Source organism: Poecile atricapillus, chromosome 29 (genome assembly GCF_030490865.1).
Source record: "Poecile atricapillus isolate bPoeAtr1 chromosome 29, bPoeAtr1.hap1, whole genome shotgun sequence".
In the NCBI taxonomy this organism is placed as follows: domain Eukaryota; kingdom Metazoa; phylum Chordata; class Aves; order Passeriformes; family Paridae; genus Poecile; species Poecile atricapillus.
The window spans coordinates 2,395,349-2,531,898 of NC_081277.1; the positions used below are offsets into that span (position 1 = coordinate 2,395,349).

Sequence of the window (136,550 nt, forward strand, 5' to 3'; positions counted from 1 at the left end):
GAATTTATCCTCCCAAACCCCTCCCGTGAGCCGCAGGCTGGAACAGCAGAGCTTTAAGCACCGAATGCAGATCCCTGATGCAGCCTGAGATTATCAGGGAAGGATTTCTGGCTTTTCCCTTTATACCTGCCAAAGCTCCAGCGCTGAACTCTCACCCCCTCCTGGCCCATTTTCCTGGCCAGCAGCTGTGCCTGATCCAGCTGGATTAAACCCCGGCACCAGCAGCGGCGGGAGGGTCACGAGTGACCGCAGGGGACGGCTCAGAGCCCCAAAAAGGGGGGTTGGACCCACAGCACCCTCTGAGCAGGAATCTCTGTGGGATCAGGGAAGGGATTCACGATGCTTTTTGCCTTTTTACCTCGGCTCCTGCACTGATCCCCGCAGGAGGAGCCGCCAGTGAGGTACAAACGCAGCAGCAGAGCAGCCCCGGGGCTGCTGCGACCCCCAAAACCTTCCCTGGCACCGGCCCTGCTCCCTCTGACTCAGCTGGGTATTCCAGCAGCAACCAGGAGAAGAGGAATATCCGATATTTTCCAGGGAAAGGCACGCAGCTGAGAGAGCCCCCGAGCCTGGCAGCAGCCCCCCAGCTCCCCCTTCCCATCCCAAACCTCAGCTCCAGCAGCAGCACGGGCAGGAATTATCCAAATCCCATCCCCTGCAGCACTCGTGGGATCACAGGATTTGGGGATGCGGCCACCCCCCCTCCCTTGCACCTGAATCCCAGTCCCGGGGGCTCCTGCCCCATCCCTGAGCTCCTCGGGCAGTTTGGGGAGGCTCAGGGGGGTGACCTTGGGGACAGGCAGGAGCTGGCAGCAGGATGGGCAGCGCTGCCCTGGCACACCTGGCACAGCCCTCCCTGCCACAGCAGGTACCTTGTGACTGCTCCTGCCGGAGCTGCGGCGCTTTCTGGGGAAGGGCTTCTATTTTGGGCGGAATGTTTTCACTTGGCCTATATTAAGCACATTCATTTCGCAGTCACAAGGCAGCGCAGAGCGGTGCGGGAGCCGCTTCTCCTCCGGCAGCAGCTCCGCAGCCTGGCGGCTCCCGGATCCCAGCGCTGCTGGCACAGCCCGGCCCAGCCCGCTCCTCTCCAGGTGCTGCCCGATCCAATCCCGTCCCCATCCCTCCATTCCCACACACCTCTGAGCCATTCCCGTAAATTCCCGGCTGGAATTCCTTCATTAAGCGCTCCCCGCTCCTGGAGACGGGAAAAGCCAGCAGGAATTGCTGCAACGCCGACACGCGACAGCAGCGTGTAGGGAAAGCATTGAGAAACCCTCAGGTGTGACCTCTGCCAACCTCGCCGCGCTCCCCAGGGATGCTGTGTGGGCACAGGGATCGGGTGATGGAAGCAATTCCACCTTTTCCCTCTTTCCCTCCCACTCTCCTGAGCGCTGCGGCCTTGGAAAGGAGATGAATCTCTGCCCCGTGCCTCGTGGACGCTCTAATTGTGATTACAGCCCTTCAGGGATGACAGCAAAAAATAAACAAACACCTCTTCCAGGTCCCACGGCCCGGCTGGATGAGGCTCGTGGGAAAGCCCTGGGGCTGCGGGATAACGAGGAGCTGGGATGAGGAAGGAGCATCCTCTGCTCTGACTCAGCTCGGGCTCAGCCTGGTCCCACGAGCCGCTCCAGGGAGCTGGGATGGGCCAGGAGGGCTCCACTGCCCACCCTGTGCCAGCTGGGCACCAGGACCCGCGTGGGATCCCGGCCAGCAGGGCAGGGATGGACCATAAAAATAATATCTATAAATATAATTATATTCTATATAATATATAATAATAAATAGCAGCGTTTCAGATTCAGCCTGCATGAGGCTCTTCCCTTCAGTGTCTGGTTTCTTTTCTCCCTCCTCCCAAGGCTCTCCGCGGATGAAGGGGAGCACAGGCTGGACCCTTCCCGAAATCCTCCAGGGAAAACCCGGAGCTGGAACAGTTAATTTGGTTCAAATCCCCGATGTTGATGCACTTATACCAGATTAACCTCGGCATCAATAGGCTCCCAAATCACACTGAACTGGCTTAACCCTTCCCTAAATGGCTTTAACTGGTTTGCAGCAGGGGCTGGTAGAGCTTTAATGAGCTCACAGTCCAGCGGTGGTGCTTTCCGGGGAAGCCCTAAACCCCCTCACGATCCCCCAAATCCAGTTTGGGAGCTGGAAGGAGGTGAAGCACTTCCCATATTTGGGGGGAGCCCTTCAGCATGAGCATCTTTTCCAGAACATTTTCCAGCTTCTCTCCTGGCCAGGTGTTTTTTCGGATCCCCTTGGCACCCTGACCCTGAAGGAGACCCCGAAATCTCCCCTATTTACAGTTCCTCACACCAGCAGGGTCACAGAGCCGCTGCCTTTACATCCCAAAAATAAAACCCCAGCTGCAAAGCGACAGAAAACAGCCTGGGGTCTCCAGCACAGCCAGCCAGACCCCCCCGTTTCCACGCACCCCCTTTCCAGTCCCCCGCAGTCCCAGGCGGCTCAGGCTGAGATCCCCCCAGGCCGATCATTGGGAGCAGTTTGGGCGAGATTAGGACCATTTGTAGGTGCTCCAAGACGCAGCTGCAAAGCCGCCCTCGCTCCGGGAGGGGAACGCTTCTCCCGCTCTGTGACCCAGCAAAAGAGGCGCCTTTTACCCCCAAATCAGGCTGAAAAATCCCTTCCCAGCCCTGGCCGGAGCGAAGGGCTGTGCCTGCAGCGAGGACAGAACATCCCGGAGGTGCGGGAGAGCCCCGGGGCACCGCAGCACATCGGGGTGGAGGAGAGGGGAGCGCCGGGCTGGCCCCGTGTGTGCCGAGCTGCACGTTCCTGTTCTTATCAAATCCATCGGGATCAGCTCCAGCTGCTGCCAGCGCTGCCCCAAGGGGAACACGAGCGCCTTCAAGGAGCTCCTCCTGCCCCATTATCCCATCGCCTCCCTCTTTTCCCACGGAGTCACCGCTCGATCCCACTGATTCACGCTCGTGGCTCCTTTCCGTGGCCCGTGGCCATTTCCCCGGTGCCTCGGTTCCCATTGAGTCACCCACGCGGAGCTCTCCCAGTTCCCAGCCCGGGCATCCGGACTCACCTGGGACCTGCCTTCCTTCCCTGCATCCCTGAGGAGCACCCCAGTGCAGGACCCTCCGGCCGGGCAGCTCCTAAAATCACCCTCCAACCTGTGCAGAAGTGCAGCTCCCAGGCCCCAAGGCTGCAGGGAGTTTTCTTTTCCAGGAGCAAAGGATTCTCCCCATTTCTCACCCTGGCTGGCATTTTCTGCTCCGTTCGGTTTGGTTTTTTTTTTTTCGTGTCTGTTTGGGGATTTTTGTGTTTGGGTTTTTTTTTTGTTTTGTTTTTCACAGATCATGGAAAACGAAAGAATTGCAGAATTTAAATGCAATCAGTGCCTCAAACATATTCCTTCACTCTTCCCATCCACCCCTTCCTGCATGGTGGAACCATCCCATGGTTCGTTTTCTCCAGCTGCACAAGAGGAAACATTTAGGAGCGAGAAAGATTTGGGAAGTGCAGGGAAATGGGATTTTTGGGAGGAGCAGGGAGACGCGGGCCCCGGCGCGTGCCGGCGCACCCAGAGCCGGCCTGAAAGGATCCGAGTGGAAAATTCCTGTCCGTTGAGCTGGGATTGTGGTCCAACAGGTTTTTTAGTCCCAGCCCCTTGAGTTGTGTCAGTGCAAAAACTCATCCCTAGGGCATTTGTTTAGATCACATGGGCGAGAGTATAAAAATGGGTCCTGCCTGTCTGGGCCAGTTTGCACCTGGGAAGGGAAGGCGGCTGCTGGAGCGAAGGGAAGAGCCTCGGGACACAGCGGGGCCGCTGCGCTCAGGTAACCACGCCTGGAGCAAATTATCCCCCTTTTTCCCCAGGGAGCAGCCATGGGGCATGGAGAGGGTGAGGGTTCCTCCGCAGGGAATTTGTGGTGGAACGCAAAGGCTCCGAGGGCTGGGAAATGGGGGAATTTTGCGGATCCCGCCCCAGGAGCAGCTCCAAGCGCCCCCCGAGGGTTTCCCCAGCGCCTGGGGGCGATGCAGCCTCCCCGGAGCGGGCGGCATTAGCAGCTCCTCCTTCCCTCACGACCCCTTGGAGCTGTCGAGAATTGGGGTGCGGGACCTGTGGGGTGCCTCGGTGGCTCGCAGGGCAGCAAGGAGGCTGCTGAGGCAGAGCCACGTGCGAGGAGACACCGAGATGTGCGGGCAAAGAGTTTTCCAGCGTGGAATTTCGCCCCTCTCTGGCACGGGAGCAGCGCGGATAAAGCCGGTCACTCCTCCCTGCTTCAGTCGGGGCTCTTGGTGGTCCCTGGGCATCAGCACGGCCAACACGGAGCTCTGGTCTCAACTCCCTGCCTCAGTGCCCTGCGGCCGCAGTTTCCTTCTCCCTTGGGGCTGGAAGTGGCTTTGGGGAGCCGGGAGCTGTTTCACAAGCCAGGGGTGAGGAAAGGGAGAGATCTTCCTGCCCCGGGGCTCCTGGGAAGTGGCTTTGGGGAGCCGGGAGCTGTTTCACAAGCCAGGGGTGAGGAAAGGGAGAGATCTTCCTGCCCCGGGGCTCCTGGGAAGTGGCTTTGGGGAGCCGGGAGCTGTTTCACAAGCCAGGGGTGAGGAAAGGGAGAGATCTTCCTGCCCCGGGGCTCCTGCCTGCTCCTGGTGCTGTCAGCCCCATGTCCCTCTTTTCCTGCTGTTCCCTCCCTGCCTCTCCCCGCTGCGATCTCCAGAAGTTTTCTCCCCACTTAACGCTGCTGCTTCTCCTTCTCTGCTCTCCATCCCTGCTTGGAGACAGTTGCTTGGAGACAAACTCCCGGGTTTTTGATGTTTTAATCCTTTATTTTTTTAATGGGGGAACAGTGGGGGCAAAGGCAGACGATGGCACTGTGGGTTGGGAACAGAGTGGGGAGGAAAGTCCAGGAAAGTTCTGACACCACTGGGAAAGGTCTAAACCAAGCAAAACCAGCGTTTTTCCCTCATTAGGAAATATCCAAGCCCCTTCACGCTCCGTGCCCCGAAACAAGTCCCAGGAGGGTCCCACTGCCTCCCTTCTCACCCCAGGCCCCCACCCAGGTGCGTCATGAGAATGAATTCCTTGGCAGGGGGTGGCTTGGAGGGTTATTTTCCTCTTCTGACGAAGAGCCCAGGCTGGTTGGCAGCATTATCCGCCTATTTTCTGCACAGCTCTCCGTAGCAAGAGAAACGAGGAGAAAAAGGGAAACAGAGAAGCCACAGGATGCACCATTATAAGAGGAACTTTCCCCAAAATAGAAACTTTTCACAGTTTTTTCACGAGGCGTCAGCAGCTCTTAATGCTGTATGAAACTGTGAATCCTGCCTGTAGCAGCCGGCGAGAGCTTGTCAGTGCTCCAGGCTGCAGCTGCAGCCTTTCCGAGGGTGTGGGGCCGGCAGTGCCCCCCAAAACCTGCCTGGGGTGTAGGGAACAAGCAGCTGGAAGCGCAGCCTTGGCTGGAATTCCGTTCCAGCAGTACTCCCTGCACCTCTCGGGGTGGTAAATCCAGTGTATCCCCAGCTGGAGGGTGCAGAAATCCTGCATGGATGGATCAAGACCTTGAATTTTGCCCTAACCTGGTTTTTAGCTGTGAAAGATCCGTCTGGAGAGCCCCAAATATTCATTAGCTCAGCGCTGGGGCAAAGGGATGTTGGGCTTGTGCAAGGAGTTGCGGTTTACAGGAGCACGCAGCTCCTTCTGGCTTTAAATATTTATAAGCTGAGTGATGAATCCCTGGAGTTCTGCAGCCGTATCGATGGCAGGGTGAGCTGTCAGGTGGCTGATTCCAGGGCCGGGAGATGGCATCCAGCTGGGCCAGAGGATTCCTGCATGCAGGGAATTTCCAGAGTGCCCCAATCTCCTGCCTTGCAGACAGCCCCTGCTCCTTTGGCAGGGCAGGGGATGGAAGGTGCGAAAATGTTCTTTTTTTGCTTGTTTTAGACGTTTCCTTCTGGTATCAGCTGTTTCCCGGGCTCTGCTCCCCAGCACTGTGGTGGCACATCCCAATGTGGCCTTTTGTCCCCACTGCTCCCCTGTCAAGGTTGGGTTTTGCCATTTTTGTGAAGTTCTGGTTGAAGATTTCTCCCGGCTCTGGCTGGGTACCAAGCCTGTAAATGCCATTTTTTCCAGAGCTGCCACCTCCCTCCCTGGCTGCTGCTGGGGCTGGGGGGCCCGTGGGGTGCTTGGAGCAGCTGTCCTGAGCAAGGAGACCTCTTGTAGCCTCATTCAGGAAGCCAAACGGCAGGATTTGGGATTTTCAGAGAAGTAAAACTGAGGGGTTCCCGGTGAACCCATGGATGGATCCAGCACCGTGGTGGGTGCCTGGAACCCAATCCCTGCCAGGAGCCAGGACTCTGCTGGCTTTGCCAGCAGAAAATCCCAGGCTGGACTCTGCTCATGACGTGTGTGGGATCCAGTGACGGAGAAGGAGGGACAGCCCTGTGCCCTGCCTCGCTCCGGAGCCTTGGCCAAAGCCACCATGCCAGGGCACTCGGTGGCCTGCTGGCCACCCCAGGAGCCAGGCACTGCCCGGGGGGCTCAGATCCACAGGGAAGGCTCTTAGCCCAAGGGTGAGGTGCTTGGAGAGGGGGTGGGAGCTGGGAGAGCCTCGCTGGGGCTGAGCAGAGGTTGTCACTGTGGAGCCCTCAGAGCAGGGGATGGGTCTGAGTGCATTCCATGGATTGATTCATTTCTGCTGTTTTGGAGGGTGGCACGAGGAGGGCAGAGCTGGCAGAGAGACTTGGGGACAGCAGGGAGACAAGGCACAGCTCTGTCCCCACACCTGCACTTGGCCAGCTCAGGACTCGCCTTCCCAAAACCTTTCTGTCCCCGGGAGGTGACACCGAGTGGGGAGGGGGTGGCTTTACGATGTGAGTCTGTGTTTGGGGGGATCTCACAGGCCCCTGTGCCCTCTCCTTGCAGAGCCTGCTAAGAGAAAGCGATGGAAAGCCCAGGGAAGGGCAGCCCCGCTGGGAAGATGACAGCCATGGCTCACAGCCTGTAAGTACCTCCTGCTGCCTCCTCCCAGCCCTGCTCCTGGCACTTTTCCTCCGGCCACTTTCTCCAGGGACTTTGCTCTTTGCTCCCATCCCACCCACGCCACAGCAACGCCTCCGTTCCCCATGGATGAGGTGGAAAACTCCCAGCAGAGCAAGGCAAAGTCAGGGTCCCGGCTCTGGGAGCTTTGTGAATGTGTGGTTCAGGGCTGCCCAGGGTTTTTGGGGTGTCTCCCCATCCCAAATCCACTTTTTCCAGCGAGGGATGCGTTGCCTTGGTCTGTGCCAGCCCTTCAGCCCCTTGCAAGGTGAATGACACTGGATTTGGGGGGCAGGGTGGGGGGCAGAGCCAAGAAAGCTGCAGTGGTTGCAGAGCATCCAAGGAGCACAAGGAAAATGGGTTTGGATTTGGGTTTCTGCATCCTCTCCCCAGCGAGGCTGGGCAGGGTCCTGGCAGCACCTGGGAGGGGTGGAAACACCTCAGCTTTAAACTGGGGAGTCATAAATTTTACTGGGGTCGGAGCAATGTCCGCTCATATATCGGATATCCCGAGGGCTTCTTCATTCCTGGCTTGGGGGTAGGAGATGGAGGGAGGAGGACGCTGCAGGGTGAAAAGGGGGCTTGGTGTGACCCCCAGAGCTCAGTTTGGGTGCAGAGCTCTTTGCCAGGGAGTAAGGGCGATCATGGAGATGGACAGATGAATTCCTTGGGGAATTCAAGAGGCTTAAATTGGAGAGATGGGGGCGAGGAGCAAAAGGCTTTTTAATTACAGCCGTGGCAGAGATGGCCATGCTGAGGGAGGGGGATGTCACGGTGTGGCTGTGCAGTGCCACGGGCAGCTGTGCCATGCCATTCTGTGCCACGGGCAGCTGTGCCATGCCATTCTGTGCCACGGGCAGCTGTGCCATGCCATGCCATGCCACGGGCAGCTGTGCCATGCCATGCCATGGGCAGCTCTGCCATTCTGTGTCGTGCCATTCCATGCCGTGCCACAACGTGGGCTGGCTGAGGAACAGTCAGCTGAGCCTTGTGTTCCTCCTCCCACGGAGGAGAGGGGCTCTGAGCAGCACCCACGAGCTCCACAGCTGCCCCCGACCCCTTTCCCATGCCCCGTGCCCACCCTGGTGCCTCCATCCTCCCGGGAAACCTTTTCTCCTGGGAAGGAGGCCCGTGCGAGCTCCGCAGCCGAAGTTTTCTCCCGCCAGTGACAATCGTGCTTTTGTTTTGCCTGGCTGCGAGAGGGGCAGGAGGGAATTTGGCTGCCCGGAAAGCTGCCGGGAACCCTTTCTGCCACAATTAAGCACCTGCTACAAGAGAGCAAATAAGCCAAATCATGCGGCTGGCAAACAAGCTTTACGTGTTCCTTCCCCGTGACCCACTCCAAGAAGCAGAAAGCTCCAGGCTCGGCTGCTCGCAGCTCCTGGGGCAGCGATTCCGCAGCTCCTGGGGCAGCGATTCCGCAGCTCCGCCGCCGCCTCCCGGTCCCGGCGCGGGCACCGAGGCAGCGCCTGGAGCCGCTTCTTGCCGGCTCAAAAGCCAAAAGGGCTTTCCCCTCCCCAGATTAGCGGCTCCATCTCATTCTGCTATGGAGAGACAGATCCCCGTGCTGCGAGTTCGGTGAGGCGGGGGGGCTGCGGAGGGGCTGGGGCGAGGCGAGCGCCGGGCTCGGCGGCGGTGTCAGCCCCGGCTCGGGCTCCCAGCCGGCCTCATCCAAGCGGGAAGGGACCAAGGCCATGCAGGGGGCCGAGCTTAGCGCGGGGATGGGGAGGGAAAGGCGGCTGGATGTCTCGGGAAGGGATGGCGAGGATCACATGATGCGGATATACGGGGTCAGAGCAGCGGGGCCGGCGGCGCCCGGCGCACCCCCGGCAGCCGCGCTGCAAAGATGACTCGGAGTTTTTTTGGGGGGTTGTGTTTTTTTGGTTTTTTTTTAATGCCCTGAGGGTTCAGATTTCGGGGAGCTGCCCTAGGGGTGAGGCGGGGGCTGCAATGAGCTCTGTAGAGAACGGTGAAAAGTCAGGACTGCAGCTTGTGGCCTTGTGCTTGGAGGAGATGGACCAGCTTCGCTCCCCCCCCCCCATCCCCGAGAGAAGCCCTGTGAGGGTTTGGGGGTGCTCCGGGGGGGGCTGTGGGGCTTCTGAGGGGTCTCCTGCACCAGCAGCACCGCCCATGGCCCAGCTGAGAGCTGGCACCTCCCTGAAATTTGGGGAGAGGGAAAGGTGCTCAGAGGGATGCAGGAGAGTGCACCCCTTCCCCAGATCAGGATTGGGGGGCACTGGGGATGCGGGGGAAGAATGGAGGCGAGATTTAGGGGGGGCTGAGGCTCTCATCTCCCCCATGGAGGGCAGGGTGGGGGTCTCATGCAGAGGGAGGACAGGGATCCATGGAGTGCAGGATTGGGGGCAGGACTTGGGGGCCAGGATGGAGCTCCCTTTATGGGAGGGAGCTCCCTTTTTAGGGCCAGGATGGGGGTCCCAAGGCAGAACTGGGGGTACAACAGAGCTCCCTGAGAGGGAGGTTTAGGAGCAGGATGGAGTCCCATAGAAGGCAGAATTTGGGGGGGATGGGCACAGCAGAGTCCCCTGCAAGGGAGAATTAGGAACACGATGGGGGTCCGAAGGCAGAATTGCGGGGGTGCGATGGAGCCCCCTGCGAGGGTGGGTTAGAGGATATAACGGGGTCTCAAGGCGGATTTAGGGGGACACAACAAAGCCCCCTGCGAGTGAGCTTTAGGGGCAGGACAGCGGTCCCACGGCAGGACCGGGGGCCACAACGGAGCCTCCTTCAAGGGACATGCTGAGGGTCCCCGTGCGCGGCAGGACGAGCCCGAAGCCACCCCGGGAGCCCCCCCCGAGTCTCCCTCAGCCAATGCGCGGCAGCGGGGGGGGGCTCTGGGGCGGGGCTCGGCCGGGGCCGCTTGTTTTTTGTGAATGAAAGGCGGGGCGGCCGCGACTGCAGCGCGCAGGGCAGCGCAGGGCCGCGATCCGCGCAGGGCTCCGCGCAGCGCAGCGGGCCGCGGATGCGGAGATCGGGGCGGCCGAGCTGCCGCCATGGGCCCCCCCGGCCCTGAGCAGCGCAGCCGTGCCCAGCCGAGCCGCGCAAGCTGCGCCGTGGCCATGTCCGGAGGGGCGAGCCCGGCCTCGGCCCCTGGGAGCCGCCGCTTCGTCTGTGTTGGTGTAAGTACCGGGGGACCCCCCCGCGCTTCCGCGCCCCGCTCCGCCTCCGCGCATCCTGCCCCGCATCCTGCCCCGCTCCCGGCCCGGGGACAGCGAGGGCCCGGCCCCTTGGCCGCGCCCCGCACCCCCGATCCGGGTGGTTCGAGCCCCCCTGGCGATGCCCCGCAGCGGCTCCCGATGCTCTCCAGTCCCGTCGGCGTTTCCCGCACCCCCTCCCGGCTCTTCCCGTCTGCCTGACGATGCTCTGCACCCCCGATCCTGGTGCTCCGAGCACCCCCAAGCTCCTGGCCGTGCCCAGCACCCTCTCCCGGTGCTTCCTGTCTCCTTTGCGATGCCTCAGAGCCCCGATTCGGATGCTCGCAACACCCCTGAGACCCCTTACAACGCCCACACCCTCTCCGGATCCTCCCCAGCCCCTTTGCGATGTCCCGGTGTTCCCGGACCCCTTTGCGATATCCCGCGCGCCCCGATCCGGCTGCTCCCCACTCCCTCCCCAAACTCCCGCAGCCTCTCCCGGTGTTCCCCGAGCTGGGTGCTCCCCTCAGCCGGTCCCGGTGCTCCCCGCCCGCTGCATCCCCCGGCCCCGGCCGTGCTGCAGCCCCGCTCGGGGCCCCGTTTCTCCCGCACCGCCTCCAGCCGCGGCCTCCACAGCCCCGGCTGCTTCCGCGGGGCCGCCCGGGCCCCGTTCCTCCCACTGCCCCGTTCCTCCCGGTTGTTTTTGTGCATCGCCGCTGTTCTGGGGAGGTTTCACCCCGGTTTGGGGGTTCTCCTCCCCTGGCGAGGTGCAGGATGGAGGATTTGGAGCCTGAGAGTTGCTAAGCGACAGCTCCCGGGGTGATGGTGCAGTTGCCTTGGCAACTGCGGGCTGGGAGCCTGGAAGGAGCAATTTTGGGGTTCTCCTTGTGGGGGGTGTGGGTGTGAATTGGGTGCCTTGGTTTGGGTGGGGGGCAAGGAGAGCGGGGCTGGGGGGCTGCTGGCTGGAGCTGCCCTGCTCCTCTGGGAAGAGCTTTTCCTTTGGGTGGGAACTCAAATCTCTCAGCATCTCGTGTTATTTTTACTCTCCGGTGGGTTTTGGAGCTGCTCCCAGGAGTGAGGTGATGGTGGGGAAGGTGAGGAGGGGGCTTGAAAAGGTTCAGCCCTTCCTGGGGTCATGTTGTGGGGGAGGGGCTGTGACGTTCCCCCCCCTCTGTGGGGCCAACAGAGCTCCCCAGTGAGGTTCTGCTTTATCAAAAACCCCCTTTTCATCCCCATTGCTGTCCCCCTGTTCCCCTCCTCACAGCAGGCACTGATCCCACAAGGATTTAGCCCTTAATTCCCATGAGGCACTGGACTTTCCGAGCTGGCTCGGCTGGGGGTGGGCTGAGGTCCCCACGAGGGACAAACATCCCAAGTGCCAACTGCAGCTGTCATTCCTGTGCCTTCCCTCTCCATCCAAACGAGCTCGGCTGACTCGGGAGCACGGCTGGGCCTAAAAATAACCACAGCAAAGCTCCCTGAGCACTCACACTCCCCCACCCTGGAGATCTCCTGGATCTGCTGGTCCTATGGAGCCAAGCTGATCCCCAGGATGAGCAGGGGACTGGGGATGGCAGCACAGGAGGGTGGGAATGGATTTTGAGGGGCTGATAGGGAAGGAGCCCACCTGCCCTGCTGCTGCTCCTGGTTTTCAATGCCCTTTGGGATGAATTCCCCTCATCCCGAGGGATGGAGGGGATGTGGAATGCGGCGACAACTACTCAGAGAAGTTTTGCCTCGGGACCAGCCCGGTGTGGAAGCGCTGGCACCCAGAGTGACCTGGATTTGTGCCACCTGCCTCTGCCTCCAGCTGCCCACAAGGCTCAAGGCTTGGCCCTGCCCTGGGGATCCAGGTGTGCCCAGGGAGCCTGCGCATGGAGGGAGGTGCTAACATTGGGAAGTCCTTGCCAGGCTGCCTGTTTGGGGAGCTGTGGTCCCACGTGCAGGGCTCGGTTGCCATCGTTACTGGGTATTTTCGCTCACTGCGCTGGTGGTTTATTATAGCAGCTCGGGAGGCCGCTGCCAGGAGGGAGCGATGAGGGGGAAGAGATCCGTGGCCTTGGGAAGTTTGGAGAAATTAGGATGTGGGGTTTTTTTTTTGTCCTTGCTGTCCCAAGGGGGAAGAGATCTGTGGCCTTGGGAAATTCACAGAAATTGGGATGTGGGGTTTTTTTGGTATCACTCAATCCCCTTGGTGCTTTTCCCCCTGGAAACCACATAAACCCTTGGGTTTGTGCTGTGATGAGTTAATTCTGTCTGATTTAGGCTCTGGCTTTGAACAGGGAATGGGTGACATACCAGGGCACACCTGGCTGCTGCTCATCAGCTTTGCAGCACTCTCAGCACCAACGTCTCTCTCGGGAGGGTTGGGGTCACACCTGCTCCTGGGAGCTCTCCCAATCCCCGTGGCTGCTGAACCTCTGGGAAACCTAAGGAGCTTCTTCTTGCTGCCCTTGGCTAGGAGCAAATATCCCCTTGGGAATGGGGTGGGAAAAGGGGCGAAGGTCAGTCCCCCCTGCCAGGTAGCAGAACCTGGCGGTTGCCCGCGTGTGCACTCTGTCAGGCGGCTCTGGAAACTTCTCTTGCAATTGCTGGAGAAGGAGAAAAGGAAGAGGAGGAAGGGAGAGGGGAAAAAAAAAAAGCCTCATCTCACATGAACAAGCATGAGCTGGAGAGCTGGGAGGGAGGAGGGCGCAATCCAACGCAGGCCATGTGTCTGACGTGGCACAGCAGCCACCCTGCCACCAGAACATGAAATTTTAAAGGGGATTGGCGGGGACAGCGAGCTGGGAAGGGCTGGGCAGCTGCTGCAGAGCTTCCCCGGGCTGCCAGGGAGTGTCAGCATCCTCCTGCTTCGTGCCCCTCCAGTGCCCTGGATCGCCACTCTGCCTGCTCCTGGCGGTGGTTGCCGAGCCCTCGTTCCCCCCGCAGGTCCCAATTAATGGATTCTGACATGGATTATGAGAGGCCAAACGTAGAAACCATCAAGTGCGTCGTGGTCGGGGACAACGCGGTGGGCAAGACCCGGCTCATCTGTGCCCGTGCCTGCAACGCCACCTTGACCCAGTACCAGCTCCTCGCCACCCACGTGCCCACGGTGTGGGCCATCGACCAGTACCGCGTCTGCCAGGAGGTGAGGGTCACCAGGGCTGCTGGGGAGGATCACGGACACCCTGTGGGAATCCTGAGGAGGTGGAGCCATGTCCTCCTCTCAGTGGGGTTGTGAGGATGGTGAGGACAGCCCTACTGTTGTTGTTGTGAGACTCCAGGGACTGAGGAGATGGATGTTTTTCTGTTCCCGCAGGTGCTGGAGCGCTCCCGGGATGTGGTAGACGATGTCAGCGTGTCCTTGCGCCTCTGGGACACCTTTGGTGACCACCACAAGGACAGGCGCTTTGCCTACGGCAGGTGGGGAGAGGCAGAGCCTGGCGTTACCCTGGGCAGGGAGGGAGTCCCCAGACTGGGCTTTGACCCCTTGTCCCCTCGCAGGTCCGACGTTGTGGTTTTGTGCTTCTCCATCGCCAACCCCAACTCCCTGCACCATGTGAAGACCATGTGGTACCCGGAGATCAAACACTTCTGTCCCCGCGCCCCCGTCATCCTGGTGGGCTGCCAGCTCGACCTGCGCTACGCCGACCTGGAGGCCGTCAACCGGGCACGGAGACCCTTGGCCAGGTGGGGACTCTCGCGCCCTGGAGACGTCCCTGCCTGCCCTCCTTATCTCAAGAGGTCTCATTAATTATCTCCCGTCTCTTTCAGGCCAATTAAACCTAACGAGATCCTTCCCCCGGAGAAGGGCAGGGAGGTTGCCAAGGAGTTGGGGATCCCTTATTACGAGACGAGCGTGGTGGCCCAGTTCGGCGTCAAGGACGTCTTTGACAATGCCATCCGTGCCGCCCTCATCTCCCGCCGCCACCTGCAGTTCTGGAAGTCCCACCTGCGCAACGTGCAGCGGCCCCTGCTCCAAGCCCCCTTCCTGCCCCCCAAGCCTCCTCCTCCCATCATCATTGTCCCGGACCCCCCTTCCAACAACGAGGAGCGTCCAGCCCACCTCCTGGAGGACCCCCTGTGCGCGGACGTCATCCTGGTGCTGCAAGAGAAGATCAAAATCTACGCACACAAGATCTACCTCTCCACCTCCTCCTCCAAGTTTTACGACCTGTTCCTCATGGACCTGAGCGAGGAGGACCAGCAGAGCACGGCGGGGCACGGCTTCGGGGCGGCCGTCACTGCGGCCGCCGAGCGGATGCTGCACCAGGAGGAGAGGCACCATGGGCGGGATTTCCTCCTGCGGGCCGCCAGCTTTGACATCTGTGAGAGCACCGAGGAGGCTGGACCGGGCCAGCGCAAACCGTGCCTTAGAGCCTCCACCAGTGACGGTATCCTGCGGGGCGACCGCTACGAGAACGGCGAGCGCGGGCTGCGGCGGGGCCGGAACCTCTCCTCATGGAGCCGGGCCTTCGCCAGCATCCAGGAGGAGATGGCCGAGGACCCGCTGACCTACAAGTCCAAGCTGATGGTGGTGGTGAAGATGGACGCGTCCATCCAGCCGGGTCCTTTCCGGGCCGTGCTGAAGTACCTGTACACGGGTGAGCTGGACGAGAACGAGCGGGACCTCATGCACATTGCTCACATCGCCGAGCTGCTGGAGGTGTTCGACCTGCGCATGATGGTGGCCAACATCCTCAACAATGAGGCGTTCATGAACCAGGAGATCACCAAAGCCTTCCACGTCCGGAGGACCAACCGGGTGAAGGAATGCCTGGCCAAGGGGACTTTTTCGGGTACGGCACCAGGAGCAGCAGCCTGGTCATTTTTGGGGGTTCACGGGGTGGGTGGGGGCTCGGAGCTCCTGGCTTTGCTCCGTGTGTGAGGGGGTGGCTGTGTCTCCCTCGGGGTTTTTGGTCACACTTTGCCATTTGGGGATTTTTATTGCTTTTTTTTTTCCCCAAGAAAGTGAAGCCCTTCCCCAGGGTTTCCTGCTCCCCAGCTGGCCCAGCAGCTCTGTTTATTTACGGAAGAGCTGCAAAGGCGACTTCCTTTTCTCCCAGCCCGGATTTTCACGGGGTCACCCTGATTTATGAGGAGTGAGTGCCCTTAGTAGGATTTCCCCAGCTTTCTAGCGAGCACCACGAGCCACCAGCATGAGGTGACATCCCAGGGGGACGTGAATGTCCCAGCCTCCCTCCGGCTGGATTTGTCTCATGGAGATGGATCCTAATATGGTCAGGCTGTCCCTGGCAGGGACAGTTGTGTGGTGGCCCTTGCACACCCCTGGGAGAAGCTGCGGAGAGCGAGGCAGGACGTCCCCAGCCTCCCTCCCAGCCCTCCAAGGACTCAAGCTTGGGTGTGACATTTGCTTCCCAGGTTTTCCCCTTGCTGGCAAATGTGTTGTGGAGTGACTTGGGAAAACCCCTTGAAATAGGCAGAGCACTGCTGAGGCTCTTCCCTGAGCTCTTCTGGGCTGGCAGGGAATGCAGGATGAAAAACAGAAATTTTTGGGGAGAAATACAGGATATGCCAGGCTCCATCCCCTTCCCTCTGCTGTCCCCTGGGGCAAGGTGTGGCCCAGATGACAGGGCCGGTCCCAGCAGCACCACTCTGCTTGTCCCCAGATGTCACCTTCGTGCTGGATGACGGTGCTATCAGTGCCCACAAGCCCCTGCTCATCTCCAGCTGTGACTGGATGGCCGCTATGTTCGGCGGCCCCTTTGTGGAGAGCTCCACCAACGAGGTGAGGAGAGCTTCCCAGGAGGGTGGCATGGCTGGGGACAGCCAGGAGGTGACAAAGTGTGTGTCTGGCAGGTGGCACTTCCTCACACCAGCAAGAGCTGCATGCGGGCGGTGCTGGAGTACCTGTACACGGGGCAGTTCAGCTCCAGCCCCGACCTGGACGACATGAAGCTCATCATCCTCGCCAACCGCCTCTGCCTGCCACACCTGGTGGCTCTCACAGGTGAGTCCAGGCGGTGGCAGGGCGGCTGTCACCCCGTCCCAGCCAGCCCCTGACACCGTGTGTCCCCCCGTGCAGAGCAGTACACGGTCACCGGCCTGATGGAGGCGGCACAGATGATGGTGGACATCGATGGGGACGTGCTCGTGTTCCTGGAGCTGGCTCAGGTAGGACAGGAGCCTGTGCTGACAGAGCTGGGGGGCTCCAGGTGACACACAGGGGTCCGGCAGGACTGGGGGTGACACACAGGGGTCTGGCAGGACTGGGGGTGACACACACAGGGGTCTGGCAGGACTGTGGGGCTCTGGGTGACACACAGGGGTCTGGCAGGACTGGGGGTGACACACACAGGGGTCTGGCAGGACTGTGGGGCTCTGGGTGACACACACAGGGGTCTGGCAGGACTGGGGGTGACATGGCAGCTCCAGGAACTGGACAACCAGGTCTGGCCTTGGATGTCCATGGAGAAATGAGGTGAATCCCTGGTGCTGGCCCATTCCTGGTGGCCCTGAGCTGGTGTTCCATCCTTTCCCAGTTCCACTGCGCCTACCAGCTCGCCGACTGGTGCCTGCACCACATCTGCACCAACTACAACAACGTCTGCCGCAAGTTCCCGCGGGACATGAAGGCCATGTCAGGAGGTGAGTGGCAGCCAGGGGGAGGTGACAGGAGGGTCCCGGTGGTCCTGGCACCGCCATCACCCCCCCCCCCGTGTTCCCACAGAGAACCAGGAGTACTTCGAGAAGCACCGCTGGCCGCCGGTGTGGTACCTGAAGGAGGAGGATCACTACCAGCGGGCGAAGAAGGAGCGGGAGAAGGAAGACTACCTCCACCTCAAACGGCAGCCCAAGAGGCGGTGGCTCTTCTGGAATGCCTCCTCCTCCCCTTCTTCCTCTCCTTCATCGTCGGCAGCCACAGCCTCCTCTTCCTCCTCCTCCTCCTCCTCCTCGGCTGTGGTTTGAAAGCCCCGTCCTTGCTCCAGCGTCCCTGGGAGGAGACGGGGAGGAGGAGGAGGAGGAGGAGGAGGAAGGGTGGGATGCCCTGCCCCAGCACCAGGTGTGCAGCGGCACAAGCCCCGGAGCAGACGGCGGTGGCTGCAGGGGTGGGCCTGGGGAGGGGCTCGGGGCCAGCCCCCGGCACTCCTGGAGCCCTGCTCTCCTCACGGCAGCACCGGCAGAGCCCGAGCAGCAGGAAGAACTCACGTTTACAGGAGCATGAGGGCTGCACCGTGGTTTCATTTCGGGATTTTTGTTGGAAATTTTGGCTTTTGGCACATCAGCAGCATGAGGAAGGAGAAGACAAAGAAGAAGGAGAAACACTTCCATTTTGATTTGGAACCAGAAGCTCTGGGATGTGGCTTGGGTGTCTGACGGCATCTCACCACCTGGAGCCACTGTAGGGGTCCTGCCACCCCCTTTGACTCACAGCAGGGTCAGGCACAGGGCAGGGGACCCCCCTGGTCCCCAAATGCCTCCAGGCACTGCAGAATTTCCCCTACAAGTGGGGTCTGTCCTAATTCAGGGCATGGAGGGGACCAGAGTCCTCTCTTCCCTGTTCTTAACTCTTTTCAGTTTTGTTTAGACAGAAACTTAAAGCAAAAAAAAAACCCCAACCCCATCCGAACCCCACTCCCTGAACCTGCCACACCAGAAACCAACACCAAGCTCCCGGCTTGGGATTTTAGCCTGGAAGGCTCCATTGTAATAAATGGTATTTTAAAAGCCCGGCGTGGTCCCTGTGTGTGTGGGAGAAGCTGCTGGGCAGGCACATCCTTGTGCCAGACTTGGGGTGACGCCATCACCCTCTTCCAGCACTCCTGGGACGGGCAGGGACAGCGAGGCCTCGCAGGAACCCAAACCCCTGGGGCAACATGAGGTGACTTTTTCCATCAGACTAACTCTGCACGTCCCACCTGTGTCCCTGCAGGGCTGCCAGGCAGGGCAGGAGGCACCCAAACCTCCTCACCCTCCCCAGCTGGGATGGGGAAAGCTCCTTGGAGCCTGTCCCTGCCTAGGCTGCTGCTGGAGGAGCACCCAGGGATGCTCCCGGTGCCATCCCCTCCCGCTCCCTGCTGCTCCTCTTCCCAGCTGGCCTCGTGGAGCACCTTGGAGCCTCATTCTGCATGCCCGCCCTCAGCCTCAGATGCAGGAGCAAGGTGGCTCCTCACCCTCGGTGTTCTCACCCTTGGCAGCCCCAGCAAGCAGGTAGGACCGCAACTTTCTCTCCTTTTCACACAACCCGGGCACTCACTGCTGCTTCCGAGTCCTGTTCGCCTTCCCCGGGCCAGGAGCTGAGCCCTGGTGCTGAGCCCTGCATGTGCCTGGCTCTGCAGGAGCTCCTGCCCAGGTTTGCATGCTCAGGGGCACAGGAAAACACCCAGGAGTGACCCCCGGGCACGAACCCAACAGCTCCTGCGTTCCACCCTGGCCCCACGCTGTTAAAGAACTCCCCTTGGCAGTGCAGGGAGAGCAGCTCTAGGGGAGGTTCTGGGGGTTGAGCAGAGCCCTTTTCTCACTAAGCACTGCATGGATTTGCAACACAGCTACTGCAACACACAGAGCCCTGGCTGGGTGGAGCCCCCCGGGGCAGTGCCACCCCGAGGGACAGAGGGACAGGTGTCACCCCCAGCTTTGGTGGAGGGTAAATAAAGGCCAGGGTGGTTGCTGAGGGCTTTCCCTGGCAGAAAGGATCCGTGGGGACCATTTCTGGTGGGATACTGGGGTGGCTGAGTATTAATTCCATGGGCTGACTCCTCAGTGCCACATGGATCAACTGGTGTCCGCTGGGCCCCTGGTGTCCAGTGAGACCCTGGACAGGCCCTCACCAGAGTTCTGGGGGGAAAAAATTAATCAAACCAGAAGGATTTTTTTTTTTTTCTAAAAATAGTAAACTCTTCCTTCATAAACAGAGAAATGTAAAAAACTGGAAAATAATAAACTGGCTGGGCCAGAGCTCTGTAGAAAAACACACAACCATGCATAACAAAAAAAATGATATTTTTATATAGCTTTTAAGTTAAAATATGTAACATTTACAATTGCTAAATAAATAAGTACAAAACTTCTGCTTGTGGACTTAGTCTTGGGAGGAGGGGGGGGCAGCAGAAGGGGTGCTGAGCACCCTCCGCCACACTGGGGAAGTTCCTGGTGGACTGGGGTGGCAGGTCAAGTAATGCAGTAGTTTTTCCCAGCTGTTTTTCCAGCCAGGCTGTCCCTGAGCTCTGTGAGGAGCTGGGGTGGGCAGGGGTGTACCCCTGGTGTAACTGGGATCTCAGTGCGTTCACCCCTCTGCGCTGCCTGGGGACACAGGGACAGCACCAGGGCTCACCTGGGATCAGCAGGGCCACCAGGAGATTCTTCCCTTCTCCTCAACTCTGCTGAGACCCCACCTGCAGCTCTCCACAAGGATGCAGAGGTGTTAGAGCCTCTCCAGAGCCTGAGAGAGCTGGGATTGTCCAGCCTGGGGAAGGCTCTGGGACATCGCCCCTTCCAGGCCCTAAAGGGGCTCCAGGAGAGCGGGGGAGGGACTCTGGACAAGGGCCTGGAGTGCCAGGATAGAGGAATGGCTTCAATTAGATATCAGGAAGAACTGTTTCACAATGATGATGGGTAAACACCGTCAGAAAGGCTGCCCAGATAAGCTGCCCCATCCTGGCAAACATTCAAGGTCAGGCTGGACGGGGCTTGGAGCAACCTGGCGGAGTGGAAGATGTCCCTGCTCCTGCCAGGGGGCTGGGCTGGGTGACCCCTGCACTGTCCCTTTCCCCAGTGATCATAGTGCAAGTCAATCATTCCCACTCTCCCCTCCAAATCCAGTTTCAGACTGGTTCCTAAGAGCAAGCAGAACCACGTAAAACACGATTTTGTCAACAGAAAGAAACCCAAGGCTCCAGCTGAGCCTGCAGAACCACCAAGCATGGAGAATGAAGCTTATGCAGAGATGTTCTAGAAGAAGAAGCCATTTCATGATGCCAGGAATCCTTTGAGAAACAAGGATGATGCAGTTAAGTTAAAAAGCACAGGACGGAAAAACCCCTGCAAAAGCTCTTCTCTGCAGCGATCCTGAGGATAACCAGGTAGTACCGGCACTTCCGAGTGAGATGGTCCCAGAGGCAGATGGAAATGGTTTGAAATTCTACATTGACCCAGTGAAATCAAAAAACCAGCTTGGATTTCACAAGGAAGCACCAACACTGAACTGTAACTCCAGCAGAGGAACCTGAGGATCGTACTTTGCTGAGGATCAGCTCCTCCTGGTTCAGCTGGACTCCGATGGCTTCAAAACAAGAAAAGCCACGTGAGAGCTACAAACAGCTAAAATTCAAGTGTTCTGGGAGGTATTTCATGGCTGTAGCTCAAAGGAGGGAGGTGCAGTGTGTGTTCTGCTCCCTTCAGCTCGTTTCATACTGAAAAAGTCCATCCTGGACCAGCGTGGAGGAGATGTCCTCTGCCACCCCGCCAAGGTGGAGCCGGTCCAGGGTCTCCAGCAGCGTGTTCACGGAGGACTTGGACCCTTCCCTACTCAACCACTTGTAGAGCATCTCATAGAAGCCATCATCTGACGTGGCCATGATGACGTCGTTCTCCTCCAGGTCCAGGCTGCGGCCAAATTTCTTCCAGTTGTCCTTTGAGACCTTTCTAGCGAAGACATAAAAGGAGCGCCGCAGCACTGTGGGGGGGAAAGGGACAGCTCAGAGCACGGGGCTGAGCATGGGCAGTGGGACAGGAACCTCAGCCCCCAGCACATCCCCCGGGCACCAGCACTTACCTTGGATGGGGTCGTGCCCTGGCGCTGGAACCAGACTCTTCTTGGTGCTTCCACTCGGCGTCTCCTGGAACGACAATGTCACTGCTGGAATGACAGTGTCACTGCTGGAAGGACAATGTCACTCCTGGAACAACAGTGTCACTGCTGGAATGACAGTGTTACTCCTGGAAGGACAATGTCACTGCTGGAATGACAGTGTCACTGCTGGAATGATGATGTCCTACAGCACTCCCAAGCCCCAGCAGCAGTGTGTGGTTTACGGGGATTGGAGACCCTCTCCCTGTCTCCCAGGGCTGTTGGGGCAGGAGATCCCCAGCACCCCCAGGACATCCATGTTTCCTGGACGGGCTCACCGTTAAATCCCCCGAGGACTCTCTCGACTGCAACGAGCAGATTTTGCCATCCTGACCCCACAGAGAGACCCTTCAGTGTCTCCCGGCGTGGCCCAGCCCTGGCAGCCCCCCAGGATGATCAGATCCCGGCCAGACACGGCGGGGCAGTGGTGCCAGTCACGTACCGGCGTCTCTGTGGCCGTGTGACGCTGCTGGCTCCGTATGCGCTCGTTGGCGGCGTTGTCCTCTGCCCCCACGTTCACCCTCCTGTACGACGACAGCTTCTGAAACATGGAGCTCTGTGGCAAGGCAGAAACACAAACCATGGTGGTTTTGGGAAGGCGGGACCCTGCCATGGATCCAAGGGCGTGGATCCCGAGCTTGCAGGAGCTCTGGGTGAGCGCAGCCTGCCCCTAACCCTGGGATCTCTGCTGAGGACCCTGGATGTGCCAGCACTGCCACCAGGAAAGTGTTAATGGCACTGAGGAGGGGGCTGGAAAGTACCCAGGGCACTACCAGAGAGCCTCCTCTGCTTGGCCCAGCTCTACCACAACCCTGTGGGGATGAGCCTCATCCCTCTGCTCCTGCAGCCTTCCCAGCTGGATGAGCCTCATCCCCCTGCTCCTCCGGCCTTCCCAGCTGGGTGAGCCTCATTCCCTGCTCCTCTGGCCTTCCCAGCTGGATGAGCCTCATCCCCCTGCTCCTCCGGCCTTCCCAGCTGGGTGAGCCTCATCCCCCTGCTCCTCTGGCCTTCCCAGCTGGGTGAGCCTCATTCCCTGCTCCTCTGGCCTTCCCAGCTGGGTGAGCCTCATTCCCTGCTCCTCTGGCCTTCCCAGCTGGGTGAGCCTCATCCCTCTGCTCCTGCAGCCTTCCCAGCTGGGTGAGCCTCATCCCTCTGCTCCTGCAGCCTTCCCAGCTGGGTGAGCCTCATCCCTCTGCTCCTGCAGCCTTCCCAGCTGGATGAGCCTCATCCCCCTGCTCCTCCGGCCTTCCCAGCTGGGTGAGCCTCATTCCCTGCTCCTCTGGCCTTCCCAGCTGAGTGAGCCTCATTCCCTGCTCCTCTGGCCTTCCCAGGAATTGCTGGATGAGCCTCATCCCCCTGCTCCTCCGGCCTTCCCAGCTGGGTGAGCCTCATCCCCCTGCTCCTCCGGCCTTCCCAGCTGGATGAGCCTCATCCCCCTGCTCCTCCGGCCTTCCCAGCTGGGTGAGCCTCATCCCTCTGCTCCTCCAGCCTTCCCAGAAGCTGCTGGCCAAGTGGGGAGCAGAGGGAATGGGGAACCTCACCACAGCCCACAGACAGAGCCCTCCCCCCTGCCATCCCAGGAACTCACCACCATTTCATAGGGCCTCCTGCTCGAGGGTCTCCCATCCCCTGGAAGATGCAAACAGTGCTGTGATTCCTCTTCCCCCAGGCAGGACCCTCTTCCCACCCAGCCCACACCAGGTGGATGCTCCTGGAGTCCCCCTTCCCACCCAGCCCACACCAGGTGGGTGCTCCTGGGGTCCCTCTTCCCACCCAGCCCACACCAGGTGGGTGCTCCTGGGGCCCCTCTTCCCACCCAGCCCACACCAGGTGGGTGCTCCTGGGGCCCCTCTTCCCACCCAGCCCACACCAGGTGGGTGCTCTGGAGTCCCCCTTCCCACCCAGCCCACACCAGGTGGGTGCTCCTGGGGTCCCTCTTCCCACCCAGCCCACACCAGTGCAGAGCCCCTGGCCAAGGTGGGCGCTCTGGGAGTCCCCTGCACCCACCTGGGGAGCTGCAGTGGTGTTTCCAGAGGCAGAACACAATCACAAGCAGGGTGAGAACTCCGACCGCCGCGATGACCCAGAGGTCTGAAGCAGATAAAGCAGGGCTGTGAGCAGCTGTTCCTGCTTTACCCTCAGCAGCAGCCCCCACCCCATCTCCAAGCCCACCTGCCCCCCTCCCACTCACAGAGGGGGCCGGTGTTGGTGGCAGGGCCGCACTGCAGGTCACTGTCAGGTGTGCAGGGTTTCAGCACCTCCTGACCCTCGGGACACCTGGGAAAGAGGAGACAGGGCGGGCTCAGCAGCCGCAGCTCCAGCACGGACCCCGTGGCAGCCGCGGCGGCACCTGACCCACCTGGGCCGGCACTTCTGGCACATCTCGCAGGGGTGGTCCGGGGGGCAGAAGGTGCCGTTCCTGCAGGCACACACCGTGTTCCTGACGGGCTGGCAGGGGCTCCGCTCCACCTGATCTGTGCGACACACGGGACACGGCTCCATCCCGGCTTCTCTGTTCCAACCCCAGCCCAGCCACAGCTCCGGGGAGGAACAAAGCCCTCCCTGCTGTCGAGTGCCAGCTTTCCCTGCCCCACAGCTGCCCATACCAAGGGAAAAGCAGTGCCTGGATCAAACTCCACCAGCAGCTTCCAGTGCTGCTGGGAGCCTCATCCTCCTGCTCCGTGCAGAGTTCTCGCTTTGCACAAGGGACATAGCCTTTAACAGATGTGGGTCTGGCACATGCTGCTGCACAGATTCCAGCCCCAGCCATTCTCTGGAGACGCTGCAGGGCTCTAAGAGAGCCCAGCTGGACCCAGCCTGAGCCATCAGCCCTGCTCCCCTCCCCAGCTCGTACCTTCCCTGCACTTCAGGCAGTCCCGGCACCACTGGAAGGCGTTTGGATATTCCATGTACTCCCCATATGCACAGGGCTCGCACCTGCCAGAGCCGTTCTGCTCTTTACACTCCTCTGCAATGTAGGTGCCTGGACAAAAAGGGAAACTCTGAACACGCAGGGAAGGGGCTGGAGCCTCAGGAGAGGCTGAGGGAGCTGGGAAAGGGGCTCAGAATGGAGAAAAGGAGGCTCAGGGGGAATTTCTGGCTCTGCACAACTCCCTGACAGGAGGGGACAGCCAGGGGGATTTGGGATCTTATCCCAGGGAACAGGGACAGGAGGAGAGGGAACAGCCTCAGGCTGGGCCAGGGGAGTTCAGGGTGGACAGAATCAGGAATTTCCCCATGGAAAGGGTGGTCAGGCCATGGAACTGCCCAGGGAGGTTTGGATCCCCATCCCTGGAGGTGTCCCAGGAAGGGCTGGAGGTGGCACTCGGTGACAGGGCCGGGATTGGGCACAGGTTGGATTTGGTGGCCTTGGAGGGTTTTTCCAACCTGAAGGATTCTGTGATTCCACCACCAGCAAAGCTCAGAGGCAAATGAGGCATCAACAAAAGGGAAATATTCCCATAACGAGTGCTTAGATCCACAAGAGTGGAGCAGGGCAGAGCTGGAGCTCTACTGCCCCTCAGGAGAAGCAAGGACATGGAACAGGAGCACGGAGAAGCTGCAGAGTGAGGAATCAGTGCTGAGACCATCTCACCTGCAGGGCACTTCTGGCAATAGACACCGTCGCCTTTCATATAGTAACCATCTTTCCCTCTCCAGCCTGGATCCAAGGGATCCGAGCTGTCCCTCCTCCTTAGGGTGACAGCACTGGTTCCAAAAGCGGCTGCCTGGTAAAAAATACAGAAAAACTCAGGTTAAAAACCACCCCAGTGCACAGGGCACGGGGAGAAAAGGAAGGGTGAGAGCTGCTGTGCCCAGGGAAGCAGGAGAGGAGCTTTGAGATGGCTCAGCCAAAGGCACTTCCCACAAGCCAGGGCTGGTTTTCCCTTGCCAAAGCCACTGGAGGAGCCCTGGAGGGGAATTCCAGCCCAGGTTATCAGCAGGGCAAAGAGTCACTAACGACCCCTTTTCCTTCCCCAATTTCTGAGTGCAGTGAAGGGTCGGGAAGGGGAACGGCTTTGTGGGAGGAAACGGCCCCATGTCAAGGCTGGAAGGGCTCCTGTGCCCACCAGAAACCCCTGAGCTGTGGCTCTGGGCTCCCAGGGGACAGCATGGCCTATCCCTGTTATCCTGCCGTGGATCAGGAAGAAAAGTCACATTTCCGCCGGCTCTCCACGCCCTTTTTGTGCTGCCTCAGCTCCTTCCAGCCTGCCTGGGTCACTCGAGGCTCAGCAGGAACGGCTGCTTAAGGCTTTAGGGAGTTTTTGGGCACCTCAGTGTCCCCAACGAGGTCAATGCCATTGGTCTGTGAGCCAGCAGAGCTGCTCCATGGATATCCGCGGATGTAAAGCTGTATATCCATGGATATAAAGCTGCCCCTACCTCCACCGGGGTGTCACATCGCTCAAGGGCTGCAGGAGACACTTTTCCCCTCCCCAACACGGAGGGTAAAAACCCGCCTTTTAAAGCAAATATTTCTGCCGTGAGTCATGATCTGCCCTGAAGGGAACAATGGAGGAGCCGTCCTGTCCCCTGGCCACAGGTCCCGCCTGGTCCCCGCCTCCCCCCGCAGGACGATTCCCGCTCCTGGACGAGGCCAAACTGGCTGCAGCAGGTCAGGGATGGTCTCAGGGCCTCAGAGGGTGACACACAGCCACAAAGCCACCAGTGATACTTAAAGCACGGATAAACACACCACGACCACACCACAGAGCCCTCAAACCCCGGCCAGGTAGGGAATGGGGTCAGCTCCAGAGCCTGGCTTGGAGGAATCAAATCCATGTCCCTCCAACACCTTCTGGCTCTGCATGTCCCAGGATCCATCTCTGCTCCTCTTTTCTCCAGCTAGGAACGTTTGCAAGTTCATAAAGTGCTTTTTTCAGTCCTCTTGAGGAGCTCCAGCCACAACGGCTTCACCCATTCTGGTCCTGGAAGCCCTGGGAGTGAAGGGACAACTTGTCCCACTTCCACAAGGGAAAAAAATTCCATGTTTCCTCTCCACCTGAACTCTGCTGCGCTGTGAAGGTGATAACAGCGACACCAGAGCATTTTCTGCAGTTTGGGGAGGCCCCTCAGCCACGGGATTTCACTGCTTTACAGGGAGCAGCAACAAGTGCACGATAAGGTTATCACCCTGCTGCCATCCGTGACCAAACTATCACTTGGAGTGTCCAGCACGGTGGAATTCAGGAGTTTCCACCCACGGTAAACAACCTGAGAAAACCTGGAGGCAGAGGAATTAGAAGCACAGGAAACCCTCATCAGCTAAAAGCCTCTTCCTTCCTGTGGGATCAAGTCGAGAAAAAACTCGGGAAAGCACCAAGCTTTGAACTTTCCCTGCTTCCATCCCCGATCTGTTTTTCTCCTGAGGAGATCCCAAAAGGAGTTGGACCCTGCAGCAACTCCTGACAAGGAAGAGGATGAAGCACACCCCAGCACAGCGCCCAGCCCCTGGCTGGAGGAGAACCGGGATAAAAGCAATGCCGGGCAGACACCTGATGTCATCTGCTCCAAGGTCACTGGGTTTATGCAGGCAGGGATTTTCCCCTGGAATTCCCGCAAGTGGAATCCGAGCTCCAGCAAACTCACATATCAGGGGTATTCATCCTTAAAACTGTGGCCTATGTCCAGGCCATGACGCAAGAGAGGACGCTCGACGCAATATCGTACCACCGAGCCATGTGAATCATCACCCCGAGCAGCTCCCCATCCCTTCCAGCAAAAAAAGGGGAGAAAAAGTAAACAAAACAACCCCTGAGGCTGTGCACTTAGGTGATGGGTTTAGTAAGGCTCGACTTTATCAGGCCAGTCTAAATAAACTCTGCTTAACAACGTGGGGAATTAATTGGACCAGAAGCTCTAAGAACGTGTTCTGAGCAGTGCTGACGTAATTCCAGTGTGGGAGCCGCACCCGCTGGACTCCTCCAGAGCCCTGGGATAAAAGTCAGGGCAGGATCCTCCTGACTTCAAGTGAGAAGAGTTCAGGTATTTCCCAACTCTACAACGTCCAATCCACGGGGAAATATGACAGTCCCGGGAATTTTCTGTGCTAAATCCCTGTACTGAGGGTTTGACCATCATTTGGGCGAGCTGCATTCCCGCTCCGAGATCCCCGAGCCACCTGCATTCCATCCCGCCGCGTTAAAACATCCCCGAGGAGCGTCCGCGCCGCCACCAGATGCCAGCACAAAATGGCAAACACGGCTTGGGAGTGAAGGGAGTGGAAATCCCCATTCCCTGCGCTCCAGGTCCAGCCTGCAGCCCTTAATCGCCATCTCCCCCGCCGCGGCCACGTGCTCGGACCGGGGGGAGCTGAGCGCGCCTTTCCCATCGCTTCCCATTCCCCTTCCAGGCTGTGGCTCCCCACCAGCCCCATCCTCAGTCTCACGTCCTCCCGGTACCCCGAACCCCGCGGGGCCGTCCGCAGGTGAACCCCCTGCCTGTCATCCGAACCCCCCTGAGCCTCACCTGCCCAGCTGAACCCTCTGCCTGGCCATCAGAATCCCTCTGCCCAGGTGAACCCTCTGCCTGGCCATCCGAACCCCTCTGCCCAGGTGAACCCCCTGCCTGGCATCCGAACCCCGCTGGTCCCCACCTGTCCCTGTGAACCGCCCCAGGCCTGTCGCCTCAACCCCGCCATGCCCCGGGCCAGGTGAGTCCCACCGCCCGTTTTCCTGTCGCCCCCAGGCCAGGTGAGCAGCCCAGCTCCCCCCACGGCCCCCGGAGCAGGTGAGCCCCTCCGTGCCTCAGTTTCCCCCCGACTCACACGAGCCCTTCCCCTCCCCCCACGGCCGGTAAAGGCACCCAGGTAACCCCACCTCCATCCAGGGGCACCCCCCTCACCGGGGCAGCCCCCCAAACACCCCGCTGCCCCCTCCCCACCTTTTTTCCCCCCTCGCCACCTTTTTTCCCCCCTCGCCGGACCCAGTCCCACTGCGGCGCTCCGAGCCCCTCGACAGCGCGGCAAGTCTGGACATGTCGCGACAGCACCGCGCGGCCCCGACAGGGCTCGGGACCCTCCTGACCGCGCTCCCGGAGGGTCCCCAGCAGCCCCCTCCCCACTGACCGTACCAGCAGGAGCACGGGCAAGCCGTGACCTCGGGGCATCCTGAGTCACCGCGGGCACGGAGCGGGCACGGAGCGGGCACGGAGCGGACACGGAGCGGGCACCGAGCGGGCACAGCTGGGACACAGCTCGGGCCAGCCCCAGACACAACCACACGACACCCGCCGGTCCCGGGAGAATGTATGAACTGTGTCGATTTTACGTGGGAGGGGGGTTTTATAGCGGGGCGGGGCAGGGAGGGAGGAACAGGAGGACAAGGGGCTGTCCCAGCGCTGGTCCCTTCTGTGCCAAGCGCGCAGAAAAGCTGAATTTCGCCCCAGAAAGCTGAATTGGATTCTCAAGTTCCTTTCTATTTGTAGCCGCTCTTATTTTCTCGTTGTTTTCTCTCAGCCCTCAAATTTCGAATCACACAGGAATGTTGGGGAATGGTTTCTCAGGGTGTTGCTTCTCCATCTTGCATTTTTTTCCTATCACTCACCGGACTGCAGCGAGCAGAGCCGTGGGTCTTTTGTTTTCCGGGAAAAGTGAGTAATCCCTGGTGAGGAATCCATTCTGGTGTGGTTCGAGGTGCAAAGGCAACCTTGCAAACCAGTCGTCATCTCGCCCCTGAGCTGGGAAGTCGGGAAATTCCATCTCCTTCATAGGGTTTGGTTTTGTTTTTTATTTTTGTGGTTTTTTGTTGTTGTTTGGCTGTTTGTTTTGAGTGGGGTTTTTTTGGGCTGTTTGGTTTATTTTGTGGCCTAGAACTCGAGATGAAGCGGGAAAAAATGTAAAAAAAAGTTAAATCTTTGGACTTTTTGCTGTTACACAAACGGCTCTGCTGCTGCACGTTATCAGGGGAGTGCGTGAGAAGCATTAATTCCAAGGACAATCTGATTTTATGGAGGTGGTGGAGGTGTGGTGGGAGTTGGAATGGAGTGGTAGAGGGGCTTCAGGAACGGCAGGAAGGGGAGACTTCAGCGCCCATTCCAGCATCTGAAGGGGCTCCGAGAGAGCTTTTCCAGGTCTCTTCCAACCGAAACCGTTCTGGGCAGAGAAGGCAGAGAGAAGATTGTTAATATATTCCTGATCTTGAACTCTTGAACCAACCCTCGTGAGCCGAGTTCCTGTCCCCTCCCCGGTGACTCACCGGAGGATGGCAGAAATCCCTTTTTTGCTGCCGGTTTACAAACCCTGCCCGAGGTAACAAAATCTGCAGGTGGCAGCCTGAAAAATGCAGCCAGAGCCAGAGCGGGAGAAATTCTGCTCGCCGGGAAAGTTCCGGCACCGCAGGGAAAGGGCTGATGAAAATTGGCAGTGCCAAGGGGCTCCTGAGCAGCCTCCCTGGGAGGAGGGCAGGGAGGCTCCTTGGATCCAGCTGGATGAGCAGGGGGATCACAGCTGATCCACCCCGGTGTGACATTGGTGGCTGGGTTCTTTATCCCTAGGACTGATTGATGAGAGTGAAACTGGTTTTATCGTGTTTGAGGTTAGTTGTTTATTCTTTCCTTATCTATATTACATATATATATGTAATATAGATACGTATCTATGTATTATATATATTATATATTATGTATAATATATATTATATACAAGTATAATATATATTGTATACAAATATACTATATTATATATTATATATAGTAATTATATATTATATTATGTATTGTATATACGATTTATATATATAATATATAAAAATATATATTATATATTATATAATATATATAATATAATATATAATATAATATATATATTATATATTATATAATATATAATTTATATAATATATATAATATAATATATATAATATATTATATATATTATATATTATATAATATATAATATATATATAATTTATATATACTATATAGTATATTGTATATATACTATATACTGTATACTGTATAGCATATATTATATTATAATTATTCATAACTATATATTATATAATATTATATAATTATATATTATAATATGTTATATTCTGTTATGTTATATATGATATGATATAATATAATATCATATCATATTACATTATATCATATCATAGCATATCATAGCATATTATAGTATCATATCATATTATATTATATCAATATCATAGCATAGCATATCAAGTCATATTATGTTATTACATATATATACGTATGTATATTACATATACACAGAGCACAAGGAGCTCCACACACTAAGATAGAGAGGTGCAAAATGGAGAGCAAAGAATCTCTCCAAGGTCTTTCATGTGTGTATTAATCCAATAATCAAATGCCAAGTAAGTTATTTTTCTTAGTGACCCAATGACCTGACACCTGTGTGGATTTCTTTATCCAATCACTCATTATTACCCAAAAACCTTTAGGAGGAGAAGATGAAGAAGGAAGAAGAAGGGGAAAGGGACAACACCTTAAATCCCCCATGTTGTCTCTTATTCATTAAAATATCTTAAACCCTAAACTCTGACTTTCTCACCCAGTGGCTTATGAAAACTCTCACACACTCACATTCCCAAGTCTCAATTTTAAAGCTGTCTCCATGGTGTTATGCCAAACTCAGCGCTCTCTCGGGTGTCAGAGCCAGGCACCCCAGGTAAGGCCCTGTTCCTGTACTTCTCACCCCAGCACTCCAGATGTGGATATTTGGGAAGCACCTTCTCTTTGGCCACTGCAGGACGAGCCGTGACCACCTGGTTGTCTCCTGGCAAGTGATTATCCATCCAGGCTGTGCCACAATTAGTGAAGCTGAGGTGGGATTTCAAGGAGAATTCCTGCTCGTTTCCTGGTTTGGTGTTTCTATTACAAGCCCCAGAAAGTATGTGGAGATTTCTGTTTAACCAAAACCACGTGTTTTGTGCTCTGGACACCGCTGCCTGCAGCTGAAGTCATTGGAGTCCTCACAGAATGATTCATTTTTCAGTTAGAGCAGAGCTAGAATGAGGTTTGGGTCTAGGACTACAGATAAATGCCAATCCATGTGCCAATGGGATGGGGAAGGATTCATCCTCTCAGAAAAATCAGCCTGATGCTCTTTAGGGAGCTGCTGTGCCTGAATTCAGCCAGGAAAAACCGGGATGTGTGGCAAGGGGCACATGGAAGCGGAACATCCCAGTTTGCCCCGGTTCCACAGCCATCGCAGCAGTGGATGGCCTCTCCTCAGCATCCAGATCCCATCCTCATCCCACCAAACATATTTTGGGAAGCCTCAGGTTTTTCGCTCTCTGTCTCAGTCTCCCCGTTTATAAAACCACCCTGAGCTGTCTGCTCTGACAAACCACGGGGAGAATATTTGCACAAAGGCAGCTCAGTGTCCCTCTCCCAGTTCCCAGCCATCCCAAGGAGCAGGACACTGGGCAGGACACACCATTCCCTCTCCCAGCAGGATTTTCCACCCCAGATTAAGCACTGTGGTTTTCATTTGAGGTGGATTTTTGGCCACGAGTGAGAAAGGGGTGTGTGTTTATCGCCCAGGTCCAGACCTGCAGCCCTTATCACCCCCAGCCTGTTTGTCCCACAGCTCCCTCTGCACCAGGAATCCCCTGGAGCTGGGAAGCTGCATCCAGCACAACACTGGGGGGAAATTGGGCACGTTGAGAACAAGAGGGGACCCTTCGGTTTTGGGGTCTTAAATCCTCGCCTGGCTTGCTCAGTTCTGCTGCAAGTGGAGAATAAAGTGAGTCTGAGGGTTGGAGCAGGAGCTTGGCTCAACCCCTGTGGAGAGGGGCATCTGGAGCCCAAAATTCCCACAGGGAAGGGAGGATAATGAAGGGAGCCTGGGGAAGCTGATCATAATCAGCCGCAGCTCTTGGATAACCTCAGCCAGGCTCCTCCTCCGGCACACGCTGACACTTTGGACCCTCAAAACGATCCTGTCCCATCTGACTCATCGCTTGTTTGTTCAGCATCCAGCTCTGCCAAACGCTGGGGCTCTAATCCTCCCTCCTCTTCCCTCCCTGAGCCCCTGATGCGGGGCCGTGACCCTCAGAGCACCCCGGGGAGCTGTTGGGGTACGTGACCATTTCTGGTTTATTTTTGAACATCCCATCCAGTTTTACCTTCATTTCTGTCTCTGCTTCCCTCCTGTTTCAGTGTCTGGGAGGGTTCAGAGGCTGTGCCAGAATTTTGACCTCCTCCCCCCGTCCCGGCTTTGTCCTGACAAATTATTTGCCTCATAAATTCCAAGTTCCTCTTTGAAACAGAAATAAAAAAAAAGAAAAAAATAAATAAAAAAATAAAGGAAGCTCTGTCAGGCTGTGAACTTCACGAGAACGGAGCTCAATTCCCCACTGCACCTTCCTTGGGCAAGCCTGGGCAAACCACCCTGGCCCTCTGTGCCTCAGTTTCCCCTCTGCGGTGACAGGTGCTCAGATTTCTGTCCTCCCTCCCTTTGTCTGCTTCATTTTTGGGGTTTGTGGTGTGCTCAGGGCAAGCAGGTGGATTTTTCATCCTTTCTCCTATTCCCTCTCCCAAGGCAGCTTCCCAGCCTCCAGCAGGTAGCCTCTGGCAGGGGAAAGGTTAAATAAACCAAATAAACCCTTCAGCTTCCCCTGCGAGCCCAGAGCCCTGAGAAGGGAAAATGAGCAGTCAGTGCAGAGTCTGAACTCAGATCTCTCCTCTCCCTTCTCTCCTCTCCAACCAGGACTTAAAAGGAGCAGTTGGATGAAGGAGAGAGGCAGGGTTTTGCAAAACTTTGAATCCAAACTCCACATCCAAGATCCAAATCCAAATTCTCTATCCAAACTCCCTATCCATACTTCCTATCCAAACTCCGAATCCAAACTCCGAATCCAAACTCCTTATCCAAACTCCTTATCTAAACTCCTTATCCAAACTCCAAATCCAAACTCCTTATCTAAACTCCTTATCTAAACTCCTTATCCAAACTCCTTATCTAAACTCCAAATCCAAACTCCAAATCCAAACTCCTTATCTAAACTCCACATCCAAACACTTCCAAACTCCACATCCAAACTCCACGTCCACCTGCCAGCTTGGAAAGTGGAGCAGAAACCTCTGGCTCAGCAGGTCAAAATGATGGATAAATTCCAGCTTTTTCAGAAAAAGTCCAGCTTTTTCCTTGCCCTTTTTCCTCACCCAGGTTAAATCTCCGTGGGGTTTTAAACTCTTATCCATGAGGGGACAGAACTGCTGCTGTTCCCTCTCCATGCACAGCTACAAAAGCAAATTAAAAATTGGTTTTGGTGGTTAAACATTGAGGAAGCCTGGAATCTTTTATCCCAAGTTTCTCAGAGCACGTGGATTGGTGTTCTCCCACCCATCTATATTTTAATTTATATCTGGTAAGTTATATCATGTTATTTTCTCCTGAATTTCCAGGAGGGATTGTGCCAGTTTGGGAGCCCGGATTTATTTGATTTTGCTCTCAGGAGCTGTTTTGGGTCTGAGCTGGCTCTGGGGTTGTTTACAGCAAGATGTTTTTGGTATTTCTGAGCGGGGCTCCAAAACCTCCAGGCTTTTCCTGCTTTGAGTGGGACAAGAAACGGGACTTTGGGAGGGGACACTGCTGGGACAGCTGAGCCCAGGGATATTCCTGACCACAGGAATGTCCAGCAGTGGAAACCTGGGGAGGAACCGTGGAATCCTGGAATGGTTTGGGTGGGAAGGGCTCATCCAGTGCCACCCCTGCCATGGGCAGCAACACCTCCCACTGTCCCAGGCTGCTCCAAGCCCTGTCCAATAATATTCTGGCAAATTATAGATATAAATTGTAATTTTTTTACTAAATTGTATTCTGTCATTAAAATGTATTCTTTTATACCAAATTACTATTCAATTTACTAAATTGTATTCATTTCTAATTCAACTGGTATTAACCCAAGGGACCTAGTTGTCAAAATTCTAATTTCATTTATAACACCAAACATGTAATCCCTGCTCCAGCCACCTCTGGATCAAGGCCAAATCTCTCAGGCTGACAAACAGAGCCCTGCGAGTCTCCCTTGAGCGGAGCCTCGTGATCCAATGCTGCCGTTTCCTTGCTGGATCAGCGTTTTTTTCCCTGATAACACCCAAAACATTAAAGTCAGGCTGGATTTTGGCAGGAGCAATCCCAGCTCCTCAGGTGGGGAACGGCTTTCCAGGCACAAAACGATGTTATTTTGGGGCTAGAACTGGAGGGATTAATAAGAAATTTTGGTTTGGAAGGAGCTAAAAATATAAATGCTGCTTGTGCTGAGTCATTCCCTGTTTTCCATGGATTGGTTTAAAGGAAGCTCTGGGAATTTGTTGCCTTCCTGCAGCCGGCCAGGGGAGCAGAGCCAAGGCGGCGTCACCAAATTCCTCGGAATTTGGACCAGTTTTATTTCATTCCAGTTTCAATTCCCTTTCCTCCCTAAGCTTTAAATCAGGCTCCAAATGGGAAAACAACACGGATGAAACAAGAAGAGATCCAGTCGTGGCTGATCCCTTCCCCACTCCCCCAGGAATCCCCGGAATTCCAGAGGCTCCTGCTTGCCTCCGCTTTTCCCAGAGCATCGAGTCCTGCTCTGGGAAATGCCAGATTTGGGGCTGGGGGATGCAGGGACAGTGTCCAAGTGTCCAAGGCCAGCTTGGATGGGATTTGGAACACCCTGGGATGGGGGAATGGGATTTAAGATTTTTCCCAACCCAAATCCATCTGGAATTCCAAGATTCCGTGGCACAGGGGACGAGGATGAGAAGCCCCAGAGTGGGACCAACAGAGGGGTCTGACCTCAGCCCAAGGGGTCCCAAATATTTATATAAATAAAATATATAATAACTAGAATAATATCTATTTTTAAAAGTGTCCTGTGCAAATTTTTATTTTTGTTTTTATTTTTACTTTTGTTTTTGCTTTTATTTTTATATATAAATAAGATACATTATTTTTATATCTATCAGGATCGTATAGATATAGATAAATATATAGAAGATATATATAAAATCTCCCTCACTCTAATATGAATTATAGTATTATAAAATATATATAGTGTTACATCAAATTCTGTACAAATTGTATGTTATACAAAAACCTATATAGTGTGATGTTATATAATGTATACAATAAGACATTATTATACATTATATAATAATGTATTGAATTAGATCCATTATATATTAAATAATGATAATAATATAACATTATAATGTTATATTATAATCTAATATAATTTTATATTATGGTATAATGATATAATATCATTATACTATATATGTATATAAAGAGATATAAATGTAGTATATATTATATAGTACTATATTTAAGTATATTAAGTATTATATTAATATAATATACATAATATATTATATAATATATATCTATTATATATAATAGATAATACATAATATATAGTAAATAATATATTTATATTCTAATATATTAAGTATATAATTTTATATCTATAATATAGTAGTATAGAAAATACTAATATATATTTTATATGCTAATTAATATTTAGTTATGATATTATACATTAATTAACAAAATTTTATTATTCTGTAGTTTATGCTATATGTATATTATGCTATCTATATAATTATTGTCAATATTATTATTATTTTTATTAAATATCTCTTATGTGATGAAAATGAATAATATACAACGTATATTCTCCATATGCTCCATGTGGGAAATCTATATTATAGATATAATTATTATACATAATTCCAAACCCCGCCCTTTCACCACTCGCCGTGACGTCACTTATTACACAACGCGTGACGTTACAATGACGTCACAGCAGCGGCACTTGGGGGCGGGGCCGCTGACCCCTCCGGGCGGTACCACCGCGGGGGCTGCGGAGGGGGGACGGCGCGGCCCACACCAAGCAGCGCGGGGGGGGTGTGCGGGGGTGGCACCGCGCATGCGCCGTGCGCGTCTCCCCTGAGGCGGGCGGGCGGCCGGGCCGGGCGGAGGCCGCGGCCGAGCCGGGGGCTCGCGTAGATGTGCAGCCCGGGGGAGGCCCCCCCTGGGCTGGCCCCGGCGGGGGACCTGCCCCCGGAGTGGGAGACTGATGATGAGCGCATGGCCTTTCTGTTCTCGGCCTTCAAGCAGAGCCGCGAGGTGAACAGCACCGAGTGGGACAGCAAGATGGCCTTCTGGGTCGGGCTGGTGCTGGCCCGCGGCCGGCGGAGGGGCGCGGTGAGGACGTGCCTGAGGGAGCTGCAGAACGGCTTCGAGCGGCGGGGCAGCGTCCCCTTGGGGCTGGGCACCGTCCTCAGGGAGCTGCTCAGGTAAAGGAGGTCGGGGACGGCCTTGGGGAGGATGTGGGGGGTGTCAGGGGATGCGGCTGGCGATGGCTCCGTGCTGGGCCAGCCTGGAGGGTGAATTCTGCCTGGTGAGGCCCTGGTACAGCGTGCCCGGAGAAGCTGTGGCTGCCCCATCCCTGGAAGTGTCCAAGACCAGGTTGGACGGGACTTGGAGCAGCCTGGGATAGTGGAAGGTGTCCCTGGACATGGCAGGGGCGGCATTGGTTGGGATTTAAGGTCCTTCCAACCCAAACCAGTGTGGGATTCTGTGAATTGCGGTTTATGATGCGTGTGTGGAATTTGGGAGGCCGAGCTGGACAGGGAATCGGAGCTCACCCAGGGGCTCGCAGGTGGTGTAGGAGGACAGGGGATCCCACAGGAATATTGGTGTTAAATAAGGGGCTGTTCCCCGGAGTGTTGCAGTGTCGCAGCTGCCGAGGGCACCGGGGATGTGTTGAGCTGGTGTTTGCAACCAGAGATTTTGTGCTGTGAAATTGGAACCCGGGACTGGTATTCTCGAAGAGGCTCAAACCAGCAGGAGCTCTGTTGGTGACCTGAAAATTAAAAATCAGTAGATCTGAGAAGCTGCAATTTAATATAGAAACAGAGCTATCATGAAATGGCTGTTTACCCCTAAAATTGACCCTCCATGTTAATATCTTGTTTGATGCCTCATCAGTTTCGAGTCGGTAAACTGGGAGAAACTTGCAAAATGGAAAAAAGAGTAAACAAAAGGTACTTGGGATCCAGAGGAAGCAGGGGAGGAGTGGAAACCTCTGTGTGCTTCCAGCAATAAGATCTCAAACTTGAGCTGGATTTGGTGAAAGAAAATGCCACTGGAATGGAGAAAGTGCAGGATATCCAAGGTTTAGACTGACTGTCTTCAGTTCCACATGAATTATCTTTTCTCTAGACGTGGAAAGCTCCAGAGGGAGTCAGACTTCATGGCCAGTGTAGACAGCAGCTGGATCTCGTGGGGTGTGGGAGTTTTCATCCTAAAGCCCCTCAAATGGACCCTCTCCAGCGTGCTGGGGGACAGCAAAATTCCCGAGGAAGAGGAGGTTTTGATTTACGTGGAGCTGCTTCAGGTGAGTGTTGTTGAGATCTTTCCTGAGACTGTGCATCTCCAGGAAAAGTGAGAGTCATTTCATGTGCTGGGAAGGAGGGGTCAGGGCTGAGCAGATCTTCATTGGTGCTCCTGGGGTGTTCAAAAGCTTGGGGATGGGAAGGGATGTAAATCTACTGATGTTCCTTGAAAATGATGGAGCTGCTCCAAGGGCTGGAGCCAGGTGGAGAGCTAGGAATGTTCACCTGGAGAAGGGAAGGATCCAGGGAGGGCTCAGAGCCCCTTGCAGGGCCTGAAGGGGCTCCAGGAGAGCTGGAGAGGGGCTGGGGACAAGGGATGGAGGGACAGGACACAGGGAATGGCTCCCACTGCCAGAGGGCAGGGCTGGATGGGATATTGGGAAGGAATTCCTGGCTGTGAGGGTGGGATGAAATTCCCAGAGCAGCTGTGGCTGCCTCTGCATTCCTGGAAGAGTCCAAGGCCAGGCTGGAGCACCCTGGGCCCATGGGAGGTGTCCCTGCCATGGCAGGGGTGGCCCTGGATGGAATTTCGGGTCCTTCCAGACCAAACCATTCCATGGCTGTGACAATGACATTTCACTGACTCCAAGAAAAAGGAGAGACACAATTCCTTGCTTGTCCAGGAAGGCAAGAACTGTGCTGGGAGCCAGCTGGAAATCCCAGGCTGGAGCCCATTCCTGTGTAGGACATGAGGAACTCTCAGCTCGAGCTCCATCTGCTCCAGGGATGAGCAGGGCATGGGACAGTCACAGCCTGGAAATCCAATGTCCCACCAGCCCAAGTTCCCTAGGCATTATTCCAGCTGCTTTCCCGTGGGATTGGAGCTGCCCTTGGATCCTGTCCCAGCCCCTTTTCTCTCTCTGTGACTCTGCAGAATGAATCCCACATCTTTCTGGGTTACTGTATCCAGCAGAAATGCAGGAAATCTTTAAAAGGCAGGAATTTTTATTTACTTCATACCTGGGGAGGGATTTCCAGGGAATCCAGTTGGTGGTTCCTGTGGTGTTCCACAGCATTTCAGGGAATGTCAATAGCGGAGTTTTGGTTTTTGTGGATGAACTATTTTGAGAGTTCCCTACAGCTCATTCTGAAAGTCACTCTGGAATAAAACAGGAGATGTCCAAGTTGGGAGGAAGGAGATGTGGGAGGATTTGGGAAGAGCAGGAATGCTGTGTGGGCTGACAGCATTCCTGTGATGCCCTGGAGTGGCTCCCCAGACCAGAGGCTGGACAAGATGTAGAGAATAAAGCAGGGATTGATTGAAGGCCTTCAGCAGAGACCCCTGGGGCAGCCAGAGCCTCACAGAGGCTGCACCCCAGATGCACACTGGTCACCAGTTTGTCACACAAATCTGGTCCATTGTCCTATCAGGGGTTGATTCTCTAATTACAGCTTCAGGTAATGAAGTAATTCACCCCCAGTTTGCTCCCCCATAACTCACTCATGTTTGTAATTCTGGGGCCCTGAGGCAGTAGAGTGTCCTTGGATTTCAGGCCCGCAGGGATTGTTTTGTCCACCCAAACTGAGTAAGTAACGCTCTGTGTGGAGTTCACAATGCACTAATGCAGTACAGCATTTGGGAAATACCAAAGGTCAAATCCTAAGGCATCACCTGGATCCCTTGCAGGAGAAGGCAGAGGAAGTTTATCGCCTCTACCAGAACTCTGCCCTCTCTTCCCACCCCGTGGTCGCCCTCTCTGAGCTGCGCTCCCTCTGTGCCGGGCTCTGCCCAGATGAAAGGACCTTCTACTTGTTGCTGCTGCAGCTGCAGAAGGAGAAGAGGGTCACCATCCTGGAACAGAATGGAGAGAAGGTACAGGGTCCAGGTGACTGCTTTTGGGTGGTATCATCCCTGTCTCGTGTTCCATCTGCCCGGAGAGAAATGGATTTTGGCCATTTCGGTGGCTCAAGTGGGTGTTTGCTGTCCGGAAAGGTAAATTCCACGTGCTCGAATTGGTGGTTGTAGGTGACAAGAAATCCTCATTCTGGCATGGCAGGTTCTTTAAACATTTATAACAATTCTGATTTAACGTAAGAGTTAACATCGTGGCAGACCCTGCAGGTTGATTGTTCCCAGCTACACAAACTCCACACCTCTGGAATCAGTATGGAATTCCACACTTTTTTTGAAAAGCTTTTTCTGTTTGTCACTTCCTACAGAGGCACTCAGCTCTGAGATTCCACTTTCCCTGTAGTGTTCTGAAGTCCTTGGGCGTCTGACATTCCCACCCACTTCCAGAATCCAGGGACAGCTTGAAATCTTCCAGGTGTTCCATTAAAGCTTTTTGTTTCCACCCTGCTGATCCTGATCCTGCCCAGTTTAATATTAAATCCTTTGGTGACTGGGACATCCTCATGACTCCAAGGCCTAAACTGGGAGTGTAAAAACTTCTTTTCCTTTCTTCCAAGTGAAAATACTCCTAATTCAGATTTTTGGGAAGTGACTTCAGCCTGTGCTGCTCTGATTTTTAGATCGTGAAGTTTGCCCGAGGCCTCCACGCCAAGGTGTCCCCAATGAATGATGTGGACATCGGAGTTTATCAGTTGATGCAGAGTGAGCAGCTGCTGTCACAGAAGGTGGAGTCCCTTTCCCAGGAAGCAGAGAAGTAATTTGGGGAAGAGTGGTGGGAACAAAACTTGGGATGTAAAACTTTGGGACACAGTTAGAAGCTGCTTTGTGTTCTTTCCTGTTCATAACCAAAATAGTCCCAGCTGTATGCTTTTTCAGCCCTTGTTCCCTGTTCCCTATGAAAACAAGGTGCAGGGAATGGCTGTGAGGAATGTTTGCAAGGATTTGGGATGATTTCAAGGACATGTGGGAGTCAGCTGTGGTTTGAGGGTGGTTGTATCCAAAATGCACCATTGCAGTCCCCTCTGAGAGGGGGAGAGGGTGGTTGTGGTTTGTAAAACAAGGAAGAAATTTTCTTTCCTTTCCTTTTTCCATTTCCCAGGTGTAAAGAGGATGCCAGGAGTGCATGCAGAGCTGGGAAGAAGCAGCTGGTGAGTGGAATTCCCAGGGAAATGTCCTGGAGCTGCTCCAGGGTTAAACCTGGGGGCTGCATTGCAGGGGTGTTGGAGTGGTGGCTCTGAAACCAAAGCTCTCCCTGAGGTAGAGGATTCACTTTTCCAGAGTGAGGTGATGAAGGGAAATGGAAATAAACTCTTAAACCCACTTGTTCTGTGCCTGCCTCAGGAATTCCTGGTTGTTTGGGGTTTTTTTTATGACACTTCCAGAATATCCCGAGTTGGAAAGGACCCGCTCAGGATTATTGAAATTCAACTCCCGGCCCCTTTTTTTATATATTTTTTTTAATTCGTCAGTAAAATTTTTTTCTTCATTTCTGAACAAGTTTTACACAAACACAAACACACATTTCACAACCTTTCTCTGATTTTCCTTCCTGTGTGATGCAACAGGCTACAGATACCTGCCATTAACCAGCATGAAATTCCACCAGGATTGTTTTTTTTGGGAGGAGACTCCAACAGCCAGGAAGGTGAACAGCTGCAGATGCCAGCTGGAATATTTCAGATGGCCTGACCTTTCCAAAGTAGGCATCCAGGATTTTCCTGCTGGATACCTAGTGATCCAGGAATATCTGGATGAACCCACAAGTTCAGCTGCAGCGTGGAGGACACTTGGCCCTTCCCCATTTTTAGAGCTTCATCCCATGGTGCCAGTAGGAATTCCTGGAGTGGGAATAAGCCCAGGGGAGGGGAGACTTCCCAGATTTGTGTGTAAAGCTGAGCTGAGGGGTGTGTGTGTGTGTGTGTGTCCCTGGGCAGGCCCTGAGATGCCTCAAGTCAAAGCGGAGGACGGAGCGGCGCATCGAGGAGCTGCACTCCAAGCTGGATGCGGTGCAGGGAATCCTGGATCGGATCTACGCCTCCCAGACCGACCAGATGGTACCGTGGGCTCCTCCCCTGGGCTCCTCCTCCAGCCCCTCTCTTCCACTCCTTCCTTCACCTGAGGGGTGGGGTTTACCCTGGGAATATCCCTCTGGATAAAGCTCCCTCCATTTCCTGCTGTTCCTCCAAGGATCCTGCTTGGGAAGCAGCTCTGGAGAGGAGCTGCTGCTGTTTTCATCAGCATTGTGCATCTTTTTATTTTTAATTTCAAGGTATTTAATACCTACCAGCCTGGAGTTCATCAGCATCAAACATATTTTTGTCTTTTGGTTTTAATTTCAAGGCGTTTAATGCCTACCTGCCTGGAGTTCATGAGCAGTAAACATCTTTTTGTCTTTTAGTTTTAATTTCAAGGTATTTAATACCTACCAGCTTGGAGTTCATCAGCATTAAACATCTTTCTCTTTTTGATATTTTTAATTTCAATGTATTTAATGCCTACCAGCCAGGAGTTCATCAACATTTTGCATCTCCACCTCTTTTATTTTCCATTTCCAGGTGTTTAATGCCTACCAGGCTGGAGTGGGAGCTCTGAAGCTTTCCATGAAGGATGTGACTGTGGAGAGGGCAGAGAATCTGGTGGATCAGATCCAAGAGGTACTCGAACAGCAAAAGGAGCAGCCAGGGGGGTGTGAATATTCCCAAGAAACCTGCCCAGATGTTAATTAATTATTAATTCCTTGGTTGCTTTTAATTATTTAGTTTTTTTCCTTTATGGCACTAAAGCAAAACTGGCTTAATTTTGAGCTAAAATATCAGCAAGAAGATTTCTCTGTCTTCTGGCTTTGCTATTACGTATTTTAACTTTAAATTTGTGCATTTTTTGGGATTTTGGATTCAGCAATATTGGGGAAGCACCCAGCTTTCCTTGGAAGTCTTTGGGTGTGTTAAAAATACAAATCAAACCTTTGGAAGCTTGAATCCAACTGTGTGCATGAAACAGCCTGACATTTAATTTAATTTCATTTTGTTTTGTTTTATTTTTGTTTTATTCTATTTTTATTTGATTTATTCTATTTTTATTTTATTTTACTTTATTTGTTATATTATTTTATTCTGTTTTACTCTTTTTATTTCATTCTGTTTTATTCTGTTTTATTTTAATTCTATTTTTATTTTATTTTATTCTATTTTATCCTATCTTAATTTAATTTTAATTTAATTTTAATTTTATTTTATTTTCATTCTATTTTATTTGAATTATTTTAATTTTCTAAATTTTATTTTATTCTATTTCGTTATAGTCTATTTTATTCTATCTTAATTCTGTTTTAATTCTATTTTAATTCTATTTTAATTTAACTTCAATTCAATTTTTTATTTTCATTCTATATTTATTTTTTAAACTTTATTTCATTTTATTCTATTTTATTTCATTTTATTCTATTTTATTTCATTTCACTTTATTGTCTGGGTGTTTTTTTTCATAGGGTGGACTTGATGATCTCAAAGGTCTTTTCCAACCTAGTTAATTCTGTAATCTGCAGTTCAGGGAGGGCAGGGAGTTAATTCTGCAGGAATGGAAGTGAGCAGAGCAGTCTGGCTGCCAAAGCTGGTGTGAAAACCAGCCAAGGATTCATTTTTTAGCACCATCAGCTCAAACTGAGAGCGCAGCTCGAGCTGAGGGGCTGAAAAACATCGTGGCTGACATGTTGGTCTTCAGCTTCCTCATCGTGGAGCCCAAGCTGCAATTTCAACTCTTTGTTTCTGTGAAAAAGCTCAAATCTGAGAGATATTTTTACTCCCACTGTGAAGTTCTCATTTGGGGTTGATCCTGACATGTGCCACGCTTGGTCTCGTTATTTATTATTCTGGAGTAATCTTCCTGTTCTCGTGAAAACCATGGTGGAAATGGCTTTTGCACTAAATCCTGCTGCCTTCGGGTCAGCTTCTGGTTTTTGTTATTTCTGCTTTTGATAAAACAGCTACAGCAGGGCACAAAGTTCATTCCTGAATTAGCCCAAGCTAATTGTGTGTATTTTCCCTCAGCTTTGTGATACTCAAGATGAAGTGGCCCAGACTCTGGCTGGAGTGGGGATCAATGGTCTCGGTATGTCCTGGCCTTTTTATCGTTTGCTCATCCCTTCCCTGATCCTCCTTTTCCCTCTCCTTCTTTTTCCCTCTCCTTCTTTTTCCCTCTCCTTCTTTTTCCCTCTCCTTCTTTTTCCCTCTCCTTCTTTTTCCCTCTCCTTCTTTTTCCCTCTCCTTCTTTTTCCCTCTCCTTCTTTTTCCCTCTCCTTCTTTTTCCCTCTCCTTCTTTTTCCCTCTCCTTCTTTTTCCCTCTCCTTCTTTTTCCCTCTCCTTCTTTTTCCCTCTCCTTCTTTTTCCCTCTCCTTCTTTTTCCCTCTCCTTCTTTTTCCCTCTCCTTCTTTTTCCCTCTCCTTCTTTTTCCCTCTCCTTCTTTTTCCCTCTCCTTCTTTTTCCCTCTCCTTCTTTTTCCCTCTCCTTCTTTTTCCCTCTCCTTCTTTTTCCCTCTCCTTCTTTTTCCCTCTCCTTCTTTTTCCCTCTCCTTCTTTTTCCCTCTCCTTCTTTTTCCCTCTCCTTCTTTTTCCCTCTCCTTCTTTTTCCCTCTCCTTCTTTTTCCCTCTCCTTCTTTTTCCCTCTCCTTCTTTTTCCCTCTCCTTCTTTTTCCCTCTCCTTCTTTTTCCCTCTCCTTCTTTTTCCCTCTCCTTCTTTTTCCCTCTCCTTCTTTTTCCCCGCTCCTTCTTTTTCCTGCTCCCTCCTTTCCCTGCTCCCTCCTTTCCCCGCTCCCTCCCCACATCCAGCAATTTCCTGGGGCAATAAACCCTTCCCGAAGTACCAAAGTTGGTGCCTTGCAGGGAATGGGGAGCAGGGAGTTCTCCCCTCTGACTTTCTCCATCTCAGATTCTCCTGGTTTGGGGCTGGATTTTAGTTCAAAGCTGTGTAACGTCGATTAAAATCTATTTTTGGTGTGGCTGCTGCTTTGTTTTTTTGGAGTGATCAGCTTTCTCCTCCGGCCTGGCTGCTGCTGCAGCTTGTTTGCCTCTGCTGAAAGGTGCCAGAGTTTCTTGGCCTCAGTGCCAAGAAAAAAAATTCTCCTCTCTGAGATCAGGACTAAATTTTAAGTCCTTTAAAAGAAGCAGAGAAAATTCCTTGTGAGTAACGATGGGAGGAATAACAGCTCTGTTTTGGATCTCAGGCTGTGCTGTGAGGATGCCACTGAATTCTCCTTGGAGCTGAAATGTTTTCTTTCATCAGCAGAGGTGGACTCTGAGGAGCTGGAGAAGGAGCTGGACAGTCTTCTGCAGGACTCGAGTAAGGATTCCGTGGATCTGCCTCCCGTTCCCCAGATGGTGCCGAGTGCCCGCGTCTCTGATGCCGAGCTGGAAGCTGAGCTGGAGCAGCTCTCTGTGTCTGCTGGAGGTGGGAATGGCAGCAGGGCCTGGGAATGGCAGCAGGGCCTGGGAATGGCAGCAGGGCCTGGGAATGGCAGCAGGGCCTGGGAATGGCAGCAGGGCCTGGGAGGGAGCTGCTCCGGGAGCTGGGACAGCCCTGAGCAGCACCGGGGGTCAGCAGAGCTAAACCAAATCCTGGGAGAGCTGGAAATTCTTCCTGGATCCTGGTTCAGTCAATCCTAGGCCTGGGAGAGCTGGAAATTCTTCCTGGATCCTGGTTCAGTCAATCCTAGGCCTGGGAGAGCTGGGAATTCTGCCTGGATCCTGGTTCAGATGATCCCAGGCCTGGGAGAGCTGGGAATTCTGCCTGGATGCTTTGCCTAGGGTGGAGTGAAAGCTGAGGGCTCTGTGAGGGAGCTGCTGCTTGGACTAAATGCTTTCTAAAATTGAACAAAGGCAGCATTGGGAAGGATAAAACAGACAGGACTTGTCCAGCACTCAGCATCTTCCCTGGAATGCTCTTTATGTGGGACAGGCCTGCTTAAACTGGGCTTTATTTACTGATAAGGAAATAAATAATAAAATAATTTAAATAATTTTAAAAAATCAAATATATTTTATGATTTATATCCTATGATTTAGTAACAGTGAATGACCAGAGTTTATCGGCTTGAGCTGAGCTTTCCCTACATTTGTCTTGGACAGTTTCAGTTTTCCTTTTGTGAATCTGTTCATGGACAATTCCACAGAATTGGCCATGTAATTTTCCTTGTAATTGAACAGGTTATAAGCTCGATTTCCAGAGCATTCCCTATCAAACATGGAACGTGTGATTCCAGAGGGATGGAACATGTGATTCCAAAGGGGTGGAACACGTGATTCCAGGGGGATGGAGCTGAGCAGGGAAGCACAAGGCACTCTGGAATTCTGTGGGGTAGTTGTGGATGTGTTTGACGAGTTCTGATCTCTGTTGCAATTCTTTTTGCAGATCTGGCACAAAAGACTCCCTCTGCTTCTTCTGAACCCAAAACAGCTCTGGGACTGAACCTCTGAAGAGCCAACAGAATCCTGTTGCTGCAGTTTGGGAAGTTGTCTCAATGTCCCTTAAGTCATGACCAGAACTTCCAAGGAGAGGGGGACACCCCCCTGTCCTTCTGGATCTGTCTTTGCTCAGCAGCAGGAGCTCCTGCCATGACAATCCGCTCTGGACCTGGCCCCAGCTGGTGTTTGTCATCTCTGTGCCAACATCTGCACGGGTCTCGACCTGACTCGTGACCCCAAGTCACTGCCACATCCAGTCTTCCCTCCTGGGAATACAGCTCCAGCGAAGATAAACTCTTCTGTGTCCATAACAGTGCTCAGTTTTGGGTTTGATTTTGATTTCTCTTCCTTTGCTGTGGCTGGTGTTGAGAATCTGAGTAGCAGCAGCGTTGCAGTGGCTCCGCGTTCGCTCTTTGTGTGGTTGTTTAGAACACTTGGCACGTTAGTTCTGCCCTTAGCCAGGTAAAACACCTGGTGGTTGTTGTTCCCTCCCTCTGAATCCTGCACTCACAGCCAGGCACTGGAACTGCTCAGTTTTAGGAGATTTTGGTGCTGCTCAGACAGGGCAGCAACGAAGCACAAAAGAATCCCTCTCTGGAATGACGTGAAGGCCTTAAAAGGCAGACCTGCAAAAGATTCCCCTGGAGAAGTTTCAGGCTCTTGTGGCTAAGGTTGGGTGCTGTCATCCAGCCTCTTTCTGCTGGATTTCCTCTTGGAATTGGAGCTGGTGGCTGTTTTTGTGTCCTCCCTGTAGGCAAAACTTCATGTGAGCTGCAGGGTGATGGCTCTGAGCTGCCACGGAAGGATTTGGGGTGGGAAGAGAAGGGATCCCTTGGGAGAGCACGGCTTCACGGAGCAGCCTTGGCTTTGCCTTCAGCCCTGGCGCTGCAATCCCACAGGATTGTTCCCAAAAAGGCCCAAACCCAGCCCCCCTGTGTGTTTGATGCTCAAAACCCTAAGCTCCACACCTACAGCTGCCCCAGGGCTGTCTCTCCCCACACGAGCCAAACTCTCGTCTTTTGCAGGTCACTTTTTACCCCTGGCATGCATGAGGGAGTGTGGGAAGCCCAAATCCATGAAAAACTGAGCTTCCAGGAGGGAAATGTGCCCTTCCCTGGGTTTCCTGAGCATGGCAGGAGAGTGCCTGGCTGCCTGTGGATGGATCACCAGCCCTGTGCCCCTCTCCCTGACTGGGAATGTATCCCAGCACCACTGGAATGTATCCCAGCACCACTGGAATGTATCCCAGCACCACTGGAATGTATCCCAGCACCACTGGGAATGTGTTCCAGCACCACTGGAATGTATCCCAGCACCACTGGAATGTATCCCAGCACCACTGGGAATGTGTTCAGCACCACTGGGAATGTGTTCCAGCACCACTGGAATGTAATCCAGCACCATTGGGAATGTGTTCCAGCACCACTGGGAATGTGTTCCAGCACCACTGGGAATGTGTTCCAGAACTTCCACGCTGCCTCTCCCAACTCCATTCCTTGGTGGCAGCTCAGGATAATGGGAATGAGGGCTGGAGTTTCTCCTGGTGATCATTTCTTGCCTGCTCAGCCCCAGCCCAGGGCCAGGGGTGGCACTGGGAGTGTCCCCAAGGCCAGGGGTCACAGTGGGGTCCCCAGGGTGGCACTGGGGCTGTCCCCAGGGGCTGTGTCCCTTCTGTCACCTCTCACCAGTGCAGGCTCCTGCCAGAGGAGGCTGCAGCTCCTGGTTCCCCCATGGAATGATGTAAAATGACTTGAAGCTCTGGATTCTTTTCCTCTGGAAGTAAACGGGAGAAAAACCTCGGTGTTTTCTGCCTGTGTGTGACAAAAAAAGGGGAGGGGAGGGACCCGAGGAACCTCCTGTGCTTTTTCCCTCTTCCAGCTGCTGTTCCAGCTGTGCTGGAATGCAGGGATACTCCTGGGCTGCTTTATCCAAACCCAAACTAAGCAACTGCTCCACCAGACTTTAAGCTGGGTTTAAAAAGCCTATTATTAAATATTAACACGTTTAGTAATTGGTCTGTTTTTCCTGAGCAGCCTCTGCTGCTTTTTGGGTGGCACCACCTTCTTCCCTGGCGTCATTTTGGACATAATTCCTGCTTTTCCTTATCTTTCCCCTTTTTTATCACTCTGCATCTCAAATCTGCACTTTCAAGGCTCACAGTCACAGCCCTTTGCCTAAACCACTTTGCCCACAGAGAAAAGGAAATCAGCTCTAAGGAACCACTTGGTATTGTACCAGACAATTCCTAAAGCTGATTTTGGGACATTTTTTTCACCCAGCTTGTTCTAATTGTAATTAAGCAGCTCAGACTGGGAGCCTGGTACTGGTTTTCTCTCTGCCCAAAGAAAATTGATGTAAATTGAGTGGCCTGGTGTATAAAAAACCAGATTCCCCTCTAAAACCACAATGGCTAAACCTGGAACTCCTGGGCTGTTGATGCTGTTTCATCTGGATGAGGTTTGATCTGATCCCTGGAGAGCTCCCACGGATTTTTTACAGGGCTCAGGCCTCGCCTACAACCTGGATTTTTTCAAGTCTGACTCCTCCTTTCTCTCCTGATCCCAGAACTTGTTCTTTCCCTGGAAATCCAGCGGGATTCCTGCAGGAATGAGCACTCTCCTGTAATCCTGGGATGCATCTGCCGTGCTGGAAGCGACACTGAGGAGTTAATCCCGAGCAGCTGCTGCTTTATTTGGAGTGGCTGGTAATTTTCTGCCTTTGATGCAGAGTGGGGGATGTAATCAGGGTGCCTGAATGGAGAATTTTCAGGATATTTTGGTGAGACAGCAGGGAAAGGAAATCAAGGGCAGCCTCTTGCTGGGTGAGGAAATTAAATATAAAAACTGAGCTAAATTGCCACCAAACTGGAATCTTGTTATGCTAGAGAGCTGTTTAAAATAGTACTTAACTCAAGCCTGGAAAAAAAAATAGCTGCTGAACTGTTGATTATAAAATAATGCAGCTTCCTCAGGGGTGGGAGATGTGTTCTCTCACAGGGGGAGCTGCTGGCTTTGCTTTGCATCAGGAGTGGTCCAAAATGCTCAGAAATTGGGCAAATTGGATCCCATCCCATCTTCCCACACCAACTCACTGCAGCTGAAGGGAGAGAAAGGGGAGCTCCTTTCCTATGGCCTCAGGTTGTGCCAGGGGAGGTTTAGGTTGGAAACTGGGACAAAATCCTTCATGGAAAGTGTCAGGCGCTGGAAGGGTGGAATTGCCATCCCTGGGGGGGTTCCAGGTGTGGCACTTGGGGACACAGTTTGGGGGTGGCCCTGGGCAGGGCTGAGGCCACACTTGGACCTGGTGGTCTTGAAGGTCTTTGCTGTCTTTAACAGCTCTAAAATTTTGTATTTTGGAGCTCCTGGGGAGGAGGAGCTGATTTGTATCCCAGAGAAGGATTTCCTGGGAACTTCCTGGTTTGGGATGTGCCACCATGAGCTGCCACTGCCACCCTCAGCTGTCATTTACTGAGGTGACACATCCAGTGCCACCCTGCTGGGCTGGGCAGAGCAGTGCCACCACTGCTGTGTGTGACAAATCAGTGTCGCCCTGCTGTGTGACAGAGCCGTGCCACCACTGTCATGTGTGACAGATCAGTGTCACCCTTCTGGGCTGTCACAGGTCACTGCCACCCTGCTGGGCTGGGACAGAGCAGTGCCCCCACTGCTGTGTGTGACAGATCAGTGCCACAGATCAGTGCCACCACTGCTGTGTGTGACAGAGCAGTGCCACAGATCAGTGCCACCACTGCTGTGTGTGACAGAGCAGTGCCACCACTGCTGTGTGACAGATCAGTGCACCACTGCCATGTGTGTGACAGAGCAGTGCCCCCACTGCTGTGTGTGACAGAGCAGTGCCACAGATCAGTGCCACCACTGCTGTGTGACAGATCAGTGCACCACTGCCATGTGTGTGACAGAGCAGTGCCACCACTGCCATGTGTGTGACAGAGCAGTGCCACCCTGCTGGGCTGGGACAGATCAGTGTCACCACTGCTGTGTGTGACAGAGCAGTGCCACAGATCAGTGTCACCACTGCCATGTGTGTGACAGAGCAGTGCCACCCTGCTGGGCTGGGACAGATCAGTGTCACCACTGCTGTGTGTGACAGATCAGTGCCACAGATCAGTGCCACCACTGCTGTGTGTGACAGATCAGTGCCACCACTGCCATGTGTGTGACAGAGCAGTGCCACCCTGCTGGGCTGGGACAGATCAGTGCCACAGATCAGTGCCACCACTGCTGTGTGTGACAGAGCAGTGCCACCACTGCCATGTGTGTGACAGAGCAGTGCCACCCTGTTGGGCTGGGACAGATCAGTGTCACCACTGCTGTGTGTGACAGAGCAGTGCCACAGATCAGTGTCACCACTGCTGTGTCACAGATCAGTGCCACCACTGCCATGTGTGTGACAGAGCAGTGCCACCCTGCTGGGCTGGGACAGAGCAGTGCCCCCACTGCTGTGTGTGACAGATCAGTGCCACAGATCAGTGCCACCACTGCTGTGTCACAGATCAGTGCCACAGATCAGTGCCACCACTGCTGTGTCACAGATCAGTGCCACAGATCAGTGCCACCACTGCTGTGTCACAGATCAGTGCACCACTGCCATGTGTGTGACAGAGCAGTGCCACCCTGCTGGGCTGGGACAGATCAGTGCCACAGATCAGTGCCACCACTGCTGTGTGTGACAGATCAGTGCCACCACTGCTGTGTGTGACAGAGCAGTGCCACCCTTTCCTGCCGCAGCTCCCTGCCCTCACTGCTCACTCGGACAGCAGTGCCAGTATCCCGCTGTCTGTTCCTGAGATCCTGGAAATCTTTGTGCCCGGAGTAGGGACTGGGAGGAAAACTCCCCGTGGGGTGCAGAGGGCAGAGGAGGGGAGAGCTCTGCCAGGGATATCCTGAGTGGGAAAGGACGGAGACGCCCCAAAATCCCACCCTGGGCATCCCTGGGAACGGTGTCCAACACTCCTGGAGCTCCGGCAGCCTCGGCCCGTGCCATTCCCTGGGAGCTGTCCCGGTGTTTATTCCAGAACCTTCCCTGCTCTCCAGCCCGCCCTTGCCCTGAGCCAGCTCCGTGCTTTTCCTCTGCTGGAATCCCGAATTCCCGAGGGCAGGCGCTGCTCCATGCGCCGGCCGCTGGTGCCATCTACCCTCGCTCCCTGGAACAGCGGCGCTGCGGGCGGCGGCACTAATGAGGCTTCATTAATTAAACAGCGCAAAGGCTGTGACACGGGGACAAGGAGCGAGCCCGGGCTGTGTCTTCCAGGGAATATCGGCTCCTTGTTGGGGAGGGCTCGGGACACGTCCTGCTCTCCCCGGGCTCGGCAGAGCCGGCTCGGGGTGATGGATCTGGGCTCGGGAATCCCGAGGTGATGAATCCGAGCTCGGGAATCCCGAGGTGATGAATCCGGGCTCGGGAATCCCGAGGTGATGGACCGGGCTCCGGAATCCCGAGGTGATGGATCCGGGCTCGGGAATCCCGAGGTGATGGATCCGAGCTCGGGAATCACGGGGTGATGGATCCGGGCTCGGGAATCCCGAGGTGATGGATCCGAGCTCGGGAATCCCGAGGTGATGGATCCGGGCTCGGGAATCACGGGGTGATGGATCCGGGCTCGGGAATCACGGGGTGATGGATCCGGGCTCGGGAATCCCGAGGTGATGAATCCGAGCTCGGGAATCCCGAGGTGATGGATCCGGGCTCGGGAATCCCGAGGTGATGGATCCGAGCTCGGGAATCACGGGGTGATGGATCCGGGCTCGGGGTAATAGATCCGGGCTCGGGGATCCCGAGCTCAGCAGAAGTTTCAGATTACAAAACTTCCAGGTTTGTACAGGATTTTTAGATGTTTTTTTTTTCCTTTTTTTTCCCTGGAGAAGGAATTTTGCAGTGGACAGTAAATGCCAGTTTTGCACCAGCTCAGGGCAGGGAGGAGTGATTGGTTTGGGGTCATCTCTGAGCTGTGACTCAGCGCCTCGGCAGGGAAATCAAGTGTCTTTTATGCAGAAATCACAATAAATTTCTGTGCTCATTTGTATTGAGGACCCTCAAATCAGACTGGAATGATTATTTCCCCCCTTCAACCCTCTCACTAATTCCCACTGACTCACCCTGTGGATCCACACGTTCTCCCAGCTCCGAGGGGCAGAGCCAGATCCCACCCGAGTGAAATCCAGAGGGATTTGGCTCCAGAGGGAAGAGCAGCCGGGTTTGGGAGCAGGGAGCAGCTGCAGGAGCAGAGGGAGCTCAGACCCCTCTTGCTCCCGACAGCGAATCCCAGCCTGGCCAGGGAAGGGATCTGGGAATTCCGCAGCAAGCACAAGATCAGCAGCAGGTGAAGAGGAGAGAGGAGAGGGAGGAAGATTTCAGCAAAGGCTGCCCAGCCCCTGGAGGTGAGTGTTGGCTCCCGGGAGCAGCGGTGGGAGGCCGGAGGGAAGATCCACTCTGTCAGCAGAGACCTGGAAGGGACTGAGAGCTTCCAGCACTTTTGACGTGCTGACAGCAGGACTGGATTGCAGCTGGGGCTTCGGAGATGCTGTGGGAGCAGGGAAAACGGGAAAACACGCTCTGGATGCTGATGGTGAGCAGATGAGAAACCTCAGCAGGACCGGATAAACGGGGAAGCCATGGATGGGTTTTACCCCTCAGCAGGAAGAGCCGGGCAGGACGTGCTCAATGCAACCAGCTGGGCAGAACAGAGCCACTCCCCGCTGTCCCTGCGTGTGGTGACAGCCACCTGCCTGGCCCTCCTCATCCTCTCCACGCTGCTGGGGAATGCCCTGGTGTGCGTGGCCGTGCTGAGGTTCCCACAGCTGCGCTCTAAGGTCACCAACCTGTTTGTGCTCTCCTTGGCCGTGTCTGATCTGCTGCTGGCCGTGCTGGTGATGCCCTGGAGAGCAGCCACCGACGTGCTGGGCTCCTGGCCCTTCGGGGCTTTCTGTGACCTTTGGGTGGCTTTTGACATCATGTGCTGTACGGCCTCCATCCTCCACCTGTGCCTCATCAGCCTCGAGCGCTACTGGGCCATCGCCGACCCCTTCTGCCACCAGAGGAGGGTGACACAGCGCGCGGCTTTGGTCGCCATTGGGGTGGCTTGGCTGCTGTCCCTGCTCATCTCCTTGGTCCCCGTGCAGCTGCGGTGGCACAAGGAGCCCCCGAGCCGGGAGCAGCTGGGATTGAACAGCTCTGTGGAGGAGGGGAGTTGTGATTCCAGCCTCAGCAGGACCTACGCCATCTCCTCATCCCTCATCAGTTTCTACATCCCTGTTGCCATCATGCTGCTCACCTACGGCCGCCTCTTCCTCATCGCCCGGCGCCAGCTCCGCGGGATCTCCTCCCTGGAGAGACCGGCTGGACACGCCTGGAGCTGCCCTCAGGAAATCTCCCTGAAAAACTCCCTCAAGAAGGAGACCAAGGTGCTCCAGACCCTCTCCATCATTATGGGCGTCTTCATGTGCTGCTGGCTGCCCTTCTTTGTGCTCAACTGCCTGGTGCCCTTCTGCAACACCGAGCCGGGCAGCCCGGGAGCGCTGCCATGCGTCAGCAGGACCGTGCTCAGCACCTTCACCTGGCTGGGCTGGGCCAACTCTGCCCTCAACCCCATCATCTACACCTTCAACGCAGAATTCCGCAGCGCTTTCGCCTCCCTGCTGGGCTGGGACCACCTCTGCCCCGGCAGTGCCGTGGAAGTGGTGACCTTCAGCAAGGAGCTGGTGTCCTTCCATCATGATACCGCCGGCCACAGGGCTCTGGAGACCCCCAGCCACCCCCAGCTACTGCCCCATGCTGTGCCGCAGATGGAAAACCACGAGGTGACCTTGGAGAGGGTTTCTCTGGGTTCCTCTCCCCATCAGGAGCCCTTTCCTGAGTGCAGAAGCCCCATCCGGCCGGGGAGGATTCCCCCGCCCTCCCACAGCGCCTTCCACTGAGCCTGGGGTGAGAAAGGAGTGGTGGGAAGGTCTCCAGCAGAGAGGGAAGCTGGGACATTCCTGTTCTCTGAGGAGCTGAGGATAATGAGGGAGTTTCACCCTGATTGCATCACCGAGTGTGGAATAGCCAGAGTGGTTTTCCAGGTGTCTCCAGCCGTGTTTTTGTAACTGAATTTCAGTCCCAGCCCGGGTGGGCAGCAGGGATTTGTGTTGCTGCTTTCTCCAGTTCATCCATGGAGAAAAAACCTCACTTTCTGCAAAAGATGGAAATGGAAGGGCTGGAATTCAACTTTACCAGTTACTTCAGCTGAGAGAGCAGAGATGGTTCAGTTTCCTGAGCCCCCTCCATGGTCAGGAAGTGAAAACCCTGTGGCTGCAGGGAGAGGCGGCTTTGGCCACTGCCTTTGTCCTGTGCCCACCAGCCCAAGGCTGCTGGATGGGCACTGGCCAAATCCAACTGGACACTGGCCAAATCCAACTGGACACTGGCCAAATCCAACTGGTCACTGGCCTGGGGCTGCTGGCAGAACTGGTCAATCCTGCCTGGAGCTCTGTGGGGCGATGCTAGGCTGTATGGCACCTCCAGCCATGGAAAACCAGTGGACTGTGTGGGAAGGAGGCGCTGGATTTGCCAGGATAACTCTTCTGGGCTCACCCCTGTCTGTTCCAGTCCCCAGGAGCTCAATGGATGTTCCAGGATAACTCCCCTGGGCTCACCCTGGGCTCTCCCTGTGCTCAGGAACTCGTCCTGCAGTTCCCTGGAGCCCTGGGGCTGTGTTTGGGAGCAGCTCCATGTCTGGAGCTGTTGCAGGATGGATTTGGAGCCTCCTGGAGCTGGGATCGCCCAGCTGAGGGCTCCAGGCAGGGGTCAAAGCCGTGTTTTAGCCCCTGGATGTTTGGAACCTTTGGGAATGAGCCCTCCAGAGGGCATTGTCCAGGTTTCTGCTCCTCCAGACCACCCTGAACCCCCAGATCCTCCTGTTGTGAGGCCCTTCCTTCCCTTTTTGCTTTATTCTCCCGCTAATTCCCTTCCTCCTCCATTTCATTATGGATCCTTCTGCCCCCGGAGCTGCCTGCTCTCAGCGATGAACCTCTGCTCGCTCACCAATTGACTTCTGGAAGTTTCTGTGTGAGCAGAGGGGTCAGGAGCTGCTCCTGGTGCTCCGTTCCAGCCCTGGCGGTGACCTTGGGAAGGAATTTTCATCCCTGCTCGATCAAACCTGGCTCATCCCTGTGAATCCCTCAGGGGGATCCTCAGCTCTCCAGTGCTGCAGGAAAGCGTCTCCCCCTCCTCGGCGAACAGGGAGAAATCAGCCAGCACTAATTACAGAGCTAATGATGAAACAGAGCCCAGCTCCAGCAGGATCGGCGTGGGAGCTCTCCCAGACTCCGGGATTTTTCCAGGGAAGCACTGACAGGACTCAACCACCCCCCTGTGGGACAGGCAGGAGGATTTGGGGTCAATCCAAAACAATCTTGGGGTTTTGCAGCCTAATTTACAGAAGGGAATAGTGTTCTGAGATCGCCTGGAACCCCTCAAGTGACTGATTTAATCTGAATGCTGCCATAATGTTTATAATTAACGTTTATAATTAAACTCGGGGTGTTGTGGGGTGCTCGGAGCTGCTGCCTTGGCTGCAGGAGGGAACTGGAGTGCCCAACTTTTCCCAAAACTGTTTTGGAAGAGTTTCCTGGTACTTGTGGCAAAATTCTGGGGCTTCATCCAGGATGGTTTAGAAAGGGATTGGAGGAAAACAGCCAGCTCGGTGTGTCTGTGGTGCCCCTGAACAAAGAGGCTGAAGTGGCCCTTTTTTGTGTCCTATAATTACCCGTATTTCATAATTGAATTGTTTAATTTAATGAATGTATTTAGTGATTGTTGCATTTTCCTGCAGCAGCTCTCTCCAGCCCCCCGGGCCTGGCAGCAGAAGGGACGAGGTGGTGGCAGAGCCCAGCCCTGGCTGGGGAAGAAATAAATCCCAGATATTCCTGTGGGAAGACTGGGAAACAGCTCCAAACTGTTCCTTGTTTTCCTGGCTGCAGAATGCGGCTCCTTTTCCCATTTTTTCCTGCACAGGAATTTTAATTCCACCAGGAAGCGTCTTCCTCCTTTTCCTCCTCCTCTTCTTCCTTCTCCCATCCCAAATTCCACACTCAGGTGAGTGAAATTATTCCAGCCTGGGGGTGATGCCAGAGGAGGGATTGGGGCAGGATTTGTGCCTGACCCTGCTCTGTAATCTCAAAAAAAAACCCCCAGGTCACTTCCTGGAGCTCTGGAGGTGCCAGGGGTGACCTGGGGACATGTTCTGGGATTTTGGGGTGAGGAGCAGAGGAACCCGAGTAAGGAGATATTTGCAAAAGAGGGAAAGGAGGAAAAGCATCAAATCCACGTGGAATTCAGCAGCTAGAGGGGAAAAAAAATGAGGTTCCTCCTAACCCAAACGATTCCATGATTTTAATGTGTTAGGCTGGGAGAGTGTGGGAATTAACCCTGCACAGGTGATTTGTGCAGATGTGGAATTGTGGAATTTCCCAGCTGGAATTGCGAGGGGACAGCCTGGGATAGGGAATGACTGCTGTCCTTAAAGCGATTTTTCAGCAAGAAAAAATCAGGAATTTTAGGAAGAATGGATTTAAACAGAGAAAGGGGAAAATGACCGCAGGGGAGGGAGATGGGATGTGGCTGCTGGGGGCTGGTGCCTGGTTGCTTCCAGGCTGGAAAGCTGCTCCTCTCATCAGGGAAATGGTTTCCCTGGGGATGGTTTCCCGGGAAAGCCAAGGCCGGGATGCTTTTCCGGGGAAGCAGCTCCAGGCAGGGTGAAATCAGCCCCGGCTGCCTCGATCTCAGCGGCGATTCTGGAGCTGAACGGGGAGACCGGCGGTGGAGCAGGACCGGCAGGGTCGGGAGAGAGCAGGGACAGGAGCTCCGGCCGGCACCGGCGTGGGGACGGCTCGGATGGAGCTGGGACAGGGAGCGAGAACCGGGATGGAGCGGGACAGAACCGGGATGGAGCGGGAAGAACAGGGATGGAGCGGGACAGAACTGGGATGGAGCGGGAAGAACAGGGATGGAGCGGGACAGAACCGGGATGGAGCGGGACAGAACCGGGATGGAGCGGGAAGAACAGGGATGGAGCGGGACAGAACCGGGATGGAGCGGGACAGAACCGGGATGGAGCGGGAAGAACCGGGATGGAGCGGGACAGAACCGGGATGGTGCGGGAAGAACCGAGATCGAGCGGGAAGAACAGGGATGGAGCGGGACAGAACCGGGATGGAGCGGGACAGAACCGGGATGGAGCGGGACAGAACAGGGATGGTGCGGGAAGAACCGGGATGGAGCGGGAAGAACAGGGATGGAGCGGGACAGAACCGGGATGGAGCGGGACAGAACCGGGATCGAGCGGGACAGAACCGGGATGGAGCGGGACAGAACTGGGATGGAGCGGGAAGAACAGGGATCGAGCAGGAAGAACAGCGATGGAGCGGGACAGAACAGGGATGGAGCGGGACAGAACCGGGATCGAGCAGGAAGAACCGGGATAGAGCGGGACAGAACCGGGATCGAGCGGGAAGAATCGGGATGGAGCGGGAAGAACCGGGATGGAGCGGGACAGAACCGGGATGGAGCGGGAAGAACCGGGATGGAGCGGGAAGAACCGGGATGGAGCGGGACAGAACCGGGATGGAGCAGGAAGAACCGGGATGGAGCGGGACAGAACCGGGATGGAGCGGGAAGAACCGGGATGGAGCAGGAAGAACAGGGATGGAGCGGGACAGAACCGGGATGGGGGAGAAAAGCCAGGACAGGGGGAGAGGAGCTCAGAGCGAGCGGGACGAGCCGGGAGGGGGACGGAAAAGCTCCGGATCAGGAAGGCAGAGCTGGAACGGGGCGGGACGATCCAGGACAGAGCGGGAGGAGCCGGGGCCGGGCGGGACGAGCCAGGATCGAGGAGGAGGGGCCGGGATCGAGGAGGAGGAGCCGGGATCGAGGAGGAGGAGCCGGGATCGAGGAGGAGGAGCCGGGATCGAGGAGGAGGAGCCGGCACCGGGCGCAGGCGCCGCACCGGCATCCGCTGCTCGGCCGGGCCTGGCGGTGAGGACGCGGGGGGACCCCGGACGGGGCGGCCGGAGCCGGGGGGGACCCCGGGGTGCGGGAGCGGGGGCGCGGTGGGGCCGGGGATGGGGGCGATGTGGGCCTCAGGGGTGCGGGCAGTGATGATAATGATGATGGGGACTGGAGGCGGCACGTGGCGCTGGGGGGGCAGCGGGAAGAGAGAGGATGCAGAGATCGGGATGGGGGTACCCAGAGAAGGGGGATAGAGGGGTGCAGAGATGCTGGGAATGGGCAGGACAGGGAGATTTGGGGATGGCTGGGAATGGGGGATTTTGGGATGGGGGATAACGAGGTGCACACGGGGCCAGCACGGGGGAGCGGGTGAGATTTGTAGGGGGCGCTGGGCATCCATGGGCGGGGGTTTGCGGCTGTCCCGCGTGTGTCCCTGTCCCCCCCCCGGAGTGTCCCTGTCCCCCCCAAATGTGTCCCTGTCCCCACCACGTGTGCCCCTGTCCCCCACGTATGTCCCTGTCCCCACGTATGTCCCTGTCCCCCCCGGAGTGTCCCTGTGCCCCCCAAATGTGTCCCTGTCCCCACCACGTGTGCCCCTGTCCCCTCCAAATGTGTCCCTGTCCCCACGTGTGTCCCTGTCCCCCACGTATGTCCCTGTCCCCCCCAAATGTGTCCCTGTCCCCACCACGTGTGCCCCTGTCCCCCCCATGTGTGCCCCTGTCCCCCCCATGTGTGCCCCTGTCCCCTCCAAATGTGTCCCTGTCCCCCACGTGTGTCCCTGTCCCCCAGGAGTGTCCCTGTCCCCCCCACATGTGTCCCTGTCCCCCCCACGTGTGTCCCTGTCCCCCCCACGTGTGTCCCTGTCCCCCCCCCGGAGTGTCCCTGTCCCCCCCAAATGTGTCCCTGTCCCCCCCACGTGTGTCCCTGTCCCCCCCAGGAGTGCCCCTGTCCCCCAGGAGTGTCCCTGTCCCCAGGAGTGTCCCTGTGTCCCTCCAGGCTCCCTGCTGCTCTCCATGGACGGTGTTTTCCTGTCGCCCAGCGAGGATGAGTTCGTGGGCAGGATCGTGGAGGAGCTGGAGCAGTTCCTGCTGCAGGGGCAGCACCAGCGGTGGGTCCTGGCCTGGGGGGAGCCCCTGGGAGCTGCAGAGACACGCTGGGACTGCAGCTCAGGCTTTGCTTTGTTTTCCTGGGGTGAAAGCAGCAGCATTTGGGGTCTGCCTGGGGAGCTCCCTGTGCTGGGCTCGGTGTGGAATCCCCTCCTCTGGCCACACCTTCAGGCAGAGTTTTGTGGCTTTTACTGCTCAGCCTGGTTCCACCTGGATCTGCTCCCAGCCCAGGAGCTGACCCTGGGGTGCTGGGCAGGAGCAAGGGCAGTGCTGAGCTCAGCTCCCTGCCAGCTCGCTGTGACCATCAGTATTTGTTTCAGTGCTTTTTTATTTTATTACAAAACATTTGGCAAAGGAATTCCCTGTGCAGTTGTCAAACACTCAGGGACAAATGACAGCAGTGACACTGAACGTGGGGTTTGTTTATCCAGTCTTGGGTTATTCCTGCTTTCTGGAGTGGGACTGGAGGAAGGGGATCAGTAGCAGCTTTCTGCTGGTGCTTCCCAGCCTTTCTCATATGGATACAGCAGGAATGCGAGTCCAGGCCTTGGGGTCAGGCATTCCCAGCCTCCCCTTGCTCTGTTTTATGTGTAAAATGTGTCTGGCTGCAAATCTGGGAAGGGATTTGTGCTCTTCAATACCATCAAATCCTGCTCGGTTGTTTTTTCTGATTTAAATCCCGTGCTGGGAATGACTTGGGGATGAAGTTGTTTGATTTTTCCAGCATTCCCATCCCTTCCTGCACATTTCTGATGCCCTGAGCCGTGTCTCCTTTCAGGGTGCTCCTGTTCCCGCCCCTGCCCAGCCGCCTCAGGTACCTGATCCATCGCACCGTGGAAAACATGGAATTGTTGAGCAGCTTCTCGGTGGGAGAGGGCTGGAGGAGGAGGACAGTCATTTGTCACTCGGCTGTCAGGTGAGCTGTGCTCCCCTGCCTTGGGGCTGACAACGGCCATGGAATCCTGGAATGGTTTGGGAGGGACCCAAAACTCCCAGTGCCACCCTTTGTCACCTTCTGGGGACACCTTCCACTGTCCCATGCTGTTCCAGGCCCTGTCCAGCTGGGCCTTGGGCACTTCCAGCTGCTCTGGGAATTCCAATCCCAGCCAGGAATTCCTTCCCAATATCCCATCCATCTCTGCCCTCTGGCAGTGGGAGCCATTCCCTGTGTCCTGTCCCTCTATCCCTTGTCCCCAGCCCCTCTCCAGCTCTCCTGGAGCCCCTTTTGGCTCTGCCAGGGGCTCTGAGCTCTCCCCCTGGAGCTTTCCCTTCTCCAGGTGAACATTCCCAGCTCTCCCAGCCCTTGCATCAAGCACAAAGTCACCGCTTCCCATTTAAGGTCTCCAATACCGACGGCACCTCCCAGACCCTACAGAACAAATTCCCTTTGGGAATTTGATGCTTCTCCTCCTTTTCCACCCCCCATCCCTGGGCTTCCTCCGCTCACCTCTCCTCATCCCCTCCTTCCCAGGCTCCCCAATGAGACCACGAGCGACCAAAAACCCGGGGCCAACCCTCGGCTGCAGCGGCCGGCGCAGCCCTGGGGCCGGGGGGGTCGTGGTGCCCGGCCACGCCACCCTGGGGACACCCACGGTGACAATTCCCGCGCTGCCGTGGGCTCAGGCAGGATCACCAGGCCGCCCAGGAGGAAGCCAGACAAAGCCCTGTACGTGCCCAAAGGGAGCCGGAAAAAGGCGAATTGGAGGGAGCGGGAGAGCCCCGGGGCGGAGCAGGATGGGGACGCCGCTCCAGGAGGTGAAAACTGCCCCAAAAATTCTGTTGGGGATGCTCGGCAGGAGGCGGGCAAGGATGGAGGCAGCCCCGGGAAGCAGCAGGAGCCTGAGGAGGAGAACGTTCCAGAAAAAGGTGGCGCCGAGCATCCTCTGTGTGAGGAAGAGGAGGCATCCCTAGGGAATAGCAAGGATTCCTGCGAGCAGGAATGTCAGGATAAAGACTGTTCCCATTCCCCGTCTTCTGGACACAACAAACGCCCACCCGAAGAGGGAGAGCCAGGCCGTGCCAACGCAGTCATTCCAGAAGGCAGCGAATTCCAAGAGGAGAACCCTCAGAGCTGCGATTCCGGAGGGTCAGAGCATGGGAAAGGCTCGTTCCCTTTGGAAAACCACGGTGGCAGCCAGACAGAGCTGGCTGTGGCAGAGTCCCCGCTGCTGGAGATCCAGAGCCTGGAGAGCGGCAGGAAGGAATCCCCCGCTGGAGACCGGGATTCCAGGAACACCAAGGAGGGAGGCCGGAGCTTTTCCACGCTGGAGAGCCCTGGCACTGCCCTGGGGGAGCAGAAACCTCTCCAGAATGTTCCAGAACTTCCAGCGTTCCAGAACGTTGTGGGAGGCCCAGGTGAAGCTCCGGCTGCTCCCGAGCCGCTCCGTGGCAGCGATGCCGGCGCTCTGGCGCGGATCCGAGGCAGGATGGAGGAGGAGGAGGAGGAGGACAAGGAGCGCTCGGATGTGGCCGAGGCGCTGTGGAAGGGCCTGGATTTGGCTGCAGGGGACACAGAGGGGACGAGGCAGAGCGGCCTCGAGGACGACTGCACAGCAGAGCTCCTGGCAGAGGTGATTGGAGGAAAAATCGGGAAAAGAAGGGAAGGAATTGGTGCCTGGGAGGAGATTGCACATCCTGGGTGGTGCAGAGCGGGGTTGGAGTGGCCGAGGTGAGGATTGGGCTCTGAGGGGGTGAAACTCAACCCTGGCTTCGTCGCTTTAATTTTTAATTCCTGCTTTGGATCTTGCCCAGATTGTTGGGAATTTGACGGTGAAGGACATCAGCATCGAGAGGATCAGCGTGGATTATTGTGGCTACGGAGAGGCCCAGGTCTGCGAGGGGGACTTGGGCCACGTCACCGAGATCTACGACTTCCCCTCATCCCTGAGAACCGAGGATCTGATGGGAATATTCTCCGATTTCCAGTGAGTGACGCCCCGGGAGCCTCAGCAGGCCAGGGAGCAGAGTCAGCCTGGGATTGGCAACAAAATTTGGGATTTAAGTTTCTCCTTCCCCTCCTGGTGTGCCTCAGAGGGGCTGTTCCTGCAGTTTAGGCCTGGTTTAAAGCCTGGCTTTAAACCCCTGGTATCCACAGCCAGGCCCGGCCTGGCTTCACCCAGGTGCTTTGTAGATGTTTTTGTGGTTCCTGAGTGAAACCATCAGAGTTTCCAAGGAAAAGGGCTCAATCCTGGGGATAAAACTGGGAAATCCAGGGAATGAGGTTGGATTGGAGGCAGGAGCAGAACCAAGGCCAGTGAGGGCAGGGCTGGGCCCAGCTCTTGAGTTCCTCTCACTCCTGTAAAAGGCACCTTTCCCTGTTTATCCAGGATAATTCCTGGATTAGATATGGAAATTCCCTGTACAGATCTCTTCAATTAAACCAAATAATGACATTTTAAAATTATATTTAAATTATTATTTAAAACTATATTTAAAATAATTCATCTGTGAGGCAGAGCTGAGTCCAGTTCTGAGTTCCTTCCTTCCCTCCCTCCCTCCCTCCCTCCCTCCCTCCCTCCCTCCCTCCCTCCCTCCCTCCCTCCCTCCCTCCCTCCCTCCCTCCCTCCCTCCCTCCCTCCCTCCCTCCCTCCCTCCCTCCCTCCCTCCCTCCCTCCCTCCCTCCCTCCCTCCCTCCCTCCCTCCCTCCCTCCCTCCCTCCCTCCCTCCCTCCCTCCCTCCCTCCCTCCCTCCCTCCCTCCCTCCCTCCCCATCCTCCTCTCCTGGGATAATTCCTGGATTAAATTTGTAAATTCCCTCTACAGATCTCTTCCATTAAACCAAATAATTACATTTTTAAATTATACTATTATTTAAAACAATATTTTAAATAATTCTTTGGTGAGAGCAGAGCTGAGTCCAGGTCTGAGTTCTTCCCCTGTTTTCCTCCCCATCTCTCAGGATAATTCCTGGATTAGATACAAAAATTTCCTCTACAAGTCCCTTAAATTAAACCAAATAAATCCTGTTTTAAAATTCTCTTTAAATCATTCCTTAAAACTGTATTTTAAATAATTCTTCCTGTACTGGGGATGCTTCCTCACATTTATTTTCCCATTCTCTGGGAGTGAAGCAGAGCTGGAAAAGGATGGATCCAGCGGACCAGTGGATCAGAATTCTTGTGCTGCACGAAAGCTTTGAATTCCTGCTGCCAAATTCCCATTTTCCACTGACCCTTTATGAGATTTTTCACCCCAAAACCACTTCATAAATCCCTTGTTTTTTATTGTTCTGCCTGGGAAACACTTCAAAAATGACAATATTTGCTGGAAGCCAATCCCTGAAACTTGAGGTTGGGTTTGGGAGGAAAAGGAGAATTTAGGGGTAATTTCACATTGTGGCATTGAAAAGGGCACAATTAATGTCCTTTTTCCCTTCTTTTCCTGCCCTTTCCCCCCATTTAAAATGGGAATAATGCTTTGGGAAACACCAGCTGTCCCCATAAAACACTGAAAACTTTTCCTGGGGCTGCTGGGTTTTACTGCGGCTTCATTTTTCTTGACATTAATTCAAATTATTCTTGTTTCTTGCAGTGAGAGCGGCTTCAAAATCCAGTGGGTGGATGATACCCACGCCCTGGGAATCTTTTCCAGCTTCTCCACAGGTATTTGGGGTGGGATTGAGGCATCCCAGAGCTCCCAGCCCCTTCTCAATGCTCAGAACTGAGTTTGCAGAGGGATTTTGTTTGGCTTGTCCCATTTTTTTTTTTTCCTGTTCCTTTCCATCTTGGAAAGGTTTTGGGAAGCTGAAATTTCCAGGATGGGAAAACTTCTAAATTTTTTAATTAATTTTTTTTTGTTTTTAATTTAATTGCCTTGGATGCACCTGGATGCACTCTTAGACATTTCAAATAATGATAATAAACTGTTTTTTCCACTTGTTTTTCCCCATTTTTTTGGCTTTTATAACCAGAAAAAAAATTCCTACAAGCATCCAGTCACCTCCCAGGGACATTGGGAGTGGGATGGCACCAAAACTCTGGGCAAACTCATTTTTTTGGAGGAATAAACACCCTAAATTCAGCTCAGAGCCAGCCCTGGAGGGGTTTCCATCCTCCTGTATCCCAACAGCTTCTGCTCTGTTTTTTGGGATTTCCTCTAAAAGTGCCAAGACTCTTTTAAAAGAACAATTTTTTCTATTTTTAGGGATTCTTCCTGAGGTGCCCCAGCATGACTTCAGATGCTTTAATCCAACTTTTGAGCAAACACTGGAATTACTGAGTGTTCTTGCACCACAATTTGATTTTTTTGGGGGATTAATCCCAGCTTTTCCTGTTCCTTGCAGCATCCCAAGCCCTGGGCCGCCGTTATCCCTGCCTGAAGATCCGGCCCCTGATCCACGCCACCAAACAATCCAAGATCAAGGCCCTGCAGAGACCAAGTAAGGCCAAATTCCCTAAAATTCCTTTGCTTTCCCAGTCCTGACGGGCACAGATGACAAATTCATATCCAAATTCATAATTCATATTTTTCTGCTTTCTTGGGTTTTTGATGGATCTCTCGGCTGTGGAATTTTGCTGGAATTCAGATTGAAATTTTTTTTTAAATTTTTATTTTTTTTTGGGTGTAATATGCTGCTCATTTGGGGAGTTGGAAGGAAGGGCCATGCTGGAATAGGGATTTTTTTGGAATTTCCCAGGAATTTTCTCTTCCCTCTCCCCTGCACCATCCAAAGGAGACAAACCCAATCTCGTGGTTGGCATAATTTTATTCAGGAAGGAGAAATGATGAAGCTGAGCCATGAACAGCAGTTGATTGATTGATTACCAATGATTGATTGATTGATTGATTTCGTTGCCTTTCAATCAGAGTGATCAGGTCCAGTTGCCACAGGAAAGCAAAGCCACGAACCTCAGCAGCAGCAGAGACCCTGAACCAACAATTCCTGGGATTTTCCAGCTCGCTGCAGTCAGAATCAATTCCAATTTTAACCCTTTCAAGGGACACTGTCACAAATTCCCCAGTTTGCAGCACTGCTGGATTTAAAGGAAACATCCAAAAATTCGCTTTATTTGCATCTCCCCTTCATCTGTTTTTTTCATTTATTCCCTCTTCTGAATCTGGTTAAATTAAAAGTAAGAATTAAATATAAGAATTAAACAAATTCTGTTGGTATCCAGTTTCAATCTATTTTTTTTCCAAATACAAATTTGGATTTTAATTAGCTGACAGTGTCTCTTTTTAAATAATTTTTTTTTAATGAATGAAACTTCTGTAAAAACAAGCAGAACCCCCCCAAATCCAAATTACTGTTCATTATTAATTTATCCCTTGTAGATGGAATTGCAGCAATCCAAAAAAATGGAAGGCACTGACCAAGGGGATTCCCAAGTTATCTGAAATACTTAAATATAATTTAAAATGCAGAGTTTTTATTTTTTTTTTTTCCTTGCTGTTTTCCAAGGATTTCAGCAGCTGGTTTTGAGGAGTTTCAATTTGGGATCAAGCTTTATGGATAAATGGATAAATTGCCTGGGTTTCCCACAGGGATGGGATGTTGGGAGTTTTTACAGGAATAATTCCTGGAAGAGGATGGGCAACAATTTTCCACACAGCAGAAAAGACCTGAAACTTTATGGTGACCAAACAATTCCACCGCAAAACGTGGAATTCCAACTTCCTGGAAAAAAAAAAAACTCCAACAATTTATTCACAGAGACAGAAAGATTTGATTTTGATAAACAAATAAAACAGCAAAAAAAAAAAGCCAATTTTTACGATTTAACCACAAATTTCTCCCTGACCAAGGCCCAGCTGGATAAATTCTTCCTGTTTTTCCCTAGAACTTCTCCATCTGGGAAAAGAGAGGCCACAGACGGACACGGCCGTGGCCAGGAGACTCGTGTCCCACGCCTTGGGCTGGAAGCAGAGGCAGCAGGAAGCCACTGGGACTGAAGTTTTCCAACCAGAATCTTTGGATCAGGAGGAATAATCAAAAAAAAAACCCAAAAAAGGCTGTAAAGATGAGCATGGCTGTGCTATTAAATGCATGCAGAGCAGGCAGTGCCATGGGGCTCTTCCTTTATGGATTGGCACCGGCTTGGAAAAGTTGGGAATGGGAAAGGTTTCTTGTTCAGGAATGAGGTGGTTTATTTATTCCTTATTCCTGCTCTGTTTTCAAAAAAAAAAAAACCCAAAAAACAAAAAAACACCAAAAAACAAACAAACAAAACCCCAAAAAACAAAACAAAGGCGTTAAGAGTAAGAAAATTAAATTTTTTTTTGCCAGAATTCAACTCTAAGCAAGGGCAGGAGTTCAAAAATCTGTTCCACGTTTGTTGTAGCATTGCTGTTGGGATATCCCAGAGAATTGACAGGCAGTGAATCCAAGTTTTAGGGAATTTTTTCCTGATTTACAGAATTTCGAGAGCCTGAACTTCCCCATTGGTGAGGAAAGTTGGGATCTGCTCATTTGGGGGAAAGTTGGGATCTGCTCATTTGGGGGAAGAAAAAAGTCCAGAATTTGTCTGTGCTGATGTGCCGAGAGCTGGATTTAAAATGAGCTTCCAACCCCATCCAGGCTCTGCTTGCGCTCTAGTCTGGAATTCTGAGGGAAAAATGGGATTTTCTGATGGCCAGGAGGTTAAAACCCTTTGTCAGCTGCCCTGAAATGACAAAACCTCCCAACTATTTCTGCATTTTTAAGCCTCACAACAATCCCTGTGAGGTGGGATTTTGGGGAAGTTTGCAGCCAGTTGGAATCCCCTGTGGAATCAGCTGGAATTCCAGATGACTTTGGTTGGAGAAAAGGGGGAAAATCCCCCAAACTTCCAGGAATTGTGAAGATAAATACACCAAGGGCTTCTGAAGGGATTTTTTTGTTGTTTTTTTTTCCAGGGAAAAGGTTTTTATTTGAGTTCTGTAGCAAAGTGTGTCCTCAAACAAACAGAGGAGCACTGGGAATTCCGTCAGGAGCAGATCCCTGGGCATGAGAGCCAGGAATTCCCTCTGCAAGGTGCACAAGGATAATTCATCCTTTAAAAAAAAAAAAGATGGAATATCCTGGCAGGAGGCAATTCCTGGATGGGCACAGCACCTGTTGGGATGGGAATTCCCAGCCCAGAGGCCTCATCCCTTGGAATCTGCTGAGTTCTGGGTGCTGAGGGCTCGCTTCGGGGAGCTTTGGCTCAGTGTGAAATTCCATGCGAAATTCCATGTTCTGCGTTTGCTCCCCTCCAGACTGGCGGTTGTTGGATCCAAGCGTTTCACTGCAGTATTAAATTCAGCTTTACACTGTTCTGCTCGCAAAAAGCTGCTCCTTTTTTTTCCTTTTTTCCTTTTTTCCTTCTTCCTTTCCTTGTATTTCCTTGCTGAGCTGGAGTCGGAGCTGAGCGCAGGAAGCAGCAGCACGAGCAGGGGTGTTGGGAGTGGAAAAGAGCTGAAAATTCCCAACTAACACCTTGGAAATGAAGGATAAAGACAATTTTGGGTGGCTGGCACCCAACCTGAGGCGAGGAGTGCTGCAAAGTGCGGGAGAAATCTTTGAAATGGTGAAGAGCTGGAGCTGAGGAGAGCTGGAAGCTCCCCTCAGGAGCGGGGCTGGAATTGCAGGAGCACCTAAAAAACTGAGAGGCTTCTTCAGGAATGATTCACCTGAAATTCAGAGTTTGAGTGAGGCTTGATTTCCTGGGGGTGCAGTGGTTCGGGAAGGGCCGGAGCAGGAGTCCTGGCTTCCTTAAATTAGTGGGAATTCTACCGGGCTGACACGTTGTTATTTGTAAGTCCCCTGAAGTGGTCGAACTTCTGCTCCGTCTCCTCGCTGAAGGAACCACCTGGAGAGGCCACAGGGAGAGCACGGGGTGAGCTGGAGCAGGGAAAAACACTCGGGAACAGGGAGAGCTCAGGAACATTGGGAAAGCATGGGAAAAACATTGGGGAACATCAGGAGGGCATGGGAAAAACACTTGGGAACACTGGGAGAGGGAAAACCACTCAGGAACACCAGAAGCACATGGGAAAAACACTCGGGAACAGGGAAAGCTCGGGAATGTTGGGAAAGCATGGGAAAAACATTTGGGAACACCAGGAGAGCATGGGAAAAACACTTGGGAACACTGGGAGAGGGAAAACCACTCAGGAACACCAGAAGCACATGGGAAAAACACTCGGGAACAGGGAAAGCTCGGGAATGTTGGGAAAGCATGGGAAAAACATTCGGGAACATCAGGAGAGCACTGGAGCAGGGAAAAGCACTTGGGAACACGGGAGAGGGAAAAACACTGGAACACCAGGAGAGCACAGGAAGACACCTGGGAACACTGGGAGAGCACAGGAAAAAATTTGGGAACACTGGGAAAGCACAGGGTGAGCAGGGAAAAGCACTTTGGAAGTTAGAAAGTACAGGGAAAAGCACTTGGGAATACCAGGAGAACACAGGAGCAGGGAAAAGCACTTGGGTATGCTGGGAAAGCATGAGGACAACACTTGGGAACACCAGGAGAGCATGGGAAAGCACTCGGGAATATGGGAAAGCACAGGGAAAACACTCAGGAACACGGGGACTGGGTGGAACCAGTGCCCTGGAAATGAAGGCCTTAAAGTTTTGGGGTAATTAAATGAATTTAATTCAATCCTGCCCTGCTGGCACAGCCTGGAGGCCCCAGCAGAGCCGGGTTGGGATTTTTTGCGGATTTGCAAGACCGAGTTCCCCAAATTTCACTGCTTTGGTGCCTAAAACCACAGAACTAAAGTGAGGCCTAGCAAGGCCTGTGAAGGCTCGATTTGTAACCAAATCCTTGGTTTGTTCAGAACCAGAACCAAACCCTCCTTTCTCTCGAATTAGGACAAAATATAAGTGAAACCTTTAGTTTTTAATTAGAAATATCTCCCAGCTCAGCTGCAGAGCCCATGCAACAGCTGCAATGGGCTTCACTTCCCTCAGCTAGGCCACAGTCTGAAATGTGACACACAAGATGAGAATTTTCTGCTAAAATCCCAACAAAATAATGAGAAAAATCGGTGGTTACGGGTTTTTGGGTTTTTTTTCCCCAAGGAAAAACATTCCTTGAAGAAGGGAATTTTCAGAGCCAGCTTTATTTGGAGCTGGGAGTTGTGTTAATTCATTTTCTGTGGTAAAACCAGTCCTAAAACACCTCCAAGTTGATTCCATTTAAAAATGGTTTTGATAATGGACTAAGCCAAATTTAAATTAGTTTGGTTTTGATATTTCCATGGCCAAAAATATGAGAATATTTTACATTTTTTCTAAGAAAACAAGAGATTTCCCTGACATTCCAGGGACATTTTAATTCCTGCCTGGCACAACAGGCTCTTTTCCAGGCTTTGTTTGTTTTCCAAGAGAAGCTTTGTGATTCAAAGAGATCCCAGCTTGGCAAAATAATTTGATTTTTGAGAAGAAGGAATTTCTCAGACCGATTGTGCCAGCACTGGGATGGCACCAGAGCTTTTCATGAGGGAGAAACATTGAATTCCTGGTGTGAGAGGAATCCTTGGAGCATCTCTGGAGGATTCCCAGCCCTCACCTATGTGGCAGTTGTACATCCAGATGCGCTGCCCGTCATAGCGGCTCCGGCATTTCATGACGTTGTTGGAATAATCTGACTCTGCCACCTCGTAGTTGGGGTTGATCACAACCTGGGAGGGATGGAGGGATGAGGGTGGGGTTGAAAAGGGGATTTGGCAGCAGGAAGAATCAGTTTGGGTTTTTATAGTATTTTAATAGCAGGAGATGAAAATACGATTTATTTTGGAAAGAGAGAGAGATGACTTGAATAAAGCCAGATCAGGGAATGGAGCCTCAGTCAGAAAATCCTGGAATGGTTTGGGTTGGAAGGGATTGAAATCCCATCCAGTCCCGTCCTGCCATGGGCCAGTTCCACCATCCCAGGCTGCTCCAGCCTGGCCTTGGGCACTTCCAGGGATCCAGGGGCAGCCACAGCTTCTCTGGGAATTCCAGCCCAGCTCTTTCCCACTCTCACAGCCAGGAATTCCTTCCCAATATCCCACCCAAATCTCCCCTTTTCCAGTGGGAGCCATTCCCTGTGTCCTGTCCCTCCATCCCTTGTCCCCAACCCCTCTCCAGCTCCCCTGGAGCCCCTCCAGGCCCTGGAAGTGGCTCTGAGCTCTCCCTGGAGCTTTCCCTTCTCCAGGTGAACATTCCCACTTCCCTCAGCCTTTCCTCCCAGGAGAGCTCCTCCATCTCTAATTCACCACAGCCACACCTCCCCCATGCCCCCAGATCTCCCTCCAAATCCCCATTTTCCATTTCCCACAGCTCAGACAGAGTGAATTGCTCTTCTTTCCCTCCTCTCCAGTGCCAGGGGCTGGTTTTGGACACAGAGAATTCCCCCCATGGGCATGGACTGGAGACCTGGCCCTAATTCCTACAAAAACCCCACAAATGGCACCATTTAATCCCAAAATTCAGGGAATGTTGCTTCCAACCAGCTCCAAAGAGGGATGCTGTGCTTTGGGAATGTGACAACACTGCCAACAACATCAGCTGGGCTGGGCCTATCCAGAATTAGCTGGACCTGGATTTATTAAAGACTTTCATCTCCAAACTGTGCCCATGGACCCTCATTTTTCCCCTTGGGAGCTTGCATTGATTATCCTGGTGGATAATCCTTTATCTTTGAGGTATCTGGGAATATAATCCCTTTATAAACAGAAGTTGGAGGTGTCAGATGAGCAAATTGGGTAAATTCTGGGTATGATTGGTAAGATAAAAGCAGTAGGAGTGTCACCTATGCTGTTTCTCCCACCTGGAAGAGGTAATCCCCGGGGGGGACATCAGTGATGTCGATCCACTGGCAGTCGATGTCGTGCCGATAAACGTCCCAGCAGCCAACAGTGATCCCCTGCTCCCCAAAATTAGCACACTCGTACTGTTTCTGCACATCTAAAGGAGGAGAACGAAGGCAAGAAGTGTTAAATCTGCAGCAGAATTCCCAGAAAATTCCTGGTTGTTCCCCATAGCAATAAATGCCAGGTGTGGTGTTTTGGGTGAGATTTAAGGAGCTGCCACCTTCCGAGCCCAGCAGCTGGAGGCTTCTTTTGGAATTCCTCACTTGGTAGTGAAGAGAAAATGCTCAGTTTGGGGTTTTGGAGCAGCTCAGAGTTGGGATGGAGGGAGCTGAGGGTGGAAAAGAGAATCAAGGACTTGGGGTTCCCATTCCATCCATCCATGCATCCATCCATCCATCCATCCATCCATCCATCCATCCATCCATCATCCATCCATCATCCATCCATCCATCCATCCATCATCCATCCATCATCCATCCATCCATCATCCATCCATCCATCCATCCATCCATCATCCATCCATCATCCATCCATCCATCCATCCATCCATCCATCCATCCATCCATCCATCATCCATCCATCATCCATCCATCCATCATCCATCATCCATCATCCATCCATCATCCATCCATCCATCCATCCATCATCCATCATCCATCCATCCATCATCCATCATCCATCATCCATCCATCATCCATCATCCATCATCCATCCATCCATCATCCATCCATCCATCATCCATCATCCATCCATCATCCATCCATCATCCATCCATCATCCATCCATCATCCATCATCCATCCATCCATCCATCCATCCATCCATCCATCCATCATCCATCCATCCATCCATCCATCATCCATCCATCCATCATCCATCATCCATCATCCATCATCCATCATCCATCCATCATCCATCCATCCATCATCCATCCATCATCCATCCATCCATCATCCATCCATCCATCATCCATCCATCATCCATCCATCCATCATCCATCCATCCATCCATCCATCCATCATCCATCCATCCATCCATCATCCATCCATCCATCCATCCATCCATCCATCCATCCTTCAGCCTTTGGGATCTCTTCCCTGCTTGGGAAGAGGACAAGATTCCCGGGATGGGGCTGTGGCACAGACCTGCCTCGCATTCCGTGTCCTCCAGGCAGAAGCTGGCCTTGTGGCCCTCAGCCACCTTGGTGCCGTTGAGGTTCAGGAGGTCGTAGTGGGTGAACACCTCCATGCTGTGGTAGTGCCTGTAGGGACAGACAGGGACAATTATCCCGAGGGATACTTAATTTACCCCTGCAATTAATTTTACTTTAATTACCAGGGCTGAAGGGCCGAGTGGAGCTGCAGGAGTGGGACAACTCCGGCCTGGAACGGGGGATGATCCTGTGTGGCTCCATCACCCGTCCTGCTGCCTCCTGGGATTTATTTACATGGAATTCCAGACTGGTTGGGTGGGGAGGAATTTAAGGATCATTTTGTTCCATCCCTGTCCATGGCAGGGACAATTCCCACTGTTCCAGGTTGCTCCAAGCCCTGTCCAACCTGGCCTGGGACTCTCATTAAGTGCCTTGCTCCAGCTTTTCTGGGATCAGAGTGTTTTATAGTGGCAGGAAGGGCAAAAAATCTACCAAAAAATCATCCCTTGGAGCAGCCCCATCATTTCTCAGGAATATTCCACACTGGCTGTGCCCAGTCCAGCTCCTGGCTGCTTTGATTAATTTTTAAGCAGCAAAATGTGAATTTAGCAGCAAAAAACCACAGCTGGAGCAGCTTCTCTCATCCAGCTCAGAGCTGGATTTTCACCCAGGAGACATTTCCTGGTTTTAAAGTGGGATGTGTCGGTGTCAGCCCTGCCTGGAGAACATTCCAGCACTGCTGGGCACAGCAAAAGCCAGGAGAGAGCCTGGAGTCTGTTTTTAGATCCCTGATTAGCAAAGTCAGACCCCAGCAGGGTTTGGGTGACGTTGGACTCGGGGTACATTGGGATTTTTATGCCCCACTGCTGGCTCAGCAGAGAAGTAAGCTGAGCTTTAGTCCAGCTGGATTCCATGGGATTTACGGAGCGGGAACGAGCTGGAAATGCCGGATTAAAGCCCAGCTGTGGTTCCACGTGGTCAGGGCTGGGCACGGCAGGGTGGGTGATGCTGCTGCAATACCTTGGATTTGAGCCCAGCTTTGAAACCAGGAGCAAATCCAGGGTGTGAGGGAACAGGGAAACAGCTGGACCTGAGGCCACTCTGTGTCCCCCTGGCTTTGAGAATGGGAATCCCAGCCCTGGGAATGCCCATCCAGCCTTTGGGAATGCCCATCCCAGCTTTGGCAATGCTCATCCCAGCCCTGGAACCCTGCTCTGAGACCCAGCAGGGCCCACCTGCAAAGCTCAGCTCAGAGTGAGGCACAGACAGTGCCTAACTCAGAACCAGTTAAGAATTTAAGGAAGAAAAAAGAAGGAAAAAGGGCATAAATCCACTCCTTTCTGGCTGCAAAAATAATCACGGCTTAAACACTTCCAATCACCACCATTGCTCATGGATTTACAGATGGGGGAGGAGCAAAGAGGGAAGGGGAGGATTTTTTCCCTGCTTTTCCTCTCACTAAAAAAACCCCCCCCCAAAAAAAAAAAACCAAAAACACCCAGAAGTTGCCATGTGCCAGAACAAAATAATTTTTCACTCCCTGCTCAGGGTTTTCCCCATTTTTATTCTACTTCCACATCCAAACAGGAGCTCCCAGGCAGGAGGCAAAGCAGAGGCCCAAGGCTGAGCCTGGGCTGTTGATTCGAGGCAAGATTTGGCTCAAATCAACAAATTTGATGTGAGCTGGAGCTTCTGGAGCCTGACTCAGTTTCTGAGCTATGCCTGAGTCACTCCCTGGGCTGTTTACACTCTGCTCTTCAGACTGGAAAGATTGAAGAGGGATTGAGTTCATCCCTGTCCATCTAAAATGGATCCAGTTTGGAGCAGAGATGGCTCCTGGCCTCTTCCTCACCCTTTCCCATCCGTCCTCCCTTCCATGGTATCCAAAACTGCTCCAGTTCCCCCTTTTCCAGTGCTACCTGTGCTGCTCAGCTCTTTGGGAAATATTATAAAGAATTTTTAAGAACTTATAAAGTTCTTTATGAAGAACTCTTTAGATTTCTTATTTTAAAGCAATTGAATTGTATAAATTCATATTATAAATAACTCTTATTATAAAGAACTCTTAGGTTTAAAATTGACCACTCTGGTATTTCCCCAGTTTTTTTCAACAGGATGGGAGCTGTGCACGGAGTTATTTCACTGCGTTTTACATGAAATTAGGGAAAAATCCACCTTGTACCAGCCCTCATTTCACAGCAAAGCACCTGGATGGCCTCCAGCTCCCTTTTCCACCCCCAACTTACCCAAAACTGTCTTAATTCCTTGAAAAATGATGTATTTATAGGACAAATTTTGTCAAAAATAAGCACAAAACCACCTCCCAGCTGCTGACAGTTTTAGTGGGTTTGAGATGCATAAAAAATATAGAATTCCAGCATTTTTGGGTCCTTTTCCCAAAGGTGAGAAACTGCTCAGGTAATCTGTACGTGGTGGGTGCAGAGTTCCCACGTCATGTCTGTGCCAAGTCTGCTCCCAGGTGTCAGAAAATCCTGGAATGGTTTGGGTGGGAAGGGATTGAAATCCCATCCAGTGCCACCCCTGCCATGGCAGGGACACCTCCCACTGTCCCAGGCTGCTCCAGCCTGGCCTTGGGCACTTCCAGGGATCCAGGGGCAGCCACAGCTTCTCTGGGAATTCCAGCCCAGCTCTTTCCCACCCTCACAGCCAGGAATTCCTTCCCAATATCGCACCCAAATCTCCACTTTTCCAGTGGGAGCCATTCCCTGTGTCCTGTCCCTCCATCCCTTGTCCCCAGTCCCTCTCCAGCTCCCCTGGAGCCCCTTCAGGCCCTGCAAGGGGCTCTGAGCTCTCCCTGGAGCTTTCCCTTCTCCAGGTGAACATTCCCACTTCCCTCAGCCTTTCCTCCCAGGAGAGCTCCTCCATCTCTAATTCACCACAGCCACACCTCCCCCATGCCCCCAGATCTCCCTCCAAATCCCCATTTTCCATTTCCCACAGCTCAGACAGAGTGAATTGCTCTTCTTTCCCTCCTCTCCAGTGCCAGGGGCTGGTTTTGGACACAGAGAATTCCCCCCATGGGCATGGACTGGAGACCTGGCCCTAATTCCTACAAAAACCCCACAAATGGCACCTGGGAATGCCCATCCCAGCCCTGGAACTGAGACCCAACAGGTCCCATCTGCAAAGCTCAGCTCAGAGCAAGGCACAGACAACGCCTAACTCAGAACTGAACCGCTTCAGGACTGAACGAAGAATTCCCAAAATTCAGCAAACGCTGCTTCCAACCCCCAAACCGAGGGGGACAGAAGCCATTTGTCACCTGCCCCTGGCAGCAGGAGCCCCACAGGGGACACGCACCGGTGGCAGTCATGCCAGACCCAGGCGTGGCGGCCGTTCTTGGGCCGGAAGTCGGACTGGCCGTTGTTGTGGATCTGGGAGGAGAAGCGCAGCAGGCGCCGGTAGCCCGAGGTCAGCGAGGTGTTGTGGGCCGAGCTGGCCAGGCAGTTCTCTTCCAGAGCACACTGCAGCAGGAACATGGGCCTGTCCTCCAGGTAGGCCGTCTGCTCCACCAGCTCTGCGTTCAGCACCAGGTCCGGGGCGGCTGCAGTGAGGAACGGGTGGGTGAAGTTAAATAAAATCACCCCAAAAGCGGCTGCTGGAGGAGGAGGCTGGTCCTGCCCCTGAGCTCCTCAGAGTCACAGAGTGGTTTGGGAAGGGGTTTTAAGGATCAGCCATTTCCAGTACCAAACACCTGCCATGATCCCAGGTTGCCCCAAGGCCTGTCCAACCTGGCCTTGGACATTCCTAGGGATGGGCCGGCCACAGTTTCTAAAGAAAATCCATTCCAGCCTCTCCCCACCCTCCCAGGGAAGGATTTCTCCTGAATATCCAATCTAATCCTACTCTGAGTCTGAGTAGGAAAAGCCTGGCGGGGAATGATTCACCATACAGGAATATGGACCTTAAATCCCATCCCATTCCACCCCCTGCCATGGGCAGGGACACCTTCCACAATCCCAGCTCACTGCAAGCTGCCCTTGGACACTCCGAGGGATGAGGCAGCCACATCTGGAACCTCCCCTGGAGGAAGAACTCACTGCCTGTTCTGATGTATCCAGCTCACCCCATTCCCCCTGCACATTCCTTGTGCCAAGCTGGGATACATCCCGAGTTACTCACTCTCCGAGCAGGACACGCCAGCCCCGAAGCGTCCCCCTCCCCTGGGGCAGGACACGTGGGCCCCATCGTGCCGGCAGTGGGACAGGGACATCTCTGTCCCCGAGCACTTGACTCCGCTCATGACCACGTCATCGGCGCTGACGTCCCCGTGCCAGTACCACGTTTCCTGGGCAAAAACAAAAAGGCAGGAAAAGGCATTTCACACGTTCCTTGGGGTTTCGTGGCTCTTAGGGGAATTTTTACCTGCCTAAAATGTGGATTTTCCCACCAAGGAAGCTCAGGGCAAGACCCCACATTATCTAGGAGGATCTTGCCAAAGGGTGCTGGAGCAGGGAACTCAGAGGAGCAGAAGTTTTGTCACCAAATCCTTAAAAACCTTGAATTCCATCCAGTGCCACCCCTTGCTGAGGGCAGGGACACTTCTCACTGTCCCAGTTTGCTCCAAGCTGGCATTGGACAGTTCCAGGGATTCAGGGGCAGCCATAGCTCCTCTGGAAATTCCATCCCAATAGTATATTTCCCAATATTCCACCTAACTCTGTCATCTGGCAGCGGAAAGCTATTCCCCCTTCTCCCATCATTCCAGTTCCTGATGAAATTCCCTCTCCTCTCATCATCCCCCAGTTTTGTAAAACTCATGGGAATGATGGAACCCAAACTCAAACTCACCAAACCCTAAAACTTGGGAGAAGGGGAGGGGAGAAAGAACCTGAAAAATTCTGATGAGACCTGTCCATGTCCGAGCTGGGAGCAGCTTCCAGGAAAAGAAACCCCCAGTGTCCCACGGCACCCGTTGGCCCCGGCTGTTTGGGAAGGCTGGGAGCACACAGGGCTGCCCTGTTCTGTACACTGAGGCTTTATGCTCCCAGAGCTGGGGCAGCATAAGGGCCTTCTCTGTTCCAAATTCCAGCAGCCTCAGCTCAGGGAAAAAATGCCTTTTCCTCGCTGGAATCTCAGGGCTGTGTCAACAGAGCCAGGCAGTCGGAAAGGCTCAGGGATGTGGAGATCCTCAGCTCCCGGGATTTGACGGGGGGAAATCAGCTGGAGGAAGCAGTTGGAGCAGGGAATGGCTCCAGTGGCATGTGGGCAGCTCCAGCCTCCTTCCTGCTGGGTGTCCCAGGCCAGCGTATCCCCTGAGGCCCTGCAGATCCCTCCCTGGCCATGGAGAATGGTTGGGATTCCATGAGCCCAGGGTGGCAGAGGTCATGGAATGGTTTGGGTTGGAAAGGACCTGAAAGCTCATCCGAAGGGCAGGGACACCTTCCACCATCCCAGGCTGCTCCAAGCCCTGTCCATCCTGGCCTGGGACACTCCCAAGTGTGGGGCAGAACCAAGGTCCCAATCCTGGCCCTGCAGAAGCAGGGAGGGTTTCACGCAGGAGACGAGCAGGGAATTCCAAAAATTCATGGAGCTGGATGAAGCCCCGCTGCTCAGGGCTGCACTGGAGCAGCCACAGGAGCAAAATCCCATTTTTTCAGGAGACCTGACACCAGTTTGAACCTGACCTCTGCATTTCAGGGAGGGACAAGAACCTGCATGCAGCCGCCAGGCTGAGCAGGGATCAGGGAATGTGGGGAAACCTGAGCTGAGAGAAAACAATAGAGAACTCAGGGAAGCAGAAGGCTTATCACCAAACCCTGAAAAACCTTAAAGCTCACCCAGTGCCACCCCCTGCCATGGGCAGGGACACCTTCCACTATCCCAGCTGGCTCCAACCTGGCCTTGGACACTTCCAAGGATGAGGCAACCACAGCTTCTCTGGGAATTCCATCCCAGGACCTCACTACTGTCCCAGGGAAGAATTTATTCCAAATATTCCATCTAACCCCACCCTCTGGCAGTAGGAAGCCGTTCTCCCTTATCCCATCATTCCAGCTCCTGATGGAGTTCCCTCACTTCTCATCATCCACAGCTCCTTCTGCTCCAAATCCTTCTGCTCCAAATCTCCAAACCCCCACCTCCACGATGAGATTTTACCCTCAAGGTCTTTCCGGCTCAGCCCTTGAAGCTCCTTTTGGAATAAGCCCTTCCTCCCAGTCCTCCTCACCCCATCCATCCGCCCGCACTGCCCAGGTGGGGCTGGGCTGGGGACTCACCTGGAAGGCGTGGCTGGCGAATCCCAGCCCCAGCTGCCGGCACACCACCATGGCCTCCACGGTGCCCCAGTTGTGGCTGCAGACCGTGCCCCACCTCAGGGTGCCGTTGCGCTCTGCCAGCACCTCCACACGGCCCTCATAGGGGTTGCGGCCTCCGCTCAGGCGAAGCTGCAGGACACAGAACCCGTAAATCCACAGCAAAGTCCTGAGGGAAAGGGCAGCAGGTGGGGAAGAAGGTTTTGTTCCCCAGGAATTTTGGAATGATTGGATTTTCCCAGGCCCTGCACAGCAGGAAACTCCCCCTTTAGCATGGAGCTGGAGAAAGCCTGGTGAGGGATTTTCCCCACCCCCAGACTGGCAAAAAGGAATTCCAACAAGACTGGATGAACACATTCCCGATCTTTCCTTAGGGAAAACGACTCGGGGCACTCGGGTGGTGCAGCACCATGTCCCATCTTTGTGTGGGATCAGGAGGGGTGTCCCATCTTTGTGTGGGATCAGGAGGGGTGTCCCATCTTTGTGTGGGATCTTCCTCGAGGGGAAGGCTCTGGGAAACCATCCCAGAGCAGCACTTGGAATCTCGACAGAGCTCAAGCTCAGGGAATTCAGTTCTTCTCTGACTTTGGTAGGGGATGCTCCAGCCAAGCCCAGCAGCTCAATGGGCTGGAATTCCCAGCTGCAGGAATAACATTCCTTGGGAAGGCTTCCCTTCCCTGCTCCTTTAGACCTTTGGAAGGAGCACTCAGAGGAATCTGTGTCTGGGTCATGCAGTTAGCATGGAATTGTGGAATGGTTGGGTTGGAAAAGGTTGAAAATTGGGTTAAAAGTCATACAGTGCCATCCCCTGCCATGGGCAGGGACCTTCCACCACCCCAGGTTGCTCCAAGCCCTGTCCAACCTGACCTTCCCCATGAGATGAGTCCAGAGGAGCTCAAAACTCAAAATAGGACATTCATGCTCATTTTCCCTCCTTTTTTTAAGTAAAACCTGAATTAAACACTCATAGCTTGGGTGAAATGATTCCTGCCCAAGATTCCCTCACACCTGGATCCCTCAGCTCCTCACCTGGTTCTGGAAGCCCATGGCTGGCACGTTGCACCTCACAGCAGCATCTTCCTCGTGGTTGCAGCCCTGGGATTCGGTGTTGAACTTGCAGTCCGTGACCGACTTCTCAAAGCCCGTGCAGTCGATTTCGTTCAAGTGGATGGGACCCATTCCTTGGGGAAAAAATAGGGAAAAAAGTCCTTTTGTGTGGTGAGGGAATACCCCCAGCAGGTTGTTAAGATCACAGTGACCTCCAGCATTCAAAACTCGGAAAAAATCCACTGATTTCTTGTAAAAATAAAACAAAAAGCCATAAAATTATTGTTGATAATTTCACTGCAAATTTTTTTCCGGTATTCTCTGTAACACAAGCATGCAAGAATCTCCAGAAAAGCCAAGTTTCCACTGTTCCATAATTTACAAACCTCAGCTGTAGGGATTCACAAATTGTGACCTTTTGGCTGGGTCTTTGTGCTGGGATCTGCTCCCAGTCAAGGCCTGGCGCTGAACTCGTGGACCTCGACACGTTGGCTGTGAATAAAACATCCACAGGGATGAGGGGTCAGGAGAAGTAATCTGGGGCAGGTCGAGGATTCCAGCATGGAGGGAAACAGAAGAGGGCAACTGCAGAGAACGGGCTCAAGGTGCTGAGAGAGAAATGGAATTATTTGGGTCCTCCCAGGCTGAGCGGCGGCAGAAAATCGGAATTTCCATCAGAAAAACATGGAAGGGAATGTACCTCCCACAAAACTCAGCTCCTGCTTCCACAACTGGTTTGAAAGCACAAGGCAGAGATGTGAATGTGTTTGGTTTAATTTCACCCACAATTAATTATTGAGTTTGGGCACCTTGGCCAGCCCTGTGTCTACCCCTCCCACCACAGCTGGACAGGCTGGCAGGACATTCCTGGGGGAGGCTGCTGAGGAATGGGAATCTTGTCCTTTTTTTTTTTTGCCTCTCTCTCATTAAAATCCTGTTTGTGGTTCCCATCTGGAGCTGGCAGCACTTCCCGCTCGTTCTGCCGCCACCGAAGGGCTGAGGGGGAGGAAGCCCTGGAAGAACTGGAGGGGGAAGCTCCAGGAATGCAGGAGGGAGCCAGGCCGACATTCCCAGCCCAACAAAGCCACTCCAGTGGATGACAAAGATGAGAAAGGACAAGGGCAGGACCTTACTCAGCCACAGAACCCTGGCAGGGCTGCTCTTCTTGGGTAAATTATGGCACACGAGGGCACAGAAATGGAGCCAAAATGTGATGAAATGTGAGGAAAATTGTATTTCCTCCCATGCCACTGCACTTAAAAACTCCCAGATTAGGCCTGGCCATCCAACATTTGCCTTCACCTACTCCCTGGAGTTTAATTCCATGTTCTCCCTCCTAAGATATCAACACATCCTGAGCTCTGTGCTCAGTGTCTCCTCCTCTTGTGGAAATAAGGGTGAATTAATCTGGGTTTATTCCAGGTGGGATAACTCCTCCTCCCACACCCTGAGCTCTGCGGAGGGCACTGCTCTCCCACTTTGTCCAAACTGGGACTCCCAGTTCAGCCACTGGGAACCTGTGAAATCCAACCTCCCACATGGAGGCTGCTCCTCCAAAGAGCCCTCAGAAAACCCAAATTCCCCCGGGATGTTGCTGAAAGTGTAAACAGGGACACGGCCTTGAGAGCTCCCTGTGCATCCAGGACCAAAAAAAAAAATCCCCTTTTCCAACCAAAACGTGACACTCTGGCTGCTGAAGGGACATCACCCATCCCAAGGGATGCTCCTGCTGATGGATGAGCAGGAGGGAAAGGGCTAAAAAATAGGAAAGGGAAAGATGTGGGAATCCAGAGGGAGATTGCAGGCTGTGGGATGGGGCAGGAACAGTGTCTTCCACGTTCTCCTCCCTCACGTGGCAGCCCCCAGGATGATGAAGCTGTTTCCTACATCCCGTTACACACATCAGCAGATTCCAGCCCGCCACAAAGAGGGTTTTTGGCAAAACCTGTGGATTTGGTCATGTTCTAAAGCTTCCCAGACTCAGGACACCCACGTGTTGATTTCCTTCTGTCCCCTTCTCCAATCTGAAGGAATTTCCCCCATTCTTTTATTCTCACAAGGGTTTGGTGTAATTTTTGGTTTTTATTCTTCTCCCAAGGGTTTGGCACCTTTTTTTTTTGGTTATTCTCACAACAAGAATTTGGTGTCTTTGTTTTGGTCATTCCCACAAGGGGTTTGGTGTATTCTTTTGTTTTTTTTTTTTTTTTTTAATTTATTTTTTGGTTATTATTTAATTTTTAAATTTTTTTATTTTTTTTATTTCCACCCCAAGAACAACGAGGTGTGGGAATCACCAGGTGGTTTCAGTTTGCCTTTGACCACATTTTGGGATTTAAACCAACTCCCAAAAACAGGAAATCCAAACCCAAACCTGGCTCTGAGCTGTTCAAATGCTCTTCTATTTATAATGAGCTAAATTACTGTCCTGCTCTTAAATTGGAACATTTGAAGTCTGACTCCAGGATTTATTTTCTGCCAGGAACTTTCTAGTAATGCATTACACCGTGGTGTGGTCCTGGAGAACTCAAAGGGAATTTCAGAGCAGCAGATGAGACAATTAAGAATTAATTACTGGAACAGCTACCTGAGCAAAAGGTCAAACTCATCATCCCCAGACTTTTTTTCAGGGAAACTTTTTAAGTCACAGAATTCCAGTCTGGCCTCAAGAGACTTCTTAAGGTTAGGGAAGAAATTCCTGGTCCTCAGATGAAACATCCCAACAAAAATCTGCTGTGCCCTGAATTATGGGACGCTCCTGTGGGGAGAAACATTCCTTAATTCAGGGCACCAGCAAAAGGAATGAGGGATTTGTCTTTCCAAACAAACTGTGGCTCTGCTGATAAATAAAACTGGATACTGAGAGATGAAAGAAAGAATGGGAGGAACCATAAATTCCATAGGAAAAGGAGAATGGGGCAGGTTATGCATTAAAAGGGGCCTGTGTGAGGCATTTTGGGAAGTCTGTGCCTCTCAAGTACCTCAGTGGGGAGAGAGAGAGAGGGAAATGGGGATTAAAAGGAAGCTGCACCCCCTAAAAATTTGCCCATGGCCTCTCCCTTTATTCCAATAAGGTTCCAGGACTCCTCTCTCCTTTTTGGACATAAACCTCTGCTGTTTGCAGATCCATTTCCCTGACAGTCTTTCCAAACAAACTGTGGGTCTGCTGATAAATAAAACTGGATACTGAGAGATGAAAGAAAGAATGGGAGGAACCATAAATTCCATAGGAAAAGGAAAATGGGGCAGGTTATGCATTAAAAGGGGCCTGTGTGAGGCATTTTGGGAAGTCTGTGCCTCTCAAGTACCTCAGTGGGGAGAGAGAGAGAGGGAAATGGGGATTAAAAGGAAGCTGCACCCCCTAAAAATTTGCCCATGGCCTCTCCCTTTATTCCAATAAGGTTCCAGGACTCCTCTCTCCTTTTTGGACATAAACCTCTGCTGTTTGCAGATCCATTTTCCTGACAGTCTTTCCAAACAAACTGTGGGTCTGCTGATAAATAAAATTGGATGCTGAGAGATGAAAGAAAGAATGGGAGGAACCATAAATTCCATAGGAAAAGGAAAATGGGGCAGGTTATGCATTAAAAGGGGCCTGTGTGAGGCATTTTGGGAAGTCTGTGCCTCTCAAGTACCTCAGTGGGGAGAGAGAGAGAGGGAAATGGGGATTAAAAGGAAGCTGCACCCCCTAAAAATTTGCCCATGGCCTCTCCCTTTATTCCAATAAGGTTCCAGGACTCCTCTCTCCTTTTTGGACATAAACCTCTGCTGTTTGCAGATCCATTTTCCTGACAGTCTTTCCAAACAAACTGTGGGTCTGCTGATAAATAAAATTGGATGCTGAGAGATGAAAGAAAGAATGGGAGGAACCATAAATTCCATAGGAAAAGGAAAATGGGGCAGGTTATGCATTAAAAGGGGCCTGTGTGAGGCATTTTGGGAAGTCTGTGCCTCTCAACGATTCCCATCTCCTATTTGGACCTAAACCTCTGGTGTTTGCAGATGACTTTTCCTGACACCAGGACTGCCTGGAGCTGTGGTGGGGCTTACCTTGGCCCAGCCTGGCTCCCGTGATGGCTTCCTTGGCACTGCCAAACCCCAGCTCCCGGCACACCACGCTGGCCGACACCAGGTTCCAGTTGTCGTCGCACACCGTCCCCCACTCCCCGTTCTTCAGCACCTCCACCCGGCCTTCCCCAGTGTTGGCTCCTCCTTTCAGCCTCACCAGGGGTTGCTGGAAGAGACAGACACAGGAGTGGCGATGCCTTTTGGGTTCTGCCTTTTTTGGGTTTTTATTTTCACTTTGTGCTCCTCACAGATACATTTGGAGCTCTGCAGCCTGTTGAGTCAGCAGTTGGTTTTCCCAGCGCTTTTCAAACACAGCACAGGACACGGTCTCAGGCTGCAACAAGGGAAATTTAGGTTGGATAGCAGGAGAAAGTTTTTTTACAGAAAAGGTGATAAAGTATTGGAATGGTCTGCCCAGGGAGTCACCATCCCTGGGTGTGTTTAAAAAAAACTGGATGTGGCACTCAGTGCTGTGGTCTTGTTTTTGGTGTTAGGGCTGGCTTGGACTCGATGATCTTGGAGTTTTCTTCCAACCTTCCAAGTCATTCTGTTGAATTCTGTTGAATTCTGTGGAATTCTGTGGAATTCTGTGGAATTCTGTGGAATTCCATGGCCTTTCCCTAGGCAGAAAGACAAAACAATTCCAGAGCTCCAAGCCCTGGGGGTGCCTTCCGAATCCTATCTTGGCTCTTCCTGGGAGCAACCTTCAAGATACATTTCAGGGACGAAGTACAGCCTGTGCTGAAGGCAAGGCTCCAGAGAAGGGGTTTTGGAAATTGTGTCACCACTTGTCCTCTTAATTAGTGCTTTTTCTGAATTATTAATTAGGAATTATATTATTTTTATCAATTATTAATTTCCTAAAGCCTATAAATATGTACTTATCCCTGTGGGGGTGAGATTTTGTGGACATCTTTCCATAACTGCTCCTGAAGGCCTTCAAATAAAGATTCTCTTTTTTATTACTCCCTTACTAATTTAATTACTAATTAGTAATTACTAACTTGAGACTAAAATTGTCTCGAGTTTCGTTTCCAGGTTGGGCAAAAGGCAGCAGTGGGGTCACTGGGATGGGTAAACCCATCCTTTACAGGGGTTATTTATGGAAATCTGGACCTAAAAATTATCATAGAATCACCTGAAACACCTTAAAAAAATCCATTACACAATTCCAAGGCCTAGAAGTGCCAGATGAAAGGAGATTTTTATCTGCAAAGATTTTGTTGAGCACGGATTTGTTTTTCACACCTCCCGTGTGAGCAGTGAATAAAAAACCCCAATCCAAGTCCTCTGCAGGTGCTTGGATTTAGGATCCTTTTTCCGTCCTGGAAAAAATGTAAAAAAAGACATTTTTCATATTCCCTGGGAGCTTTGCAGGAGGGTTGGGAATGGCCTTGAGCCCGTCAGTGCCCAGCTCTGGCTGCCCTCAAGGGGTTTATTTGCTGTTCACACCTCCAGCCCAGGTTCCTGGCTTAATCCAGGACCAACACTGAGCTCAAACCCTATAAAACCTGAGCCTGAGTGCTCAGTTCTGACCAATAATAATACAGAAATTACATATAATAAATAATAATGAAATAAGAAATAAAAAGGGGAATAAAAACATCTGGCATTTGTGGTCAGAAATAGCCAGCTGAGTGGCAGTTCCAGTTCCACTCATTTCTGGGTTTATAATATTTAATTATTATCTGTTAATCATCCACTCCTCTCCCCAGTGCCGAGCTGAGCTGGGTTGAGGTGATGAGAGCAAAGCTTTGGGTTTGGGAGCACCAAAAATCCTTGGCTTTTCCAACTGGGATCATGGCTGGAGCTCTTTCTCCAGGCTGGGGTCACACCAAGGACACACAAAGCCTAAACAAAGGCTTAAGGAATTACTTGGCAGCGCGTGTGGCTCAGGAGATTAACAATGATTTACAAAACCTTTCACCTCCCAGAGCTAAATCCTGCAATCTCTGGCACAGGGAAGAGTCTGGGATCCAGGCAGGGATTGCATTATTCCCACCAATAATTATCCTGTTATTGGCACCTGGGAAGAGCCCATAGATCCCCTGCTAAAACCACCCAGGAACAGCCACGAAATCCAAATTTTCACAATTTCACAAGTCCACAAAATTCTTCGATGAGAAACTGCCAAGATTTCCCCTCTATCCCAAGGCTGCAGCTGGAAAATTTCCCTTGGCACCTACCTAGCCTGTGTTTGCTGCTGGTTAAGCTGTCCTCTCCTAGCCCCTGACACTGGGAATGACCAATTCCAGCCTCGTTTTCCAACATTTTTGCATCTCCTGGGATTTTTACGCCCCGCTCAGCACTCTCCTCCTCACTAGACTAAACAGACCCAGCTTGCCAAGCTCGTTGTGTTTTTCCAGTCTCCCCCCAGGGCATTTCCTCACTGAGGACATGGAGGTAGAGGAAATGCCAGCTGATTTCCACAGGGAAATTCCAGCAGAATTCCAGAGCCTGTGGAACAGCCCAGCAGCAGCTGGGCATGAGCTCAGCTGGCTCAGACTGAGCAGCTCCAACAGGAACGTGACCCAGGGAATTCCTCACTCCTCACTCCCAGCTTTGCCAGCTGCCCTGGGAGCCACTCTCCCAACCTTTGGAGGCAGGAGATGGAGGAAAAAAACTGGAATTTGGGAACCAAGTGCAGGGAGAGGGGAATTGCTGAGGGGACATTAGGAGTTGGAGCTGAATGATTCCACCCCCCGGGGGCTTCCTGCCCTAATCGGCAGCTGGATGGGATATTGGGAAGAAATTCCTGGCTGGGAGGGTGGTGAGGGGATGGATGGAATTCCCAGAGAAGCTTTGGCTGCCCCTGGATCCCTGGAAGTGCCCAAGGCCAAGCTGGAGCAGCCTGGGGCAGTGGGAGATGCCCATGGCAGGGGTGGAATGGGATGGACTTTGAGGTCCCTCCCAGCCCAAACCATTCCATGGTTCTCTCTGCATCTGTCAGCAGATGCTGCAGGAACTGCCCTGAGCTCTGGGAATCTGCTGGGCAGGAAGGCCTGGAGTGACAGGACACAGGGAATGGCTTCCCACTGCTAGAGGACAGGGACAGATGGGATACTGGGAATAAATTCTCTCCTGGGACAGTGGTGAGCTCCTGGGGTGGAATTCCCAGAGAAGCTGTGGCTGCCTCATCCCTGGAAGCGCCCAAGGCCAGCTTGGAACAAACCCAGCCAAAGGTGCCCATGGCCGGGGGTGGGATCAGATGACTTTTAAGGCTTTTTCAACCCATTTTGGGATTCCAGGCCAGGCTGGGGCTGCTCCCCGCTCACCTCCTGCCTGAAGGCCTTTCGGAAGCCGCTGTGGCTGCTGGGGGCGAAGGCGCGGCCGGGGATGCAGCTGACCACAGCGGGCATCCCACTGTCACAGCTGCCGTTCTTCCCAGAGCCCGCCAGGTGGTTTCCCAGTTTGCAGCTGGAAATGTGAGCCTCGTTCCCGGTGCAGTCCATGGAGTAAGGCCAGTAGTGCTGCTTCCTTCTGCTGGCAAACATCCTGGAAGGGATCGAGGAGAGGGGGGAAAGTTAGGGATAAGTAACTAAAAAAAAAAAAAAAAAAAAAAAGATTTTGCTAAATTTTAGGAAGAAAAACGCCCTGGGGATGAAGTGAGGATTGGATGGGATTATTTGGAGGCTGATCCGTTCATCAACACCATGACTCTGTTGAGGTGTCACGTAAAAACAGGGAATCATTCAGGTTGGAAAAGAACTCCAAGATCATCAATTCCAACCACTTTCAAGGAAATAAATCCCTGCAAGAACTAAAAAACCTGAGTAGGAACCAAAGATGCAGCTCCAGCAAATGTCACATTCCCAGGAGCACAGATCCCACTCCAGGCAGGGATCAGCTAATTCCAAACGGACAAAGAGGATTTGTGCAGATAACTGGGCTGGAGAGCCCCCAGAAAACCTTTTCATTTTGCTGACCAGCAGCTATTAGCTGGGATTGGGAAAAATCCAAAGCCTCTCCGGGCCCGTGTTGACAACCTGGGAGCAATTTCCGAGAGCACGAGCAATTCTCCTGCTGATTTGTTCGCAACAGAGCGGCTTGGCAGCAGCTCCTGCTTCTCTCTCCCAAACTTCCTGGAGCTGCTCCAGGCACTCCTGAGGCGGAAGGGGCATGTGTGATAAACTGGGAAGGGAAGGAATCCATCTCCATCCTAACTGGGAGGCTGCCGGAGTGGAGAGGAATGGAAATATGGGTCAGGTCAGCCTCAAAAAGGAGTTAAAAACACAGGGAAGGCTCAGGGGAGCCCAGACCCTGCTGGGATCTCCACGTGGCTCCGTGTGATCCTGGTACTGCTCCTCATTCCAGGAATCTCTGCCATGCAGAGCTGGGATCCAGGGATTAGCTGTGACACATGGCACAGCGAGGCAAGTGGAATTTGGGGAGAAAAAGCAGCAGCTCTGGTTTGCTGCAGCACAGAGAGCAGCAAAGAGCCTTTCTGAGGGGGTTTTTGGGAACTCTGCTGGGCAGGTCCAGGTTTTCCCAAGTTTTTTCCCTTCAGGATTTAGACTTTGCAGGGATGTTTGAGGGGACACTTTTCTCCCCTGTGTTCGCAGAGCTCTGCTGCCCAGCTCAACATTTCTGCAGGCTCTGCTGGCTCCCAGCCTCCTGCTAATCCTTCCTGGAACCTGATCTCCCCGGGCTGAGGCTGCGGATGGATCCAGCCAGGCTGGAGAGGGAGCTGCAACTGCATCCCACGGTGCTGGAAAAGGATGAAGCAGGGCTGAGATCCATCCCAGGGATGGACCCTGCCTGTCCTGTGGGGAAAAGTGGCTGTCAGAACCCACCTCTGGCTCTGTAGAGCTGACAGGGACTCCCTGAATGTAAAAAAAGGGATGGAAAAAGAGGAATAGAGTTAAAATCTTAAAAATAAACCCTGGGAGGGTTCAATACAGAGCAGCCACCTCTCAGCTGTGCTCAGGACAGAAGGGAGGACCCAAAGGAACATTTTCATCCTTCACAGACAGGTCCAGAGAGCTCCATGAACTCCAGAGCAGACAAGAACCAGCCTGATTTAGGGAAGCAGGGATGGGGATGCCTTAGAATAGCAAACAATGACCTCATCCTGGAAATTTCATGAGGCATCAACATCTGGACGGTATTAACAGTCCTCGGGAGGCTGGGGAGAAATAAAGCCCCACCTCGTGTCCCCAGACTGAGTCTATGTAAAAAAAGCAGAATTCAGCTGATCTTTCCAGCCAGAAACTCGGGGCTTTGCTGATGTTTCGTTTTTAACACAGAAGGGTCTAGCTGGGATCAGTGGGAGCCCAGGGTGACGCTGCTCAGGTCAGAGGTGGGAATGAACATTCCTGCTGGGAGAGTTCAGCTGGTTCCAGGTCAAGCTGGAATTCAAACCATTTCTACTGGTGAGGAGAGAGGGATTTTCATCCCAGAAAAGCTTTAAACAAAGCACGAGTGGAGCCCAAGGGCTGAGGGGTTGGATAAAGAGCACTTGGGATATTCCATGATTCCATTACTTGGGGAGTAGAGAACAAATCACTGCACATAAACTCCAGGAAATTCACCCAAATCCCACTGAGCAGAGGCTGGGGAGCTCCTCCTCAGGGCTCAGAGGGCTCAACCCTTGGGAAATTCCTAAAGTTACCAAGGTGCTGCCTTCAGCCTCAGGGAGAGGGAGGGAAGCCAGGCCCACCAAAGTCCTTCAGATCCTGAATTTTCCAGGGAAAAACAGGAGGGTTCCTAATACAAATATTGAAGTAATGAGCTGCCCAGCATCTCTGGGTTCATAACAGGCTGAGCAGACTGGTTAAACTGGGAATAGCTGTTTGATCCTGGAGCCATTTCTTTATCAAGTCACAAAGATTGCAGAAAGGCATCAGGTCCATCTCTCTGATCCCAAATTTCTCCCCTCTCCATCAGCAAAATGCATTAAATTCTGCTTTCCCAGCTGGAGCAGGAACTGGGAGGAGGAGGAGTTACAGCAACTCCTATATAAAACCCACTGTGAGGAATGAACAGGACCAGGGACTCCACTTTAGATTTGTTTCATTTCCGAACATAAATTGTGCTGTCAGCTCCAGAGGCCGAGTTGCAGTCAGGAATAAACCCCTGGCAGTGGGACAACGATGAACTCAGTTGTTTTCTTTTGAGCAAGATCCATCTGCTAATCATTTCACCTCCCAGCTTTGTGCAGGAGCAGAGCTCGGCAGGGCTGGGATTGGGGGCAGTGGGATGGGGGGATGTGGGAAGGGGCAGCCTTGGCCAGCAGAAACCTGATCCCAGCTTTTCTCCCAGCTGCAAAGTGGGAGCGGGGAAGGATCTGCTCCAGGGAGAAGGGGATTCTCAAATTAAAGGAGAAAGGACTTTTCTGTGTCTTCCTATTTCCAGGGAGAGGGGAGGCTCCAGGATGAGCTTTTACCTTTCCGAAACAAACCAAGTGGGACAAGCATCCCCTGGCCCAGGTGAGAAGGTGCCACTGGTCATCATCCCAGTGCCTTGACCACAAATCCAAGATAATTCCCAGCCCAGAACTGGGAGCTTTCCCAGTAACACCAGCTGAACACAATTCATCCACCCATAATTCAGAGGGAAACTGCCAAAGAATTCATCTTTTAAACTCTGCTGACAAACAAAACTCTGCAGCTGCCAAAGCTTTACAAGCCTCTCCCATCCAATAAAATGCCAGCCCAAATTTTTTCCCAACCTGGGATAATGTTCAGCGTGTTTTCCAAAATATTTGTGGGTGCTGGAGCCCAGCAAGGCTGAAAACAAGGAAAGGAAGGGAGGTCTTGGGGCACTGAGGCTCTGCAGCAGCAGAGATCTCCTGGGCTGGGATTTGGGACCACTTCATATTCCTAATTCCAGCTCAATTCAATGGGATTTTCAGCAGTGCTGAGTTGCTGCTGAACAACCTCCTGTCAGTTTTTCCATTTCCATGCGTCCAAGAGACAGGACAACTCCTGAGCACCCTTTTATTTAAGGCAGATGGCTCCAGATGCTCCAGTTAATGCTTTTCTTGGAAAGGCCACAACTGGAAGCAGGAAAAATCTACTTTGCCTGTCTGGAGGTGATTTATTCCCTGCTCCTGCTGGGGATGGGAATCTGAGGGATGGGTTAGAGGGAAATGTGTTGCACTGGTGGAAGCAAACCCTCCTCAAACTGATGTCCAGGGCAATGAATCCCCTGCTCATCTCCCTGGGAATCCTGCAGACAGAATTCCAGTGGGCTCTTTATTCCAGATTTTCCCTGTGCTGCTGTGTGGCTTTGGGCTATTCCAAGCCAAGGACCTCTCCAGTGGATCAGGATCTCGCTAATGAAAGAAACGGAACGTGGCCAGGCTGATCCAGAGGGAATGCTCAGAAATAGCAATTCCACAGGCCAGAAGGAGCAGGCAGGAAAACCACAGCTCCTGCATGGAGCGTTCAGCCCTCCCCTGAAGCAGCCGCCGCTTTCCCACTCCTCAGGTCACAGAGCAGCAAAGGAACGAGACAGAATTTCATTTAAACTCTTTTCCATCTGCTTGAGGCTGTTTTTCCTTGGGAACAGTGTGGGATGAGGGCTGGTGACAAAGAGCAAACAAAAGCAATGACAACTAAAAAGTCCAGAGCTCCCCAGGAAAAGGAAAGGCAGCCTAACCCTTTCTGCTTGCAGCTCTGGAAAATGCAGTGTTCTCCCTATAAATTACTGATTTCTTCCTTCATTTTAAAGGAATCTACAAATCTAGGGAGGAAAAGCAGCACTGAGATCACAGAGGATCCTTTTCCCAGCACCTTCTGGGATGCAAAGGCAGGAAATGCACTCCGGGTGGGAAGAAAGAGCCTGGGCACTAGGAAGCCCAAGAAAGACTCTTTTTATTCTAAGGTGACTTCTTTGGAGCTTCCAGCACATCCAGAACTGATACCACCTCTGGATTTCTGCACAGGAATGGGGAGAGCAGTTGGAGACTGTTTACATTATGGAATGATAGGACACGGGGAATGGCTTCCCACTGCCAGAGGGCAGGGATAGGTGGGATATGGAGAAGGAATTCCTGCCTGGGAGGGTGGGGAGGGGCTGGGTGGAATTCCTAGAGAAGCTGTGTCTTTGTCTGGATCCCTGAAGTGCCCAAGGCCAGCTTGGAGCAAACTAGGAGAGTGGGAGGTGTCCCTGCCATGGCACTGGATGGGCTGTAAATCCCTCCTAACCCAAACCATTCCACGATTTCCTCACAGCTAATGGATTTACCGGGACAGTGGGAGCAGTTTAGTCCCATCCCTGCCCCTGCCCAGCACACAGAGCCCATCCCTGCTGGAGGAAATGTTCATCCTCGAGCTGGAATAAAAAAAATAATTTCTAAGGCCAAGTGTCCCATCTCCCATTCCAGGCCCTGTCAAACTCTGATACTCATCAAGCTCTGCATCCCACGGATGAGGATCAAAGGCCTCCCCTGCCTGCACCAGGAAACAGTGGACATTCCAAACATTTGCACAGATGGAAAAATCCCACCTGGAGGAACGAAGCAGTCGGAGCTTTTCTTACCCCAGGGTCCGCGGTGCTACCTGCAACCTGCATTGGGAATGAGGCCCCGAGTGTCCCAAGGAATGTTTGTAGCTCCTACCAAGCCCTGCCCTTACTTGTAGACGTTGGTGTTGTATTTCCTCTCCCCCGGGAAGCCGAACATCCCACAGACCACGCGGGAATTCTTCATGGTCCAGTGCTTGTCACAGATCTGCTTCCAGGTGCCCTCGTCCTTCACCTCCACGTAGCCCTCGGTGACAGGGACCCGCTTGCGGTAGGTGGCCAGGATGGCGCGGATACGGATGTCCTCCACCTGGATGTTCATGTTCTGGGGGTGTAAAATAAATGGGAATGATGCTGGATTGTAGGGAAACAGGATTTGGAAATTCCAGGTGGGATCACAGCCCAGTTATGGTCAGGTAGGGCAGAAAGGACGAGGTGTTGAGGAAGGGACAGAGCAGGGAGGCAGAGGAGTGACAGGACAAGAGGGATTCAAACTTCCAGAGGGCAGGGTTAGATGGGATATTGGGAAAAATTTGTCCCTGTGAGGGGCTGGGATGGAATTCCCAGAGAAGCTGTGGCTGCCCCTGAATCCCTGGAAGTGTCCAAGGCCAGGCTGGAGCAACCTGGGATAGTGGGAGTGTCCCTGCCCATGGCAGGGAGTGGAATGAGGTGATTTTTAAGCTCCCTTCCAACCCAAACCTTTCTGAGATTTTATGAAACAAACCTTTCCACCTTGTGTAAATCCATCCTCTGGAGGAGAATTCTTTTTCTCATTAAAACAAAAAGTGCTCTAATTTATTTTATAAGCAGCCCTGTAACAAATCTACTTTGTCACTTCAATTCCAAGTGCTGTTTTCACCTTAATTTAGTCCCTGTTCCTGTGGAAATAAAGCAAACTCAGCTTTGTTAGGGCCAGTTTAATCACAGAATCATTGCGGGTGCAGGGAGCTGGGAGCCCTGGCAGGGAAGGACTTTGGGGTTCTCATCCAAAGCCGTGATTTCATGTGGAATCTGGGATTCCAACGTGCTGACAGCAGCGTTTCTCTGACTCCTCCTCTGCAACCTGGGACAGCAAGTGAGTCATGGAAGCTGAATGGATTTCACATCTGGGACCTCTGAGAGGGCACAGACCAGCCCTGCAGAGCTCTGGGGGCAAATCCTGGCTGGAAAATCCCTGTGAGGGCAAAAACCAGCCCTGCAGAGCCTCAGGGGCAAATCCTGGCTGGAAGAGTTCCCTGAGGGCAAAAACCAGCCCTGCAGAGCTCTGGGGGCAAATCCTGGCTGGAAAATCCCTGTGAGGGCAAAAACCAGCCCTGCAGAGCCTCAGGGACAAATCCTGGCTGGAAGAGTTCCCTGAGGGCAAAAAGCAGCCCTGCAGAACTGTGGGGGCTAATCCTGGCTGGAAAAGGTCCCTAAGGGCAAAAAGCAGCCCTGCAGAGGTCTAGGGACAAATCCAGGCTGGAGGGGGCAAATCCAGGCTGGAAAAGCTCCCTGAGGGCAAAATCCAGACCTGCAGAGCCTCAGGAGCAAATCCAGGCTGGAAAAGCTCCCTGAGGGCACAAAGCAGCCCTGCAGAGCTCCAGGGATGAATCCTGATTAGAAAAGTTCCCTGAGGGCCCAAACCAACCTTGCAGAGCCCCAGGGGCAAATCCAAACTGGAAGGGAAAATCCAGGCTGGAAAAGTTTTCCTGAGGGCAAAAACCAGCCCTGCAGGACTCCAGGGGTGAATCCTGACTGGAAAAGATCCCTGAGGGCAAAATCCAGTCCTGCAGAGCCTCAGGAGCAAATCCAGGCTGGAGGGGGCAAATCCAGGCTGGAAAAGATCCCTGAGGGCAAAATCCAGCCCTGCAGAGGTCTAGGGACAAATCCAGGCTGGAGGGGGCAAATCCAGGCTGGAAAAGATCCCTGAGGGCAAAATCCAGCCCTGAGGAGCTCCAGGGACAAGTCCTGGCTGGAAAAGATCCTCTGTGGCCAGTGGTTACAAAAGAGCTTCTGAAAAACGGATAAATTTTCTTCCAGGAGCCCTTTCCTTGTCAAATATGTGCAAACCCACGTGGTCCTGCTCGGGGTTACATCAGAACTGAGGAATCCTCAGAGTCAGCCACTCGGAAAAGAAAAATTGCCCAGAGCTTTAAAGGGCCACGGGCCTCTGGTCAGGGCTCGCAGCGAGATCAGAGCAGGACCTGCCCAGTCCTGCAAATTCCATGGCTCATCCATTCTCCAGATGCTTTCAGAGGGGCTGAGACACCAAACAGAGCCCAGGGAAAGGCAGAGAAAGAGGCTGCTGGGGCAAGAAATGGGGCAGGGAGTGGGGTAGGGGATGGAACAGGGAAAGGGGCAAGGAATGGGGTTGGCATCTCCTCCTCAGCTCTGCTCCCCTGCTCACACCACCTTGGACAAAGGCTTCCTCCTTTTTCCTTATTTCCCCCCTTTCTGTCTTTTATTTGTGTACATTTACAACTCAGTTTTTCAAATCACTGATTCCCCCTCAGCTGCAGGAATTCAGTTCTCCAAAATCCAAGCTGGAGCAGCCCTGGAAAGCAGGATTTATCCAACAGTGCTACTCACATTGGGTTTGTAGGCTGGGCTCCGGTTTTGAAAGCTCTTGTAGCCCTCAAGAATTAAAACCAACCCCTGTGATACCCAAATTTGTTATATCTGATGCAATTTCAGGTGTTCCGAGGGTCTGATGTGAGAGGGGATTTGAAACCTCTCTGGTGGAGCCTGAGAAATCCGTTTGCAGCACAAAGTTTTTCCTGAGCTCAGCAGTTTCTCCTAAAATCTTGCGGAGTTTTTGACTACGTGCTGTCAGGAAGGTATCGGAGCCTCAGGGCATTCCAGGCCTCCCCAGGCTGCTTTCCAAACCCTGCAACTCGCTTTTCCCTGGTGCAACTTAGAAATGTTTCCAGCTTTTGCCTTGCTGGAGAAATTGTGTTTACCCAGGGCTGTCAGAGGGAACCTTGTTCCCCCGCTTCCCCTACCCTGCCTCATTTTCTTCACCAGGAAAAAAAAAGTAATCAAAGCCTTAAATCCACTTGGAAACAGCTGTGGGTGCTGAAGATCTCCAAGTGTTTTTAATAAAAGCCTTTTAAAGAGATTAACCCAAAGGCCAGGGAGCCAACACTTCAAACTGTGCTGGAAAAGCACCTGGGAAAAAATGGGAAGCAGGAGAAAATTTGCACTGGCAGCTGGGAAAGTGGGGAAGGGGGTTTCCCATCCATGATTGTGGGATTTATCCATCCTGTAGGAAGCCCTGAGGTTTGAAACCCACAGTTAGGTGAGGAGCAGCCCCACAAGGAAAACTCTGGAATCGAGAGAAAGCTGAACCCTAAAGTCACAGAAATGGGATATTTTCCTTCTAGACCCAGCACCAGCAATGTGCTAAAGCCCACATGTGGTTTTCACTGGACAGCCCTGCCCCTTTTCCTTGGATTTAGACCTGCTGGAGGCCACAGGCAGTCCTTGGAATGAGCTTAGAGCCAGGGATGCTGCTCCAGGTGCTGTGTTCTGTGAGGAAGCTGCTCCGCAGCTCAGCCCGCTTGGGTCATGGGCAATTCCAGATGTTGAACATCTGCCTGGTGCTTCCCAGGATCAGCATTCCCACGTTCCACCTCTTCCTCATCATTAACTGTCCCTGCTGGGCCATCCCAGGGAATGTCATCCAGGTGGAAACCCTGGAAAACCCCCAAGGCAAACAGAGGAGTCGAAGGACTCGGTTGGGCTCGATCTTTTCCAGCCTTTAGGATTCCTGGGAGGGAGCAGCAATTCCCAAACTCTTTCTGTGCAGGAATCAGGTTCAGAGAGAGCAAACTGCTTCTCCAAAGGCAAAAAAAACAGGGAATCCTATCCAGGATCCTGAGGAGTCAACTCCAACCTCCTTCCTGCAGCAGGGAACACAACAGAACCCCCAGCTCTAAAGCCGTCATATTCTCATCAGGAATATTTGGGTTTTCCTCTCCTGATCCAATAGATTTGGATTTTCCCTTTTCTTCCCACTCCTCCAGCCAGGCAGGAGCTCTGTTCCCCAAATCCCAGCTTGCCAGCTGCCAGAGGGGAGAGCACTGAACAGTGCAACATGGGACAATCCTTCCCTGCTGCATTCCTGCAGCTTTCAGGCATCTCCACCTCATGGATTTTCCAAGGCAGAGGGTGGATTTTAATGCTCCAAAGCCCTGGATGGATCTGGAAATATTTCTGGGATTTATGGTATCAGAGCATCAGGCAGAGAAAGAAAAGAGCCCACTGAGGCTGAGAAGGAGAAAAGTCACTATGACACAAAAAAATAAAAACCTCTTGAAAAATGGGAAGTTTGGGAATGCTGGGAGGTGCTTTGGGATTTGCTTGTTATTTTTGCAATTATTTCTGCAGCTTAACAAATCAAAAGATGTTGTTCCAGCTGTTTCCAGAAGAGCTCTGAGCACAGCAGGAGTGGGATATCCATGGCTCCAGAACTCGAGATCCCTGTATTTCCCACTCCAGCCCTTGAAATTCCTGTATTTCCCACTCTGGGACTCAAAATTCCTGTATTTCCTACTCCAGCATTTGAGATCCCTGTATTTCCCACTCCAACACTCAAGATCCCAGAATTTCCCACTCCAGGACTCGAAATTCCTGTATTTTCCACTTCCAAGCTGGCCATTTGGACATTTCTTCCCCCCGACTCACTGGGCTGGGTCCTTGTTGTTTTTTTTCACAGCAGTCAAAAATAAGGTGCAAACAGAATCTCTTGCTCTTGGATTTGGGAAAACATTCCCAGGGCCAATGTGCCACCTCAGGCTCTGGACAAAGCTCTCCCGTCTCATCCCTCTCCCCTGGAGGTGCTGACTCAGACATGAAAAGAAATCCTGCTCCAACCTGGGATTCTGTTTCGTGCATCCAACTCTTTTGTCATAATTTCTCTTTTTTTTTGGCCTGTGTTTGCCAAGGAGGATGAAAAAAATGAACAAAGCAGCAAAAAAATGAGGCAAAATTTCATTCCTGGAGGGAATTCATTTCCTGATAGCTCCAACAGACCACAGGAACATTTTCAGGATCTGTCTGAGAGCAAAACCAACTCCAGTCCTGTCCTCTTTTCCCTCCCAGGGCTGGTTTAGAGCAGGGAATTTCGGAATTTTGTCTGAGAGCAAAACCAACCCAAATCCCATCCCTTTTTCCCTCCCAGGGCTGGTTTAGAGCAGGGAATTTTTGATGGAGCAACTCAAGGGTTTGCTCCGGCTCTGTACAAAACCTCAGAGAGGAATTCAAGGCACTGCAGAGATCGGCTTTATATCGGAAAATTCAAGAACAAAGGATCAGAATAAGCACACTGAGGGTTCTCCAGCAGAAAGGGCTGCCAGGAGCTTTTTCCCAATAATCCTTTGGGATTGGAATGGTTTCCTTTGGCTGCAGAGCTTTTGTTACACTGTTCAATAATGCAAATCCAGGCAGGAATGGTTTCTCCTCTGGCAGCAGCTGGGCTGATGGTGAAAACAGATTCCAGAGAAAAACTGGGAGCTAACAGCACCTAATGGATAAAGCAGATTCCTAAAATCCCCCTCTCTGTGCTCCGTGGACACGTGGAGAGAAATCCCACAGCAAGGGAAACTCTGGGATCGGGGGAAAGCTGAGCCCTAACCCATGGCTTGTTCTAGGGAGGCAAAGATCGAGAGCTGGGATTTGGTATAAGGGAGGGAGGGACAGGATGGGGGAATGGTTTGAAATAAAAGATGGAAGGGATAGGATGAAATATTGGGAAGAAATCCTTCCCTGGGAGGGTGGGAGGGGCTGGGATGGAATTCCCAGAGGAGCTGTGGCTGTCCCTGGATCCCTGGAAGTATCCAAGGCCAGGCTGGAGCAGCCTGGGATGGTGGAAGTGTCCCTGAGGATGGGATTGAAGCTCCCTTCCCACCCAAACCATTCCAGGTTAAAGCATGGGAGGCAAAGATGTGATGGAGATTTGGGATAAGGGAGGGAGAGACAGGATGAGAGAATGGTTTGAAATAAAAGGGGGCAGGGATGGATGGGATATTGGGAAGAAATCCTTCCCTGGGAGGGTGGGAGGGACTGGGATGGAATTCCCAGAGGAGCTGTGGCTGCCCCTGAATCCCTGGAAGTGCCCAAGGAGAGGCTGGATATCCCTGGGGATGGGATTTAAGCTCCCTTCCCACCTAAACCATTCCAGGATTCCACGATCTCAGCTGGAACTTCCAGCATCCTACAACAGAAATCAGTTTAAAAAAATGAGGGGAAAATGTGTGAAACTCTTCCACGCTGGGCCACATTTCCCTCTATCCCAATCCTTTCCTTGCCAGGAGCCACATCCAGGGCCCCAGAACTGCTCCTCTCCAGCGGGGACACAAAAGCCCTGGCAGAGGCTCCGAGCTCCGTTACAAAACCGGGGACTCACAACCTCAGCAGTTGGGGCCAGCCTGGAGAGAAGGGTTTGTTTTTGAGCCTTCACAAAAGGATTCCTGGCTTGGAAAAGTTTTCACATGAGCCTCGACTGCTTTTGTTTCCACCCTCTGAACCAAACGCTTCCCCACAGCTCCAGGTCCGATGGCAAAATCCCACCCAGCTTTCGGAATATTCCCCTGCCCCGTTTGCTGCTGCTTTGTGCTGGCAGGTGATGCCCAGGATGGAATTTTTGGGGTTTTCTCTGTGCCCAAACCCAGCCCTTCCCTTTCCTTTTGAAGGGCCCTGAGGATGCTCAGGAATCAATCCAGGGAGAGGATCCTATTCCTAGAAATCCCAGGCTGCAGATGCTGGTGCTGAATCACTCTGGAATTTGGATTTCTCTCTGCTCTGTCCCTGGATTTTTTCATTTCCATTTTCATTCCTCTCCTGGTTTTAGAGCTCCACGATCCACTCAAACTCATTCCTTCCCCAAACCTGACCTATCCCACTGCCCCTAAAATAAAACGTATTTATATCCCTTCTCACTCCCAACAGAGCTCCAGGATTTCTCAGCTTCCAAACGTCAGGAATTAAGGCTGAAACTTGAACAAGAAATTGATTTTTTTTCCTCCAACCCGCAACACAACACAAAAATCTTTCCACAGGGACTTTGTCCATCATAAAAAGCTTCAGCCACCAGAGGAAAATTACTCCTTTTCCTTCGCATCCATGGGAATGGGTGGAATCTGTTTGGGTTTAAACATCTGGAGCTGAGCCTCTGAGTCACCCCAAGGTCCAGGGAGGAAACAGGGCAGGAGCAGGGGAGCCTGGGGAGGCTCAGCTTAGGGCAGGCTCAGCGTAAGGCAGGCTCAGCTTAGGGAGGACTCTGTCCCTGGCAGCCCTGCTGGGCAAAGCGTTGTCATTCCCTCTGTCCTTTCTGCTGAGCTGCCTCAAAGCATTTGGATCAGGCATGGAAACAAATTTTCCCGCTGAAAGCCAAGAAAATTTATTGCCAAGACACAACAAGGTCAGGAACACAGAATTAATTAAATTAAATCTGTGCAAAAGACCTTCAAGCTCATTAAGTCCAACCTCTGACCAGTCAGCACCTTCTTACCCAGACCACCCCACTCTGTCCTTAGGAGAAGTTCAATGTTTGAACAGAAAAATGATCTTTAAAGGCCTTTCCAACCCAAACCCTGATTCCAGCACCCTGACCTGCCTCAAAGGAGCCACTGAGGCAAATGGTCACACTCACTTTGAATCTACAGCCCTAAAACACGGTGGGTTACCCCAAAATCAGCTGAATTAACATTTTCCTGAGGTGAGGAGCTGCTGGAGCCCCTCTGGCCACACAAAGCAGCAGAATTTTGCTGCATTTGGGCTTTGGTTTGGAGAAGTAAACATTTACAGCAAAAGGAAACTCAAACCCTGTTGTCACAACAAACAGGCAAATAAAACTTTCCTAATTAAACACTGAGGGCTGCAGGACATAGGGATGGGGTGGGGGGTGACCTGTGTGACAAATCCCCAGAGAGGGAAGTGAGATTCCAGTAATTTTCATGGCAAAAAGCTGGAAAAGAGGGGGATTTACCTGGGGACAAGACACAAAGCCCGGCCTTGTCCCCCTTCCCTCCCAGATCAGTTTTGCAGAGCCTGGCTTGACTGAGAGTGCTGAGGAGCTGGCAGAGCCTTTCCCCACTCATTAAAAAACTGGAATTAAGCAGAATCATTAAATGGAAAGGACCTTAAACCCCATTTCATCCCACCCTGCAACACCTTCCACCATCCCAGGCTGCTCCAAACCCCATCCAGCCGAGCCCTGGGGTTGGCTCATCCCGCTTTTAACCCGGCACAACCAAAGCCTTTGAGCCTCTGGGCTTTGAAGTGAGATTTTTGTGCCTCACAAGTACCCAGAGGGGAAATGAAGGCCAGAAATAGCAGCAGGTCCTGGCGTGCTGAACCAGACCTGTCTGGCCACCGTCTGGCCAAAGCCCTGGGCTGGCCTCAGGTACCAGAGCTATTTGTGAGCCTCTAAAAGCTGCAGAAATTCGATATATTTAGAGCCTGGCCTATTTGAAGGCTGCGTGGGCACACGCAGAGGAAGGAGGCGGACAGCGAATATTTTGTTCAGGATGTTTTGGGGCGTGCGTTAAATCAAATCCCTCTGGTGCATAGATTTAAGGAATATATTCAGGTAGGAATCTGTCATTGTGGCCTGGAATAATAAATAATATAAATAAAAATAGCTGGAAAAACCAGGAAAGGAGCTGCAGGTGGGGCTGGAATGAGTTGGGGTAACACAGAGTGACTGCAGGAAAAGAGGGGATGGCATTCCCAGCGCGGAGAACGCACGGGGAATTTGGACTCCAGAGCTCCTGCCACCCAGCAAAGGCTCTGCAGCTCCACCACCCTCCAAGAAATCCTCTGAAATCTGCAGTGGGAGCAGAAAACTGCAAAAAAATGGAATTTGAACAAGGGAGGGATGGCATTGTGGTGTTGCCAGAAGGATTAACCCCCTCCTACATGTCTCCCTCCTCCTCATCCCGACTCCCACCACTCACTCTCCCCCAAAACACTTCGGGGTTTGGGTTGGAAAGGCCTTTAAAGATAATTTTTCTGTTCAAACATTGAACTTATCCTTAGGACAGAGTGGGGTGGTCTGGGTGCTGATTGGTCAGGGGTTGGGCTTAATGAGCTTGGAGGCCTTTTGCACAGATTTAATTAAATTCTGTTTTTCTGTGTCCCTGACCTTGTTGTGTCTTGGCAATAAATTTTCCCAGCTCTCAGTGCCTGATCCAGAGGGTCAAGCACTGCCCCTTCCCAGCAGGAAAAGGGATGGAAAAGCATCAGGGATGGGAAGAGATGTGACATAACCCTCAAAACACGAGCTGCAATGGGAAGGGATCTGTCTGAGTGCATTCGTGTGGAATGGCCCAGTGATTTATGGCCATGGAAAATTTCCTCCTATCCCACTTATCCACAGCTTTTCCAGGCTGGGAAGTGGAGCTGTGCCAGCAGCCAATGAAAATAAACTCAGCTCAGGGGTTATGGAGCTGCTTCTGAAGGAGTGGGAGCTCCTCGTGGGGCAGAGCTGCCAGATTTGGGCAAAATGTCACTGAGCAGGGTCCTGTCACTGTGGGGTCATTCCCATTCCCTGATTTTCCATGTTCCCAGCACTTCCTGGCCCCAGGGAATTCACACCAAAGAGTTAAGTGTTTCTAAATGAAATTGGGAATTGGGAAATTGGGATTGTTCACAAGTTTTGGGGTGAGCTCATTGTGGCCTTCCAGGGCCTGAAGGAGCTACAGAAACGTGAAGAGGGGTTTGGGACAAGGGATGGAGGGAGAGACACAGGGAATGGCTTCCCACTGGAAAAGGGGAGATTTGGGTGGGGTATTGGGAAGGAATTCCTGGCTGGGGGGGTGGGGAAGGGCGGGGATGGGGTTCCCAGAGGAGCTGTGGCTGCCCCTGGATCCCTGGAAGCACTCAAAGCCACCCCCAAGGTGAAGAAACCTTTCCTAATATCCAACAAAACCTCCCCTGGCCCAGCTCCAGCCGTTCCCTGGGACCACAGGCACCAAAATCCTGTTAATCCATAGGCTGTGCACACAGCCAGATCCATTTGGGAATCACAACCAGGGTGGGAATGCAGGATCCAACATCTGAGCTCGGTTTAGCACCTCCAGCCAGGCCTATTTTAGTAAAGCCTGGTTTGAGCAGCAGCTGAAGGCCAAAGTGACCAATCTCATCCCCTGGGAATCCTGCTGGGATCGCGCTGCTTTTGCTCTGTCAGTGCTGATGGAGAGTCCTGACCACAGCAGTGCTCAGAGGAAATTCCTGCCCACTCACCCCTCATTCCAAAGAGAAAACATCACTGGGACAAGCTCTGGGCTCCAGGAGGATCCCAGGAGCTCAAAAATGATGATGTTTCCCCTGATGAATGTGAGGAATGATCTGCAGAATACCCAGGCATATCAGAAAGGGCAAAGACTTCCAAACTCGCCTTCACAGGAGGCTTTGGACCTTTGGTGTGGATTTGTGACCCCCTGGGCCATCCTGCTCCTCATTTTTGGCTTCAGCTGTGGCCCATGGAGGAGATAAAGCAAAGGTAAGAGAAGGAACACTCGGAGGGGGAAGGAGCTGGAACATTTGACAGCCGGTTGTGAGTGCAAGGAGCCGCCCCAATGGCATCCTAAACATTCCAGCTCCTCACCTCCAGCCTTAATCCTGCTGCAAGGAAAGCAGCAGAGAAGAAACCCTTCAGCTCCAGGGATTTTATTTTATAGGGAGAGAGGAAAAATCAGCTGTGTTTTGCAGAACGGAAGCAGCACTGTGGTGGGAAGGTTCATGAAATTCAGGGAGAAGCAGAATCCTGGAATGGTTTGGGTGGGAAAAGGAGCTTAAAATCATCCAGGAAGATAAAGAATCCTGGAATGGTTTGGATAGGAAAATGAGCTTAAAATCATCCAGGAAGATAAAGAATCCTGGAATGGTTTGGATAGGAAAATGAGCTTAAAATCATCCAGGAAGATAAAGAATCCTGGAATGGTTTGGGTGGGAAAAGGAGCTCAAAATCATCCAGTGCCACCCCTGCCTCAGGCAGGAATAATTCCCAGGTTGCTCCAAGCTGGTTTTGGGTGCTTCTAGGGATGGGGCAGCCACAGTTTCTCTGGAATTCCATTCCAGCTCCTCCCCACCCTCCCAGGGAAGGTTTTTTTGTCCCTAATTTCTATTTTTACCCTGCTGTCTCTGTCAGTTTGGGGCAGGCAGGGGATGAGCAGGGGGTGCAGCAGCCTCTGCCCAGGAAATCAGCACTTCCATCCCACTCACTGCAGCTCCTGACAATGAATTCCACTTCTCCCTTTTCCATCCATTCCTTCTGCTGATGCATCCAGGCTTCTGCTCCAGGAATCGTCTCAGTCTCATGATTCATCTGAGGTTCCAGCACCCCAGAGCTCATTCCTGATTATCTGACGTGCTCCGCTCATCCAGCCCTGGTACTGAGCTAATGGAAGAACAGAGCCCTCCAAAGCTTCCATGATTAATTCCTGGAGCAGCTCGGAGTGAGGTGACCTCTGTCTAGACTAAACCAGATTTTCCTCCAGGTGTTTTGAGGACTCTCTGTGGTTTTGGAGGAGCCAAAGCCACCCCTGGTGTTCCATGATCCCGCCTCATTCCCTGGGACACAACGGAGCCATTGATGGAGCAGCTCAGGATGATCCCTCCCGAGCCAGGGGAAGCGAGGTCAGGGCAAGGAGAGGAACTGAATCCCTCAGATCCTGGAGCTGCAGCCCTTCCCTGGAATGCTGAGCGCTGCCTGCTCATCCCATTCCAGCTCCCAGACAAACCCAGGGATTCATCCTTGGGGACCACGCTGGGACATGCAGCACATCCTGGATTTTCCCTGGATGCTCAAAAGGAGCTCTGGGAAACACTTACAGCAGGGTCTTTCCATAAATTTTGGCCAAGGGCAGCCAGGGAATTGAGACAGTGAAAAATCTAGGAACAGGGAGGTGCCCGAGGCACCACAAACTCCCTGAGCTGAGGAGGTGAAGGAAAAATTCCCTTTTTCCCCCTCTGTCAAGCTCATCCCAGGTCCCTTCCAGCCCAGCATTCCCACATTTCTTTATCCTGCAGAAATCCCACCGGGATGTGCTCCAGGCCCTTTGGATCTGTCGTTTCCCCAGTTCTCCACCTTCCCCACGCCTTCCCATCCTCCCTTCCAGCAGGAATCCCGCATTCCCACAAATATTCCCATGCTTTGATCATGGCTTCTCCATTGCTGCTTATCCAAATGATGCAAAATTCCATTTTTATCCCTTCCCTATAAATCCAGCCATTAGGAATTATTCCAGCCCAAATCCCGCCCTTCCTGCTGCCCCCATTATCCCAGAGAGCTCCAAACTGGAGTTAAAATGAGGCGAAAACTCAGGATTTTGGTCCATTGGAACCAAAAAAAGTCAGGAAGTTCTGGGAGCACAACACAGATTTTGGCTCTCTAAATGAATCCTTTGGAATATTACCAGAACAGGTTTTGATTTTGAAAACTTGATTGAGGAACTGCAATAATTTATAGTTAAAATAAAGTAATAAATAAAAAAAAAATAATAAAAATAAAATAAAATAAAAAATAAAATAAAAAATAAAATAAAAAATAAAATAAAAAATAAAATAAAAAATAAAATAAAAAATAAAATAAAAAATAAAATAAAAAATAAAATAAAATTTTAGACTGTTTCAAATCTGAAATTGGAACCTGAATTTTCCTCTCCAACCCAGCTAGGAGCAGTCAGGAGTTTGTTTTAATCCAAATGATGAGATAAATATGGGATTAATTGATAATGGGAATGAATATGGAATAAATTGATAATAGGAATAAATACATAGGATAATATGGGATAAACTGATAATATGAATAAATATGGGATAAATTGATAATGGGAATAAATATGGGGAATAAATATGGGATAAATTGATAATGGGAATAAATATGGGATGAATTGATAACATGAATAAATAGAAGAGATAAATATGGAATAAATTGATAATGGGAATAAATATGGGATGAATTGATAACACGAATAAATAGAAGAGATAAATATGGAATAAATTGATAATGGGAATAAATATGGGATGAATTGATAACATGAATAAATAGAAGAGATAAATATGGAATAAATTGATAATGTGAATAAATATGGGATAATACGGCATAAATTGATGATGTGAATAAATATGGAATAAACACAGAATAAATGAATAACACAAAGAAACCGGTGGGATAAACATGGAATAAACCCACAACTTACAGCGCTCCCAGCCATCCCGGCCTCCGGATCATCATTTTTACCCCAAATTACCTCAATTTGATTAATCAGGGAGTTGTCAAACTTGAAGCCAGGGATTCTCTTCTCGCTGCACACCACGCCCACGTCCTCGGTGTGTTTGCAGTCGCTCACGCCCCAACCGTTGGAGCCGCAGGCGGCCAGGCTGCTCTCCTTGCCCGTGCAGTGCACGTTGTCCAGCCAGATTTTCCCTGGAAAAGGAGGATAATGTTGGAGTCTGAAATACAGACTGAGTGCCCTTGTTTTTAATTTTTAGTGCTGAGATCCAAGAGAACACTGAATTTCATATCATATGAAATTCATGAGCATGTTTTCATGGTGATACATGAGAACAAATGTTAAAGTTAGATAGGAAATGTGTAAATGTGTAGATTAGAAAGTTTCTTAAATCACTGGGTGAAAAAGTAGTTTAGAGAACAGGAGACAAGATGGAGGATTTAGGGTGTTGTCTCTTGTCCTTCTTTCTTCTTCATGTCCTTCTCCTGGAGGTTTTTGGGTAGTAGTTGGTAATTGGATAGAAAATGCCGCAGTGCATCACAGAGGTGATGGGTCATTGGGTCATTAAGAAAAATAATACACGTGTCTATTGTTAATTGGGTAAAAATAAGTATAAAGATAAAAGAACTGCGTAGCTCGAGGCCATTTTGTGTATCAGACATGAAGTGTGCCACAAGGCCTTGTTTGTACCATCAGAAGAAAGAAATGTACCAAATTGCAAAGATTAACCTTGTGTAACCAGCCTGGAGAGACCTGTTAAGTTTTGTAAGGATCCTTCAATAAACACGAGAAACAAGATTCTAACGAGCTCGAGAGTTTACTTCAAATAATGAGAACTGAGATAAGTGGAACTCCCCACAAGGGAGGATCCCAGAAGAATTCAGCCCAGAGAAGGCTGGGAAACTATAGAAAGCTGTATCTACAGAAAATTCAGCCCAGAGGAGGCTGGGGAACTATAGAAAGCTGTATTCACAGAGAATTGAGCCCAGAGAAGGCTGGGAGATTATAGAAAGCTACATCCACAGAGAACAGAGCCCAAAGGAGGCAAAGAAAAGAGAGACAGAGGTAACAGATAACACAACTGAAATTCCAAAAGGAGGAAAACACAACTGAGATTCCCTGAATCGGGATTCCAGGCAAGTGCTGGGTCTCACTCTTCCTGTGAAAATCAAGGTGAATAAAGCGGCACCTCAAGGATTGATGGATTGGGAAAAGCTCTGGCCCACAGCTTTTCCCATCCTTTATCCCTTTGGGAATAACAATCCACCTCCAGCTTGTGCTGCTGCAGGGATCAGTGCTGAAAATTCCCATTAAAATCATTCCATGCCCCCAGTTTCACTGGATAGGCCCTGCCCTCCGATCACCCTCAAATCATTCCTGATTTATCAAATCTGCATATAATCCTGGCTGGGAGCAGCTCCAAGATTCCTGAAACACCTGAAAAATGGGATTTTTGCACCTCTCTCACCGGTGTTGGAAGCTGCTGTTGTCTGGGGGCTCTTGGAAAATGAAAATTCCAGCTCCACTTTCCAGCCTGGCATTCCCATTTATTCCTTGGTGTGTGTGCACAGGCACACATTTCATATTTTAAAAAATATAATAAATATATTATATATATAACTGATATATTAAACATATAATATATATTATAATATATAGAATGTATTTATTGTATATATAAAAAGAAAAATATATCATTAGAGATTATATATGAAATCATATTATATATATTTTATAATATCTATTATATTATACATTGTATATTAAAATATGAAATAGATTATATAGGAAAATGATAAAAAATGAAATCAATAAATCTATATTAAAATGTAAAAATGTCAAAGAAATATTTATTTAATTATATGTATTTATATTTGATTGATTGATAGAATCATATTCATTAAATTAAGAAATCAATTTAAAATATTAAAGAAATATAATTACTTAGATATGTTTGATTGATAGAATGATATATTCATCAAATGTCAAAGAATTGATTTAAAATATTAAAGAAAAATTATACTTATTTAATATCAGTATGAAATATAACAAATTATAATTAACATTTAATAATTATTATACTAGTTAATTATTATTTCTCTTAAATGTTAAATTAATATTAAATATTAAATTAATAATTACATTAATAATCAGGGTGTCCCTCCAGGGCCTGGATTTGGGATTTCCCTGGGAATTCGCCTTCCCATGGCCAGCCCAGTTTGTTTTCTGGTGTTGAAGCCTCTTCCTCACTTGGAAATCTCCTGCTCTGCCTCGGGAGCCAAAATCCACAAATTTAGGATCCCATTCCAGGTTTTCAATTTCCCTCGGGCCCCGCTCGCTCTTTTACGGGACATTTAGAGGTGTGAGCACTCCAAAACTACTGAAAACCACCCCAGAGCAGGAGGACAGCAGGATCGCTTGCCCAAGTGGAATTTTATCCCTGTGGGATCCACCAGACTCCAAGGAGGGCAGGAAAAATCCTCTGTAAAACAAGAGTCAATCCCAAATCCCATAAATCCTTTGGGGCATCTGTTCTTACATGGATTTTGTTGTTATTCCTGGATTATCCCAGAGTTTTCCTTCTTAGACTCTGTGATTTCAGGAATTCCCGGCTGCCACACACAAACATTCTCCTTTCCAAGGGTTTGCCCAGCAGATATTTGGGATTCAGGTGGGATTTTCCACATTTCCACCAGATGTGAGTTCAGAGGGCATGAATCCCCAGGACAAGGGGAGTGGTTTGAAGGTGAAAGAGGGGAAATTTAGATGGGATTTTGGGAAGGAATTCCTCCTTGGGAGGGTGGGGAAAGGCTGGGATGGAATTCCCAGAGGAGCTGTGGCTGCCCCTGGATCCCAGGAAATGCCCAAGACCAGGCTGGAGCAGCCTGGGACAGCGGGAGGTGCCCAGGGTGGGATTGGATGATTTTAAGCTCCTTTCCAACCCAACCCATTCCATGATTCCATTAGACAAAATTCGGGATGAGGCTGAACAGCTTTTCCCTGCCAGAAGCAGCCTGAGGGCACCAAAATGGTTATTCCCATAAATCCAGTAATTGTTATTCCTATATAATCCAGCAATTGTTATTCCCATAGGATAGGAAACATTCAGACCCCTCTGGAGTCATGTGATGCTGAAGTTTTCCCTAAAATCCAACCAAAATCCCCCCTGGATCCCATCCCTGTCACAGAATAATCGGAGCTGTCCCTGGGCAGGAGCAGATCCCAAAATTCTCCCCTCGGTCTCCTCCTTTCCAAGTCTCCTCAGCTGCTCCAGGCTGTTCCTCATCCCCAAGTCCATCCTTTGGATGCTTTCCAATAATTTCACACCTTTTTTACCTCACGGATCCCAAACCCACCCAGCACAGCACCAAACACCCCAAACTCATCAATTAAACAAAAAATTAGGGATTATTGGAATCTGGAGGGATTCCCCACACTGCTCCAAGATCCCCTCACCTTCTCCTTTTCCGTACTTGGAGCTGGGCAGCCAGGACACGGCCTCCACGTATCCCAGCAGGAGAGACACCCAAAAAACCATCAATTAAACCAAAATTAGTGATTAATGGGAGCTGGAAAACCCCTCCTGCTATTCCAAGACCCCCTCACCTTCTCCTTTTCCATACTTGGAGCTGGGCAGCCAGGACACGGCCTCCATGTATCCCAGCAGGAGAGACACCCAAAAAACCATCAATTAAACCAAAATTAGTGATTACTGGGAGCTGGAAAACCCCTCCTGCTATTCCAAGACCCCCTCACCTTCTCCTTTTCCATACTTGGAGCTGGGCAGCCAGAACACGGCCTCCACGTATCCCAGCTCCCGGCACCCAAAAAACCATCAATTAAACCAAAATTAGTGATTAATGGGAGCTGGAAAACCCCTCCTGCTATTCTAAGAGCCCCTCACCTTCTCCTTTTCCATACTTGGAGCTGGGCAGCCAGGACACGGCCTCCACGTATCCCAGCTCCCGGCACACCACGTGGGCGGCGTGGATGGAGAAGTCGTCGTCGCACACGGTGCCCCACTCGCCGCCGTAGAACACCTCCACCCTGCCCTCGTTGTGCTTCCTCTTCTGCCCCGCCAGCCTCAGCTGGATTTTGGGGACGTTTGGAGCTCTCTGGGGCGCCTGGAACGGCGGCGGGGCGGGCTCGGGGTAGGCAGGCAGGTACGGCCAGGGCTCGTACTGGGCGCAGCTCAGCTGGGCCAGGAGCAGCAGCAGCAGCAGGCTGGGCTTGCAGGGAAAAACTTGGGATCTTCCCATCCTCGGTGCTGGCAGAGCCGGATCCGGGGATCCCGAATCCCGACAGAGCGGGGCTGTCCTGGGGGAAAATGAGATTTTGGTTAAAGCTTGTCACGATATAAAATTTCTGTCTCTTGGGGATTGAGATTATCCCCAAGGCTATCTGGGAAAAACAAAGTGGGGTCAATTATTTCTTGTGGGGTGGAGAAACAAAGTGAAACCTGCCCTGCTTGACACATCATTTCATCCCAAAAATAGATTTTTTCCCAGGTAAAATTCTCCCTGCTGCAAATGATCTTACTGTTTCTCCACAAATCCAGCAGGAAAACTTCATCCAAATCCTGCCAGGACAGAACTGAACCATTTTTTCTCCCCATCAAGAATCCAAACCCACCACAAACAGTGAAAAACCAGGATGGTGAGGAAATCTCACAGCCAGCAGGGAGGGATTCATCCCAAAGGCTGTGTTCCCAATGGGATAAAAGATTTATTTCTGGTCCTTTCACATCTGGTTCCATCTGTAGACACTCAAAACATCACCAGACACTTGGCAGAAGTCTTGGATAACCTTGGAATAGTGGAAAACGTCTCCAGATTTTGGTTGCAAGTCTGGATGGGGATTTATTGTCATCCAAGTGCTCCACAAGCACAATTTAAGGTAGGAACGGGCGACTTCTCCTGACTCATGAGAGGAATTTCATCCAGGAGCTGAATCCTGTGGAATCCTGCTCTTTTCCTGCTCCTCACTGGCATCCAGGCACACAGAGTGGGCAAGCAGGACACGTGGGGGTGAAGATTTTGGAATTTCCAAGTGAAACAACGCCAGAGCTCAGTGGGAAAAACCTCCCCAGGCCTTCAGAGCTCCAGTATTTCCTGGCAGCCACCGGAGGGGAGGGAGTAAGGGAAGATCTGGCTCCAAAGGAGATGTCTAGTAACACAAATTCTCTGGAATTCCAGCTAAATCTGGTCTATCCCTAACAAAAATTCCCAGAAAAATCACATCCTCATGTGAAGACACAAAATCCATGGACAGCCTTGAAAGCTGCTCGAGGAGGACGTGGATCAGAATTCCCTGTCATTTCCAGGGCTGTGCCTCAGTTTCCCTGTGGGTTAAACAGGGCTGGGGCTCAGGAGATTCCCGCTGGAATGAGAGCTGGGAATGAAAAGCATTTTCCTGAGGGAGAAATGAAGCAGAAGAGCAGGGATTGAAAGCCCAGCACTGGAGGGGAAACAGGAAATCCTAAATCAGGATGGGGTGGGGATGTGAGGGGGAAAAAAAATATTGGGAAACAAATTTTGGGGTTTGAGGAGCCAATTTTTTTGTAGGCTGGGAGGCGAGGAATAAAATCGGGTCCTGCCCCAGCTCGGAGAGGATGGAAACACAGTTGCTCCCTCCGGCAGTGAGGAGAGGGGATTTTCCAATGGGAATGCAGCTCAGGGCAGGATCAGAGGGATCCCAGAGCTCCAGCACCTGGACTGGTCCCAGTCACACACCCCTGACCCAAACCCAGCAGCACCTGGAGAATCCTCTTATGATGTTTGAATGGACACGGGACAGGCTCAGCTGGGGGAGAAACAGGTGCAGGGGGTGCTCCTGGATGGATCAAAAATTCCAGGAATCCCCGTGGATCATGGCAGGGAAGGACAGGTGGGAGTTGTGAGTCCAGAGGGGAGGAGTTTCCCCTCAGCAGAGCCTCAAGCCCTGCAGAAAATCTGAGCTTCAGGTTTCAGTTTGAAATGTTTGGTTTCATCAGGTCCATCCCTGAACATCTGCATTGATCAGCTCCATCCCTGAACATCTGCATTGATCAGCTCCATCCCTGAACATCTGGATTGATCGGCTCCCTCCCCACACATCTGGATTGATCAGCTCCCTCCCCACACATCTGCATTGATCAGCTCCCTCCCCACACATCTGGATTGATCAGCTCCATCCCTGAACATCTGCATTGATCAGCTCCATCCCTGAACATCTGCATTGATCAGCTCCCTCCCCACACATCTGCATTGATCAGCTCCCTCCCCACACATCTGGATTGATCAGCTCCCTCCCCACACATCTGCATTGATCAGCTCCATCCCCACACATCTGGATTGATCAGCTCCATCCCCACACATCTGGATTGATCAGCTCCACCCCTGCTATTGCAGGAAGAGCATTTTTGAAGCCTCAGCAAAACTCCTCAGGAAGGAAACAAGGCTGCAGAACCTCTCCCTAAATTCCAGATGAGGAGGCCGATCTCACCCCAGACTCCCAGAAGGGTTTTGAGGGGATCCTTTGAGTTTCCAAAGCCTTCCCAGGGCTGTCCCACGCGCTGAGACCGCAGGGTCTGATGATGAACATCTGTATTTCTGATTCTGGGAGCATCTGGACGGTGCTGCAGCCACGCCAGGGAGGTTCGGGAAGGAAAAGGCGGATAAAGAGCGGAGCAGCCCCCCAGTCAAAACCTGCAGCTGTCAGAGGCAGAGCTTCAGCATCTTCAACAGAATAGGAACAAATTCCACCCTCCCCGGGTCAGCTTTGTTTTATTTCTGAGCCTGCAGAAAGCTCGGTGCCAGCTAAACCCCAATATCCGAGAGGAGAAAAGGCTCCAGCAGAACCTGCCCCTGTGCCAAGGAAAACACGGACCCGTGTCAGCCCTGCCCGAGGGGCTCCCCTGGGATACAGGAGCGGCTCCGAGCTGCGAATTTCCCTTTCCAGCCCTTTCCCTGCTCCACTCCAGCCTCCGCAGCCGTTCCACGAAGGACTGGAGCCAAAAGACACAACAATTTGGGGAAAGCATCGGGAGGAGGGCTGGGGGTGGTTCCTGGAGGTGTTAATGACCCGAGCAGCCGGAGCGCTGCCAGATGCCAGAGCCTTTCCAAGAATCCCGGCGCTGGGAGACCTCGGGAGCAGCTGGGAGGGAGGGGAAGGTCACGGCAGAGTTCCAGGTTGCTTTAATTGGGACCAAGATTAGCCTGGGAGACACTAATTGGGATTAGAGCAGAGCCAGGAGGTGGAACTTTCATTCTTGGCAAAGCCCTGCCGAGCTGGGCTGCCCCGGAGCCCAAAACGGGATTGATTTTGTTCCTCAGAAATTTCGGGATTTGGGAATCATCGGGTATCCTGAGCTGGAAGGGACCCACAAGGATCATCCGAGTCCAAGCTCTGGCCCCGCACAGGGGAAGGAGAAAACTCAGAGCTGGAGAAATCCTGGTGAGAGAGGATAAAGTTCCCTGCACCACAGAGGGAATTCCAGACGGGAAAAAGGAATTTTGAGATTGTAGGAACACATTCCAAACCCTTCCCGAGGAAAAATGGCTCAGGGCACCCAGGTGGAGCAGCAGCGTGTCCCATCTTTGCTGTGGGACCAGGAGTGCCTCCTCTAGGGGAAGGCACTGGAAAACCACTCAGAAATCCCAAAAATACAAAAATCCTGGGGGAATTCTATACAAGACGGGGCCAGCAAGAGTGCCCTGTGCTCCCCCCAACCCCAAACAGCAGGAGACAAATCCCCCAAAAATCCTCCCACTCCCACAGCCCCAGCTCATTGAGGGGCTCATGGAAATGTCCTCAGGTGAAGCCAGGAAAAGCAGAATCCAGAGGGATTTGTCTGCAGCCATGACTTGGGATTCCCACAGAAAACTTCAGGAACTTGGCAGAATCCAGGGAAAGCTCTCAAGGCTTCAGCACTGAAATGGGATCTCAGCTTCTGTCTATCCCGAGTGGACAGCAGGGAAAACAGGGAATTCTGGCATGGGAGAGCTCAGGCTGTGCTTGCCCTGTCCCTGGAAGTCTCCAAGGCCAGGCTGGATGGGGCTTGGAGCACCCTGGGATGGTGGAAGGGGCTGGAAGGAGATGGGATTTAAGGTCCCTTCCCACCCAAACCATTCCATGGCTCTGACCCACAGCATCCAGGTTCTTTCCCACTGGGATTCGAGGCCAGGGCTGGTTTAGAGGATCGATAACAATCACCCAGCAGCTCCTTCACTCCACAGCACAACAGAAATCCTGGAATTATTCTTTCCTGAAACCTCCCTCCTCAGCTCTGGGACATTTCAAGGCTCTGATATCCAGGAAAACTCTCACTGTCCTTCAGCTGCAGCCGGGATGGCTCAACCACAGCTGGAAAAAATCCTTTAAAGGGCAGGGGCAGCACCCGGCAGAGCCAACTGCACCCACACGTGATGGGGGAAGAGAAAACCACAATAACACAACTTAACATGGAAAATATTCCAGCAAAACCGCAGCTTTGCCGCGGCCAGCAACGCTGGGACACGTTTTCCCGCAGATCTGAGGGAGCTGCACGTGCTGAACTCCCTGAGAATCAATCCTGGAGTTTGGGATGGATTTTCCCTTTCTTTTGGGCTCATTCCTCCCCTGACAGCCTCTAAGAACCTCCAGACTCATTCCTGATGCCATTTTGGGCTCTCCACTGGAAGGAATCCAAGATTTAAGGGTGTTAAACCCATGGAGCGGAGCCAGACGAGGAGGCAGGAGCTGCTCCAGGTCTTGAGGCTCCTCGTGCCGCGTTCCAGGCTGGAAGCTGAGATCCAGCCCCGCTGGAATGTGCAATTTCCAGGCATGATCCTGGTGGCTGCTGACTCAGCCCCTTCCAGGGCTCCAGAATCAGATGGCCAGGAAAAACTATGGGATTGGTATAGAATCATGGGATGGGTTGGGATTTAAATCCCATCTATTCCCACCCTGGGCACCTCCTGCTGTCCTGGGCTGCTCCAGCCTGGCCTTGGGCAATTCCAGGGATCCAGGAGCAGCCACAGCTCCTCTGGGAATTCCATCCCAGCCCCTCCCTCCCAGGAATTCCTTCCAGATATCCCATCCATCCCTGCCCTCTGGCAGTTTCAAACAATTGTCCCTTGTCCTGGCATTTAAAATCCCTCTCCCTCCTTTTCATGGACCTCCCAAAGTTCCCAAATCCTGAGCTTTTCCTTCTCCAGCACTTCCCCAGGTGTGACAGAGCCTGCTCCGCTCTGGAGCCAAATCCCAGCCAAAATTCCCCCTTTTAAATCCCATCCAATCACCCAAAGAATGGATGAGCTGGACAGACCCCAGAACCAGGCACTTCCCTGCTCCCATCCTCATCCAAAGGAAAGTCTGGAATGCCGGCTGGGAGCCCTTTGTACTCCACATCCCTCGGGAGCTGGGGACAATTATCCTGATTGTCCCGGGAGCTCCCAGCCGTTGGTGTTCAGCCACTTGGAACTGGGAATCCCTGGAATCCCGGGCATCCCTGCATCCCCAATTCCACACTCCATCATCGCCCCAGCTGCATTCCTGGGCTGGGAACTCCCGGAGCCACTGGAGGAGCTCTCCAGAATGATTAAAGGGGATAAAATCCTGACATTCCCTGGGATGAGGTCGGCCTGGATTTGGGAGCTGCTCAGCGGAGTCCCCTCAGGAAAGGTGCTGGCCTTGGTGCCGGGTGTTGTTCCCTGGAAAAATTCCCGTGTCCTTGCAAATCTTAGGGCATTTATCCTTATAATTATCAATATATCCTTATAAATATATCCTTATAAACATCAGTAGCCTTTTAAATATATCCTTTAAAATATATCCTTGTATCATTTAAAATATATCCTTATAAATATATGCTTTGAAATATATCCTTATAAACATCAATATCCTTTAAAAGATATCCTTATAAACATCCTTTTAAATATATCCTTTTAATTGTGATCAATTTCTCCTGATACAGAAAAAATTTTTCCTGTTGCATTCCTGGATTTCTAAACCAGGATCTCTGTAATGCCCTAAGCTCTCTTTAATTTTCTTTTTATCTCCACACAGCAATATCTCCTTAAATTCAACACCAAAAATCCACCTGAAGGGGAGAATTGACCCCAGAGGAGGATTCTGTGTGAGCAGAGCTCAGCCTGGGCTTGAACATCCCAGATTTCAAGGATTTGAAATCCTTGAAGATTTCAAATTTGGAGATGATTCAGATTTGGAGAGGATTTCCAGGTGGATCTGAAATCTTCCCAGGAGGAGGGGATCATTCCTCACCCTCTGAGTGATGCTGTTTTAATTAATGCTCCCTAATCCTTCAGCGGGACAGTTGGGCTCCAAACCAGCCTGGTGTTATTCCTGGGAAATCCCTCTTGGAATAACAAACTTCCAGTGGCATTGCCGAGGATTGGGAGTGGAACTTTTCCTTCTTTTTTTTTTGCATTTCTGCGGATGGGCATGGGAAACGTGGGTCAAAAAGGCCAAAAAAAGGGTTCTGAAAATCCCCTGTGTGAGCTGGGGGTCGTCCCAGTGCCCAGAACTGGGTGCTTGGGTTTGGAGCCAAGGAATGCTCTGGAAGTGTCCAGGAGCAGGAGGAATAAAAGGGAAAAAATTAATCTAAATTAAGGAGCAGAAAGGAAAGCAGAATGGAGCACAGGGACAGTAAAGACAATGAAATTGGGAGTCAAATTACGGATAAAAAACCCAGAGCTCATTACTGGGAAAGCATTTTGGGGTCTCAGCCTGGAAAAGGAGAGAATTTCCAGCAAAACTCATGGATTTTCCATTAAAACAGCCACCGAAGGCAGGAACATTGTCCTGGGCTACAAAACCCTGCAATCCTCAGGGCTTTTCCAAGCTGCTCAAACTTCCCTGAAGTTTCTTCCCCAAAAAATCTCATTTCTGCACCCATGAAGCTCCTGCTGGCTTTGACTGGAATTCTGAGCCTCAGAACCACCTGAAGGATTAAATTTCCCTTAAAAACCCATTTTCGGGGATGTTTCCAAACATCCTCCTGCCCTTTTGACCAGGATTATCGAAATTCCCTCCTGGAGCTCCCAGCCCTGGCTCCAAGGTGTGGTTTCTCCTCGAGAACTTGGATATTCCAGCAATTTGCGTTTTTATTTCATTTAATATTATTTTAACTCCTCCCTGCTCCCCAGCCGAGGAAATTCCACCACCGTGGGTGGCTCAGTGCAGAGGAAAACTGGGAAGGAGGAGCCCTAAATCCATGATTTTCAGACTGTATCCAGGAAAAGCTGGAAGCACCGTGCTGTCACCTTTAGGAGCTGATTGTGGGGATGATGAATTATTTTCCCGCGGCGCTCCCAGATATCCAAACTTGGCTCTTCCTCTCTAATATTCTAAATTATCTGGGCTCAGATCTTTTATCGAAACGCGGCCACAGCTGCTTAATTAACACCAAAAGCTCATCAGGGAGGAAATATTAATTATAAGTATTGGTGAGATTGGGTCGGGTTGAGCATCCCGCATTTCTCCGGGGCAGCTTTCCAGGTGGATTATCCCGAAGTAATCCTAAAAATTACCGGGATAAATCAGCTCCGAAGGAGTTGCTGGTAGACTCGGAGAATCCCCAGCAGTGACAGCAGAAAAATAAATCCTTAACTAAGGACACATTTTGCACCTTCTGCCAAACATCTGCCCCGGAGTTTTCCCTCTGGAAAAACGGGAATTATCCAAAGGGGAGAACTCCGGGAGCCTCCTCGATTTTCCCAGTGCTGGTGGCACCAACCGGGGTTTTCTGCTGGAAATTCGGGATATTTTACCGAGATCTAAGCTCAGGCACTCGCGGCCAGTTTGCAACTCGGTTTTTATTCCAGCCGGGAGCGGCTGGGAGCAAAAAAAGGGATAAAAATCTCCAGCTCGGCCAGGACTCCTTTAAAAAAGCGACTCTGAAAATCTTCGGTGTCTCAGCCCGGCCAGACCCAGCTCGGGGAACGGGAATTGGGAGAAACAGAAACGTTTTTCCCTCCAATCTTTTATCTCGATGGGAGAGGGAGAAAAAGGAAGAAGAAGGGAAATGAAACTTTGAGCCCCGAAGAAAGAAAGGCTCAGAAATGTTGGAATTCCTGAAGCAATAATTCACTTTTTTTTTTTTTGTCGCGACCACAGCCCGAGTCCGGCAGCCCCGAATTTACCTGGATTGTGGGGAAGCTCAGCCCCGGCTCGCTGCTTCCAGCTGGAAAAATCCTCCCGCGGGCAGGGAAATGTGCGGCTGCCGGAGGAGCCGCTGCTTCCTGCCCAATTTCAGTGGATTTACTTCGCAAACCCCTCCCAGGAGCCGCCCCCCGTGAGATCAGCGCTCCCTCCTCCCCGGAGGGGGCAGAAACCGCTTCCCAAAAAAAAAAAAAAAACCCAAAATGGGATCTGGAGTGTGAATTTTTATTCGCAGAGAATGAAGGCTGGGAGTTATCCCGGCCCCCGGGGTGAAGTTTTAGTGTTTAAGGGTTCCGAGGTGATTTAGTCCCTGCAATTCCAGGGCTTTGTGGAGCAGCCTCCTGGAATTCCCAGCGCTGGAATTCCCCCACTTTCAGCATCCCGCTTTTCCAGCTGCTGGATATTCCTTAAACTCGCTCCTACAGCAGCTCAAAGCAAAGCAGGGAATTATTATTGTTGTTATTAATATTATCATCTCATAATCTTCTTCTTCATTATTCATTATTCATTATAATTGTAATTATTATTAAATGTATTATTTATTATTCATTATATATTATTTCTATTCATTAATTATTATCCATTACCATTATATATTATCTGTTATTTATTATCTATTATAATATATATTATATTAATTATATGTTATATAATTTAATATTATATATATTTTATATATAATATCTTATAATATCTTATATATATTATATATTATTAGTTATTACTGTGTACTATTATTATTATTATCCCAGCTTGTCCTGCAGTTACTCCCCACGAGTCCCAAGGATTAAAACCAGTTCCTCATGGAAAAATAACAAGTCCTGGAGAATTCCCAGGTGGGAGCAGTTCCCAAAGATCAGAGCTGGATTGATCCTGCATCATTCCAAACCTCTGGCATCTTCTCAGCCAGGGGAGGTTTTAAAGTCACCCTGTTCATTCAGGCTTTGGGTTCACCCTAAAAATTCTCTTTATTCCCTTTGCTTCCAGTGTGAAAATAACAGGAAACTGAGTGGGATCTGAATCCCTGGAAATCTCTGGAATTCCGTCTCCTGAGCCAGTTTTGGGCAGCAGCGTCAGCATTTCCCAAATTCCAAATTATTCCCTGGTGTTTCCCTCCCCAGGCTGTTTCAGTCTGTTTGGGATTTTCCAAACAATATTCCCAAAGGTACCTTTGGAAGGAATATTCCCATTTATCCAGAGCATTCCTGTGTCAGGGGATTTTCCAGCACAGGGCTCTGCTCTGGGATCCTCCTGCACAGCAATTCCAACTTCATTCCATCCACTGGCATTAAAAATTCCAGGTTTCATTCCCGGCTCTGGCCGAGTCTCCATCAGGGCAGTGCCACCCCCCACACGAACATTCCCAGCAGGAGACTTCTCCCTTTTCCCAGCTTTTCCATCCCTTCCCAGACAGGATTTCTCCAGGTAATTCATGCTTCAGGAACCGACTCCATCTTCCCAGCACTGGAAAAGCTGAGTCTGCTCCGATTCCAGCAGCTCTGGAAGCAATTCCCGTGTTCTTTTATTGGGAAGGGAAGTTGAGCTGGATTGGGCATCGGCATTGAAGGAAAGAAATGGGATTTTGGGAAGGAATTCCTGGCTGGGAGGGTGGAGAGGGGCTGGAATGGAAATCCCAGAGCTATGGCTGCCCCTGGATCCCTGGAAGTGCCCAAGTCACTTCCACAGAGAAGGGATCCCTGGGATCTGGGATCTGTGGGATAAGGGATCTGTAGGATTCTTGGGATAAGGGATCTCTGGGATATGGGATCCCTGGGATGTGGGATCTGTGGGATGTGGGACCTCTGGGATAAGGGATCCCTGGGATGTGGGGTCTCTGGGATAAGGGATCTCTGGGATATGGGATCTGTGGGATGTGGGATCTGTGGGATAAGGGATCTCTGGGATATGGGATCTCTGGAATAAGGGATCTCTGGGATAAGGGATCTCTGGGATAAGGGATCTCTGGGATAAGGGATCTCTGGGATATGGGATCTCTGGAATAAGGGATCAGTGGGATAAGGGATCTCTGGGATAAGGGATTTCTGGGATATGGGATCTCTGGAATAAGGGATCTGTGGGATGTGGGATATCTGGGATTGGGAGCAGCCTGGGATGTGGGAAGGGGGTGTGATGGGATGAGCTCTCAGCTCCGTTCCCTGCACCAGGAATTCTCAGGGAAGAGGACAAACCCTGGGAATTGGATCCCAAGCCTCAGCAGAGCCCGGGACATCGGGGGAAGAGGAGCCCTGGGAGGAGCCAGGGAGTGATTCCTGGCTGGAATGAGGGAGCTGGGCCTGAGGAGGGAATGTGTCAGCGTCTGGGTCGGGCGAGGACACGGCAGCGCATCCATGAAAAATTCCAGCTGATGGAAGGAAGAGCTTGGGATGAAACATCCCTGCAGGAATCCGGCAAAGCTCGCCGAGGCTCTGCGCTGGACTCAGGGAATTTGCTGCCCCCTTCATCCCACAGCTGGGGAAAACCGAGGGAAAAGCACTCGGGAAAAAGGGGCTTGAGAAGTCCTCGGAATCACACAGGGAATTCCACACCAGGAAAAAGCGTTGCTCCGTGTGGATCTGGGAAACGGGAAAGGCGTTTCCCATGTCCCTGAGCCAGGGCCGGAAGAGCAGATCCCGATTTTCAGCATCCAGTGAATTTTGCACATGGATTTTTCACCTCAAATGCCTGCACACATCCCAGATCCAGCTGAATCCCTTCCCTGGCCTCCCTCCCAGCCCCCATCCCCAGTCCCATCCCTTCTCCCGGGATTTTTCCCTGCCCTAAGGACACACCTGGGCTCTGACCCAGGAGTCCCAGTCACGCTCCCTGCTCCCAAAAATGAGCCTCGGGCCGTTGGGTGCTGTAATTCCCCCAATTTGCCGTTCTTTGGGAAAGGCTCATTGCCTCCCAATCCTGGTGTTCCACAGGGCGACTCGACCTCTCCAATTCCGGGAGCAGCCCCCGAAAAGCTTTTCCCTGCAGAGATGATCCAGGAGATACCCAAAAACCTGCAGGAATTTTAGAGCCACGTGGCCGTTCTCACAGCCGAGGGATCCAGTGGGAAGTTCCTGCAATGGGAGATCGAAGAGCCAGATCCCAGTGTCTGGGAAATCCCAAAATTCTGGAGAAATGAATCTGTATTTTCCCCCTAAAAAGCTATTTCTGTGTTTAATCCCTGTGGGAATTTCTCCATCTTGGAATCCTGGAATGGTTTGGGTGGGAAGAGACAGAAAATCATCTTGTCCCACCCCTGCCATGGGCAGGGATCCTCACACTATCCCAGGTTATTCCAGCCTGGCCTGGGACTTATCCAAGGATGGGGCAGCTCCCCATTTTCCAAACCTCCAGGAAATTTCATAGCCAAAGTGGGAAGAACACAAATTCCAGGGAAATCCTGGCAGCAGAAGCATTTCCCAGCAGGCGCAGGGGCCTGGCGCTGGCTCCCAGTGTTCCCAGAGAAAGGAAAACTTCATTTCCCCACTTGGCCTTCCAGGAAAAGGCTGGGGAGAGGCCAATCAGCGCTGGGATCTCCCATAGAATGGGAGCTCCAGGATTTCCTGGAAGAAGGAAAATCCCAGCACGAGGCACTGAACGAGTGCTTCTCATTCCCTGTCTGGGATCCCTCAGGGATGAGCAGGGAGCAAAGGAATCCATTGGATTCCTGGTGCTGGAAGGTGAATTCCTCCCAGGAAGCTCCCGACAAAATGCTGGAAGCACAAAGGATCTGCCCATTCCCAGATTCCTGACAGATTCCCGCCATGCAGCTCCCCAGGAAATGAGGATGGAGCAGGGAAAATGAAGTTTTTCCCCAAAAAACCACGAAGAGCGAATTTCTAGGAAGCAGAAGGAGAAACGCGGCTGGAGGCAGTGACAGCGCATCCCAGGGAAAAGCTGGGAATGAGGCTGGCGTTCATTTCCCCGCGGGATCGGAGGATTCCCGTCCCTTCCCATTAGATGGGAAAAGGCCCTTCCTAAATCGGAGCTCTGGAGGGATCCAGGGATGGATTGGGACACGGGGACAGGGACAGAGGGACAGGGACACAGGGACAGAGAGAAGGGACAGAGACACAGGAAGGGAGAGGACACGGGGATGGGGACACAGGGACAGAGGGACAGAGACACTGGGACAGGGACAGAGGGACAGGAACAGAGGGACAGAGACACTGGGACAGAGACAGAGGAACAGGGACAGAGGGACAGGGACAGAGGGACAGGAACACAGGGACAGAGGGACAGGGACACAGGGACAGGGACAGAGGGACACAGGGACAGAGGGACAGGGACACAGGGACAGGGACAGAGGGACAGAGACACTGGGACAGGGACAGAGGCACAGGGACACAGGGACAGAGGGACAGGGACAGAGGGACAGGAACACAGGGACAGAGGGACAGGGACACAGGGACAGAGGGACAGGGACAGAGGGACAGGGACACTGGGACAGGGACAGAGGGACACAGGGACAGAGGGACAGGGACACAGGGACAGAGGGACAGGGACACAGGGACAGGAACACTGGGACAGAGACACTGGGACAGGAACACTGGGACAGAGACACTGGGACAGGGACAGAGGGACAGGGACACAGGGACAGAGGGACAGGGACACAGGGACAGAGGGACAGGGACAGAGGGACAGGGACAGAGGGACAGGGACACAGGGACAGAGGGACAGGGACAGAGGGACAGGAACACAGGGACAGAGGGACAGGGACAGAGGGACAGGGACAGAGGGACAGAGGGACAGGGACACAGGGACAGAGGGACAGGGACACAGCGAGAGCCGCCGGCTCCCAGCGGCTCTCGAGAGCTTCACGCGTTATTTGGTACCAATGGCCCGAACAATGGGACCTTGGGAACAACAATGGAATTTCGGGAATAACAACAGCAGTCGGGAACAGGAGCCTTTGGGGACAACAATGGCCCTGCCGAGGGACAATGGCCCGGCGGGACGAGGTGTCCCCGCTCCCGGGGCGCTCCCTCCCCGCAGCTGCGGATCCCGCCGGGGGTCCCGGAGGAGCCGCCCTTCCTCTCCATCATTCCCGGCCTTCCCAGGGATCGGGGCGTTTTCCACACGGAAAACCGCAAGGAAAGGGATTGGGATGGGTTTAAAGGGCCGGGAAATTTTGGGGTCGGTTCCCTGCCCCGCTCCCCTGTCCCGAGCCTGGAGAAAGGAGTAGGAAGAAAATGAACTTTAGAAACATCAAATCCCATCGTGTCTTGGGAATTCCAGACTGAGGATTCCAAAGGAATCATTCCCAGGGGTGGGATGGAAAATTCCTTTGGAGCCCCAGAAAAATCTGTGGGAATAATTTGGGGTTGATTTTCCCCCTCAGGAGATGGCACCGAGTTCTGCCTGCTCCAGCTGAGCCCCTCCTGCAAATCCTTGGGATCTGGGAATGGGGGATCTCTGGGAATCCTGAGATGTGGGATTTCTGGGTTCTGGGATCCCTGGGATATGGAATTGCTGGGATATGGGATCTCTGGTATCCCTGGGATTTGGGATCCCTGGGTTCTGGGATCTCTGGGATCCCTGGGATGTGGGATTTGTGGGATCTGTGGGATCTGGCACTCCCAGATTTGCACTGAAACTCCCCCAAACTCTGATTTATCGCTCCAGGAACACCCTTTGCCAAAGGAAAGTGTTTGGGAGCTCCGAAGGTCCAGTGAAAGATTCTGCTCCAAAATACCGCCCCAAATCCAGGGAATTCTGACTCCAGCACATGCCAGGTGAGAGGAACAGAAGTTCAGCTCCCAAATTTGGGTGGAATTTAGCAGCTCCAGTCTAAATTCCCTGTCCAAAGGTCAAAACCCATCCAAAACCGACAATAACCCAACTGAAACCATCTGGATTTTTGATGAAAGATGATAAAAAAAAATCTATCCAGTTCTCCAATAATAAAACCATCCCATTTTCCAGCATTTTCCCACTTTTTGGAAGTTTTTCCAGCTGAAGAATTACCCAATAAAAGACCCGAGGCCCAAAGGTTCATAGAAATCCCACTTTTAATCATGGACAAATTGACTTTCAAGTAAAATCAAAGGTTTTAAATAAAATATAAATTACCAGAGGACTCGGCATGACCCTGTGCACATTCTGCTCCGCTTTTCCAGATCTCTTCACATTCCTGGAGTTTCTGGGAGGTCTCTCCATGATTATGGAACAGAAATTAGGGATTGAAAGCAGCGACCGGTGCCACTGGGAGGGTGAAGCTTCCAAGGAAAAAGGAGGGAGCGGAAGGGATGGAAGCAGTTTTTTTATGGAAGCACAGCATTGGATGTGAGGGATTTTCCTTCTCCATCCCACGAGTGATTCCAGAAGGGAAAAATCACAGAAAATGTCCTAAAAGGGTTTTTTTTTTCCTTGTTTTTGGAACTTCCCGTTCCTTGAGACTCCAAAGTGAGAGCAGGGATGGCAACGCTGGAATCCGGCAGGAAAATCCAAGTTCATCCTGGGATTTCAGCCTCTCCCGAAGGTGGGAACTACCCCGCACACCCCAAAGTGCAACATTCCCAACAAAGTCATTTTTGGCATTTTTCCCTCCACACCCCATTTCCCTGGAATTCCCAAGCCTGCCTGGAATTCCCAGCTCCGCTTCTCCAAGGGGCAAAAAAAAAGGAGGAACCCTGAGGCAAAAATGGCTTTTTTTTTGCGTGTGTGTGTGTGTGTGTGTGTGTGGATGAATCGTCCATCCCGGAATGTTATCCCGGGATTTTCGGGGCAGGGAGCCCCTCTTGGATCCAGAGGGCTGGGGAGGCGCCGCTGTGGAGCCGGCGGCGATGGATGCGGCGCAGCCGGAGCAGGTAGAGCAGGATGGAGAGCAGCACCACCAGGAAGCAGGCCAGGAACAGGTAGTGGTTGTACACGAAGGAAAAGCTCCTCCAGCGTGAGTGAATCCCACGGAAATTTTCCTGCTGGATGTCCCTGGGAAAGAGTAGAGGGACAATGAGAGTGCTTTGGAGGCGAAATTCCGCTTCCAGCTCGGGAATCAGAGCTCAGCTGGTGGAGCAGGCTCTAAAAAAGCATAATTTGAGGCCCTAAAAAGCAAAAGTTCCCATCCCCAAAATTCTCTCCCAATGGATTTTCCCAGATTTTTGAGAGGATGTCCCTGGAAAAGAGCAGAGGGACAATGGCCACTTCTTAGAGGCACAATTCTGCTTCCAGCTTGGCTCAGGGCAGGAATCAGAGCCCATTTGGTGGGAACAGGATCCAAAAAGCACAATTTGAAGCACCACCACCTCTTCCCATGCCAAAATTCCCCTCCCAAAGGCTGTTCCCAAATTTTTGAGAGCCCTGGGAAAGAGCAGCCACGCTCTGGAGACAAAATTCTGCTTCCAGCTTGGCTCAGGGCAGGAATCAGCACCCGTTCTGGGAAAAGAGGCTCCAAAACCCAGGATTTGAGGGATCAGTGCCTCTCCCCATGCTGGAATTCCCATTCCCGAGGCTGTTCCCGGATCTGGGGGTACCTGAGGGGCAGGAAGCGGGTGCGGTACAGGATGGCCCCCAGCGTCCACTGCACCTCCTTGTCGTAGACCTGCAGCGCCGTGCGCAGCCGCCCGTAGCTCTCCGGGAAGGAAAAGCCCCGGTGGAAAACCTCGAACATCCAGGCAGACTTAAAGCACTGGAACCTGCGGAGAAGAGTGGGATCAGGCTGGGAAATGGGATCAGGGAAATGGGATCGGGCTGGGAAATGGGATCAGGCTGGGAAATGGGATTGGGCTGGGAAATGGGATCAGGGAAATGGGATCGGGCTGGGAAATGGGATTGGGCTGGGAAATGGGATCAGGGAAATGGAATCAGGCTGGGAAATGGGATCAGGGAAATGGAATCAGGCTGGGAAATGGGATCAGGAAAATGGGATCGGGCTGGGAAATGGGATCAGGGAAATGGAATCAGGCTGGGAAATGGGATCAGGGAAATGGAATCAGGCTGGGAAATGGGATCAGGGAAATGGAATCAGGCTGGGAAATGGGATCAGGGAAATGGAATCAGGCTGGGAGATGGGATCAGGGAAATGGAATCAGGCTGGGAAATGGGATCAGGGAAATGGAATCAGGCTGGGAAATGGGATCAGGGAAATGGAATCAGGCTGGGAGATGGGATCAGGGAAATGGAATCAGGCTGGGAAATGGGATCGGGCTGGGAAATGGGATCAGGGAAATGGAATCAGGCTGGGAAATGGGATCAGGCTGGGAAATGGGATCAGGCTGGGAAATGGGATCAGGCTGGGAAATGGGATCAGGGAAATGGAATCAGGCTGGGAAATGGAATCAGGGAAATGGGATCGGGCTGGGAAATGGGATTGGGCTGGGAAATGGGATCAGGGAAATGGGATTGGGCTGGGAAATGGGATCAGGCTGGGAAATGGGATCAGGGAAATGGAATCAGGCTGGGAAATGGGATCAGGGAAATGGGATCGGGCTGGGAAATGGGATCAGGGAAATGGAATCAGGCTGGGAAATGGGATCAGGGAAATGGGATCAGGCTGGGAAATGGGATCAGGGAAATGGGATCAGGCTGGGAAATGGGATCAGGGAAATGGAATCAGGCTGGGAAATGGTATCAGGGAAATGGGATCGGGCTGGGAAATGGGATCAGGCTGGGAAATGGGATCAGGGAAATGGAATCCGGCTGGGAAATGGGATCAGGCTGGGAAATGGGATCAGGCTGGGAAATGGGATCAGGCTGGGAAATGGGATCAGGGAAATGGAATCAGGCTGGGAAATGGAATCAGGCTGGGAAATGGGATCAGGCTGGGAAATGGGATCAGGCTGGGAAATGGGATCAGGGAAATGGAATCAGGCTGGGAAATGGGATCAGGCTGGGAAATGGGATCAGTCAGGAATAGTGGGATCAGTCAGGGACAGTTGGATCAGGGACAGTGGGATCAGGGACAGTGGGATCAGGGACAGTGGGATCAGGAACAGCAGGATCAGCCATTGAGAACAGGATAAGCTCAGCTCAGCACTCCAGCAACCGCAGGACACAATTAAACCCAGAATTCTCAGCTTTTCCAAGGCATTTTCCCCCAATTCCCAGGCTCTTCCCCAGCTTTTTTCCCCACTTCCAAGGACCCCACAGAAGGGCCAGGCCCAGCAGCCGGGCTGGAAAAGGTTCCTGAGTGGATCCTGGGCTGTTCCCAGGCAGATCCTGAGCGGATCCCGGGCTGTTCCTGGGCTGTTCCCAGGCAGATCCTGAGCAGATCCCGGGCTGTTCCCAGACTGTTCCTGAGTGGATCCCGGGCTGTTCCCAGGCAGATCCTGGGGGGGATCCCGGGCTGTTCCTGGGCTGTTCCCGGGCGGTTCCCAGGCTGTTCCCAGGCAGATCCTGGGTGGATCCCAGGCTGTTCCCAGGCAGATCCTGGGTGGATCCCAGGCTGTTCCCAGGCAGATCCTGGGTGGATCCCGGGCTGTTCCCAGGCTGTTCCTGGGCGGATCCCAGGCTGTTCCCAGGCAGATCCCAAGCGGATCCCAGGCTGTTCTCAGACTATTCCCAGGTGGATCTCAGGCTGGGCGCTCACTTGAGGCGGTGCAGATCCGCGTGTGGCGCGTAGAGCCCACGCTGGAAGCGCTCCCGCAGCACCGACCAGCTGGTGGCACAGTAGTCCTGCAGGAGAGCAAAAAACCAGGAAAACCAGAATGATTCTGGCATTCCCCGAGCCCAGAGAAGGAAAATCCCACCCGAGAAAATGCTCTGGAACGGCAAAAACCAAAAAGTAACAGCAGCTTGTGCTGCCAGTGAGTGAGAGCCCGGATTTCGTGGGAATGGTTTAAGCCATGCTTGGAATTTGGGGTGGAATTAATGGTAAAATCTCTGGGAATATCCTATCAGGCAGATCCCAAATTTTGCGGGAATATTTTGAGCCACATTTGGAATTAGGAATGGAATTAATGTTAAACTCTTTGTGAATATTCAGTCAGGCAAATCCCAAATTTCCTGGGAATGTTTTGAGCCATGCTTGGAATTTGAGGTGGAATTAATGTGAAGTTCTCTGGGAATATCCAGTCAGGCAAATCCCAGGTCTGAGGAACAGAAAAGCCCTGTGAGAGTTCAGGGCAGGAAATTTGGGATTTCTTAAGGAATTTGGGATTTCTTAAGGAAAAGCTTTCCTGCAAGACTATGGGAATAAACTCCTTGTAGAAAGATATTTTAAATCAGGAGTTTATCCCTGATTTTCACTTTTGCAGCTTTAGTGAATTTAGGAATTTGGGCTCTCTTAAGATATTTGGGGTCTCTTAAGGAAAAGTTTTGCTGGAGGACTTTGGGAACAAAATCCTTCAGGAGAGATGTTTTAATGAGGGAATTGATCCCAGTTTTTTTCTCTTTGCAGCTTTAGTGAATTTAGGAATTTGGGATATTTTAAGGGGAAGTTCTTCCGCAGGAGTTTGGGAACAGAATCCTTCTGGAGGATTCCAGGCCTGGAGCATTCCCCACCTGGGCAGCCCTGGCGAACTTGGCGGCGCTGTAGTCGCCGCCCATCCTCAGCACGTCCTCGGTGCAGTAGTAGAACTCGGAGAATCCGTAGAACTCGCTGCTCTGGAAGTGCACGGGCGGCTGGAAGACGCCGTTCAGGGAACCCCGGCTGTCCCGGCTGCGGTTCAGCAGCGGCTGCAGCAGCTCCCGGCAGCGCCCAAAGTCCCCGGAGCCGCGCAGGTGCAGTGTCCGCCCGTGCAGCCGCAGCTCATCCAGCGCGTCCCGCGGCAGGCATGGATCTGGCAGCGGGAACTGCGGGCTGAGGAACAGGGAGAGCCTGGGAACCCCTTCCCTTCCCTTCCCTTCCCTTCCCTTCCCTTCCCTTCCCTTCCCTTCCCTTCCCTTCCCTTCCCTTCCCTTCCCTTCCCTTCCCTTCCCTTCCCTTCCCTTCCCTTCCCTTCCCTTCCCTTCCCTTCCCTTCCCTTCCCTTCCCTTCCCTTCCCTTCCCTTCCCTCCCCTCCCCTCCCCTCCCCTCCCCTCCCCTCCCCTCCCCTCCCATCTCCACACAACATCCAGGATCATTCCCATCTTTTCCCACTATCCCAGGCTGCTCCACCCTGGCCTTGGAAACTCCCAGGGATCCAGAGGCAGCCACAGCTGCTCTGGGAATTCCATCCCACCCTCATACTGGGAATTCCTTCCATAAATCCAACTTAAATTTCCCCTTTTCAAGCTGAACGCATTATCCTTGTCCTGTTGTTCCAATTCCTGAGGACAAACCCCTCTCCACTTCCCAGATTTTCCCTTCTGGAAGTGCCACGATCTCTCCACACGACACCCAGGATCATTCCCATCATTCCAGGGCCACCTCTCATTATCCCAGGCTGCTCCAACCTGGCCCCAACCTCTCCCAGGGGATGAAGCAGGCTGGAATTCCAGAGGAATTCCAGGGAATACCTGTTCCCCAGGAGGCTGCTGGAGAAGAGGCTCTCCTCGTATCTCCTGCGGGCCGCGTTCCCACCAAATCCCAGGAATGTGGCCACGTAGACGCGGTACACGTGCTCCGTCTGGTGGGCGTCACATCCCAAATTAAATTCCGCCAGCAAACCCTTGGCCACCTCCTCCTGCAGCAAAACCAGGAACCGTCAGGATGATCCCAAGGATTTTTTGGGATGTTTCAGATGCCTTTCGATTCGCCCCTCGCTCATTTAACGCTTCCCTCTCCTGCTTCTGGAGGGGCTGGAGCGAGGGAATCTCCATGGGGTTGTGGGATTGTTGGGGTTGGGAAAGATCTTGAGAAGGTCGTGGATCCATCAGTCCTAGGGAGCCACATCTGTGGTTTGGGATATTCCCAGGAATGAGAGCGGTACCCTGCCCCCAAAGCTTTCCAGCTCTTTGTCTTTGAGGAGTTTTCCCCAAGGATGATCATTTCCCACATTATTTGGGAAATCCAAGATTGTTTCAGAATCCAAGATTATTTCAGAGGGAGAGGATGAGGAGTTTTCTTTGGGAAAGATCATCTCTCCCATATTATTTGGGAAAAAAAACAGGAGTATTTTATAGGGAGAGCAAAATTGAGGAGTTTTCCTTGGGAATGGTAATCTCCAATATTTTTTGGGAAAAAAAACCTTCCAAACTCCCTTCATAAAAAGGGCAAAAGAAAAGAGTTTTCCTCAGGGATAATCAACTCCCACATAATTTTTAAAGTCCAAGATTATATCCTTGGGAGAGTAAAATCAAGGAGTTTTCCTCTGGAATAACCATTTCCCACATTATTTGGAAAAATCAGTGGGAAATAGGGAAAAACCAGTGGGAAATATGGGAAAATCAGTGGGAAATATGGGAAAACCAGTAGGAAATAGGGGAAAATCAGTGAGAAATAGGGGAAAAAAAATGGGAAATACGGAAAAACTGGGAATGGGATGGGATGGAGGATTCCAAATGATGGGAAAGAAAGGAAAAGGTGTGAAAATGATTCCTGAGGGAAGAGGAATTCTGGGATGGGGCTTACACTCGGGGGCACCTCGTAGGCGATCTGCGTGGAGACCCCGCCCATGTCCAGGATTCCCACGGTTCTCTTCCGGAAAATGGGATCGCGGTGCTCGCTTCCCGGGATCTGCACCTCCACCACCGCCTCAGCCTCTGGAACAGGGAAAATCAGTGGGATACAGGGAAAAATCGCTGGGATATAGGGAAAAATTGCTGGGATATAGGGAAAAATCGCTGGGATATAGGGAAAAATTGCTGGGATATAGGGAAAAATTGCTGGGATACAGGGAAAAATTAGTGGGATATAGGGAAAAATCAGTGGGAAATAGGGAAAAGTCCCTGCGCTCTCTTCCTTGGATCTGCACCTCCACCATCACCTTGTCGTCTGGGAAAAACATGGGAAAAATCACTGGGATACAGGGAAAAAACAGTGGGAAACAGGGAAAAATCACTGGGAAAATCACTGGGAAAATCACTGGGAAAATCACTGGGAAAATCACTGGGAAAATCACTGGGAAAATCACTGGGATACAGGCAGGGAGGGAAAATGGGATCCTGGTGCTGAATTCCCGGGATCCGCACCTCCACCATGATCTTGTCCTCTGGGGAACAAGGCAAAGCAGTGAAAACAGGGAAAAATCACCGGGATACAGGGAAAAAAATCTCTGGAGTACAGGGAAAAATCACTGGGATACGGGGATAAATCACTGGGAAACAGGGAAAAATCACCAGGAAACAGGGAAAAAAACTCTGGGATACAGGGAAAAATCCCGGGATGTAACCAGAGGATGCTGCTTGTGGCTGTTAAAGCTTCAGGGGGGAACCAGCCCCTGCAGCAGCTGCCAACATCTGGCTGGAAACACAACCCAACATCTGGAAAGGCAATTCCCAGGGCTGGAATTGCATCCCAACATCCGACTGGAAAATCACCACCCGGAGCCTCCCTTCAGCTCCTCACCATCGTCCGTGTGCTCAAATCTTCCAAGGACAAAGTTGATCCCAATCCACGCATAGACTCCTGCAGGTGGAAAAAAGCCGGATCTGGAATTCTGGGAATGTCGGGAAGAGCTGGATCATGAATTTGAGGGCAAATGGAAATGTCTGAATTTCTTTTCTTTTCACTCTGTTCTTGCAGCTTTTTATTTTATAAAATGATAGAAGTGAAACATTCCTGGGAAATGGTTAACTCCCGAGAAATGCGGAATTCCGGGGGATTCTCTCCTCTCCCAGGTCAATGCCAGGATAAAATTCCTGCCTGGATGAATTGGAGACTCTTTGATGTGTAAAATTCAGGGAAGGAATGGAGGGAATGGATTTGAAAGGGGATTTCAGGCTCTGGTGATGGCCCCAAGAGATCTCAGCCTTCAAAGTCATCCTGCAAATTCCATCGGGAATGTTGTGATTTATCCTTTCCCCAGAGGAAATGGATCCGATTCCATGAAATTTTCAGGGATAATCAGCAAGGATTTGGCCAATCAGCATTTGAAAAAGCAACAAAAATTCCCCAAATCATCCCTTGAAATTCCTAAGTATTTTTCCAGATCAAATTCCATGAAATTTTCAGGTATAATCAGCAAAGATTTGTCCCATCAGGAGCTCATCCCCACACTCAGATCTGCTGAGGAACAAAGGCTCTCAAGCAAAGCAGGATTTGAAAAAACAACCAAAACACCCCAAAAATCATCCCTGGGAATTCCTAAATATTTTCCAGGTATTTTTCCAAGGCCCACCTACCTTCCTGCTTCCCAGATATCACCTCAGCATGGGAGTCGGAGAAGAGGAAATCAAAGCGTGTGGGGATGTCTGTGAGCAGATCCTCCAGGATGGCTTTCTGCTGGCTGCAAAATTCCACGGAAAAGGGGCTTCAAACCCAGCCAGGCCGGTGGTGGGAATTCCCAGGAAAAAAAAAAAAGGTGGGAATCACCTCTCGGGAAGGATGCGCATTCCTGCTGTGCACAGGATGTAGAGAGGAGTCTCCTTGTGCTTGGAGCGTGGGACGTGTGCGGCAGCGAAGCTCAGCAGGGGCGAGATGTAATCGCTGACCTCGGCGGGAGAGCTGGCAAACTCCGAAATTCCTGGGAAAAACACAAACCTGCTGCTGGAGCAACTCCGGCTGCAGGATTCCCTGGAAAATCCCCACAGGAACGGACAAGGCAAAGTGGGAAATGGGCTGTGGGAATGATGGGATTTTCCCGTTGTTTCCTCTCCTGACCGCACTTCCTGCGCTCCCAAGGGTGTTTCCAACACGGAGCAACTCCAGGTTTTTTCGGAATTGGTTTGTAGTGAGTTAAGTCTGGAATGAGGAAGGAGGGAGAGGTTTTTCCATGGGACAGCAACAGGAAAAGGTGGTGAGGAAAATGAAGCCAAGTGCTGGGAAAAAAACATGGAATTTCCTCTCCTAGCTCTGCTTCCTGAGCTCCAGAGTGTCTGGATAAGGGATATTTCCTGGGAAAGATCTGTTCCACATGGGAATTCCTGCAGGCTTTCCTCTCCTAACTGAGTTTTCTTCACTCCAGAGTATCAGGATGAGGGATATTTCCTCGAGCATGAAACAGCTCCGGGATTTTCCAATCACTTTCCAGGAGCACAGGGATTTCCTCACTAAATAAAGGGAATGAAGGGAGACAATGGAGCTGCTCCATGACCAAAAAATGGAAATATCCCTTATCCAGCCACTCTGAAGTGCAAGAAGCAGAGTTAGGAGAGGAAATAATGGAGAAATTCCATGGTTTTCCCAGTACCTGGCTTGACTTTGATCACCACCTTTTCTTGTTGCTGTCACATAGAAAAACCTCTCCCTCCTTCCTCATTCCAGACTTCAACTCCCTGCAAACCAATCCCAAAATCCATGGAGCTGCTCCGTGCTGGAAATATCCCTTATCCAGCCACTCTGGAGCACAGGAAGCGCAGTCAGGAGAGGAAATCATGGAGAAATTCCCAATTTTTCCCAGTACCTGGTTTGATTTTCATCACCACGGGTTTCCTGGAGCTGTCCCTCATCTGCTGGATGTCCAGCAGGTCCTTGGGGTTGCCATTGTGCCGGGGCCAGCAGTACACAAACACACGGGAGCCACTACTGCCGCAGTCCACCACAATCCCGTAGTTCAGGTTGGGATTCCCAGTGTCCGTGGCTTCTGTATCCGTCACCCTGGCCAGGAATCTGAGAAAATATGAAAAAAAAAAAGGGAATTGCTGCAGGGAATTCAGCTCCCTATGGGTGATTTTGGTCAAAATTAGATTTAAAATTGGATGTTTTGTGGCAGAATTTTCAGGGGTTTTCCCTGTTTCCCATGGACTCCATTCCCTGTTTTTCCCATGGAATTCCTGACCCTCACCTGTGGAATCTCCCATCCCGGGGTTGGTCCCACAGGAGCTGAGCAGTATTTCCACCAGGCTCCATTCCCTGTTTCCCATGGAATTCTCTCCCTGTTTTTCCCCTGGGATCCATTCCCGCTCACCTGCACTCTCTCCCATCCCGGGGCTGTTCCTGCAGCAGCAGCAGAGCAGCATTCCCCCTTCTCCAGAGCCCCATCCCCTGTTTCCCACAGGACCCATTCCCTGTTTTCTCCATGGAATTCTCTCCCTGTTTTTCCCCTGGGATCCATTCCTGCTCACCTGTGCTCTGTCCCATCCTGGGGCTGTTCCTGCAGCAGCAGCAGAGCAGCGTTCCCCCTTCTCCAGAGCCCCATCCCCTGTTTCCCACAGGACCCATTCCCTGTTTTTTCCATGGAATTCTCTCCCTGTTTTTTCCATGGAATTCTCTCCCTGTTTTTCCCCTGGGATCCATTCCCGCTCACCTGCACTCTCTCCCATCCCGGGGCTGTTCCTGCAGCAGCAGCAGAGCAGCATTCCCCCTTCTCCAGAGCCCCATCCCCTGTTTCCCACGGGACCTATTCCCTGTTTTTTCCATGGAATTCTCTCCCTGTTTTTTCCATGGAATTCTCTCCCTGTTTTTCCCCTGGGATCCATTCCCGCTCACCTGCGTTCTGTCCCATCCCGGGGCTGTTCCCGCAGCAGCAGCAGCAGCAGGAGCCCGCAGAGCAGCAGCGCTCCGGCCGCAGCCCCGGCCCCCAGCAGCAGCAGCCGCCGCCGGCCGGGAGCGCTCAGGAGCCGCGGGGCGCCCGCGGGGCAGAGGCCGCAGCGCCAGCAGCCCGGGAGAGGGCAGGAGATGCTGATCCTGCGGGCACAGGGAGACAGGAGCGGATCGAGCGCTGGATTCGCTGCTAAAAACAGGAAAAATTCCTCCCCGGAGCGCGGTGTGGAATTCCCACTCCTGCCCCGTGGCTGGGGGCTGGGCTGAGGAGGGTGATGGATCCCGGGGGATTGGATTTGGGGCTGGAGCTTCTCTTTATCTCCCGGATTTCTTCCAAAGTCTCAGGAAAATCAGAGCCAGAAAGGAGAGAAAAGCCTGGCTTGGGATTGAGGGAATGGGAATCTGGGGATGATCCAGGAGAAGTCTGGGGAGAGCTCAGGGCAGTTCCCCAGGGCCTGAAGGGGCTCTGGGGAGAGCTGGGGAGGGACTGGGGACAAGGGATGGAGGGACAGGACACAGGGAATGGCTCCCAGTGCCAGAGAGCAGGGATGGATGGGATTTTGGGAAGGAATTCCTGGCTGGGAGGGTGGGGAGGGGCTGGGCTGGAATTCCCAGAGCAGCTGTGGCTGCCCCTGGATCCCTGGAAGTGCCCAAGGCCAGGCTGGGATAATCTGGGACAGTGGGAGGTGCCCATGGCAGGGCTGGGATGATCCTTTAGCCCCTTCCATCCCATCCCATCCCATCCCATCCCATCCCATCCCATCCCATCCCATCCCATCCCATCCCATCCCAGGATCTTGTTCTGCACTGAGCGGACTCAGGACACCATTCCCAGGCTGGAATTCATGATCAGATTCCCCATCCTTCACTCCAAAGTCATCCCAGTTTATCCAAGAGTTCCCTTGGGATCCTTACCTGCCCATTTTGGGATGGGGGCAGCAGGAGGAGCCGCTGGAGCCTCAGCCGGTGACCTCGGAGGCACCGGGAACATCCCAACTTCCCGGAGCCATCCCCGCTCTGCTCCTGCGGAAAAGCGAGCGCTGGTGATTCCCTGCAGTGGGAGATCCCCGGGGGAACAGCCAGGATGGGATCCTTCCCTTCCCTTCCCTTCCCTTCCCTTCCCTTCCCTTCCCTTCCCTTCCCTTCCCTTCCCTTCCCTTCCCTCAGCACCTGACCAGGGCGAGGGGCTGCTCCCAGGCTCCCCGGGCGTGCAGGAATACAAGGGAAAACAGGAATAGCGAGGCGGTGGAAGCACGGAATCACCTCGTGCAGGGTGGAGAGGGGCCGGGGGGAATTCCCAGGGAAGCCGTGGCTGCTCCCGGATCCCTGGGAGTGCCCGAGGCCAGGCTGGAGCAGCCCGGGACAGGGGAGGCGCTGGGGTTGGAAGCGGATGGGATTTAAGCTCCTTCCCACCCAAAGCATCCCGGGATTCTGGGACCCCTGCTATGATCAAACGTCAGCAAAATCCCAAAAGAAGTAAGGAAAAGCTGGAATTCCGCCTCAGGGACACAGCCCGGGGCTGTCCCTCCTTCCCGGCCCTGCCGGAGGGAAGATCCTTCCCGAGGAGCCCAAGGGAGCGGAGCCGGTGCCAGGGCGGGACCGGGAACAACGGGATCAGGGATCGGGAGAGAGGGACCGGGAACAGGGATCGGGATGAGGGGTCGGGATCAGGGATCGGGATGAATGAACAGGATGAGGGATGCGGATGAGGGACCGGGATGAGGGATCGGAATGAGGGAAGGACGGGGCAGGGACACCGAGCGGAACGAGTCCCAGGCCCCCCGCCCGTCCCCACGGCCGCCACCATCCCGCAGGGCCCGGCCCGGCTCCCCCCAAACCCTGCGGCTGCCCGGCGATCCCATTCCCGGTCCCGATCCCGGTCCCGATCCCATTCCCGGTCCCCATCCCGGTGTCTCCCGCCCCCCTCTCCCCATTTCACCTCCCGGGCCGCCCCATGGCAACCTGGCTCACGCCACTTCCGGGTGCACCGCCGGAAGTGATGCAACCGCGCAACGTCACGGCGGGGGCCGCGAAGGGATTCCCCAGGGGCGTGACCACGATTGATGGGCGTGGCCAGGGAGGCGTGGCCAAGCCGGAGTGGGCGTGGCCTGGGCGGAGTGGGCGTGGCCATTGAGGAGTGGGCGTGGCCACATGGAGGCGTGGCCATGGCGGAGTGGGCGTGGCCATGGCGGAGTGGGCGTGGTCATGCCGGAGTGGGCGTGGCCATGCAGGGACGGCTGCGCTGCAGGTAAAAAGAGCCAAAAATCACCATAAAAACAGCCAAAAATCACCATAAAACCAGCCAAAAATCGTTATAAAAACAGCCAAAAATCGCTATAAAAACAGCCAAAAATCGCTATAAAAACAGCCAAAAATCGCCATAAAAACAGCCAAAAATCGCTATAAAAACAGCCAAAAATCGCTATAAAAACAACAGCCAAAAATCGCTATAAAAACAGCCAAAAATCACCATAAAAACAGCCAAAAATCGCTATAAAAACAACAGCCAAAAATCGCTATAAAACAGCCAAAAATCACCATAAAAACAGCCAAAAATCGCTATAAAAACAACAGCCAAAAATCGCTATAAAACAGCCAAAAATCACCATAAAAACAGCCAAAAATCGCTATAAAAACAACAGCAAAAAATCGCTATAAAAACAGACAAAAATCTTTGTTTTATATATAACAGCATTTAATGGCAGCAATAGGAATTTATGGCTAAAAATATTCCAAAATTGAGAAATATATAAAATTTATAGCTATAACTGTGTCAATATTTTGATATATATTAAATGTGTAGCTATAAATGGGTTAATATTTAGAAATACATAAAATTTATAGCTAGAAAGGTGTCAATATTTGAGAATAAATTCAATTTATAGCTACCACTATGCCAATATTTTGAATTATATTATTATGAATATCCAGCGGTATTGTAGCACTTGTGAGAAATACCTAAATATTTATCATATAAAGAATAAATAAATAAATTTGATTTAAAAAACAAAGAAAGGGTGGAAAATCCAAGGGGAAAAGGGGAATTCTCCCGTGTTTTGCCACGGAGCGGCAGCACCGCCTGCGCTCGCTCCAAGATTCTTTTGGAGAAACGGCAGGAAAGGTTTCTCATGGTGAAAATAACGGGAATAAACTCTGGGATTTGCTGGAAAAGCAGAGCCGGGTGTGGAATCCATCCCGGGAGGGGCTGGAGGTGGAGCTGGACAGGAAAAGAGGGGATTTGGGATGGGAAATTATCC

General features: G+C 52.1%; 7 protein-coding genes and 1 long non-coding RNA gene across 40 annotated transcripts; 5 read left to right on the top strand and 3 right to left on the bottom strand.

Annotated features, from left to right (window-relative positions):
- Window positions 1-3,729: 3,729 nt before the first annotated feature.
- On the top strand, window positions 3,730-19,462 carry RHOBTB2 (Rho related BTB domain containing 2). Of its 3 annotated transcripts, XM_058859115.1 has the most exons (11): window positions 3,730-3,815; window positions 6,902-6,979; window positions 13,099-13,300; window positions 13,472-13,575; window positions 13,657-13,842; window positions 13,927-14,951; window positions 15,783-15,901; window positions 15,973-16,123; window positions 16,199-16,287; window positions 16,656-16,761; window positions 16,844-19,462. In XM_058859115.1, the coding sequence occupies exons 2-11, from the start codon at window positions 6,921-6,923 to the stop codon at window positions 17,080-17,082; spliced, it is 2,280 nt and encodes a 759-aa protein (XP_058715098.1). In that variant the 5' UTR covers window positions 3,730-3,815; window positions 6,902-6,920; the 3' UTR covers window positions 17,083-19,462. The 3 variants fall into 3 exon arrangements, with proteins under 3 accessions (XP_058715098.1, XP_058715097.1, XP_058715099.1); XM_058859114.1 differs by lacking the exons at window positions 3,730-3,815; window positions 6,902-6,979 and adding an exon at window positions 7,111-7,283; XM_058859116.1 differs by lacking the exons at window positions 3,730-3,815; window positions 6,902-6,979 and adding an exon at window positions 8,448-8,593.
- A 150-nt stretch (window positions 19,463-19,612) lies between these two features.
- Window positions 19,613-28,163, bottom strand: LOC131589546 (tumor necrosis factor receptor superfamily member 10A-like). 6 transcript variants are annotated; one of them, XM_058859141.1, is made up of 10 exons: window positions 28,034-28,163; window positions 24,558-24,690; window positions 23,817-23,945; window positions 23,322-23,436; window positions 23,154-23,239; window positions 22,970-23,053; window positions 22,551-22,591; window positions 21,405-21,518; window positions 20,888-20,951; window positions 19,613-20,788 (listed from the first exon to the last, which is right to left on the bottom strand). In XM_058859141.1, the coding sequence occupies exons 1-10, from the start codon at window positions 28,067-28,069 to the stop codon at window positions 20,511-20,513; spliced, it is 1,080 nt and encodes a 359-aa protein (XP_058715124.1). In that variant the 5' UTR covers window positions 28,070-28,163; the 3' UTR covers window positions 19,613-20,510. The 6 variants fall into 6 exon arrangements, with proteins under 6 accessions (XP_058715124.1, XP_058715123.1, XP_058715121.1 ...); XM_058859140.1 differs by lacking the exon at window positions 28,034-28,163 and adding an exon at window positions 27,865-28,027 and having other exon boundaries at window positions 22,554-22,591; XM_058859138.1 differs by lacking the exon at window positions 28,034-28,163 and adding an exon at window positions 27,865-28,027.
- Window positions 26,458-32,824, top strand: LOC131589552 (uncharacterized). Of its 10 annotated transcripts, none has more exons than XR_009279764.1 (6): window positions 26,458-27,389; window positions 27,650-27,691; window positions 28,040-28,208; window positions 28,419-29,496; window positions 30,632-30,756; window positions 32,646-32,824. It is a non-coding gene; the product is annotated as an uncharacterized LOC131589552 (long non-coding RNA). The 10 variants fall into 10 exon arrangements; XR_009279762.1 differs by lacking the exons at window positions 30,632-30,756; window positions 32,646-32,824 and adding exons at window positions 30,182-30,285; window positions 30,373-30,625; XR_009279766.1 differs by lacking the exons at window positions 30,632-30,756; window positions 32,646-32,824 and adding an exon at window positions 30,182-30,625 and having other exon boundaries at window positions 28,419-29,210; window positions 29,456-29,496.
- Window positions 32,825-35,852: 3,028 nt separating this feature from the next.
- CHMP7 (charged multivesicular body protein 7) lies at window positions 35,853-47,426 on the top strand. 6 transcript variants are annotated; one of them, XM_058859130.1, is made up of 10 exons: window positions 35,855-36,220; window positions 37,149-37,323; window positions 38,949-39,254; window positions 39,794-39,927; window positions 40,273-40,321; window positions 41,108-41,227; window positions 41,729-41,827; window positions 43,220-43,280; window positions 44,450-44,614; window positions 45,575-47,426. In XM_058859130.1, exons 1-10 carry the CDS (start codon window positions 35,931-35,933, stop codon window positions 45,637-45,639), a joined length of 1,464 nt encoding a protein of 487 aa, XP_058715113.1. In that variant the 5' UTR covers window positions 35,855-35,930; the 3' UTR covers window positions 45,640-47,426. The 6 variants fall into 6 exon arrangements, with proteins under 6 accessions (XP_058715116.1, XP_058715113.1, XP_058715118.1 ...); XM_058859131.1 differs by having other exon boundaries at window positions 35,857-36,220; window positions 44,453-44,614; XM_058859132.1 differs by having other exon boundaries at window positions 35,857-36,220; window positions 38,949-39,134.
- A 3,669-nt stretch (window positions 47,427-51,095) lies between these two features.
- Window positions 51,096-53,993, top strand: LOC131589715 (D(1) dopamine receptor-like). The gene is made up of 2 exons (XM_058859468.1): window positions 51,096-51,348; window positions 51,427-53,993. Exon 2 carries the CDS (start codon window positions 52,260-52,262, stop codon window positions 53,559-53,561), a length of 1,302 nt encoding a protein of 433 aa, XP_058715451.1. The 5' UTR covers window positions 51,096-51,348; window positions 51,427-52,259; the 3' UTR covers window positions 53,562-53,993.
- A 3,279-nt stretch (window positions 53,994-57,272) lies between these two features.
- On the top strand, window positions 57,273-65,903 carry R3HCC1 (R3H domain and coiled-coil containing 1). Of its 3 annotated transcripts, none has more exons than XM_058859347.1 (8): window positions 57,273-57,657; window positions 58,627-58,738; window positions 59,515-59,652; window positions 60,208-61,306; window positions 61,488-61,660; window positions 63,266-63,336; window positions 64,017-64,112; window positions 65,515-65,903. In XM_058859347.1, exons 1-8 carry the CDS (start codon window positions 57,288-57,290, stop codon window positions 65,661-65,663), a joined length of 2,208 nt encoding a protein of 735 aa, XP_058715330.1. In that variant the 5' UTR covers window positions 57,273-57,287; the 3' UTR covers window positions 65,664-65,903. The 3 variants fall into 3 exon arrangements, with proteins under 3 accessions (XP_058715330.1, XP_058715331.1, XP_058715332.1); XM_058859349.1 differs by lacking the exon at window positions 57,273-57,657 and adding an exon at window positions 57,662-57,712; XM_058859348.1 differs by lacking the exons at window positions 63,266-63,336; window positions 64,017-64,112; window positions 65,515-65,903 and having other exon boundaries at window positions 60,208-61,404; window positions 61,488-61,648.
- Window positions 65,904-66,967: 1,064 nt separating this feature from the next.
- On the bottom strand, window positions 66,968-116,924 carry LOXL2 (lysyl oxidase like 2). Of its 4 annotated transcripts, XM_058859350.1 has the most exons (14): window positions 116,843-116,924; window positions 108,625-109,037; window positions 104,739-104,914; window positions 91,617-91,828; window positions 86,313-86,532; window positions 83,020-83,203; window positions 78,955-79,106; window positions 77,890-78,057; window positions 75,794-75,959; window positions 74,972-75,215; window positions 71,643-71,758; window positions 70,456-70,592; window positions 69,214-69,325; window positions 66,968-67,503 (listed from the first exon to the last, which is right to left on the bottom strand). In XM_058859350.1, exons 2-14 carry the CDS (start codon window positions 108,977-108,979, stop codon window positions 67,424-67,426), a joined length of 2,322 nt encoding a protein of 773 aa, XP_058715333.1. In that variant the 5' UTR covers window positions 108,980-109,037; window positions 116,843-116,924; the 3' UTR covers window positions 66,968-67,423. The 4 variants fall into 4 exon arrangements, with proteins under 4 accessions (XP_058715333.1, XP_058715334.1, XP_058715335.1 ...); XM_058859351.1 differs by lacking the exons at window positions 108,625-109,037; window positions 116,843-116,924 and adding an exon at window positions 108,327-108,366; XM_058859352.1 differs by lacking the exons at window positions 108,625-109,037; window positions 116,843-116,924 and adding an exon at window positions 108,177-108,228.
- Window positions 116,925-123,520: 6,596 nt separating this feature from the next.
- Window positions 123,521-135,378, bottom strand: ENTPD4 (ectonucleoside triphosphate diphosphohydrolase 4). Of its 7 annotated transcripts, none has more exons than XM_058859356.1 (13): window positions 135,233-135,377; window positions 134,209-134,316; window positions 133,240-133,437; window positions 132,215-132,420; window positions 131,185-131,335; window positions 130,995-131,098; window positions 130,219-130,278; window positions 129,295-129,413; window positions 128,229-128,395; window positions 127,293-127,590; window positions 126,379-126,464; window positions 124,325-124,486; window positions 123,521-123,782 (listed from the first exon to the last, which is right to left on the bottom strand). In XM_058859356.1, exons 2-13 carry the CDS (start codon window positions 134,214-134,216, stop codon window positions 123,560-123,562), a joined length of 1,782 nt encoding a protein of 593 aa, XP_058715339.1. In that variant the 5' UTR covers window positions 134,217-134,316; window positions 135,233-135,377; the 3' UTR covers window positions 123,521-123,559. The 7 variants fall into 7 exon arrangements, with proteins under 7 accessions (XP_058715339.1, XP_058715337.1, XP_058715338.1 ...); XM_058859354.1 differs by having other exon boundaries at window positions 129,283-129,413; window positions 135,233-135,367; XM_058859355.1 differs by lacking the exon at window positions 135,233-135,377 and adding an exon at window positions 134,464-135,199 and having other exon boundaries at window positions 129,283-129,413.
- Window positions 135,379-136,550: the final 1,172 nt, after the last annotated feature.

Excerpts from the sequence above, each read along its gene's own strand:
- R3HCC1 (XM_058859347.1), top strand. The coding sequence starts at position 57,288 with ATGGAGCGGGAAGAACCGGGATGGAGCAGGAAGAACAGGGATGGAGCG. Across the intron at positions 61,307-61,487 it reads CAGCAGAGCTCCTGGCAGAG|ATTGTTGGGAATTTGACGGT; the intron begins GTGATTGGAGGA and ends GATCTTGCCCAG. Across the intron at positions 61,661-63,265 it reads GGAATATTCTCCGATTTCCA|TGAGAGCGGCTTCAAAATCC; the intron begins GTGAGTGACGCC and ends TGTTTCTTGCAG.
- ENTPD4 (XM_058859354.1), bottom strand. Across the intron at positions 131,336-132,214 it reads GGTGATGAAAATCAAACCAG|GAATTTCGGAGTTTGCCAGC; the intron begins GTACTGGGAAAA and ends TGTTTTTCCCAG. Across the intron at positions 126,465-127,292 it reads AGTTCGCCAGGGCTGCCCAG|GACTACTGTGCCACCAGCTG; the intron begins GTGGGGAATGCT and ends GCTCTCCTGCAG.
- LOC131589715 (XM_058859468.1), top strand. The coding sequence starts at position 52,260 with ATGGATGGGTTTTACCCCTCAGCAGGAAGAGCCGGGCAGGACGTGCTC.
- LOC131589546 (XM_058859138.1), bottom strand. The coding sequence starts at position 27,939 with ATGTCCAGACTTGCCGCGCTGTCGAGGGGCTCGGAGCGCCGCAGTGGG. Across the intron at positions 23,437-23,816 it reads CTGCCTGAAGTGCAGGGAAG|ATCAGGTGGAGCGGAGCCCC; the intron begins GTACGAGCTGGG and ends TGTGTCGCACAG. Across the intron at positions 21,519-22,550 it reads GGAGGCCCTATGAAATGGTG|AGCTCCATGTTTCAGAAGCT; the intron begins GTGAGTTCCTGG and ends GCCTTGCCACAG.
- LOXL2 (XM_058859350.1), bottom strand. The coding sequence starts at position 108,979 with ATGGGAAGATCCCAAGTTTTTCCCTGCAAGCCCAGCCTGCTGCTGCTG. Across the intron at positions 83,204-86,312 it reads GAAAGGCCTTCAGGCAGGAG|CAACCCCTGGTGAGGCTGAA; the intron begins GTGAGCGGGGAG and ends TGTCTCTTCCAG. Across the intron at positions 69,326-70,455 it reads CCGGGGATTACCTCTTCCAG|GTTGTGATCAACCCCAACTA; the intron begins GTGGGAGAAACA and ends CATCCCTCCCAG.
- RHOBTB2 (XM_058859115.1), top strand. The coding sequence starts at position 6,921 with ATGGAAAGCCCAGGGAAGGGCAGCCCCGCTGGGAAGATGACAGCCATG. Across the intron at positions 6,980-13,098 it reads ACAGCCATGGCTCACAGCCT|GTCCCAATTAATGGATTCTG; the intron begins GTAAGTACCTCC and ends TTCCCCCCGCAG. Across the intron at positions 13,301-13,471 it reads AGTACCGCGTCTGCCAGGAG|GTGCTGGAGCGCTCCCGGGA; the intron begins GTGAGGGTCACC and ends CTGTTCCCGCAG.
- CHMP7 (XM_058859130.1), top strand. The coding sequence starts at position 35,931 with ATGTGCAGCCCGGGGGAGGCCCCCCCTGGGCTGGCCCCGGCGGGGGAC. Across the intron at positions 36,221-37,148 it reads GTCCTCAGGGAGCTGCTCAG|ACGTGGAAAGCTCCAGAGGG; the intron begins GTAAAGGAGGTC and ends TCTTTTCTCTAG. Across the intron at positions 41,828-43,219 it reads TGGTGGATCAGATCCAAGAG|CTTTGTGATACTCAAGATGA; the intron begins GTACTCGAACAG and ends ATTTTCCCTCAG.